Source organism: Alligator mississippiensis, chromosome 8 (assembly GCF_030867095.1).
Source record: "Alligator mississippiensis isolate rAllMis1 chromosome 8, rAllMis1, whole genome shotgun sequence".
In the NCBI taxonomy this organism is placed as follows: Eukaryota; Metazoa; Chordata; order Crocodylia; family Alligatoridae; genus Alligator; species Alligator mississippiensis.
The window spans coordinates 41,490,857-41,633,356 of NC_081831.1; the positions used below are offsets into that span (position 1 = coordinate 41,490,857).

Sequence of the window (142,500 nt, forward strand, 5' to 3'; positions counted from 1 at the left end):
TTGAATGCCTGAAACAAAAGAGTGAATAGATGAGTGAAACACAATGATAGCTGGATGACCTACTAAATCACCCCACCATCAAAACAATACCTGGACCAATGACCCAGCCATTGGAACCACGCTCAGTATTCACAAAACAAAAGATGAGGCAACCCACCATTGTGCCAAGGTTGCACATGCTCAGTATGAACTTCTGAAACCCTCTGGGACAAAGCTGACCTTGCCTGGACATGCCCTCCTCAGAGGAGATCATAGGTAGTCTGCCCCATAAAAAGGGGTAGTGAAGACTGATTCCTTGGGACACCCTCTCCATCTGGACCAGCACCATGCCACACCACCTATCCACCCAGAGGCCCTGCCAGTGACCCCACTCTGGAAAACACCTTGCTGGAGAAGACCCCAACTGCCCATCGAGGATCAACTCACAGCCCAGGATACATAGCTATCACCCACCTTCCTTCCACAAGCAAAGGACCTGGACTCTGTCCCTACACCCCTTGACTTCAATCCCTCCACTGAGCCTTTTTCTCTCCTGCTACCAGTGTGTGTGTGTGTGTGTGTGTGCGTGCGCGCACGCGCGTGCGTGCGTGCGTGCGTGTGGCTATGTAGCGTGTTATCTGATTAATAAACCTGTTATTTTGAAACCCCAAGTTGGGTTTTTATCTTATTGACCTCCCAACCCTCCTCCTCAATCTCCCAACTTTCTGCCTCTCTGTTTCCAGCCCCAATCTCCCAACCTTCTGCCTCTCTCTTTCCTGGCTGTCTCCTCCTTGCCACCAGGCTTTTTCTCTTGCTTCCACCCCAGCACCAGTAACCTCAAGTAACCCTGGGGCCATTTGGCCTTAAGTAACCCCAAGCCTTAGTTCCTCAGCCCAGCTTCTCTCTAGTTTACCGGTTCTAATCCCACTCCCAGCAACTTTCACTCTCTACACTGTCACTTTTTCACCTTAACTTTGCCCCAGGTATCCCAAGCACACATATACACACTGTACCATCCAAGTTAGGAACTCACCTGTGTGTATGTGTAGGTGAGTGGTATGTGTGTGAACTGGTGAAAATATATGTGTGTGTGTGTGTGATATATGAATTAGTGATCCATGTATGTGTATTGTGGCTGTTGGTAACTGATTTTATCTAATTTTTGGTGTGTGTAGTGTGTATGCGCTTGAATTGGTGATAGGTATGCATGTGCCGAGGCTGGTAATTTTGGATGTGTGCGCACCTGAGTTGGTAGTGGGGGTATATGCACCTAATTGATTTTTGTGTGTACATATGTGCAATTGTGTCACACCCTCCTGTCTAATAGCGCAATTTGAGATCCTGAGAGTTGGCCTGACCCCACAGGGCAACACAGAGATCAGGGACCAAAAGTTCCAATGCAAATATCCAGTGACAGAGGCCAGGAGCCAGGGAATCTGAGTTGAGCAGGAACAGATACCAAGCTAGATCAGGAGCAGGGAAGAAGACTGAGGCAGGATCTGAGAACAGGGACTAAAGGTTAACAGAGTCAAGAAACAACATTGGGAGTGAGATGTAGTATACAGCTGTCCTTAAGTCTAGGACCACAGCCTGTAAGGCAAGTCAGCTAAACAGGCAGCCTGCTCAGCCCCAGGTTGTCCAGATCTGCATGGACTGGTCTCCACATGAGCAGGGGAAAACAACCTCTTGCATTCACAGTTGGTCATTGGTCATTTGATTCTATACTGTACATTAAAAGCTGACTGAATTCAATATCTGTTGTGGGCAAGTCAACTAATGATAGTGTATAGAGGGTAGCCTGGACAGGCACTTGACCAGATGGAAACAGTTGGCCCTACAACATGTCCCTCTGTACAGATACTCACTCATAGGAGTTTCAAACCTGTCCCAAGTAGAATCAATAGCTTATATTCCTCCCCAGTAGAGAACTATTCAGGTGCCTCAAATTTCCCCTTTCTCCCTGTGACAGGGGACAACTTCGCGGCCAAATCCCAAAGCGGCCAGCCCACCTGCTTAGGGTAGTCTGCCTCATCTCACCTGCCATGACTTGGTTGTTAACTTGATTTACTATGTGGGAGGCTTCCCATTCTGTGCCCTGATGCCAGGGGGTGCTATCCACAGCTCCAAACCTTCCCTACACCATGGCCCACGCCTCGAAGATGGCATCCAGATTATGATTACTTCCCCCAGCCTGAGGCCAGGGCAAATTCAGTCCATAATTGGGCTCCATTCACTCTCATACTCACTCCATCCCCCCCTCACAGGGGGCCTCTTGCATATTGCCCATCCTGGGTCACACTCCACTGTTCTAGATCCTCTTGAGCAACCCCTCGTGGGCTTTTGGGCTTAGCTACTCTCTCACTGGTACCATCACACAGCAACTTCAGTTCCCATGCATTCCTTTACTCTACATGGCAAAGCTTTAAACCAATGCTGGGCTGCATCTTCCCCAAGCCCCTCATTGGGCAACTAATTTCACCAACATGCAGTTGGGGTTGGCCCATGTACCACCATTCAAGCCACTCAAGCAGCCCTATTCGGTACACCCCCTGGTGCAGCCCTTCAGGCCACCCTCAGCAGCCCTAGTCTGCACCACCATATGCTCAGTCCTTCAGCTGCCCCTTATTGCACCCACTTTGAGCAGGCCCTCACCATAACTTTTCCCAACAACATTACTCCCTCCAGGGCCTCTGGGATCCTTTGTCCCTGCTGGGCTCAGGTGCCTACTAATGGACACACCTGGCCCCACTACTGTCAGAGTTCTCACAATTACTCACGAGCTGATCACCTTCACCATCCACCATAAAGCTGGCAAGTCAGTCAGCAACACTGAAGTCCTTGACTTCAGGAAAGCTGACTTTGACAAGCTCAGGAGGCTTGTCAGTGAGGCCCTAAGGGACCACAACCCAAAGGAAAGGGGAGTTCAGGATGAGTGGTTGCTCCTCAAGGGAGCGATCCTGGATGCACAAGCAAAGTCTATCCCATCTCGGAAGAAAGGCAGCAAAAGGGCACAGCAGCCCCTTTGGCTCTTCAGGGAACTAGCAGACCTCCTGCATCTAAAAAGAAAAACCTACAAAGGATGGAAGACTGAATCCACTTCCAAGGAAGAATATTCTGCACTGGTCTAGACCTGCAGTGAACCAGGAAAGCCAAGGCTGCAACTTAATTCCAACTAGCTACAAGTATTCAGGACAGTAAAAAGTCCTTTTTTAGATAAGTAGGGAGCTGGAGGAAAAGAAAGGGCAACATTGGACCCCTGCTAAACCAGATGGGAAAATTGACAACCGATGCCCAGGAAAAAGCCAACTTGCTAAATGGGTACTTTGCATCACTTTTTCACCAGTTCTTAGGGACTCCCCTGCCCATTATGGGAAGGGAAGGCCTGGGTGAGGGAGATTCCTTACCCTCCATCAATGCTGACCTTGTGAAGGAATACCTTGAGAGGCTGGATACCTTCAAGTCAGTTTGCCCTGACAGTTTACACCCCAGGGTGCTCAAGGAGCTGGCAAGCATCATAGATCAGCCCTTGGCAAGGTTCTTCAAGAACTCCTCGCACTCTGGTGAAGTGCTCGAAGATTGGAAGAAGGCCAACGTGGTGCCTATCTTCCAGAAAGGGAGAAAAGTGGATTCGGCAAACTACAGGCCCATCAGCCTGACCTCTACCCTGGGGAAGGTCTTAGAAAGGATTATCAAAGAGACCATTCTTAACAGACTGGCTGATGGCAACATCCTCAGGGATAGCCAGCGCAGGTTTGGCTGTGGGTAGGTCTTGCTTGACTAATCTTATTTCCTTTTATGACCAGGTGACCTATCACCTGGACAAGGGATAAGAGACTGATGTCATATATCTTGACTTTAAAAAAGCCTTCAATCTGGTATCTGATGAATACCACTTAGCAAAACTGGCCAACTGCAGCCTCAGCTTCACCACGATCTACTGGCTGGGGAACTGGCTCCGTGGTCAGACCCAGAGGGTGGTGGTTAATGGAAGTCAATCATCATGGTGCCCTGTGACTAGTGGGGTCCCTCAAGGCTCTGTCCTTGGGCCAACACTATTCAACATCTTCATTAATGATGTGGACACTGGTATCAGAAGCGGACTGGCCAAGTTCAGCAACGACACCAAACTTTGGGGTAAAGCGTCCACACCTGGGGACAGGAGATCGATCCAGGCTGACCTTGACAGGCTCAGGAAATGGGCAGATGAGAACCTGATGGTGTTTAACATTGAAAAATGCAAGGTTCTCCACCTTGGGAAGAAAAACCCGCAGCAGCATGCTTATAGGCTCGTCAGTGCTACGTTGGCTAGCACTACAGATGAAAAGGACTTGGAGGTCATAGTTTCATAGTAGTTTGGGGTCAGAAGGGGCCTGAACAGATCATCTAGTCTGACCCTCTGCCACTGGCAGGAGCACACGCTGGGATCACATGACCCCAGACAGGTGTTCGTCCAACTAATTTTTTAATTTACCCAAGGTAGGAGCGAGGACCACTTTCCTTGGAAGTTGGTTCCAGAGCCTAGGCACCCTAACAGTGAAATAGTGCCTCCTAATCTCTAACCTGAACCTATTCTCCAGCAGCTTCTGGCCATTGTTCTTCGTCACCCCAGGTGCTGCTGGGGGGAATAGGGCCCTTCCCATTTGCTGCTGATCTCCCATAATGAGTTTGTAGGCAGCCACCAAATCCCACTTCAGTCTCCACTTGCTGAGGCTGAACAGGTTCAGGTCTCTCAGCCTCTCCTCATAGGGCCTGCTCTGTTGCTCTCCATCCAAGTGGGTGGCCCTCCTCTGAACCCTCTCAAGGCAGGCCACATCCTTCTTAAAGTGCGGTGCCCAGAACAGGATGCATTACTCCAATTGTGGTGTGACTAATGTCACGTAGAGGGGGAGTATCACTTCTCTGGACCGGCTTGAGATGCATTTTTGGATGCACAACAAGGTGCGATTGTTTTTGCAGGCTGCGGTCTGGCATTGGCAGCTCATGTTCATCTTGGAGTCAATAATGATGCTGCAGTGAGTAAAGCGAGAAAAACGCTGGCTTGCATCCATAGATGCTTCTCAAACAAATCCCAGGACATCATTCTCCTGCTGTACTTTGGCTTTGGTGAGGCCGCAGCTGGAGTATTGCATCCAGTTTTGGGCCCCCACAATTCAAAAAGGATATGGAGAAGCTTGAGAGAGTGCAGAGGAGAGCCACACGCATGATCAGTGGTCAGGCAAACAGGCCTTATGATGAGAGGCTAAGAACTATGAGACTTCAGCCTGGAAAAGCGCAGGCTCAGGGGTGATCTGGTGGCTGCCTATAAGTTTATCAGGGGTGCTCACTAGGATCCAGGGCAACGTCTGTTCACCAGAGTGCCCCAGGGGATGACAAGATTGAACAGTCACAAACTCCTCCATGACTGTTTCAGGCTGGACATAAGGAAGAACTTCTTTACTGTCCGAGCCCCCAAGGTGTGGAATAGACTGCCACTGGAGGTGGTTCAAGCACCTACTTTGAACGCGTTCAAGAGACATCTGGATATTTATCTTCCTGGGATCCTATGACCCCTGCTGACTTCCTACCCCTGGGGTGGGGGGGCTGGACTCAAAGATCTTCTGAGGTCCCTTCCAGCCCTAATGTCTATGAAATCTGAGATGGTGGGGGCCAGGCTTAATGTGCTCCTACTTGTCTTTCACCAGGAAGGTTAAAGGTCCTGGCTTTTAGTTGAGATTTCCCTGCCACAGGCAGTCCCACCAGTCCCTCCCTACTCTGGTAGAGTGCAGTTTTAGGTCATGCCCAGGACCAGAAGCCTCCATGACATCCCCATAGAGCTCCTGCCCTTATCTCCAGGATCTTCCTAAGCCATAGCTCAGCTGGCTGATGTTTCTCTCATGGACACTGGCAGCAAACTGCTGCCTCCCCCTACATAAGCTAGGTCCTAAAATGGCCACCCTAATCAGGCAGCTGCTGGCTGCCTGCCTCAGCCCTTAAAGTGACGAGCACCTGAAGGTGTGCTGCAACACACCCCTGCACAGCTTCAGCTTTCTACCCTCTAAATCAGAAACACCAAAGGTCCTGAAACTCCACTGACTGGTCAGTCATTGTATTGCACCAAAGCTCCTTTGGCACTGAAGGGTCTCTGAAGAGGAGTAGACTACAAATGACATATCTGACACCATTTTAATCTGTCTGTTACTGGCATCAGAGCAAAGCTCTCCCCAGTTATGAATAGTCTAAACTAGAGAGATAGAAATTCTTGTGTCAGATCAGGTCTGGCCTCCATTACATTTACTGCTCCATGTCTGACAGAAGTTAGTATTAGACACAGCAGATGAAGGCTTAAAAGCCCTATAAATGCTGATTCTGCCAAAATGTTCCTCTTGGGGAAGGTCTCCCCAACCTCAGGCAATCAGCACTGTTCTTCCCTATTTGTATTGGCTCTACAAGGTAAGAAGCCATCCCCCATGGCTGAGGCAAGCATAGAGTTCCATTGGGTCCTAAAAGCTGCATGAAAGCTGTGCTGTGTTCTGTGGTGGAGAACAAACTGCTGCAAGGAGGTTTGAAGCCACAGACTCTGATCCAGGCTACGAGCTGTGTCTCCTGGACACATTTCTTTTGCTTTCTTTAACTGCATTACCAACCATCTCTCAAACAGATAAAGCAACAATCATTAACTCATCTACAAGGTAAGTTTCATTCTGCTTTTCCTATTAGGAACCGATAAGCTTTCAGTCATCAATCCTCTTCCCTGAGGAAGGACTGAGAGCAAGATGAGAAGTAGATTATCCTATGACTCCACCCTGATCCTTTCACACATTTTAGTTTTGATGATGACTCAGTGCTGAACCACATACCTAGCCCTGGCAAGTCACTGAATCCTGACTTGAGGCATCCCCTGCTATGCCAACCCTGGGTTGCCCACACAGCTCTACAGACATCCCTTACTTCTGAGGGTGTGAACACACAACACAGTCATTACCTAATAAACTGGCTGTGCAATATAGTAAAGAAATATAGTTAGATGTGTTAGTCTGAAGTCAAGTAGAAAGCAGAGTTAGATTCACACCCTATAGACTAACCAAACCAGCTTTATTGAGCTGAAGCTCACTTCATCAGATGCTGAGCAGTAAAATCAAAGATGGTACATGACATACAACAACATAACGAATCTGCAGATAACAGAAAAATCTCTGCAACCCCCTTGAAAAATGTACAATATCTTTACAGTGCAGTAAAGTTGCTATGTAGAACATATCACATGTCCACTCCCTGACTCTCGGCACTCCCTGATATTGTGGTCCTATTACCCACACCCTGCTCTGCTAACAGAGTTCAGGTGCATTAGAGAGACACCTGGCAGGAGTTGTAGGACTGAGAATTAAGCCATGACCTGCTTGCCCCCAGCAGTGCCTGGGTCTCCCAGCAGCTTTGCCAATGCGCCTCCATTCTCATGCTTAAGGACGCAGATCTTCTGGTTGGGAGGCCTAACCCAAGCAGAAACTGCCAGCCATGCTGAATGTTGTGGTGCTTTTCATGCTATGACAGAGTCTAATAAAGCTTAGGATGAAATTGGCTCCCTCACTCAGATATACTCCTGGAACGGGGCACCAATACCGTACTCTTAACATAAATGCCTTGTCAGGTGTTCCTTAGCCCTACTCTACTATCAGGCTCCCTCTGTATCATGCTCTGTCCCTCTTCAAGCATCCCCTAGGACCATCTCCAACATGACCCATCTCCCAGTTCCTCTCCACTGCACTCCTAGCTCCCCTATCTTATCCGTATTCTCCTTCCACATCCTAAATTCTTGCTCATAATCCAACATTTCGTGCAAAAAGCCTCTTTCCCTTGTCCTGGATGTCAATGCAGATCTTGCTTCCTCCCACACTCCTTCCAACAGAGGATCCCTCCTCTCACAAGGTGGCCCACTCCAGCTGTCAAGAGCAGCTCCTCCCCTCCTCCTACTCAATTGACCCAGTGCCCGCCTCCTTCATTCCAAACTGCTCTTAAGTAGAATTCTAAGTGAGAGTTTATTGGTTAGATGCATTTCAGCCCAAGCCTTGCAATACTTCCCAGGGATACTGGGACATACTACAGAATACCACCTAAAGAACCATGCTAAACCATGCTACAGTAGCTGACAATTGACTATGACTTAATGAGGAAGGAAACAGGGAAATGCTCATTGCCCTCAAACTGTGCTGAATGTTTGGAAGTAATGCATGTCCAATGGGTAAAGGACAGCACCCCTGACCAACACTCTTCATCTTTAACACTGTTCTCAGTGGGGGTTGAAAGAGAATAAATGCCACCCAGTTCCCAGGCTACAGAGGACAGACAGTACCTCCAACGGCTTGGCATCACATTGAGTGGCAGGAATGTGGTCTTCACTCAATTGATGAAATAACATTTGCATTTAACTGACCCAAAGTAACATACCCCAACATATTGTTCAGTTTTAATTTGCTTACTCAGCCAATAAAAGCAAAATGAGAAACAACATCTAATTAAAAATATCGATCTGCAGCAGTCAAAACTCAGTGGAGCTGGCTGGGAGTGAGACCCTCAGCAAACCTGGCTACTCCAAGGGAAACAACAATAGGGAGGAACGAGCAGCTTTCCAAGTAATAACATGGCTGTGAAGTCAGGATACCAAACATATGCACATCCTAGTTTTCTTTGATCCCTGGACAGTTGGGAAGTATTTTATACTGAAAATGTTCTGTTTCCAAAGGGCAATTAAGTGATTAATACTCAACTGCTTTATGATGCAAGCCTTATAAATAAGTTCTGTGATTTTAATGCAATTTACTCTGTAAATATCCTGCCATACCATGAAAAATCCTCTACATTTGTGCAAGTAACAGTCTGTACCTCAAAGTTCAGAAATCAGAGACATGAATAAAAAGTCAAGGTCACATGTCTTTGTCTTTCTCAAAGAGATGCCCCAGGCCATGTACAAGTTGCTGTATTCAAGGCAGGAATCATTGAATGAAATTCAATTGCCTGTGCTATAAATTCAGACTAGATTATCACTATAGGCCCTTCTGGTTTTACAAGCTGTGAAGATTCAGAGAATCATAGAAATATAGGTCTGGGAAGGAACCTCAAGAGGTCACCTCTTACAATTCCTTGCCCCCCTGTGTCTCACACCCCAGGCAAATATTTGTCCAACCTGCACTTAAAAACTTCAAGTGATGCAGATTCCACAACCTCCTAGGTAATCTGCTCCAGGGCTTAGCCAGTTTGTGCAACATCTGTATGACATGTGAAGATAAGCCATCAAAGGTTAGAGGGGGTGATCATCCCAGCTGGCAGATTTGGTTTGGATAAACTGATGCCCAGATGCCTCACTGAACCCTGTCCAAGCTTTCTAAACTTCTTGAGCCTTCCAAATTACACTGGCAATGTCATAGGCAGAAGTTTCTGTGCCCAATATGTCATTAGGGGGGATAGGTTTGTCAGAGGTTCCCTCATGCTCTCTTTTACCTTATTTGCACTTTAGACCTCCCCAAGAGTTTCCATCCGCATCTCTGGAGAGAGGCAGCTCAGCTCTCTTGTTTGCCTTTGTCCATAACCCCTCTCACCCACAATGGAACAACTTTCTTGAGCAATTTCCCAGGGTATTTCCTGAGCCTTCCTAGAAATATGCCCTGTGACTATTCAAAGCATGGCCAGCCTCAGAGAATAACAGGAAGGGGGGTCATCAAATCTGCCAGAGGTGAGATTCACTAAGAGTCTCATTTCCTGAGATTCCCCTGGCAGTCAGGCATGACTGCCTCTGGATACTGCCCCGTTCTCTTCTTGCAGTCTCCCATCTCTGAGCTGCTGAGAATACAATATTATATGAGATCAAGGGTCCTGCTGAAGCTCCATATAATCCTTAGAGTGAAGCAGTCAGACAAATTCAGTTCTTTTTGCAGACCTTATCTGAGTCCCAGGAGAATAAGCTTAAATCCCCCATTGTATTCTTCCCCCTCTGTCCTCACCAATCTCCAGCTCCAGGAGGCATAAACATGCATCTGGTGTAGAGTGAAACAACAGTGTGTAGGCACAGGATAGAGATGATCAGTTGGTCATGGAGGAGGGGCAAGGAGGTGGAAGGAAAAAAAGAGAAAGAGAAGCTTGTATTAATAAATGGGAACCTCAGGACTAGCCTGGGAATATCCTCACCCCATGCCCCTTCCTTTGAGAACAAATCTACTATCACTGGCAGACATGGAGCTGGAAGAACCAAGCCAAGATTTAAACCCACCTCTCAGGAAGCAGAGCACAATTAATACTTCCCCTCTCCCCCAACAGAGGTTAACTTATAGGAATCCTACATTCTCCCCCACCAGGCAGAATTTCTACCTCTGATCTCCTGAACTGAACTGGCTGTGGTTCACACATTCCAAAGCATATCCAGCCCTGCAGTAGCTGGACAGACAGGTAACCCATGCATGGCCTCATGCTGCAATAGCGCAGCTTCCCCTCAGAGACAGAGCAGGCTCATAGGGGACAGACAAGAACTGATGGGTTTGTATTAAAGCCTATGTGTGCCTTTCAGAACAAATGTATATAATTTAGCCAAACTCTGATTTGTTCCCTCTTCCTAGAAAGGCCTTACCTGCAAAGAGCTTCCCTTGAGTGTAGAAAGATATAGATAGACCCTTCAGCATCTTAGGCTGATGGGCTACTTTAGAATTAACAAGGTTAGGTCAAGTTAGGCTGAGAAGCAAAGCTAAGGGAAAAAGAGGCAAAGGAAATGAACAGGCAAGAAAACATGATAGGCAAGCTTGCAGAAGACAAGAGAAAGACAAGTTAAGGAGGCCATGTAGAAGTTGCCTGGAGCTAGCTTCAGTGGTGCATGCCAGTGATCTGATTTAGGGTAGATAGCACTTCTATAGACAATTAAAAATTGGTATTTTTTTTTGCTCAACGGCAAGCAAGGTACATCCAGTAGCCATATCAGACAAAATTTGTGTTAATATTAATGATGAAATAACCTATTGGGCACATTTCTGCACTAACTAACCTTATTTAACAAATTTTAGAAGTTAGGCTAGATAATCTTCCTTGGTCCCCAGAATACTTATGGAAGTCAGCAAGGGACAGATGAGCCCATCAGTGCTGCTCCCAGATATGCTGCAAGGGGCATTCCACAGACTGACATTACTTCCCCTTTTCAACTAAGCACAGAGGAGAATATGCATTCCAGAATTGCAGTCTGGGACCCTGGCTGGAGCTCAAGAAGGAGCCAATTCGCTCATCCATTGTTTAAAGTAACCAAGCTATAAATGTCATCACACCTGTAGAAGGCTGCAGCATCCCAACCCCAATATGGGGGGGGGCAGAAAAGATCACCCCACACTCTCACATCATCATTATTAGGACTTGGCAATAGTCCCAGGGGTGACAGCCATGTTACCCCATCATATCACAGTGCAACCTCAAGACAATGTGATGTCAAAGTTTAGGCCCACTGGACACAAAACCTAATTCTGAGAGTGAGCACCTCCAGTTCTCTGTAAAGACTGGAATTCATTCCAGAATAGAAAATGGCAGGGCTTGCTGCTTACCTTCAACCCAGTGAAACCACAACCTTTTGGTATATCAGTCCCAGAAGCCAAACCACACTGGGAACAACAAAACCTAACAGAACCACATTCAGTAGAAGTCCTGATCTAGAGTTAGTGCTAGAAATGAGTCCAAACCAGAACCTTCCACAATCCCAAGCTCCAACAGGTCACATTAGTTAGATCCTAAATCCATATCAATTATGTGTGGACCTAGCCAAACTGACACCATCCATCTTGCCCTTTCCAGAGATGGGACAACACCAGGACCTTTCATGTGAGTCCTTCCACCAACCACACTGTACACAGATCAAAGGGAAACAAGCTAACAAGAATCCAGACATAGGCTGTGCCTGGCCAGGATTTACAAAATGGCCTCTTTCTGCATCTCTGGAAAAAAGTAGTTGTTGTGTGGCAACTGCAGGGTTGGGAAGCTGGCACTCTAGATTCTGTTGGCAGATCTCCAGCTTCCCTGAACCACTGATAAATTATGCAACTTCTCTCTTTCCTTAGCTGTAAAATGGAAGTAACCTGTACATAGCTTTGATAACATTTCCACTGAAATCACTGAAAGAGATCCCTTTGACTCCAGTGGGAGATGGAACAGACTCCTGATTGTAGGTGAGCTCCGAGGCCCAAAGAATTAATGGTGAGAGACTCTGTGGGGAGGCACAGGCAGTGCACATACATATCTGAGTCAGCTCACCTACCTTCATGAGCCGGCAGCCCAGCATTTACAAATATAACCACTAGGGCTGTGTGAAATTTCGGTAGCTGATTTGATTTGGAGGAGATTCGGCCTGATTTGGGGACCAAATCTCTGAATCCGAATTGAATTGGGAGATCAATTAAAAGCTCCAAATCAATTCGAAGCATCCGAATCAATTTGGGAAAGCTTCAGAAAAGATTTGGCTGCTTCAGAGATTTGGCCATGGACTAAACAGGCAGCTGACACAGCTGCCTCCAGCTGGTAAGTCTGTTGGGGTTGGTGGAAGGGGGAGGGAGGGACGTGGGGGAGGGATGGATTGGGGCTGGGACAAGCTGCCCAGCCAGGGCAGGGCAGCGTACTACTAGGGGTGGGGGGCGGGGGATGAAGGTGCGACAGCACTAGGAGTGGGGCCTCTGCCCTGCTGCCGCTTGCCCAGTCAGGGCTGGGGAGGTGGGATGCAGATGCAGCTCGCTCCAGCCAGAAGGGGGCAAGTGGCAGCAGGGCAGAGCCTCCTGCTCCCAGCGCTGCTGCACCCACATCCTGTGTTCCCCACACTGGCTAGCAAGTGATGGCAGAACAGAGTCCCCGCTCCCAGCACTGATGCAGACACGGCAGCACTTGGAGTGGGGGCTATGCCCTGCTGCCACCCAGAGCGAGCTGCGCGTGCATCGTGCCCCCCCACGCATAGCCCCTGCAGCTCTCTCTGCTGGGGCAGAGGCAGGCACAGCCGGAGGAGCCACAGGAGAAGCCCCCATGGCTGCCCTGCCAGGCTCCATCCCCTGCCTAGCCCCAGCCTCCCTGCACTTGAAAAAAAAAAAAGTCCCACACTCACTGGCTCTGGAAGCAGTGATCAGGGCCTCTGAGGGCTCATGGCAGAGCCCCCCTGCACAGCACAAGGCAGTGGGGGGGCAGTGGGGATGCCTTCCCCACTTGCCACCCCATGAGGCAGGTACAACACAGCTTGGCAGGGTGCTGTGCATGGTCAAGGAGCTGGGGCCACTCTACATGTCACCTAGAGCCTGGCACCACTCAGGCCCAGCAGCCCCAGCTCCCAGACAGCACACAGCACCCTGCCGAGCTGCACTGCACCCACACTGTGGGGCAGCTGCCGTGTGGGTGCCAGGCAGGAGGAATGATCCCTGCTGCCTCCCACTTGCCCTGAGTGCCCAGAGGCCCCAATTGCCACTGCTGCAGCTGGTGAGCACGGGGCTTTTCTGTTTGTTTGTTTGTTTAAGTGCCAGCATGGGCATCTGGTGCCTAGTGAGTCAGGGAGGCACTTGCCCCCTGCAGACAGTCCCCCCCACAGCAGACAGTCAGCAACCGGGGGGCCGGTCCCCCCACAGCCGATCCCACCAACCCACAAGTGGCAGCAGCGTGCCACTGGCACTTCCAGGTGTGCATTTTTCTGGGTAAGCGTGATCAGCCGCAGGAAGGACCGCCTCTCCTGGCACTCCCACTTCCCAGCCAGCACTCTCAGGAGGGGCACAAGCACTCTTGCCTGCCCCCACTGTCTGGGAATGCTGGCTGTCAGGGGATGCACCAGTGCTCTCAGGGAATGAATGTGCATACCCATGTATCCCCTACATGTCGCCACTGAGTGCCAGGACTAGGCTGGGACCAGGAGGGGGATGGGGCCAGAACGGGCAGCCATGGGGGCTTCTCCCACAACTCCCCCCACCTGGGGAGAGGCAAGTACAGCTGGAGGAGCCAAGGGAGAACCTGCATCCGCCCAGCTGTGCCTGCCTCTCCCCGGCTGATCTGAATCACCAAGTCTGTCCAAATCAGTGCCAAATCTTCCAAAGCCAATTTGGCCGTATCGATTCAGGACAGCGATCCAAATCTCCAAATCAAATCACTGTCCTCCGAATTGGCTGAATCCAAACCAAATCAAGTACTTCCCTATTCACACAGGCCTAATAACCACCCAAAAGAAATCAACGTTCTCTGCCATGTCTTTAATTGAAGGGAAAGTGGCAAAATATTTGCTATCATCCTCTTTGTTCAGTTGCTCAGGTTTCCCTCAGGAGAGAAATAACCCTTTTCCAGTATGTGCCCAAACTGATGGATTATGTTGTGTTATGTCCCCTTGCCTTAGGATCTCAAACAGGACATGTTAAATGATGCTGCACCCTGGTGAGCCAAGGAGATGTGGGAGATAGAGAATGCAGATAATACACAAACATTACAGCCTGCACATTACAGCCTCTTAACAGACAGGGCCATCTCTGAAAGGAGATGAGCACTAGAAACTTCACAGCATCTTCAGCCTTTGCCTGCAAGAGGTGTTCAGAGGAATGATGTTCAGTGGATATAGGTAGCTCACAACTATTGTAGTTCTAGGCTTTACCAGCAAGGGGCACTGGAAGTAATGGTACAGGAACACTGAGCAGAACAGGAGTGGCCAACCTGCAGCATGGGTGCTGCAAGTGGCACGGGCAGCCCCTGTGTGGCACACAGCAGATCAGGGAGGGAGCAGGGAACACAGGGGTAGATAGGGCAGGGAACAGAAAGCAAAGCAGCAGATTGGGCAGGCAACACAGGGAAGGAAGCAGAGCAACAGATCAAGTGGGAAAAGAGGATGAGGATGGCATTCAGGAAGAGTGCGGGACTAATTTAGGCATGTCTGCCAAAAAGATTGGCTTCCACTAAACTAGAGATTGCTCCCAGTTATAATCTTAGCCTCTCCCAGAAGGAGGCACTGCAGGAAGGGCAGAGGAATCTTTCTTTTGGGAGCTCTCATCTTTTAATTTCCTAGCCTCCCCCAGAAAGAGGGTGTGCCCACCTCTGTTCAAGTAGACGCTCCCACGCGGCCTTCACCCGGACTAGAGATCATGTCTGTCCTGGACTCGTGGGTGGACCCCACGGGCTACCCCTGCTGACGTCAGCGGGAGCCCTTAACTCGCCTGCCACGACGTGGAATGTTACCTCAGTGGAGGGGTTCCCCCTTGGGGCAGCCTCCAGGGTCGTTGCGTCTCCCGGCGGGCGCTCTCAGGGCTCCAACCTCCCCTACACCCTGGCCACTCGCCACCTTGGGCTATCAGTCTTTGGGCCTCTTTGGTGTCCTCGGCTCCTCCCCAGCTCCTGCCCACAGCTTGCCAGCCGTGCGCCTGGGTCTTCAGGCCCGGTGTATGGTCCGCAAGGACCTTCGGCCTGGTCCTTCCAATATGGCTTCCTATCGTTCTAATCTAATCACCCTGTGACGTTATGTGCCTACCCCACCACCAAGCTAATCGAGGTTCCTAAGCTAAGGGGCCAGGAGGCCCGCAAGGGTGCCTCTGGCCTCTGGGCCACGTGGTTCATCCTGGCTTGGGTTCCACTGCCCCAGCGGCTCACCCACTGGGGTGTTGAATCCCCGCCTCTTCCCAAGGCCGCTGTGGGCCGCAGAGGTCCACCGTCCAGCCCTGTTTCGGGTCTTCGTCTGCCCCCGATGCATCCCGACGAGGCCCCATTGGACCTGCCCCTCTGTTACCTCTTCTCCAGATCCTCCACGGGCGCTGCCGCTGGCTCTGCTGCGGGTGCAGCTGCTGGTTCCTCCGTCAGCGTTACCCCCACCTTCACCGCCACCTCTGCGGCTGGCGGCGCTGCCAGCTCTCCAGCTGATTCTGCTGCCGGCGTTACAATTAGCTTCTCCGCCAGCTCTGTTGTTAAGGTTGCAGCCGGCTTCTCTGTCGGCTCTGGCACCGACGATGCAACCAGCTTCCTTGCCGGCTCTTCTGTTGGCATCACTGCCGACTCTCTTGGAGCCTGTCCTAGCTCCACCCCCAGCCTTCCACGCTGCCGGGCGCGGTGGCTGATTTCCTCTGCGTGAGGGCTCTTCCCTCCAGCCTCCTCACATCAGCTGCCCCGCCACATCGTCAGGGCCACTTTTTGTCTCCCCCGGGCGTTGTCCCCCGCCCCCGCTGCTTGGCCGCAGCTGTATATACACGCGGCTAATCACCCTCACCGGTGGTTTCGCCACATGCCTCTCCTCTGGTTCTTCAGGCTCTACAAGAGGTAAGTGGGGCTCTCTTTTGGCCTGGGGTCCTCCTGTCACCCCAGCTCCCCTGGGACAGAGGGGAAAGAGGTTTTTTTTATAAATACAAGATAAGACAAGATGGGATGAGACAAGACCTGAAAAATGGACTGTGGACAAATCCCTTTTCCCTGCTGCCGCAGGTCTGTTTTACTGGGAAATTAAAAACCTGAAGGTACAATAGACCATTTGCTCCCTTCCCTCCAAATAGCCCCCATTCTGCTTACTGGAGAATCATAAAGTTGGTGTTAATTTCATTAACATTCCCATTGAACAGTTCATTAAACTGAGATTTCCTGGCTTGCAGCTGTGAGAAACAAGTGGGATCTGTTCAGAATCCTTAATGCCACTCTCTAGGGTAATTAGTCTAAAAGCTTAAAGCTTCCCCCAGTGGATTTATATGTTGGATTAGTGTTTGGTTTTTTTCAAAGCCAGAGGATAGTTATATGCCATTAGCTGTCCCAGCTCTGGCCTGTCTATGCATCAGGACCGGCTTGCTGCAAATAAACTATAGCAGCAGCTGCACCCTGCAGTCGCTATCCCAGTGCTAATGTAAAGGAAGGTTTCTGTCTAAGGGTCTGCAGAGAGAGGTAGCTGACTGGTAGCTGTTAGTCTGAAGTCAGTCAGAAGGCAGGGTACACATGCACCATTATAGACTAGCTCAGTAAGATACTTATATAAGGGTCTGCAGTCACTGCTGTGACCACGGTTTAGGTGAATATACCCAAGAAAACTTAGGCCTGCTAACTCAGGTTTTGCAAGCAGCAGAGGTACAATTTATGCAGCAGTTCAGATCAGTTTTGCAGCCTGCATTTTGCTGTGGCTACACCAGTAGCAACCCCACAGTTTGCTAGTTTAAAGCTGGCATGTGTATGCCTACATCAGCTGCAGTTGATTTAACCAAAATGTTAACTTACACCCTTGGGAATAAGTTCTCTCACATCCTAGCAGCCAATGTTCCAGAGCTGAAATGTTAGTGGCTATAGACTAGTTCTGTGATTATTCCTTCGACTGTTTTCCTATCTCAGGATTGCCAAGAAACCCATACTGTGTATGCCCTGGAAGCAAAACCTCAGTTTTGGACCAAACACTCCTGCAATCTACTTGGTCCTCCTCTGTCTGCACCCCTTCATTTCTGCCATTGATTCCTACCCTGGTAATCAGGCCTCCCAGTTGAGAAAAAGGATTGTCTCTATCTCACTGCCATACAAGGCTGGACAACTTCTTTGCTGAAGGAGGATTCAGACCATTTCGGATAAGAGATATTTGGCTGGGAGAGCTGGGGTCCGAGTCACAGGGATGAAACCATCATTCATACTTGGTGGGCGCGTCTACAAGTTGCCCTGTGGTAATGTAGTGACATACTATGTTGCCATACGTAGTGATCACACAAGTCTACACATGGTTGCCAGCTACATTACCATAGTGGCACACTTCCCCGCTTTAGTGCACCACTGCGGCAACATAGCAGCACGCACCGCGTGCATGGTGCAGTAACCACCCATACTGCGCTGTGCTTTAGAACTTCAAAAGGAAGTACTAAAGCACGGTGCCATAGCAACATTGAGACGCACCCTGCCTCTCTCTCTCAATTCCTTCTTGTCCTGGTTTCAGCTGCAGTAATCCTGTCAGGAAGCCAGCATGTGGAAAGCCAGGTCTGAATGCATTTCTGTGGTTCACAGCACCCTCTTGAGGCCTGTTCAAGGCATCTTCAGGATGAAAGCATCCAAACTAGTCCGGGATCTTTAAGCCTTTGTTTGTGGGGGAGGGGCACGGGTTTGTAGATTTGCCAGAGGTATCTGCAGTGACACAATGTCAGACACACACTGTAGGGAATTCCACCAGACGATTTATTTTGGGGGCCCTCAAGTAAAGGGAACAAAGATTGGGAGACAGGAGGAGAAGGGCACACACTCGACACTCCCCACAGCTCCTTGCCAACTACATCAGCAATAGGCTGGGGGTTGCATCATATACAGCTGTTTCATAGATTCATAGATGTTAGGGTCGGAAGGGACCTCAGTGACATTGAATCCGACCCCCTGCATAGGCAGGAAAGAGTGCTGGGTCTAGATGACCACTGCCAGATGCCCATCTAACCTCCTCTTGAAGACCCCCAGGGTAGGGGAGAGCACCACCTCCCTTGGGAGCCCATTCCAGATTTTGGCCACTCTAACTGTGAAGAAGTTCTTCCTAATGTCTAGTCTAAATCTGCTCTCTGCTAGCTTATGGCCATTATTTCTTGTGGCCCCCAGGGGCACCTTGGTGAGCAGAGCCTCACCAATTCCCTTCTGTGCCCCCATGATGAATTTATAGGCAGCCACAAGGTCGCCTCTCAACCTTCTCTTGCGGAGGCTGAAGAGGTCCAGGTGCCCTAGTCTCTCCTCATAGGGCTTGGCCTGCAAGCCCTTAACCATACAAGTGGCCCTTCTCTGGACTCTCTCCAGGTTATCCACATCCTTCTTAAAGTGTGGCGCCCAAAACTGCACACAGTACTCCAATTGTGGTCTGACCAGCGCCCGATAGAGGGGAAGTATCACCTCCTTGGTTCTGTTTGTCATGCATCTGCTGATGCACGATAAAGTGCAGTTCGCTTTGTTGATGACTTCATCACACTGACGACTCATGTTCATCTTGGAGTCCACTAGGACTCCGAGATCCCTTTCCACTTCCGTGCTACCGAGCAGGTCATTTCTTAGGCAGTAGGTGTGCTGGACATTTTTCCTCCCTAGGTGCAGCACTTTGCATTTCTCCTTGTTGAATTGCACTATGTTGTTTTCTGCCCATATGTCCAACCTGTCCAGGTCTACCTGTAGTTGTTCCCTGCCCTCTGGTGTGTCCACCTCTCCCCACAGTTTTGTATCATCCGCAAACTTGGACAGAGTACACTTCACTCCCTCGTCCAAGTTGCTGATGAAGACATTGAAGAGTATCAGTCCAAAGACCGAACCCTGTGGGATCCCGCTGCCCACGTCCTTCCAGGTAGATACCGACTCATCCACCACCACTCTTTGAGTACAACCTCTAGCCAATTTGCCACCCACCGGACTGTGTAATCATCCAAGTCACAACCTCTTAATTTGTTCACCAGCATGGGGTGGGATACCGTATCAAAGCCCTTCCTGAAGTCTAAGTAAATGATGTCTACCCCTACTCCTGTGTCCAGGTGTTTTGTAACCTGGTCATAAAAAGAGACTAGATTAGTCAGGCATGATCTACCTGCTACGAACCCATGCTGGCTTCCCCTCAGCATAATTTTTCCTGCTGGGCTCTCACATATATGAGCCTTAATAATCTTTTCAAAGACTTTGCCAAGGATGGAGGTGAAGGATCCTCCTTCCTCCCCTTCTTGAAAATAGAGACCACACTGGCCCTTTTCCAGTCCTCTGGGACCTGGCCCATACGCCACGAGTGTTCAAATATTCTTGCCAGTGGCTGTGCAATGACATCAGCCAGTGCCTTCTGTACCCTCAGATGGAGCTCATCTGGGCCTGCCGACTTAAAGGCATCCAGTCCTGCCAAATGACTCTGCACTATCTCAAGGTCAACACTTGGTAGTCTGGCACCCTCCTGTTGCCTCTCTACAATCCCATTGTGAGACTTGTCTTGCCTCTTGTTTAGGAACATTGAGGCAAAGAACTCATTGAGGAGTTCAGCCTTGTCCCCCCTGTCTGTCAACAATTGCTTTTGCCCATTCAGTAGTCGTCCTATACCGCCCTGGGCCTTCCTTTTACTCCCTATATATCTAAAAAACAATTTTTTGTTATCCTTAACTTGGGATGCCATCCTCAGCTCCATGGTAGCTTTGGCCCGTCTAACTGCCTCCCTACAAGCGCGAGCTGAGGAGGCATACTCCTCTTTAGTAATTTCTCCCTGTTTCCACTGCCCCACTTTTTGCCCTTAGGCTGCTCTGGATTTCTCTGGTCAGCCAAGGAAGCCTCTTGGCCCTTTCCCCCTTATCAGGATTGTCTCCCTCTGTGCCCGAAGGATCACTTCCTTAAGGCACAGCCACCTTTCCTGGGCTCCCATCTCACCAAATCTCTTACTCTGCAGTGCATCATTGACTAAACACCTGAGCTCACTGAAGTCAGCCTTCCTAAAGTCTAGCACTTCCACCCTACTAGTTACCTTACCCACTCTACGCCTTATGGTGAATTCTTTTATTTGGTGGTCACTGTCCCCCAGGTGACCACTGATCTGTAGGTCCCCTACTATGTCATCCCCTGTTGCCAATACCAGGTCCAGTAAGGCATTCCCCCTAGTGGGACCATGTACCTCCTGCATCAGATGGAGGTCCTGTACACAGGATAGGAACCTGCGTGAACAGCGAGAATTTGCTGTCTGCATCTCCCAGCAGATGTCAGGGTAGTTTAGGTCCCCCATGACTACCGCCTCCCTAGTCTGTATGGTCTCTGAGAGCTGCCTCAGGAGTTCCAAGTCTAGTTCTTCCCCTTGGTGTGGGGGTCTGTAGCAGACCCCTACCACCAAATCCCTTTCCGCTTGACCTCCATGTATCCCAAACCACAATCCTTCTACTTTCTCCTCCTCCAATTCCATTTTGGTAAGGGTTGATGTATAACGCTCCTTGACATAAAGCGCAACCCCTCCCTCTCTCCTCCCCACTCTGTCCTTTCTGTACAGTTTATAGCCCTCAATGTGTACCGCCCAGTCGTGGGTGGAGTCCCACCAAGTTTCAGTTAACCCCACTAAGTCGTGTTTTCTGCAAGCAGGAGCGCTAGTTCATCCTGCTTGTTCCCCATGCTCCTAGCATTGGTGTATAGGCACTTGAGCCCTGTGACTGGCGCCTTTGTTGCCCCCTGGCTCTGATGCCCAATGGGCCTCTTATTGCTTACCTATTGCTTACCTGTGGTATACTGCTGGACATCCCATGGATTGCAGGTTCCTGATATTCTCCTTCTTCTGCCTCCCCATCCCCCATCTGAGCTAGTTTAAAACCCGATGTAGGAGATCAGCCAACCTGTTGGAGAAAAGACTTTTACCTTTCATTGAAAGGTGAAGTCCATCGCGCCCCAGGAAGTCCCTTGCCAGGAAGTGTGGGTTGTGGTCCAGGAAGCCAAATCCTGCACGATGGCACCAACTCCTGAGCCGCAAGTTGATCTCTCTGATGCAGGCGCTGTGATGCCTACTGCGACCTCTGACCAGGAGGATGGACAAGAAGACCACCTGTGTCCCCATCTCCCTAAGCCTGGCCCCCAGAACCCTGTAGTCACCCATGACACGGTCAGAACTACTCCTGGCCGCATCATTGGTTCCCACATGGATGAGGACCATGGGATAGTAGTCCTAGGGCTGGATCAGGCCAGGAATCCTTGTTGTGACATCCTGGATCTTGGTCCCTGGCAGCCAACACACCTCACACACCATGGGATCTGGGTGGCAGATGTTTCCCTCTGCTCCTCTCAGTAGGGAGTCTCCCACTATGACGACAGGTCTCCTTTTCCTCCAGTAACTTGTCTAGCCATCAGCTTGCTCGGGGATGGGTTGGGGCTCCTCCCATGCCGTCTCCTCCACCACACTCTCCTCCAGTGCAGCCAGGGCTTCATATCTGTTCCCCAACTGCACCAGTGGATCCATTTCTGTGGCGAGCAGCCTGGCCCTGGAGGTGACTGGCATCCCTCCTTCCGTATCAGCTTTGGGGCTTCTGCAGTCTGCTCTGCCTGGTGTCTGGCTCCTTTATACCACCTGTATCTATCTTGTCTAGTTCAGTATTAAAGCTGGAAAAGGGCCTGACCAAATGGGTGCTATTATGGAGCTTGTAATTGCTGAACTAATACAAAGAGCAAGTTCCCAGCACATCAGGGAGGAGGCACAAGACATAAGGAAGCTAATCTTACTGGGTGAAAACAGATTTCCTGTCCAAGCTAATCAGGCCCTGCTGATCATGGCCTACCACACAAGATGGGATTTGTGAAGTAGTTTGCCTAGCTTTGGACCTGGATTCTGTGGGCAAAGTTCTCTCCAACTCCAGGGAGCGACAGAGCTGCCAGACTGTTCAGAGATGCAAAAACTGATCCATTTTCACCTCATAAGTCAAGGCAAATGTTGTTGCAGGCATGTTGACTTAAGTGTGAAACATGATGTTTCCTAATAGCGAACACTAATTTTCACTGGGAAATCATGAGAGCAGGAAGGGGCCTGAAAAATCAGGAAATTACAGGAATGTGGTGGAACTTGACAAGAAAAATAAACCAACATATTTGGGGGGAAGTGTTGTCTACATTTTCCCTGAAAACTATGCCTTACAGTTGCTATTATGAAACAGTGTCAGCAGTAGGAGTTTTTATTCCTCTTTCTACAGTTTACAGCATTTTTTGCCTCTGATAAGTCTGTGCAGGCCCTTCTATTATGTCCAGAATGAGAAGAAATAGACCCTAAATTCTCCCTAGTGTGACAACAATACAGGCCCCTAGGTTAGGGGCACATCATCTCATATTAAGGAGCTGGAATCGGTGTCCTGGCATTAGGGATTTGCCAGCAGAAAGGAAGGCTCTGCCACCTGCAGTGCTTGCCCATAGTTTGCAGATAAGTTTATGTTCATTGTAAAAGTTTGAAGCCAAGTCCAGCCCTGGCACAAGCCTGGGGACTTCAGTGCAGAGCTGTTTGGCTGAGTGAGTATAACGAGAAGTAAAATCATGTCAATGCTGTAACAGAAGACAACAAGTCCTTTGCAAGACTAGGGACGAGCGCTTCTACTTCACATGTGTCTCCTGCTGAGACTTGTTTCAAAGATAAGAGGACCACAGAAACATGCAGTTATTTAAGAATACACTGTCAGGCTGCAGGCAGGCACATGCTAACAAGCTAACATACCTACAGTTTCCAGTATGCCCAGCTTCTACCATCAGCAACATTGTACGCTAATTTGATGATGGCGCTTACAGCCAGTAGGTAGCTCAGAATATGACAGCAGACTACAGCACCCAGCATACACTTGGTTCTGTAGCACTGTGATGTTACACAGTGGAATGTGTTGCCTACCTGAGCTTCAGCTCCCAGAACCTTTAGCTTTGCACCTCCAGAGCACAGACAGCATGTTTGCAAGCATTACAGCAGTAGACGTTAATGTCCTGAGTGTTATAATTACTGGAGTGTGAGCACTCAGACCAAAATCTTCCCCCACATCCAGGCAGTCATTAACAGGACTGTGTAGGCTGAAACACAGTGAAACATTTCTGAGGTTTGTAATACAAAAGAGGCTATATGTAAAGGAGAGTCGATACATAGGCTCCAAGTGATTACCATTAGGAATCCCAGATAAAGTCCAGGAGCTGAGGCAGGACAGGGAATACTACCTTAAGTAGCTGGATTCCTAGAAAGACAGAGGCTCAAGACAGCTGCTTCTCAGGGACAGCGCAGCAGTATTTTACCTGAGGTCTCTGCAAGAGGGTGTGATCCGTCTGCTTTTTGTGATCACCTTGTCCAAGGAAAAAAGGACTTGCACACACTTTTTAAACAACTAACTTGCAGTAAGAAAACATATGGGGTCAAATCCTGGCACCAGTGAAGTCAACAGGAATTTTTTTAATTTCAATGGAACTAAGATTCTATCTGGCATCCTGATTCCATTGCCGGTTTCTCCTCCAAACAGGAAAGTGAAAGTTCCTGAAACAATCACTTCTTGGTGAAGGGGAACACAATTAATCCCCACCCCCGCCCCACCTCCCCCGAGGAATATAAGAGCCTGTCTATACCATGTCCTCTGAGAGCCACTTAGGTGAATCCTACTATCTGCTACCCCTCACTCACACACCCCCCAAAATATGGCAGTGAAGGTGTTCTGGGGATAACCACTGCAGTCAAGTTCAAGTATATGGGAACTGGAGTTCTCACATAGGGCTGTTGGTAAGGGGAGGGGGAGGAAGGGGAGGAGGATACCCCCAGAGCAGCTTTACTGGCACAGTTCTGGGTTCAGCACATGCAAATGGCAGTGGGTAAGCAGGGAATGCTGAGGACATTGTGTAGACACACTCCAAATGTGGGGGTAGCAGCAGCCTGCCACCGGAGGTGGTTCAAGCGCCTACATTGAACACCTTCAAGAGCAAACTGGATGCTTATCTTGCTGGGATCCTATGACCCCAGCTGACTTCCTGCCCTTTGGGCAGGGGGCTGGACTCGATGATCTTCCGAGGTCCCTTCCAGCCCTAATGTCTATGAAATCTATGAAATCTATAAATGAGCCCTGCTAACACTGCAATTTACCCCCTGTAAAATAAATTCAGACAGTTTGGCCTTAACACAGCTTTCTTTCTTTAAATTACATTAGTATAGTATAGCCCTTTCTGGCCTGTCTAGTCATGGTTAGACAGAAGAGACAGACAGTCAATGTTGTCCTGCACGTAAAGTAACAGGTCCTGTCAGCCCAAAGCACACTTGTTTTAACCACTATACTGTAGATGTCATCCTAGACTTTGATATCCCAAGCAAAATTTAAGCTGCCACTGTAACCAGGCAGAGAGAGAACAGGGTGTCTTAGAAACACACCCAGAAACTTTGCTCCTCGGGTGGAAGCTGATGGACAAGGTACTAATACAGCACAACACTACAGAATATTTTTCCCTATTGAGGAAGATGCTTTTGAAAGACTAAACCACTGATCAAGCCTGGGAATAGGTTGCTGTTACCTCACCTACCTTTATCATAAGTCTTTACTTTCAGAAGTAATGTCAATAACCTACACTGAACCAGAACAACATTCTATTCACAGAAGCATAAAGCTTGGTATAACTTCTTCATTTCGGTTTTAGTATTTTAAACATATGTGATCATACAGTGGAAAATATATATTTACATAATATAAGTGTGTATTACAAAAGCAGTTACCAAAAATACATTAAATAAGCATCTGGCTGATGGTTCAATTTCTCTCTCTCTCTCTTTCTCTCTCTCTGTTGCTTATTAGCTCCTGGGATGCTGGTCCTCTAAAGAGCATCCTCCTGATCAGCCCATTAGGGAAAGCAAAGTGAACAAGTGAGACCTTTGTCTACATCAAAGTTATTGCACCCCCACCTACGCATAAGAGGGGCTCAGGTGTCTCCACTAACTCCTACATATAAGACATTCAGTTGATGAGCTCCTGCTATCTATTAAGGCAAGGAGGAGGCAAGAATGTAAGATGAGCACATACTCCTTGCAGAAGTTGGACAGAAATGTTAGCAGCAGCAGAGGTCACTCATGTTCTGACTGATCTGATTCTTAGGCCATGGATTAAGGCAGTAGGGTAGATGGTAAGAGCTACAAGAGTCACCTGATTTGGAACTGTTTTAGAGAGCGCTCACACAAGGCAGCAACAGCAACACTTCTATGACACTGAGAAGTCTCATGCAACACAAGGCAGATAGTAATTTGTTCTTGAAACACAGAAACCAGCAAATGCCATGTCTGCACCCTGCAGAACAGAGCAGGGGCTGATATCTACAGATTCTCACTTCTTCCCATCAGATTTGGCTCCTTCCTCATCCTCCACAGGTGTGTCTAATCCATCAAAGATGTCATCTGAAACCTCCTGTTTCATCTTGTTTTCCAAAACAGAGATGCGCTGTTTGAGCTTCATCTGAGCAGTATTATACTCGGACAACACTCGAGAAAAACGGGTGTTCAGTGTCTCCAGGTTGGACTCCAGCCGATCCAGCTTTTCCTCCACTTCCTTCCCTTCCAGGCTTGCCTCAGCTTCTGACTCATCCAGCAGCCCTTCTTTCATCAGGATCTCCCGGCCACGCTCCTCCAGCACCTTCTTAGCATCGGGATATTCAGTGACTGCTTCCATTAGGTCTTCCTTAGACAGGCAGAAGAGATCAGAATAGCCAAGACTTCGGATGTTGGCTGTGCGTCTGTTGCCCATTTTGCTCCCTTTAATGTTGAGAATGCTGATCTCACCAAAGCAGAGTCCTGAGGTGAGTAAGGCATATTGAGTCACTCCATCATCTGCCACCACAGCCAGTTTCCCTTCCTTGATGATGTACATCTCCTTGCCAATGTCCCCCTTTCGGCAAACATAATCCCCCGGGCTGAACACCTGAGGCCGAAGTTTCAGCACCAACTCTACCAGCAAGCCTGATTCACAGTCCTGGAAGATCCTCACCTTCTTCAGTGTCTCCAAATGCACATTGATGGCAATCTCTGCCCGCAGTTTGTCAGGGAGGTTCTTGAGGACCTCACGTTCATCTACTGCCTTCTTGTTGGTCCATAGGTAATCAAACCACTTGATGACCTTGGCCTCCATTTCCTTGCTGACCTTGCGGAACTGCATATAGTGCTTGATGGCATCAATTTTCGCCTGGAACTCTGCCCTGGTAGCATTCATATTGGATATCATGGAGCCCACATTCCCGACAATGGTGGCAAAAATGAGGACGCCAATGAGGAAATCAACAATGACAAAGAGGTACTCCTCATCAGTCACTGGAGGAGGAGTTTCTCCAATAGTAGTCAAAGTCAGAGTGGACCAGTAAAGGCAATAGACATACTCCCGGCTGAGGTACCCGTACTCAGGGTCTGTGATGTTGGGGTACACCCAGGTGTCTGTCCCAAAGCCAATGGACTTAGAGATGGCATAGTAAATGCAGGCATTCCAGTGGATGATGACCAGGATGTACAGCACCAGGTTGCTAATCCTGAAGATGTTTGGGTAGCTAGTCCTGGTCTCAGTCCGATCAAAGAATTCAAACATGCGGGAGAAGTGGAGTAGCCTGTTGAAGCGCAGCTCAGGCCGATGGATTCCCACTGCAAAGTACACCAGGTCTGTAGGCAAGACAGAGAGGATGTCCAGCTTGAACTGCAAAGTTTGGACATACTTATCCCACAGCTTCTTAAGGTCCCTAACCAGCAAGCCCTGTTCCAGGAAACCTAACAGAAATGCAAAGGGTAAAATTAGCTTGGTTCAGTTACATTTGTTCATTTGTTCTCCTGCCTTTGACCAATGCTATATATGTTAAGAAGACACTGAAGTTTCCATCCTCCACAGAGCCTGAATTAATACAGCACAGAATATTTACACAGCAGCCTGCTACATCCTAAGAACATTAAATTCTACTATTTTTCCATTCAGATTGTTCATTAACTTCACAGATACCACATCAGAGATACAGACCTTAAACCATGCCAGAATACTAATGGTAATGTGGGTAATTTTGTACAATTATTCAAAGGTGAAGCTAAAATCTGGGATGATTAATCTTTCATTCTGAAACTTACTCTAGTTCTCAGAGCTTTTAATTAAATTCTTTCTCTGGGGGCTAGTCCCTGTCAGCTAGCTCCAAGGCATCACTGAAGGCCCTCCTTCTAGAACAGCCACAAAGCAAGCTCCCCCCTGACAGGTCGAATCAGATCTTATGTGACGATATCGAAGAAAATCCTTCTTGGTCTTTGTCTCCTCAGCTCACCTGTGCGTGACCGGATTATAATATCAGCAATGTAGATGCAGTCCGAGATATAATCCAGCACAAGCCAGAGGATGAAGTAGCCCCTCTGGAGATCACTAAAGCAGGCTCTGCAGGAGAACCACATGATAGAGGTCAGAAAGAGAGAGAGTATTATCCAGTTACCAAAGTCAGCGCACCCATTTCGCCCTCCCCCGCAAGTCCTACCTCCTAATGGGGTGGTTTCAGGGCTGCTGTACAAAGCAGTGCCCATAGTAGGCACAACTGACTTTTGACAATTGCTAACCATCCCCTTTCCCTTTGGAAATTAAGTCTATCACCTTTTAGAACATCTGCCCTCCATTGATCTAGGTAATGATGTTCCTGAAACTGCCTCTCAAATGGGGGTCCCTATCCTACAGTCTAATCTGTCTCTACAACCCTCCAAATTCCATTCTCACAAGTTCCACCCATGTGTGTCAAAACACAATGGAATTGGGTTTCCCTTTCCACTGCCATGACACCAATGAAACTGGGACTTTGTTTTTATTAGCCTAAAAAAAGCAGCATGCAGCATGCCCAAGACTGATCCCAGCTGCCCAAGACTGGTCCCAAAGAAAGCACCCAATGAGACAGAAGGGTTACAGAATAGCATGACCTTGGAAGGCCTCCTGCTTACCTTGCCACAAGCAAGCACCAGTTATAAAGGACGGGCAGTGCAATGACAGGCAGCCAGCGGTAATACCAGTCCCCAGAAGGATCCACCACAAACACCATCCATTTCTTCCTGAAAATAGAACCAGAGAGAACCAGGACCTAGAAGACTGCACACTGATAATGGAGCAAAGAACCTTAACTACAACTCTGTTTAATCATTATAATAATGAGTGCTGAGTGCCTTCCATCTAAGGAATGCTAAGTACTTGATGAAGTTCATCAATTAAACTCCTTTTCACCCAGTTCCCTCTTGATGTAGGTAAAGCACCTATGCACTATGTTAACTGATGGGGAACATGAAAGAGGTCACAAGGACTTTGCTGCAAGTCAGTGACAGTCAGGAACAGAATATGGCTCTCTTGGTTCCCAGGCTCCTACTCAAATCACTAAAAAAGGCCCTCTGATAGACAATGCAGACATGGTACATGATAGATGTAGCTCTGAGGTAGCTCACAACTAACAGTAATCAGGGCAGGAAGTGCAATAGATCTCTGTACTGCTGGGGGAAGCACATGGTGCTGCCATGGGGAAGGGTGCAGTCTGCTTGCTGAGTGGCTGGGTCCAGCTCTTACACTGTTTCCATGCATTTGATCCTATTTTGGGGCATTAAGGCAAATCCTGGGTTTGCCCTAATGGTCACGTTCAAAAACTCCCCACACCTTAGACTGCAGAGCTTGCTCCCAGAGATGGAACACGCTCATTTGCCAGCTCTTATTAAAATGCCATGCCCCTCCCTCATCAGTGCTGCTTCTCCTGCCTTCATAACTGTAGTTTTTAACTTTGGTTTACTTCTTTGGTATGGCATGGTTGTCACCAGCAGGAATGCTGCAACTTCTGGGATCAGTGCATTTAGCAGAGCTGTCAGACAAGGCTCCCACATGGCCACACACAGTGGTCCTTCAGTAGTACTAATCAAAGATGAGCAGGGTTCAAAATAGCTTGCATTATTCTCAGAGAAGTAGTCTGTCTCCTATCACTGCTTATACAGCACCTAAAACAGAGGAACTTTCATTTCAAGTCCAGATCCAAACCAATGGTTCTCAACTTTTTTAGACTGGAGGCACCCCTCATTAAACTTAAGGCACCACTGGAAATTGCTAGCTCTTAGCTTTTACTTGTTTTCAGACTATAGAAAAAATTAGTAGAGCAATTCCTCTGTGGCAAAGAACTCAGAAAACCCACAGGAGGTCAGAATGTTTGAGACACTACAGATTCCTTTTTGAAATCTCTAGATTTATCCTGTGAAACATGTTTTCACACCTAACAGTGCTAACACTGTGTGGCACTCTGTGACACCTTTGAAAGGATTTCAAAACACCCCAGGGTGCTATGGCACCCTGGTTGAGAATTACTGCTCCAGTCACTGTAGTAATACAAATACTACTAAATGCTGTTTTTAAATGTATACAGCAGAGGGCACCAGTGTTATCACAGAATCAGACCATGGAGTTGCTCTCTGTGATATAAGGACACAAACACATTGGAAGCTGGAAGCAGGGTTAAAGATGAAATGAAGGAATAAAGTCAGCTGTCTGTTTTTGCATGGTGCTATCTTTAAGCCTGGTCCTGAAAGCCCCCTCTGCACAAATCTCCCCTATACACTGAGGATTTCAAGCACAGAAGTCTGGCATGGCATTGCACCTGGAGTTACAATGACATGGAACTTTCAGATGCATCTATGATGTGAGAGGGTTTACTCCAATCAGACCCAAAGAAATCTCAGTGTTAGTCATCATCCTAACCAACCTAGCCATTGGGTAGGACTGTCACCCGTCCTGCATTGTTCAGGATAGCCCTGAATTTAGTCCTTTGCCTGGATAACCTGCATACCATCTTCAAAATAACGCCAGGCTGGCAAACACTGAACAACCACTACGTTTGCCTTCACATCCTGTAACATGTTGATGTTTAGCTTCATTGAGGCATGACCTAAAGCAGCAGACAAATATTATCCTGGAGACCAAACCTCAGAAAATTAGCAGCTTCCTATTAAAAGCTCACTGAGGCTGCAAAACCATACTAACCGAGTTCAGCATATATACTTCTATTCCATCTCCCTCTGCTCATTCACAGTCTACTGCCTCTGATAATTAACAAGCTATCCTTAACCTCACAGGGCAGAACATTTTCTTCTCTGGCTGTTAAAGCCTCAGATACAAGCCTCTGATAATTTTCCCCCTATAGAAAACAGACCTTTCTTGGTGTTGTAATTACCATGTACAATGGTGGGGGCCAGACTAGTCAATGAGCTCTGCCCTTTAATTATAGAGAGGAAGAAGAGCAAGGTTATTGTTTTTCACTGTGTCCAAGTGCAGTGGAGATGAAAGGACCGGATATGAAAGGACTTTTCAAAGAACAACCATCACAACGTATGCTCTAGCAGAAGGCTCAGCAGCAAATGAAATCCCTTCCTCTCCCACAGACGATGAAATCAGACAGGCAAATACAGCATCAGATGGGTAACTAAGTCCTGCAAACCCCTTGGGAATCCCTTCTAGATGTAATTATTCCTGGTCAGAGCTTGGCCTAATAGCTGCAGTGTGATCCTGGCTGTTGACATGAATCCATTTCAGACACTCTACAGACTCCCTATCTGAGTCGGGACCAAACTCGTGCACTCCAAACCAGGGGTTTCCTACCTGGGGCTCTCATTCATATTCATAAACAGGTATCAAGAGGTCACAACCACCTTTTTTAGCCTACTAATGGGAAAGGGTCCTGGCCTTATTGGAGGGAAGTCCTGGTAGGGGAAGGATGGAGAAGGGGTCATTATACAATAAAAGGCTGAAAAATTACTGTTCTAGGCCACAGCTTCTTCATGTAAAAAATGGGGGAAACACAGCTTACCCTTTAAAGTTCTTCCTCATCCCTGCACCAAAGGCACTGTGCCCATGCCCAGCACCATCGGCATGGCACAGAAAGGTTGTAATTGAAAGGGTCTAGAACAGAACCATGGTGCAAGGGTTCCTTTTGGTTTGACAGTGGGTACAGGTACACACTGGTACAGAAATCTGTATATACGCTCAGAAGCAGCTGGCAGTCACTAAGACCCTTGGCCCCAATTATTCAAAAATGGTGTTAACCTACTAGGTATGATCCCCTAGCACAGCATAGCACAGAAGGTGACTCCAGTCACCACGCTAAACCATCAAGACCATGCCACCCCCTTTTTAGTGCCAGGACAGAGAGTCCTCTCCCTGATGGCCCTTGGTGTGAAAGCAAGAAGCACATCAGGCGGGTGAGGAGTCCTGCAACACACACAAAACATTTGGCCTCCAACTGAGAAAGTCAAAGGGTTATGAAAATGAAACCATACTTCTTGCTTTTGCTGCCTTCACCATGTTTGTCCCCTTGCTCGTTACCATCCTCTGTATGCAGTTCTGGCCCATGGAATCGCTCAAGGAAGGAGTCTGGCCTTTGCTGCTCTTCCCGCAAGCTTTTGTTTGCCCAGTCTCTCAGAATCACCACTAGCCGGACTATCCTGAGAAGGAAAAGAGGCATGAATCAAAGTTAAGGTCATCCAAGTGATAAAACCACTCAACTCCAACACAGACACTTATTTCAGCCCAGAGGTGTCAAACTCACTTGGCCCTCTAGGCCACATCCAGACCACAGGGCTCCTTGTGGGCTATATATGGACCCACCTTCATAGCAGGGTGAGCAGTGAGACTGAACAAGTGATGCCAGGGAGCTGCAGGGGTTAACACAGCAGTGACTCACCCTCAGACACCACATCCTGGGTACTGGCAGTGGCCCTTCACCAACTCACCTCACCCCTGAGTTTCCAGCCTGTCTGGGAGCATCTGTGGGCTAGATGACACAGGTCTGTGGGCCATATCTTTAACAATCCTATTCCAAGTCATTCACACAGGTATAGCTGTGATCTGAGGCCTGTGTGCTGGCTGATGCTTGCACCTGTGCCAAAGCCCATTAACCCATTCAATGCTACAAACAGGCCAAAAGAAAGAGCAAAATCATGCACACAAACACATTCTCCCAAGGTCTGGACCCACTGTCTCTATTCCAACCCTGTACTCAGCTGCTTATAGGGAGCTTCTCGTCTGCCAAGCAAGAATTAGCAGAAGCCAAGAAGTTGTTAATGACCAAGATGCTTAGGAACCATAAAGAAAGAGAGATTTTGTGTGGTGTTGAGCATTCAGCTCTCACTGGCAGCAGGAGGCCAAAGGATGCCCAGCTCTGCACAGGATTAGCTCCAAAACCAGCAAACTGTCACCTCTTTAGTAGGTGAATTGCAAAAAAGCTTCCTTTGTCCAGTGCAGTTGGAAAAGGATTTGCTAGTGCTGAACTGTTAATGCTTCACTTTGTAAACAGAACACCTGGGCCTGAATGCTGCTAATTCAGAGCCACACATGGCCCATGCAAAGTGTTTCAAGCACCTGAATGGTGACATTTTGTAGACTTCTTCCAATTTCACCACAAACTTTTCACAACTAAATGCAAGGGCTTTGTGCTCAACTGTAATGGCAAAGCCTTTGGAGGCTAGGTTGATTAAACAAGTTCCCTCAAGCATGCTGGAAATTCAATACAGGACTCCACACACAGCTCTTTTCCCCTTGCCTGGCTCCATCCCTCCAGGCACAGATACCTGGTCAGAGCTCCTCTTCTTCGGGCTGGCTGATCTGCATTGTCCAATGCAGCAATTCTCTGCAGTTCTGAGGAAGTGTCATCGGCAGACTCAGCCCTGCAAAGGGTAAAAGACAGGTCAGGGTTACAGGTGAGTTGTTCTTGGCCACCCTCATGCAACATTAGATGAACTCTCCCTGAAGAAGAGAGAGAAGTAATCTGGCATTTATTCTGTGATTGTCCATCCCAGACTTCTGTGACTTGCCCTATGTGTCTATGTAGGGCTTGGATGTTCATTTACATCTGTGCTTCCCCCATATGCATGGCTCCTCCTGTGTTAGAGTAAACTTGGTATGGATGTAACAATCACCCTAAAGATGAGAATGGAATTAAGTCCCTCTCTTATTCCAATCCTTGGTTTCTCCATTCTGCCCTGGAGAGGTTGCTCTTGCAAATAATCTCGCCCTGTCACTCCCCTCAAGCAATACAGGTGCATTTGGCTTTCTGCAGGAATTGCAGCATGATGGCTCATATAGGCTGAAGTGACTGCACAGCTTGCTAAATCAAGTGTCACAGGGTCTGGATTTCCCTTTGGATTCTCTCCCTCATGGGCTCATGCCCTGGGGCTTGTTTGCATTTCCAAGGTGCTGGCTCTCAGTAGGATGACCTGGTTGTTAGGGTGCCAGGACCCCAAAGTTCAGTTCTCTGGTCCATCACAGACTTATCATGTGGCATTGCTCGTGTCACTTAGCCTCCCTGCCTCTGCTTCCCATGGGTAAAGTGGAGATAATAGCTTTTTCCCCATCTGACAGGAGCAAGAGGACAACTACACTGAAGATTATGAAGTGCTTAGTTACAATAATGGGAGCCATATAAGTAGTTAAGATATTGCCCACACAACCCATCAATAGATCTCTCAGAAGTAGGCCCCAAAGTCAAAATGTGTCTTAAGCAGGTGCCAGCAGTCTTTCCTAACAGACCACAGCTACTGGAGAATATAGTCAAACCTACTCAAAGGTTTCCTGCCCAAGCTGCAAGGCAGTACCTTAGCCCTAGACATGAGAATCAAGCCTCATGTTCCTCCCCAAGCTCTTCATGAAAGGTCCCCCTCTGGCCTCCAAGAAAGTCTCTACTTTTGAGCTTCCAGAGCATACCACTTGAAATGACCACAGGCTGAGCCAGTAAAAAAGTAAAAAGTGCATCTGTGGCTTCAGACTAAACCCTACAGCTTGACAGTTACACATACCAAGATCAAGCAGGATGGCGAGAGAGGAAACACCTCTACCAGACAATGCAGAGTGAATACCCCCTTTCAGAACAGCATTTAAATGAGATACCTTCACACAGACTTGCCCCAGAGCAGCTACAATGCTCCACACCCATGTGGTCACCCTGCTGGAGCTGAGCAGTGCTCTCCAACCACTGGGGCACCTCCATTATTTCATGCCTGACAGAATCAGCAGGCAGATTCCACAAGAGCATTCTGAAACCCATGTGACCCTACTAGTCCCTTTCAGCATTAATAGGCCCCCACTGCCTCTACTGAGGGCCAGGTTCCAGTTCCAAACCAAAGAGTAGCCTGACCTGCTGGTGCTGATCTCAGTCTTGTCTGGATCATCCTCAGTCTTGGCTTTGACAGACAACCGGGGAGAGTGGTGGTTGGCAGGTGAGCTCTTCAGACCATTACTCTTTGCTGTCATCCTCCATGCAAAAAGGCCCCAGCCTTGCACCCTGCCCCGGAAAGCAGGAAAGAGCAGAACACTGTCAAGAGAGACCTACGTATGGCATGGGCACACCATACAGTAACAGAGAATATGGGTATAACCACTAGGGCTGTGCAAAGCTTCGGTCCCTGATTTGATTCAGCCCAATTCAGGGGCTGAATCTCTGAATCCGAGTTGAATCAGAGGACCCTTTAATCCCTCCAAATCAATTTGGACATAGACACAGCTTTAAATGTTTTTTCTACATATCTCGAGGTAGCAGGGGCTCGTGAGTGCTGTGATGCTGGGGCACATGGAGTGTCCCACAGAAGCGCAGGGGGCTCCCCAGCATGCTCAGCAGCAGACCTGGATCAGAAACACTTCCAATTCACTTTCAGGTCCGCCAGGGAGCATGCAGAACCCGCCCCTCCAGCTCAGTGACTGGTGCCTCCTGGGTCTGGGGGGGGCACCCAGGGTCCCCCCATGGCCATTCACCGAGCTGGCAGGGGTGCGGGGAAGCCCCCCATGTGCTCCCTGGCAGACCTGGAAGTGGACTGGGCACACTTCCAGTCCACTTCCAGGTTTGCTGCTGAGCACGTGGAGGGCCCCCCTCCTGTGAGACGCTCCATGAGCCCCAGCATCATAGCAATCACGAGCTGTGCCTGATACCTCGAGGTATGTAGAAAAAACATTTAAAGCTGTGTCTACGTCCAAATCACTGATTCTCCAAATCAGCATTGAATCTTCAGATTCAGTTGAATTGAATCAGGGACAGTGATCCGAATCAACAAATCGAATCACTGTCCCTGATTCGGGCCAAATCCAAATCAAATTGGCCCACATCGCACACCCCTGATAACTGCCTCCCCCTTCACATGTTACAGTCTGGGGCTCCCTCTACTGGAAGAGAATGAACCTATAAACACTAGATTTGCCCACCTAGGTGAGATCAGTGCTCCTCCCTTTCCCAGGTCTACCTCCAGGTGTCACCTGCATCTGGCGCTTCCAAGGAAGGTGAAATTGGCCCACAGTATACGTTATCAACATAGGCAGACAAGGTTCTTTGGGTAAATGTGATTTCTTATTAGACCAACTAAATACTGTAGCTGGAAAAATTGTTCTTTGCAAGCTTTCAGGCACAAACACCTATCATAGGCAGTTATCACGAAACATGGCTGTGTAAATATATTGGGGCATACCTTGCCCATACGTGGAAGGAAGGATGGATTATGATGATAATGTAGCAAAACCCCCTGTTTTTCTTTTTCTTTTTTTTTTTTTAAATGCATTCCCTTCCCTTCCCCAACCATTTCTGACTTTTTCTCTCCCTCTCTATTCCCGATAGATAAATATAAGTAAGCTAAGATGTAGGATAAGCTTTAACATTTTATTTTAGGTAGTAAGTTTTATTTTTCTCTCCTCTCTGCAAATAAGTGCCCTGCTATTTTATAAGTGCCACTGTTTTAGAAGTGATAATTATTATGTTTTGTATTGGGTTTTTTTATTGCTTTTATATTGTGTAATTACTGTTTTAGGCCTATATATGTAAGTTAGAATAAGTCATGTCAAGCCTCCATCTTATCCCCATGCCCAGTTGTGTAACCTATGACTCACACCTACCCCTCCTATGTAACTTGGTTCCTGAATGAATGGGGATGAATGAGGGTGCTTGAGAGACAATGGCAGTAGGTCAAAAAATAGCTCCCTCTGAATGACTGAACCATCACCACCAACACCTGGACCAATGACCCAGCCCTTGGAACCTCCCTCAGCATTCAAGAAACAAAAGATGAGGCAACCCACCATTGTGCCAAGGCTGCACATGCTCAGTAAGAACACCTGGAGCCCTCTGGAAGAGGACTCACATTGCCTGGACAGGCCCTCCCCATAGGAGATCAGGTAGTCTTCCCCATAAAAAGAGGTAGTGAAGACGCCCTCTCCATCTGGACCAGCACCATGTGACACCACCTATCCACCCAGAGGCCCTGCCGGTGACACCTTTCTGGACAACACCTACTGGACAAGGACCCCTTTCCAGCCTGGATAGGTAGCTATCACCCCCTACCCTCTCTTCAACCAAGGACTTGGACTCTGCTTCTCTTCCCTACCTGGACTCCAACCCTTCCACTGAGTCTCCTTCTCCTGCTGCCAGTGTGTGTGTGTGTGTGTGTGTGAACCAATAACTTCATGGGGCTGTGTAGCATGTTGTCTGTTTAATAAACCTGTTATTTGGACCCCTGAGTTGGGTTTTCCTTTACTATGGTTCAGCCCTGCTCCAATCTCTGCTCCTCGCCCCTCTAACTTCTGTCTCATTTCTCCCACTCCTGCTTCTGGCTCACTGCCACCTCCAACCCCTGTCCTGAGCTCCTCTCTGCCTCCAAACCCCCTGTTTCTTTGCCACTGTCTTATCCCCTGTCTTTTCCCCTGAGCAACCAGGTTTCTGCCTCAGTTTCTTTCCTGACTGTCTCCTCCTTGCCACCAGGCTTTTTTCTTTCTTTCCCTTGCACCAGTGACCTCAAGTAACCCTGGGGCCACTTGATCTTAAGTAAACCCAAGCCTCAGTTCCTCAGCTAGCTTATCTCTAGTCCACCGGTTCTAATCCTGGTTCTGGCAACTTTCACTCCCTACACTTTAACTCTCTCTCTCACCTGAACTGTCCCCCAGGTACCCCAAGCACACACATACACACTGTACCATCCAAGTTAGGAACTTACCTGTGTGTATGTGTAGGTGGGTTGTATGTGTGTGAACTGGTGTGTGTGTGTGTATATGTCATTGTGTGCATGATATCATAGAAGTAGGGTCGGAAGGGACCTTGTAGATCAAGTCCGACCCCTTGCCTGGGCAGGAGGAAAACTGGTCTCAAATGACCCCAGTCAGGTAGGCAGGTGAGTACGAATTAGTGATCTGTGTATGTGTACTGAGTGTGCAGGTATGGACAATTGATTTTTGTCTAACTTTTGGGGTGTATAGTGTATGTGCTTGAATTGGTGATAGGTATGCATGTGCCTAGGCTGGTTTGGATGTGTATGTGCCTGAGTTGGTAGTGTGTGTATGTGCATGCACCTAATTGATTTGTGTGTTTGTATATGTTCAATTGTGTCACACCCTCCTGCCTAACAGCACAATATTGAGATCCTGAGAGTTGGCCTGACCCCACAGGGCAATAATAAAAGGGCCTGAGAACCAGGAAGTCTGAGTTTTAGACTCCCCCAGTGACTTCTAGCCAGAAACTTCAGCCTATGCTCTGCAGTTTCCATAGCAATCATCCAGGAATAACTACTCTTATTACTACCCCATCCCACAGGGCACAGCTGGAAGCAGCCTTTCAACAGCCTTTGAAAAGCACTTTCACCTTCAGCATATAAACAAATGTAGCAGGCTTGTCTTTTGGAGCTTGGGTTGAGTCCCAGGCCTGAAATCTTGCTGTTTTGATTGGTGGAGCCCATCCACTAATCAGGAGGCAGCAAGAAAAGTTAAGTCATGCCCCCTTCCTGAGGGGAGGGGGAGAGGAGTTAACCCTCCCCGCCCCAGACCTGACTGAAGACTGCAACACTCAGGTCTGGAAAACTTCAGGGGTGGAGCCTTGGAGTGTATAAAAGGAGCTGGGTGCCCAGCATGAGGGGAACATATCTAGGACAGAGAAGAGAGAAGAGCAGGGTTTAAAAGACCTGAGGAGAGCTATTCAGCAGGGCAAAGCAGTAGCCCAGAAGTGCCCCTGAAGACTTCCATCAGCAGGGGTATCCAGACCCTGGGAGCTGTGAGAGGAGGCTTGGGTCTGCAACCTCTGGCGTGTGGCCAGAGACATGGTGCACAGGACAGTGCACGGAGCAGGTCCTTAAGGTGTTGCATGAGGCAACCCAGGCCTCTGACCCATAGCAAAAGGTTGAGTCCAAGGAGCCAGACGGTGCTTGGGCTACTGAGTCAGCAGACAGGGCTGAGCCAGAGGCCTCAGAAGCCCCGCATAAAGGAGCCCTGTTCCAGGGGACAGCGACCCTCCCCAAAGCCCACTGCTGGCAAGAGAACAGCTTGGCACAAAGGACGAGGCCCACCCTCCAGACCTGGGAGCTGTGAGTTGCAGGGAAAAGAGGATTCCCACAGGAGATAGGGAGTCCCCCCTGGTTAGTTAAGGGCTCCTGAAAGTGGAGGTCCCACTGGGAAGGCCCCCCTAAAGTTACCAGCTTCCTTGTAGGACTTGGGAAAAGCCCAAGGGCATTGGGGTTTCCCCTTGGGATTATGTTTATTTGGGGGTTTATCTGTTTCAGAACAAATACTTACCTGTGACTTACCTGTATCTGGAGCACTGGTATAAGGTTTTATGTCATTTACCAAGAGGGTATTGTTTATGTTATTTGTTTAGGTATCTTATATATATACATATTTGTACATATGTTTATGTCCATGTTTCTTTTCCTTGTGAAAAGTTAATGTAAATAAATGTGTATATAGTTAAGTCCCCTGACTGTCCTGGCCTGGTTCTATATGGCCGGAGGGAAGCGGAGCTGTCTGCAGTTCCCACCTCACAGCACACCTGCCAGCTAACAATCCCCTTCAATTGGAGAAGGGGAGTATATACCCGAGTTACCTGGGCTACACAAAGAAGCAGTTTAGAAAAATCACAGCCAGTGTGTGGTATATGTCCCGCAGAAAGAACACATGCGGCAGAAGCAGTTGTGTCCTGTCCCTCTTTCTCCTCCCTCCTGAACTTCCTCTCTCACCATCTCCCTATTCCTTCAGTCAGCACTTTTCTCTTCACCCCCTCTTTCTCCAGCCTGTCTCTTCCAGGCCTTCCTCCACTTCTCTCCCTCCCGCCTCCCTTGTGGCCTCCTCATTATGTTGTGCAAGTGGAAAGATGCTCTCCCGCTTGCTCTAATCCTTGTGAATGTTACCAGGGTGATGGCATCAACATCAAGTACCACCCTAACAAACAGGTGCAGGCTGCTCTCCTGCCATTCTCAGCAGGGCTGCAAAACCAGCAAGGTAATGAGGCAACCCCAGAGAGGCCATGCAGCTTCCTTAGCCCCACCCATGAATGCTCAAATGGGAGCTGAAGACTGAGGAGAGAGAAGACTCCAAACAATGAAGAAAATGAAAAGCCACCCTGACACCAGCACCATGGTACTGTTGATGGATGGCGAGACAGATGGTTGTGGACTGGTGCTGTACCTACAGCCTGTTTGCTTATGAAAAGAACAAGCCCCATCCTGGAACAGAGCAGCACTCTGGAAGTTTGCCTAGTGAGCTACGCTTCTTGTGGAAGTTCTTGGCTGCATCTGAAATTAAGGTTTGTCACATTAAAATATGCTTTCCTGAGATCCTTGCTGACAGCAGCCATTGTCCTGTTTCAGCTAGCAGCCAGGAACTTGTCATTTATACATGACTGGTTCTGTAGAAATGAGGACAGGAGAGTCACTGGAGATATTGTAATAAATAAGAAAATGCTTAAGTGCTTCACGGGCCACACCCATCTGCAGTCATCTGGGCCCGTCAGTTGCATAGAGCCGATCCTGTCCCAATAAGGATCCCCTAACTAGAACAAATGGCTTACATATAAAAACAGCACCAAGATTCTTTCAATACGAGGAAGAATTAGGCTCCAGATCACCAGCGCTGGTCAACTTCATATCAGAATATTGTATTAAACTGGTTAAGGGGAGGATTTCAGTCCCTTGAGAATAGTCCTGATTCACATGTAGATTGTGCTCAGAGTGAAGTATGGCCTCCCTGTTCTCTCTGAGATGTTTTTGTGGGGCAGTCACCTTAGACCCTACCTCAGAGCTGCTGTTCCTTTTAAGTACTTCAGTGCAGAGGAAGACAGAGAGAGGGGGAACTGAAGAGTTAAGTTTAGGTATAAAATGTGGAGAGCAAAAAGATGATACAGAAGCAGAAATACATCTTAGACATAGGCACTAACTTTTTTTTTGCCAGTGGGTGCTTGCAGGTGTAAAAAAACCACCAACAAAAATGGCACTTTACTTTCAATTCAGCACATTCCTGTGCAGAGCCCTGCACATGCCCAGAAGAAGCAGCACATTACTTCAACCTGGCTCTGCAGCATCTGTAAAGATCAGGCACTTTAGTGGGGCTTTTTAGGCACTTTTACCTAATAACAGATTGAATCAACTTTAGCTAAAAGCACCAAAAGCTCTGCTGAAACATCCAATCTTTACAGATGCTGCAGAGCCAAGTTGAAGTAATGTGCAGCTGCTTCTAGTAAAACACGTTGTAGAGGTGGGGAAGTTAACATCTGCAACTGGCTCCATGGGTGCTGAGCACCCACTGATTTTTTTCAGTGGGTGCTTGAGCCCCAAAGCACCCATGGAATTGGTGCCTATGGTCTGAGATGCACAGAGACATGCCAGACAACTCAAACTGATCAAAGTGGCCTCATTCCCCCTTCATTACATCACATACACTGTAGCCCAACGCCACTGGAATCCATGACAGCGCAGGAATGCTGTAGCAAGTACACCATCCAGCTGTGTTTACTGGCCCCTAAATAAGTCTCTTACCAAAAGAAGCACTCTGCACATCCTTAAGGATGAACTGGCAAAAGCTCCAATCCCACCAAAGCTCTCTCTAGTAGCAGGGAGGGAAGAGATGCAAACATTTAAGGTTCAGACCTAAAAGCCTCCCTAGGTAGCTCCAGCCTTTTTCTTCACTCTCCTTTCACTGCAGCATGTCAGATAATATCTTCCCCTAGGCACAGGAGAAAGATCGTAGTTCTGTCAGAGTCGAGTACCGAACTGAACCCGATGGCACCATACCAATTTCAGGCTAATATTTAGAGCAAACATCTCAGCTGGCTCTGCTGAACCTCCTTTATTGAAGACATCATGGCCTTACAATAAGCCTGAGGCCTGACTCTGCAGAAGAGAAGGAACTCAGTTCCCAGGTTTTCCTCTTAGCTGACATTGCCCACAAAAGGAGCAACAAGCACATGGATGTCCTCACACAGTCACAGAACTATGATGTGATTGGAATAATGGAGACCTGGTGGGATAGCTCGCATGACTGGAGCACTGTCATGGATGGGTATAAAGTGTTCAGGAAGGACAGGCAGGGGAGAAGAGGAGAAGAGGACCTTTATGTAAAAGAGCTGAATGACTGCTCAGAGCTCCAATATGAAACTGGAGACAGGTCTGTTGAAAGTCTCTGGGTTAGGGTCAGAGGAGAGAGCAGCAAGGGTGAGGTCATGGTGGGGGTCTTCTATAGGCCACCAGACCAGGAGGATGAGATGAATGAGGTTTTCTTCAAACAGCTAGCAGAAGTTTCCAGATCATAAACCCTGGTTCTCATGGGGTACTTCAATCACCCTGACATCTGCTGGGAGGCAATACAGCAGTGCACAAGCAATTCAGAAAGTTTTTGGAGATATTTTGTGAATAACTTCCTGGTACAAGTGTTGGAGAGGCCAACTAGGGGCTGTGCTCTTCTTGACCTGCTGCTACAAACTGGGAAGAACTAGTGGGGAATGCAGTAGTGGATGGTAACGGGCAGGCAGCAACCATGAGATGATTGAGTTCAGGATCCTGAGGAAAGGAAGGAAGCAGAGCAGCAGAGTAAGGGCACTGGACTTCAGAAAAGCAAAATTCAACTCAGTTAGGGAACTGATGGGCAGGATCCTCTGGGAGGCCAGTCTGAGGAGGAAAGGAATACAGAAGAGTTGGTTGTATTTGAAAGAAAAATTACTGAGGGCACAGGAACAAACCATCCTGATGCACAGGAAGACTGGCAAGTATGGCAAAAGACCAGCCTGGCTTAGCAGAGAACTTTTCAGTGAGCTAAAACAAAAAAGGAAGCTTACAAGAAGTGGAAACTTGGACAAATAACTAAGGAGGGGCATAAGAGTATTGGTTGGGCATGCAGGGATGGAATCAGGAAAGCAAAAGTGTATAAAATTGGAGATGATGTGAAAGGTAACAGGAAGAGTTTCTACAAGTATGTCAGCAACCAGAGGAAGATCAAGGAAAGTATGGGTCCCTTACTGAAATGGGAGGGGCAACCTAGTGACAGAGGCTGCAGAAAAGACTGAAGTACTCAACGTCTTTTTTACCTCAGTCTACACAGGCAAGGTCAGCTCCTGGACTACTGCACCTGGCAGCACAGTTTTGGGAGATGAGTAGCCAACAGTGGTAAAAGAAAAGGTTAGGGACTATTTAGAAAAGCTGGACATGTAAAGTCCATGAGGTCAAACACGATGCACCCAATGGTACTAATGGAGTTGACTGATGTGATTACAGAGCCACTGACCATGATCTTAGAAAACTCATGGCAATTAGGAGAAGTCCCAGATGATTGGAAAAGGACAAACAGTGCCCATCTTTAAGAAAGGGAAGAAGGAGGACCCAGGGAACTACAGACTGGTCAGCCTTACCTCAGTCCCTGGAAAAATCATGGAACAGGTCCTCAAGAAATTCATTTCTAAGCAAATGGAGAAGAAGATCATTAGGAACAGGCAGCATGGATTCACCAAAGGCAAACCATGTATGACCAATCTGATAGCTTTCTATGATGAGATGACTGGCTCTGTGGATGTGGGGAAACCAGTGGACACAATGTACCTTGACTTTAGCAAGGCTTTTGATATGGTCTCCCACAACATACTTGCAAGCAAGCTAAGGAAGTATGGGTTGGATAAACAGACGGTAGGGTGGATCGAAAACTGGTTGGATCATCAGGATCAGATGGTACTAAACAATACCTTGTTCAAGTGGAGTGCCTCAGGGGTCAATCCTGGAATGGTTTTGTTCAATATCTTCATAAACAACCTTGAAGATGGGATGGAGTGTGCCCTCAGCAACTTTGCAGATGACACCAAGCTGAGAGAAATTGTAGATGCACTGGAGGGTAGGGCTAGGATTCAGAGAAACCTCAACAAATTGGAGGATTGGGCCAAAAGAAATCTCATGAGGTTTAGTAAGGGCAAGTGCAAAGTTCTGCACTTAGGACAGAACAATCCGGGATTGACTGGCTGGGCATCAGCTCTGCAGAAAAGGATGTGGGGGTTACAGCAGAGAATAAATTGAATATAAGCTAACAATGTGCTCTTGTTGTGAAGCAGGCCTACAATATACTGGGCTGCATTAATAGAAGTGTTTCCAGCAAATTGAGGGAACCGTTTATTCTCCTCTCAGCACTGATGAGGCCAATCTGGAGTCCTGTGTCCAGTTATGGGCCCCCCATTACAGAAAGGATGTGATTCAACTGGAGAGAGTGCGTCAGAGACAATGAATATGGTTAGAGGGCTGGGGCATATGACTTCTGAGGAGAAGCTGAGGGAACTGGGCTTACCTAGTCTGGAGAAGACTGAAAGGGGATTTAATAGCAGCCTTCCACTACCTCAAGGGTGATTCCAAAGAGGATGGAGATAGACTGTTCTCAGTGGTGGTAGACAACAGAACAAGGACCAATGGTCTCAAGTTGCAGCAAGGGAAGTTTAGGTTAAATGGCTGCTTGTACACGCCATGGGGGTTTACTTCTAAATTGAAGCGGTGGGTCTTTAAAAACCCCGCTTCAATTTAAACCGAAGTAAACCCTGGCATATATGCAAGGGTCAAGCCCGATCCTTACCTGTCTCTCTGGCAGCAGGGGGGGAGGGAGGAGGGGGGACAGCAGGGGAGGCAGTGCTTCCCTCTGCAGCAGCGCCCCTCAGGTAGCACCCGCCCGCAGTCACCTGGCCTGGGTAGTCCTGGGGACCCCTGCACAGCTACAGAAGGGAGCACCCAGCCTCCGCGCAGCCACAAAGGAAAGCACCGGGCCCCTGCACAGCTGCGGAGGGAAGCACAGGGCCTCCACGCTGCTCAGGCAGGCAGGCTCCAGGGAGAAAATAAAAGGGAAATGGCTCACCGGTTTTTTTTTTCCCCTTCAGTGGAGACTGCCTGCACGGCCTGCCCCCGGGCTGCCTGCAATGTTTTATTTTGCTACATCCCAAAGTCATTTAATGCGCAGTACACTGCCAACAGTGTAAACAGCAGCGCCATTAAAGCAGTGCAAAAGGGCATTTAAGCCGCTTTAAAGGCCAATTTTGTGGCATGTACAAAGGCCCAATATTAGGAAAAACTCTCTCACCAGGAGGCTCGTAAAGCATGGCAACAGGCTGCCCAGAAAGTTTAAGAGCTGGCTAGACAAAGTTTTGGCTGGGATGATCTAGTTGAGGATGGTCCTGCTTTGGGCAGGGGGTTGGCCTAGATGACCTCCTGAGGTCTCTTTCAACCTTAATTTTCTATGGTTTTATGATCAGTTCTGGTGGCTGGTGCTTTAATATGGACACCTGTCTGATAGGAACTGAGACCACTGAACTTGTCACTTCATGGAGGCCATAATGACTCCACATTCCTCTGAGCCCTCTCATCCCTTAGCAGAGGCAGTAAAGCTCTATTTGAGTGCTATGGAAGATAAGTCACATGCTCTGACCTCAGGGTCCTGACAGCAAGCACCACACTGCAGCATTTTTTAGTCAAATGGTGGATGCCAAGGAGAGGGACACAAAAGAAATAGAGAACAAAAGGATAAAGAAGACAGCAACAGGAGTCAGGAAATATAGAAAAAAAGCCACCAGCTAGAATCAGTATGGATCAGCCAACAGACAAGAAACATTCAATGGTGAGAGACTATTTGGGTGGGGTGAGAGGCTCGTCTCCATGCCCCAGATTTCTGTCTTGGCAGAGCAATAGACCCTCAAGTACATGGACATACTGAGCTGGGGCATCAGGCAGCAGTAAACATTTCATTGGGACAGAACCCACACAGCCTTTTGCTCCCAACACAGACCCCAAGCAAGATGTAAAAGCAACTCCTCTTGTGCAGAGAGCACATGTACACACACAAGCAGGCCTGGCATATCCTTTTCACTGAACAGCAGAAAATGATAAACGCCTAATCAAAAAACACAGGTCAAAGCAATGGTGTGATGTCAAAGCAGACATCAGCGTAACGTCATGATGCAGCACCACAGCATCATAAAACAACTGTTCCCCCTGGAGACTAATACATCCTCAACCATCAATAATGTTGGTCCTTTGAGGATGCAACTGGAACAGAGCATGCTCCATAACTAGGGCATTACGAGTTGGTGGCAGCATCAAGACAGCACACAGGCCCATGAGGGTCTGATTGATTCACAGACCCTGTGCATGCTAGAGGGAAGGAGCTCGGGAGGGGTAGGGGGGTGGCTGGCTTTGTCTGAAAGCAGGAGACAGGAGCTCCACTGCACTGTCAGTGAGTGCACAGACACCTCTCCGCAAGGCAGAGGGGAGGAGGGAATTCCTGCTTAGTAGGGAGTGGGGAGGGGGAGGGGGGAGCAGCCTGGAAGTCTCTGGTTACAGTTTTAAACAAGTTTCTGATCACTTAAACCAGTTTGTGTGTAATGTCTGTCCCTAACCTAGAGCCCAAAAACCTGTGAAAGGAAAAAACCAGGATGCCCGGGTCCTCCCTCCTCTACTTTTTCCTATATCAAAGACAGGATGCACAGACAAAGTTATACACAACCAGGATGCTCTTGACGGAAGGAAAATGGATTCACTCTCTGAGGGGGTTGCTGAATCTGGCACCCAGGACCCATAAGGGCATCTAAAGAAGCAAGGTCTGCCTGGGTCACTAGTACAGAATGATATAGCTTTAGGTCAGATAGGAAACAGTCTGTGTGCATGTCTGTTTGAAAATTCTTCTCTAAACAGGTTGTTCCTACTGTTAAGATTGAAAAATACCTTAGTTTAAAAAGACTGTCCAATTTTGGTCTTAACCACTGGGCTCAGACTCCTTAAAGGAAAAACCATAGCTGTGGACCCACCTAGATTTGTTAGGTAAGCATGGTTGATACACAAGGAACTGCAGCTCAGAGCTTGGTATGAGAGAGGAAGAATCACGTGATTCCATCCCAGGGGATGTGAAGGCACAAGGCCTATGCCTGAGGGAGAGACTGCAGAGGTCAGAAGCACAGCTGGCTGCGTAACCATGACGCTCTTTATGGAAGCGTCTTGTTTATTGTTATTCCCTTGAATCATCTTTAAATCCAGCAAAGATAGATCCTTGACCACATCAGGAAGAATGGGCCCTCAGAACCTTCTGTCCTCTTGACCACTCAGTTGGTCACAGAAAAGTAATTCATTATTGACCTTTGGCGGAAACAGATCCCTTCAGTTCAAAAGGCTTAAGTGTGGCAATGTGAGCTTTTCTGACCAGAGGGGCTGAATGAGAGAATTCCCCCAGCTGCAGGAGATCAAAGGATCTGCACTCATGGGGCAGAAACTAAATTAGCGGCACCTGAAACAGTCCCTGGTACCTGCATGACCCTGGCCATTGGTCTATACCCCACGCACATGCAGAGGCACATGAGCACTCACCCTCTGCTATAAGTGTGATATGCAATGTGCATAGATATTACTAACGATAAACACAACAAGCACAGGGCACACACAGGTATTGTGGCATCAAAAGACACTTCATGGGGCCAGGCACACTACAGTATACAGAAACATGAATAAATAGCCAACTGATTTAAATACAGAGTTGTGCTCACATAACACTACTTTTCCTATATCAAAGACAGGATGCACAGACAAAGTTATACACAAATTATGTCGTCCACACATGCATGATGTTCAGACAGACAAACAATGATGGGCATATAGGTTACACAGAAAGCTCACACATGGCAACATTGACATTCAGCACACATATTCACATGCAGCTGGCTGGAGAGGGGAACACACGCATCACAAAGCATATATATATAGTGACATACATACAACAGAGGGACAGTGATATTCATGCAAACCCCACCATTAGAGCCACATAGGGTACAATAGGCCCAGCATATGAACATGTCTGCCTGACTAGATCCATCCATTTACATATCTATGGTGAACAATCACATGTGGGAAATTCACTGGCACTCACTCAAAACAGACCTGAAAAGCCACAAAGATTTGTCCCCCTTTTACTTACTAGTCAGATGTCCCAAGCAGCGCAGTGTCTAGAGGCCAGAATCAGCACTGGAGCAGCCTCTACTGTTGGGAGCGGTACATTCCAGTGTATTTTTTGTGGCAGTGCCCCAGGCATTAGCCTCCCAGTCCCTGTCTTGCTGCAAAGGTGCATTCAACAAGCCACACATAACCTGCTCTTACCACTATGGGCAAGAGCAGCTAAGGACTGGTGGGAGTTCATCACACCAGTGACTTTCAGCAGCTTCTGAAGACAGAACAAACTTTGAGATTTTTTAAAAATTCACTTACTGATTTGAAGACAAGCCAGCTCCGTCCTTTGTGGCAAGGTGCTGCCCTTCTCTCCCAGCCCTGGGAGCCTGGCTAGTAGCCCTCAGAGCAAAGGTAGACCTTAGGTCAGAGCAACGGAGAAAACTTTCAGATGTAAAGGGTGGAGTTGGTGCCCCCAGCAACAAGGAAATGTTCTGTGTATGGCTCAGAGCTCATCTCTCTCTCTCTCTCTCTCCATGCGACAATGTGCTTATCCCCTGTGTGTTTCCCCCGACTCCCTGAACATCAGGTGTACTTCACAGGAGTTAGTCACAGAAGGCTTTGTGTCTGGGGAATGAAAGGGGAGGAGAGATAAAAGCTCCACCCTCTCCTCCAGTACCTCTGCACCTGGAGCTGCTCCACTTCCCTCCGAAGTCCCTCACTCACCATCACCCTCTAGCTCAGTGATTCTTAACCAGAATACCTCAGCAGCCTGGGCTGCCACATAGTATTAGCACTGTTAGATGTAGCTCAGAGCACAAAGCCCAGCATGCAGCAGCAGCTGCCTTGCCCTGAGCACAGATTGGGGGGGCACATGCCCCCTGGGCCTCCACCAGGGTGCGTGCAGTGGTGGGAGCCCCCCCTTCCCATGCACCTGGACAACCCAACCCACCCCTGGGCCCCACTCACCCCTGCCCCATGCCCTTCCTCACTGCAGGGGCCTTGATCTGCCCCCTCCCCCAACTGACCTGCTGGGTAGGTAGGAGGGCAAGGACAGGGGGGAGGGGGCAGACCAAGGGGGTGGTGCAGTAGGCCTGGATTGCCCTTTACTTCAAAAAGTGATCTTCACCTTTAAAAGGTTGGAGACCACTGTTCTAAATGAATCCCCACTGGCCTGGAACAGATATTCCCTGAACCAAGGTGTCCCTTCCTTCCCTTCCCTTCCCCTTGCCTCTCATGCCCAGTATTTCATAAAGCTTTAAAGGAACAGAGCAACTGGAAATAACAGCCACCCTTTACACTTCTGTAACTACTCTGAGTCCACAGATCTCCAAGCCCTTGACAAGCTGTGACAAACGCTTCAACCCTCCCCTGCCTTTCTGTGATGTGCACAACTGGATTAGCGCCCTGCAGTGATGAGTGCTACAGCATAGGAGACTGAGAGAGACCATGAGTTCTGTTTCTACATAGTGCTTCCCTGACCTATCAATTCCAGTAAGGAGCAGAAAATAAAATAAAATGATGGCTTTCTTTCTGGACGGTCTCAAATTTTGGGGCTGTGTCCTGGTGCCCCAAGAGACTCCCTGAAATGGGATTTTCATCCTGGATATGAACAACTGGGCTTGCAGTGGCACCAGGCAGCAAACAAGATGGGGCCCAGAGCTGGCCAAGGTGAGCCTTGCATCAGCTGCCATGAAACGGACTAGCAGCCATTAGTTTCACAGCTGCTAGTCAGGGGCTTTTATTAGTAGCAACCCAATACTGAGCCTTTGTGTATGGACCACTGAAGGTAAACCCTGGCCCTGACCTGCAGGGACCTGAAAGGATACAGTATAACACAGCCTGGCATCACAGCTACCACCTGACTGGGGAGCTACATCCACACAATTCTGCACTCAGACCAGTTAATCAGCTTGGCCTCTTAGCAGAGCCAACTTGCTTGTCCACAGCACTGCTCTCTGGCAACCACAATAATTGGGGCCAGAAGCGATGTAAACTACTTCAGCTCTGGAGGTCTGTGGATTGTCAAGTGCTGTGCAACAGATTTTGCTCCTTGGAAGTTGGCTGCATTTGAATACAGCAGCCCAGTTGTTTCTTTATTGTCTGGACAGCACTATAGAAGTCAGGCAGCCTGAAAATGTTAGGAACCATCAATTTGTTAATCTCCTATGCCCCAGTCTCAACGGACATATAACCACCAGCAAAAGCAAGATGGTCAAGGTGTAAACTACCCAGAAGGCAGAAATTAGGCAAGAGAGATTTCATGTGGTCATTGTTTTTAAGAAGCTGTTATTTTTTTAGACCACTCTAATAGGCAAATAGCCAGTTTCTACATGCCTGAAGTGCAGGAGAGAGATACCTACCCAGTTGCCAAGGGGGGGGCTAAAATGTCAGAAATGGCTGGTTTTTTAGCAAAATCAATTTGCCAACTCCTGCAATGCTATTGTGAATCTCACAGCACATTGTTTTTCTAGAAGCCCCAACATCTGGATTCATGTAAATAACCTGAAAGCCTCAGCTTTCGTTTAAAACAATAACTTAGCTTCTAGCTCTCAGTTTCAAGGAAAAGCTTGACAATGTGGAAACCTAAAGGCTCAAAAACTAGTGGAGAAAGGAAAAAAAAGTCATTATTAATCTGAAACTTGATGATTGTTGTAGGGGCTGATGCATATTTTAATTTCCAAGGCTGGCAGATAGACAAAGATACCAACCTATCTTGCCCAGGAGCAGATGGAGTGGCACAGGTGGTCTCACAGCCCACCGCTGCACAAGCAGAGATGGGCTGAAAATGGGCCAGGCACCTACCTTCCATCACAGAGCAGGAAACAAGCATGCCATTCAGCAAAAAATTCTAAGGTTTCAGCAATTAAGTTTGTTCCACACTAAAACATTTCTGACCAGCTCAACTAAACTGGGGTCTCTGAGGTTGTTTATGTGGAATTGTGGAAAGAGCTGGAGCAGCTGAGAAGTGCCCTTCGTCTCCCAGTTTTTTCACAACCACAGGAATGCAGTTCTGCAGGGAAACCTACTAGCAGGTGGGTTTCTGCTGGTGCCACCCTTCATTTTCCTAGGCTTGCCCTGCTTCTTAAATCTGTATGGTGGCAGGAAGGCCACTCTGGTGAACACACACACACAGAACAGAAGCCTGGGGGACTTTATCAGATGGATCTGATACACTCCCCCTCTTCAGCCCAGAAAAGGCAGGTTCTGAGTTCACCAGCATGGTGCAGAAGAGAGGAGTGGGAACACACACACACCAGGCACAGAGCTCACAGATGGCTAGAGAATCTCCACGGAAACGTGGCAAGCTTGTTTGTTTCCATACCTTTGATCCAAGACAAGTGATTCCCCAGAGCAATACTTTGTTACATAACATGTTCCAAACACCCAGTACATGCAGCTGCCTCAGCAACTTCCCCTTCCTACCCAGCCTCCCTCAGGAGGGCACAGGCCCACCATGTGACCCACGCATGAGACAAAGCATGCCAAAGGCAAAAAATGTAAAATGGCAAGTAAAAAAAGGCAAAACCTTCTCCAAATGTGCTGACAAATGAGCAGCATCTGTGAACATGCCCCTTGCAAAGGCCAAAGCCAAGGATTCTCTGTGGAAATGATCATTTCAGACAGGGAAACTGAGGCACGGACATTCAGTGATTAGGCAAAGACAACTGTATGAAAGGCCTCTGTAGGAACTGTATCAGCTAATGGCTCCCAGTATCCCCTGGCTTTGTATCTGCTCAGCCTCATTCTCCCTCCTTAGCAGAATGGTGGCAGGGAGAGGAGATTTAAGAAGAAATCTCTCCCCCTCCTCACCACCCAGTTCACTATCTGCACACACACAAACAAGGGAAGATGATGGCTCCATTCCCATCCTAGCCCAGTAAGTGCCCCCTACATACAGACCATAGGGCCACCTCCATACCAACTAATGGGACCTTTCTGAATAGCTGCAACTGATCAAAGCAACCTTCTTCACCCAGCCACGTCTCACTCCCTCCAGCCTAACACACAGAATCACACGGCTCGAAACAAGGATGTTCTGCATGGAACCAGTTGCACAAGCTGGCTGAGAAATATGGCCATTGGGATGATGTTTTATCTATCCATGAACAGAATGGCTGGGGGAATGACAGACTACAGGGAAGAGCTGTAGAGACAGCACTGGCACCTCAGGAAATGTCTACATCATCTTCCCAGCATTCGTATGTAGCATTGCTCTCAAACACAACCTACCCAACCATTCCCACCCGAACCTACCAAACCAAAAAAATGGGAGTGGTTGGCACCTCACCACTCAAGAACCCCAGGATGCTTGAGAAGCAGCAGAGGTATCTCAGTTGTACCGATTTTAAGTCTGCTATTATGAATTAAGCTTGTTATTACACATATATATAGCAAAACAAGTATTCTTTTTTATGATACTGGGATGTGTGGGTAAATGAGTGTAGAGTGATTAGTAGAAGCAGGATAAGCTATGTGTTAACAAACAAGTTAACAAATTGTGAACTATGCTAAGAAAAGGCTGAAGGGGCAATTCTAAATCCAATCTGTACCAGGCAAGGAATGAAATAAGCAGAAGAAACAAGATTAAAGACACTGGCTTGTAACCCTTCAAGGCTAAAGACCCCATCTGCACCAGACAGCCTACATCAGTGATAATGGAAAATGTGGTAAACAGAGTGCTTGAAGAGCAACAACTAGGACAGTGATGGATGAGCCTGACCACTTGTCAGGATAGAAAAGTACTGAGATTCACGCAAAGGAGGCACAGAGTCAGGAAAAGTGGAATCGGTCACCCAACACCAACTTGATGCCCCCTATAAAGCGGGGAGGCTTAGCAGCAAGAGTTGGGTAACACTCTGCATATTTTACTGGAGCACAGACATGTGTCTGTATGAGGCTCCACCCCTCATCTCGTACTCCTAGGCTGCCCACCTAGCAACAGACTTTGGTAACTATAACATCTGCAGAGTAATTGGGAGTGTGTGTGTGTGTGTGTGTGTGCGCGCACGCATTCTTTTAAATATTCTAATCAATAAACGTAGCATCTTGCCTCATCCCTCTTTTAAAGTCTCATTTTTCATTTGAGCAATTAATAATTTGTGCAACACAGTGTCATTTTACCACCTCATTTCTGGGTTTGGAGCATGCAGCCAGGCAAGGGAAGGCAGGGTGCTTTTTGAGAAACACTGGATACATGGTAGACACAGCTCAGAATGCATTACTGGAGGGTCCCTTGCCCCATGCAACCCATTCTGAGAAGGCTAAGGTCTGGCACTGCAGTAGAAGGGGATTACGGCGAGAGATGTTTCCATCACGTATAACAGCCTTTTCTCGCTTCCTCGGTGCCTTCTGCTTTCCCATCTCCCATGGTCTTTGTAAAGGCCACAGAGCACCCATGGCTGAAGAAACACTGACTTCCTTCTCCATGGCTCCATTCCCACACTCATCTTTGTCTAGTAGTAGCCCATCTCCTTTGGCTTCTCCAAATACCTCCCTGCGTGCCAAGTGAGATTTGGGGATGGGTTAATTGGACCTTTAAATCTGAACTGGATTCTCCAGGAGCTACAAAATCTAAAGTCATCACTGTGCTCATGCATCCTACAACCCTTGTTTTACCTGTCCTTGTACTTTCATTGGCTCATTAGTCCTCACTCCACTCATCTTGAGGCTGTGATCAAGCACCACTTTCAGTGTAGCCTGGCAATTCATGCAGGGGCTAAGAGTCAGGACTCCTAGGATCCATTTCATCCTGTCACTAATCAGCTGTTAAGGTACTTCACTTTCCAGTGCTTCTGGAATGCAAAAAGTAGTGCCCATCTCAAATGGGCATTAGCTGGATCATGCAGTGGAAGGTGGTATAAAACTACCAGGGAATATTTTAAAGGAATGTTCAACATCCTCATTAATATTTTGGATGATGGTTTCAAGGGCAGGCTTAGCAAATTTGTGAGTGACACCAAGCTGGTGGAGCTGCAGACACTCTGGAGAGCAGGCCTAGGGATCCAGAAGGATCAGAGTAGACTGGAAAAAGTGGTCCATGATCAATCAGATGAGATTCAACTGGACCAAGTACAAAGTCCTACATTTGGGACAAAATAATTGAATGCACAAAAACAGACTGGGGAATGAGTGGCTAGGCAGCAATACTTCAGAGAAGGACCTGGAAGTTATAGTAGCCCATAAGCTGAATAGGATCCAACAGTGTGTTCTTGTTGCAAAAAAAGCCAATGCCATACTGTGTTCTATGAACAGGAGTGTCACTTGCAAATCAAGGGAAATGATTCTGCTCTCTGTAGCACTGGTGAGGCCTCACCTGGCCACACTTCAAAAAGGATATGCACAGTCTGGTAAGAGTCCAGCAGAGTCCAGCCTGGAAAGCAAGGCTTATGAGGAAAGGCTGAAATAATCAGGGTTATTTAGTCTGGAGAAGAAAAGACTGAGAGGGGATTTGATAGCAGTTCTCAAATACCTGAAGGATGGTTACCAAGAAAAGGATGGAGAGGGGGCCTTTTCTCCATGACCATAGGAGACAAAACTAGGAGCAATAGCCTCAAGCTGCAGCAGACAAAATTTACATTAGAGATTAGAAGGAACTTTCTGACTACGAAGGTGCTCAAACAATAAAACAGGCTACCTACAGAAGTTATGGAATCTTTATCCTTAGAAATTTTCAAGAGTGGGTTGAACAGACGCTTGACTAGGATGACTTAGCTACAGACAATCCCACCTTAAGCAGGTGAGTGGAATCACAAAAAATTGTCCAGGACTCTTGGGCTGCTGTAATTTGCGGGTATTTTTACACTGGCTGGCCAATTCAGTCAACATGATCTTACAAGATGAGGATGTTGAAGCCATAGTAAGTATACACATGGCTTAGACACCGAGCAGAAGGCCACAGAGTTGCAGTCCAGAGGACAAAACCTTACTCAAAATTAGCTGTGTTGATACAGTAAGCAGGTCTAGAGGCCATTGGCATATTCTGCCATGTGTGTTTAAACAGGCTCTTTATTGATTGTTATTTCCAGATTTTCACAAACCTACTAGGACACAGGCCTCCTACAAAAAAATTACACTGCACCACTAGCAATCAGTCAGCAACTACCCTCCAACTAGCCAGCACAGGCCTGATCTTGGAACCACCCTCTTCTCCACATGCCTGACAGGAGCTAGGGGGCCTTGGCCACCACACTGGATCAGGCCTCTTCGGTCCACGCTGTGGACTGAAAAAGAAAATAACATCTCCTACAGTCAGTGGCTCCAGTTACAGGGAAGTGGGAACCACTGCAATGCCACATAACATTGCTAGCAAAATTCAAGCATGGATTGTAGCAGATTCTATCTTGAACTACAGATGACTGAAGTGATAGATCCCACTGGATCCATGGGTCTGTTCACTAGAAGTGAGAGGAGCTGGAGTGCAAGTTCTGCAGACCAAGAGAAAGCCCAACCACTCCAGAGCAACAAAGTAGGTAGTAGCAAAACAAATCAGCTCATCCCATTCCTTAACCTCAGGTAGGAACCACCTGAGCTGACAGTCATCCACACACACACCCACATACCCTCCCTGACTGCAGTAGGAGTTGCCCGAACAGTCAGCAGATCCTAGCTTCTGTTGCAGTAAATCTCCATATTTTCTTTAGCTTAGACATTGGCCTCGGGGCAGAGTTTTGCACCTATGATTATTTATAGAACTGTTATTTTTTATTTAGAAATCCAAGTACTACCAGATTTATAGGCATAGACAGGGGTGCAACTTGCATCATTTGAACATCTAAGTATCTGTGCCAATAAATCAGTTACTTGGACATTTAAATGACCAAACTTGCACCTACAGTTATTTATACATGGAACAAGAGAAACCAAGTTAAACCTGGGTTAACCATCTGGCCCAGATTTTGTGGCCATGCATTGGTACTGGTATTCCAAATAGGCTGACCAGTGTATCTAGAAGTTGTCCAATTATAGCCATGAATTTTGAGTGTGTTATTATACACCCCACCCACACACACAGTCAGTGACCACTTAGTCAGATCCTTTTCAGTTATATACATCTCAATTCCTGCATTTCTATGCAGTCAACTTAGATTTTAAGCTATCTAGGGCAGGGACCCTGTCTTCATACAAGTCTGTAAAGTGCTTCTGTTAGTGTTGTAGAAATAGCATTAACCACACATATGCACGCGCACACACCCGTTCTGAGTGGGGGTGACATTAGATATCTGTGGAAACAAAGAGTTCCCTGCTGAGCCAATCAAGGGATCTGAGAGTTAACACTGATCCTGATTAGAGTACTGATAATTTCCAAGACTGAATGAGGCAAAGGATTCCAGCTTCATCACATGACAGTTTTTAGCCAATACTATGCCAAGAATTTCCTTTGTCATAAGAGACACCATATACCCCAGAGCAGAACCTTGTCAGTTCCTCTGTAACCCAGCCCAAACCTGCAAAACTGATAAAATACATGGGGCCAAGTCTCATTACTCAGGCTATATATTCCATCTGTGAGATTTCCACTCTTTTGGCTTTGATATCCAGGCACTCAAGTCATCATCCAGGCTGCTGGCCAACACCTGAACATTAGAAATAATCATACACACCACAATCCATCTTCATGGTTACCAACATTCCTTACAAATTGGCTTTGCCCCCTGTTGCAGTGCAGCTTTCTCCCACATAAAAACTGTTACTTCAAACCGTGCAACCAGGCAGCACAAAAACTTTATGCAGGACATGAAGAGGTGTCTCAGTGAAACTACAGGAAAATTTCTAGGTGTCAGAACTTAGCTACCCAAGTTGGAATTTGCCTAGAGACCAGGATTGCCCATATCCACCATGCAATGGCGATTTTGATGGCCACAAGCCCTTAGAACCCCAGCTTTGTGCATCTGTTCTGAAGGATGGCACCAACAGCAACATAGCATCCCTTAACACTATGCTGAGGATTGGTTCAGTGCAAACCCCCAGCACTACCTACTGACCCAATAAAACTGCTTCTTGCAGCCCCTGGGTCACCCTTGGTGACTTTACATCCATGTTCCAGCCCAGTCCCACCTACAACACTACTTACTAAAGTAGCGCAAGGCAGAACAGCTGCAAGACAAAAAGTTCATCATTTGAAAGGGGTTGGACAGCTCTTGATTACAAACATCTCTTTGTTGTCAGCTGATCCAGCAAGTAAGCCCCTTCCATTTCTAATCTTCCAACTTTCTCCAGCAAAAAAGGAACATCCCAATCCATTCATCTGCATTGCAAACAGAGCCCAAAGGTCACAGATCCTCAGGGAATCTACAGTTCAAGAAGCAGGTCAACCAAGGGGAAGAAACACAGAGTTTATGGTCTGAGAGTGTTCTAGCCAGGACTCCCCCATGCACACAGGCTGTTCTGTGATGGGGAGGGTTCTTCATCTCCTTAGCCAAAGCCAGGTATTGAGGAGACACGCAGAGACCAGCACAGAGTAGACCAGAAGCTCCTTCTGACGCCAGCCTGTGCACTGCTCCTCCAGATTGCGCAGCCTCCCTGAGATCTTATTCAACTGCAGGAAAAAAAACCCAAAAAAACAGCTAAGTCAGTTACAAACTATAGGGCAAATGAGGGATCCCAGGGCAAGGCAAGGGATGCTGCCCCAGGATGCGTCACTGTAAGGCAGGCGACCCAGCACAGGCCAGCAAGATGGGAGCTCATGGCTACTCCAGTTCTGCTTCTCCCAGCAGCAGCTGTTTTAGGGTAAGAAAGGTCATCATCTCTCTCACAAACACAGCAGGCAATTGCCATAAGCAGCACTAGAAAATATTATTGGGGCAGGGAGAGGGCTGGGCAGTGCAGAGCATGCCTGCCTGACCCTGACCCACCCTCTTGCAGGGCTGTTCCAGGGCCAGTGCATGCTGGCTATGCTAGATCCACTGTTGCCAGCCCAGTTTGTAGGGGCTAAGCCTTCCGCCACCTATGGCAATTGCTGAGAAAAGCTAAACATTAGGACCAGCAGTGTACTGGGACCATTAGGCACAAGTGACTGGAATTTACAAGGGACAAGCTTTTCCCAGTTTTAAAGCCAGCAAAAGCCCTACAGCTGGTTCCAGGTATGAAAGCAGTGTTTATGAGAGGACACACACAAACCCAGTCTCCCCTTTCATCAGAGGGGCCTGGAGAGGCCATCACATGAATATGAGCTGTAGAGAAGTCCAGCTATTGGTACTTTACCACTCAGGCAGTATCCACAGCCTCCAACTGCAATACTTTGCTTCTCTCACTCACCTGTTGTCTCATTGCTATGATCTCAGACATGCCTATCTCCTCCAGGGAACTTTCTGAAGTTGGCCCAGCCTCTTGGGAGCTAGGCAAAAGGAAAACAAAAAGATTCAAATGTGCAAACAGTGCTAAAGAGATGCAATCACATCTTTACCTGTGCAAGAGGGGAGGAAGCCAGTTACACATGCACAAACCATACCTGCCCGATACAGAATCAAAGGACTGAGTATAAACAGCATCTACACAATATCATCTAGCATAGTTCTTTTTAACTAGCACCATGCATATTAAGCCCTTTCAGCATGCAGCTCATCATAACCATCATGGAAAACTATGCTGTGCAGGCTGCTACAGAGAGCAGTACAAATACATGCTTTTATTTTTAGAATCCTGGCATATGGCACATAGATAATGTGATATTTGCCGAGTGTTATTTTTCTATATACACAGTCTGGTGATTGAATAAATTGTATTAGAATAATTCATGCAAATACAAAATATAAGGCTGGAGTCTTAGGTGGAATAAATTAGCACAGCTCAAATAAAGTCAAAGGATCAAGGCTGATTTACTCCAGCATAAGGATGCCATTTAAAAAAAAAATCAGATGAAGACTGTGGCCCAGAGCATCAGCAGTCAGGAAAGGATCTCAGCATAAAGGAGGCTTCTCTGTTCTTGCTCTGTAACCTCCAGATCCAGCAGGCTTCCTCTACTAGACATAAACACTTATTTCCAACATGGGAAAGTCTATTTGTGACTTAATAATGCAGCTGGATTTGGCCTGCTTCTTACATGGCCAAAAATTAAGATTCCCCAACTGGAATTACAGGGCCAGTTCATTCTCTTGTATCTGCACTGACTTCACAGGCCCTGTGGACTCTCTCTCCCCAGAATTTTGTCTCAGGAAAGGCAGCAATTACCCTTGAAAAAAGTCTGAAGGGGAAAGCAGAGGTGTCATTTTCAGAGTCAGCTTTTCCAACTCAATCTCCTCAAGAGATTCCATTCTGTTCATACACCCAGATTCTCAGCTGACGTAAACGGATGTCACTTCAGATTTCCACTCTCCTCTGTACACTGGCTGAGGATCTGGCACCAAATGCACTATATGTTATCAAATAGATAAATACCAGTGGGTAATCTTTGTGGATCTGCATTAGTTCCCCCTTCCCAACACTTTCTTTGGGAGGTAATCAGAGACATTCAGGATGCAGGCAGAGGTTTGAAAAAAGGGAATCTGAAAATATTTGCAAGACATAACCCTGTCTAAAAAAGCAGAAAACTAAAAATGTGTGATGCAATCATGGCTGATGTCACTTGGCAATAAAACACTAACAACAATGAAAGGGAACAAATTTTAACTGAAAAAAGTTAAAGCAGGCAAAGCTAGTGCTCATTAAAGTAGCGACTGAAAATTATCTTTCACCCCAATTCCTTTTTGCCCATGACTCATAACTTTCAAGAACGTCATTGTAGTGAAAATTTTCCAAGCTGCATCAGACCAGTGTTTTAAGTATTATAAACGTTTGAGCAAAATCAGTTCAGCAATTTTTGCTCTTTTTTTTTGTGAAAATAAACAAACTTTTTGCATATAAAAAGTTGTATATTTGGATAAGCAAAAAATAATTGAAATGCATTGTTAGAAACCTGGCTAATTTTAAGAATTGTAGGGCATCTTCAGACCAAAAATAGGAAGCCAGGTTTGAAAAGAATTAGTCCAGGAGTTTTAAATCTGTGAATGTCATTTTGTATAACATAACTTCTGCTTCCCTCCTACTACCTCAAACTTATTTAGTTAGGGAGAAAAAAGGCTCTAGTCTGCTGATCACACATACTTATCTATGCCATGGGTGGAATAGTTCAGTATAAAAGAATCTGAAAGAGATGACTGAGCTACAGCAACTGATGTCGGGAGTCTGCTGTTCTTCTAAACTCTGCCTTGAAGAGAGCTGCTGGACCAGAAGCCTGTTTAATAGATTTGGGATCACAGAGCTTTCAGTCAAATAACTCTAGATGCCGATTCCCTTTCCCACCTCTAAACCCACTTCATAAAACCAGTGAGGCAGTGTAAGTACAGAAAACCAGCCCTTGTGTAACATTCAAGTATAGCTTCATTTGCAGAGATGCCAGGGAAATTATTTGAAAACTAGGGGTAATCAAGGGAGCTGTTGGTGTTAAAAGCAGCAGGAGGTCACGAGCTTGGCACAGATTCCAGAGTGACTGTACATTGCATGTCCCCTCACCCCATCACTGAAAGCTGGCAGCCCTGATAGCAAGATAGTGAAAAGCACAATATCCTCTAACTGGCCTTCTGAAGGGCTCCTCTCCTGCTGTGCTGATCCCTGCCGTTAAGAAGCACGTGCCTTTTTCATGCCACATGGTGCTGAGCAGTGAGAAGCAGCAGCAGCCCCTGTGCAGGCCTTAAACAAGCCACACAGTCACCTGGGCTGGGCTTGGGGTTGGATAGACTTCTGAACCTGGTGGAAGAGCAGGCGACTCAGGAAGCACATTATCTGGAAGATGTTCTGCAAGGAGTAGATCCTGCCACCGTGCACGAACAGAGGGAACTGCGGGGTGGGGCTGGGCAGTAGGCCTGTGTCTGGCCTGCAAGGTATAATCAGAATCACTCATTATTTCCTTCTCCCTTTGGCTACTTTTTCCCTCCCAGTCCCTAGGAAACAACACAGGGCAGCCCAGGATTTGGTTGCTCTCTGCATCCTCACAATGGCTCACTGTTGATTTTAGCTAGTAAGAGTCTCTTCATGTATGGTGAGGCTCCACCCAACGATATTAGAGCAAATCAAGTGCGGTACTAATTCAGTGTCAGTACCTTGGCAGCCCAACTTCGGTACTCTAACTTCACTGCCATAGTATCAAACTATAGCTCCTCTAAACGACACCATCAAGACAGGCCAGGACAACCCTTAATGGAGTAAGTCCTAAGCAAAGAGGAAAGTAGAATCTCACTTTCAGGGGGTCAGCAGGCCTGAGTTCTATCCTTGGTTCTACCACTCGTGTGCTTGTACAACGTGCATCTGTGCCTCAGCTTCCCCACTATAAACCAGAGACCATACCTCATTCAAGACAGCGTTCAGAATCTTAACATACTCCAAATGAATTGCTGGGATGACCTCAGATGGACAGTACTAGGGAAGGTAAATACAGTACTGAAGATCAGTAAGTGAGATCAACTTTACTATGAAAGGCACAGGATGGCCAGCCTGAAATGAACAAGGCAACCAGACTTCAGCCCAGTCTTTCAGTCCAAAAGCAGATAAGCCTCAGTAACCTGAGAATGCCTCATATGGAGAACCATGCAGGAGAGGGAAAACCACAGTAACTATCAAGGACTTAGATAGCGGCACAGCCCATGTTGATTGCAAAGCGTTCACAAATACTTGCAACTTTCCTCCATGCTACTGCCTGTCATTACCCTTAGACTGACCAGAACCATGCTCCAATATGGCAAGACTGAGAGGCACTATGAGAAATCCCAGCACGGTACAAAAGACATCTTTAATGTGCCATGTCTCTCTTGCTCCCCCATGCCAGGTCTTACCAATCATGTCTCTCACTTCCACTATGCCAGGGCAGCTGGGCATTTTCACTGTGTGGCCTCTCTCTCCGTGATCTCACATGCTGGGTCTGTGGGAACAAGTACACAAGCAGCAGTGTCAATAAGGAAGCTCCATGAGTCACTTCCTTCACCAATCCCAGGCCTTGGTTCCCTGCACTCTGCCACTGTCACCCAGGTGCAATAGCCAGTAGAGGGTACCCACCCCTGGCATCATGATACCACAACTGTGGTTCTACTGTGGCACCACCATAGCTGCTGTGAAACTCTAGAGCTGAGTGGATTTTATTACAATAGACTAATTTGCCTTCACGACAATGCAAACCAGATTCTGCATTTCTCTTTACTCCAGGAAACCACACAACAGTATTAACAGTTTTGACTGAGGGCCGCAGGCACCAATATCAATTCATCCACAGCTTGGGGGTGAGAATGATAACCTATATATGCAAACCCATCAGGCCTAGCCCCATGGTAACCTTCATCCAATGACTTCTACAATGCAAAATAGAATAGACTATGTTGTAATTATGAAAGCATTTGGTCCATAAAAGGAACATGACATATTGTATTTAGATCCATTAACACCCTATGCCAGAACATATCCCCACACAAACTTAAACTGAGATCAGTTGTGCTCAGTGAGAATATATAATAAGGACAGTGTCTACATAAGAGAATCCCATGTGGATGAAAGCCCTTATTAAAGCTGAAAGAATTGTTCAGCCCTTCATCTGAGGTTTGTTTATTCTCTTGGCTTGGATGACAAAAGTAGACTGGCCCTTTTGTAAATGGTTGGCTTGATCACTGACTAATCTTATGCCATTGCACGTGAAGGCAGCTTAAAATATTCTCTTCCCATGAAGGACAAAGGGAGCTTTGTTATTCAATGGGAGCAGGAAAAGGCCCAGAGATTCAGCCTTTCCTGAAAGGATCTTCATTATCAGCAGGTCTTATGGAACAAACTGGATTTGAGGCCCATGTGACTGTTTCACACACAATCAGCTGTTCCTAAAGGAATCCTTTCACTATCATAATGGACCTACGTGACACTGGATGCCTTTTGTCACAATCATGAAAGCATTTTCCCGGGTTTCGGTTCACAGGGAGTTCAGAACATTTGCCAACATAAGCCAGGAAAAGTTAGATGTGATGCTATCGCTAAATGGCTAAACTCTAAGGAAAAACTAATGAAGCTTTACCTAAGATCCCTGTTAAATTTCAGTGGGACAAAAGAAAGTTAAAGAAGACCTGGTTTGAAGGCCCAGGTGACCAAAACCAAAGCATCTTCCTACAAACACTAGAATCCACTACATTAGTGTTGCATTAAAATTAAGTTTGCCTATTGATTAACTAGTACTGGATTTTTGAATACTGTTTTCATCACAAGTACTGGCAGAGCCAACTCCTTTTTAAGTGCAATACCCTCACTGATAAACTTACAGCACTCAAAAAAGAAAAGAGGCAGTAGAGTGGCCCCTGGGGCAGGCATTCTGCCCCCAAGAGACAGCGAAAGTGGGTATTAGCAACGGGTTAAAATGAAATCAAAGGAATACCTCCAGAAACCTCTTGCTATGAACAATGTTGACAGACAGAGGGCATGGGTCACCCTTCCAAGCTGCTCTGCAGAGGCTGGAGCTCTCCTTTAACATGCTGTCTGCCATTTCTTCTAAGCCAGGACTACACCCTAACTGCAAGACATTAGAGGACTGGTACAATAGGACCCAGCAGGAAAAAGCCTGGGATGCATCATCATCCCATAAATTTTCTCCTAGAGACTGCACTACTGTAGGTGGTCATGTCTGCTCTAAATACAATACCGGTCTTTTGCGTTTCTGGGCAGCTGATCTGGTGGTGATGTTCAGAAATGGGAGCTCCCTCAGTGGTGAAGGCTGGGTAGAGGAATTCAGGGGCTCATGCAAAACAGAGGAGTTTTCCCCATCATGTGGGACCAGCAATGGCCTTGGACCAGCATCTATTATCTCTATGGAGAGGAAAGAGAAAAAAATTAAATGTATTTCTCTATGTTCCAAAAGGTAACAGCATCATAGTCAGAGCTGGATGGAGATGATTTCAAAACCTATGGGAGAAGCAACATCACAACCATGTAAACAGGACCTCATCGTACAACATATCTCTGAAGCCCCTGGTGGAAGAGCCTCCAGATAAAGGTCCTGCAAAGTTTTCCCACAGAAGTCCATTTTGGGATTTTCTCTCTCCTTCTTACAATAGTGGCATATGCCCTTCACCAGAGAGTGTGGCTGACTTTGTTAACACACATTTCCCTCCAACCCAAAGAACCAGAGAAATCCCATGCTGGATACTTTGCACTTACATGAAACGGAATCTGCTAAAAGAACTCCTCCATCTCAAACAAGCTCTACCTCAGGCTGAGTTTAACTGTGCCCTTATCAACTGTTCCCTTCTGTGGGCCTTACACAACAGCTGGCAGGCACTCACAGCAGCAGTTTGAACATGCTGACCAGCTGCCATTCTCCCACAATCCATTACCTGAAAGAAGTATTCAGATTTCCAGCTTCAAGTCTCCAAAAGCTGCATTACCTGGGGGACACACCAGCTGTACAGAGAACGAGCCAGTCAGCCCCTCAAAGCACAGAGAAGGGAAACTAAATGATACGTGATTCCAGCAGCATGAGCATACTTTGAGTTAGGGGCTGTTTTTCAAGGTGCAAATGACATGGGTTTTTGCTTACCCAGTACCCTGGAGCTGAAGAAGGGAAGTCAGTGCTAAACACAGGTCAGAGCTCCTACCTGCCTGAGTGGAATTGAGGTGACTTTAGACATTGCCTTCACTATGGTGGGCACATGCATTGTCATGAGCCTTGACTAGGAAACACCTCACCAGGCATACTTTGCTGAAAGCCAAGTGCTCAGGAAAATTTTTTACTCCAAAACACTTTTGCCCCACTTCTTCATCTGCAAACCTGCCTGCCATCAGCCCAAGAGGATCTGTCCAAACTATCCCTCCCCATGTCTCTCTGCTGAAACCCATATTCATCACTCCATTTCTTTTTGGTTCACTTACCTTCCCTTTAGCTGCTTAGAATGCAGAAAGTGGTAGCTAAGGTACTCAGCTGCCTCAGGAAACCATGCTGTTCGCATCCTCCCCCACTGCTGCTGGCTTCCCAGTTATCTCCGGTATTCTAAAATGGTGTGTGTGGAGTTCCAAGACGGAGTCACACGACCCTGGCCAAACCCACACACCTCATGGCCTCCAGCTTGTGCCTATGCTTTCCCGAGTGCAGAGGGGTGCACAAAAGAGGTAAAAGGACATTCTCTCTTCCCTTTTCTCTCTGCAGCTCACGCCATCTTTCTTGAACACTGGTAAACTTTGCTTTGGTGTAAACTGAACACCACCTATCACTTGTTACCTCCCTCCCATTGTCTTACCATTACACCTCACTATGCCGAAGACAAGAGTTCAACATCTTTGTACCTTAACTGCTCCACCTTCTGTGGTTTCACCCTCCAATCACAAGCTGCTGATTACATCACCTGCCAGTGACAGCCTATCAGGGATGTGCATCTGAAAGGATGGGGGAACATCCTCAGCTGTTCTCTCCTGATCCAACAGGCCAGACTCCTCTGCCACCTTCAGTCTGTTGGGCACCTGCATGCTTTGATTGATGGCTTCTGTGAAGCCCAAGTCACATTGGATTCGGTTCAGGTCCAGGCTCCAAAATGGCCACATCGTCACTTCCTTCCTAGGTCACTTCATCCACCTTGATGCCACACAGAGAAAGAGAGTGATGGTAGGGTTACCATATGTCCGGGATTTGGCTTTGCTTCTGCTTTCCTGGCACTTCCTGGCTTGCCCCAGCAAGGAGCTACTTGGGACGTGTGTGTGTGTGTGTCCATCCGTCCACCCATCCATTCCTGCCAGCACTGGGGCTGCAGCAGGGCAGGGAGGCAGGGGAAGGGGGTGTGGGGTTCTTCAGGGGCAGCAGGAAGCTACGTGGGCAGCAGGGCTAGGGAAGGTGGGGGAAAGGGACTGCGGGTCAAGAGTAAGGGAAACTGGCAGGGCTGGGTGGGACAGGAGGCTGCAGCTTAGGAGTGAGGGGTATCAACAGGGACGGGGGGTCTGCAGGTTGCGCGTGAGGAGCAACAATATGGTCCAAGGGGCAGGATACTTTGGATCAGGAGTGAGGGGCAGTAGCAGGGCTGGGGGGGGTTGTGGCTTGGGAATGAGGGGTAGGGGTAGGGCATGGACATATCACTGCCCCACAATCATATACCCCCTCTCCCTCTTCCCCCCACAGGTATCCTTTTTTTCAAAAATGGAAATATGGTAAGTCTCATTTAAAAACCTGGGCACACCTTGCCAACGCACATGGAGCAGGGCACAATGTAAAGTACTATTAGTATAGAAGTATCCAGTATAAGCCAGACTGTGTGTTAAATTCTAAAGAGCACCCCTGCTAAGATGGAGAGGAGGGCTGACAGTGACTAAACACAGAAGTTCCCAGATGAAAAGAGAGCAAACTAAGTAGTTCCTCTGTGTAACTGAGTTACAGACATGCTCTGTACTTTGAGATCCTACAATAAGCCGACCAGTAGCCATTCTCTCAGGGTAAAAACATGATGGTAAGATGGGGAGAGGGGCTCCATAGCTCACAGAAATAACACAGCCACAGGGGAGGCAGCACAACAGAACAGACAGAACAGAGGGGGCACAGAGTCAGCTGCATGATCTCAAACAAGTCATGGCCCCTCTCAGTGCTTCAGTTTCCCCTTGAATATGCTGAGCTTTGCCATGTAGATGTGCTTTGTAAGGCTTCTCTGGCTGACAAGTGCTAGTACAGCATGCTAAAGCCTATGGAGTAAATGGGGGAAGGTAAAGCACAGCCCAACATCTTTGAACAGCTTTCCCTAGTGTCCAATGTGGAAACGCTTTGCTCTTTTTATAAGCTCAGAAGCACCTGGGGGAAGCCTGAGAAGCAGAGGCAACAGAGAGGTGATTTCCATGGGCATTTGTACATGACATGGTGTTTTGTCCTCGTTGATTTACTGCACCTTTAAAATTTTAGCGACACAGTTCTGTTTGTACAACAAGCTCTTTTGAGCAACAGAAGTCCGGTGTGTCGTTCCCCACAGACTCCAGCAGGGGGAGCCAAATACCAATCTACCCCCCCCCCCATGTCTTTCCTAATGAATTACAGCAGGAGGCGCATGTGAACCAGCCTCCACAGTCTCCACCCCCTGTCCCCACCGCAAGTCTCCAGCTAAGTCCTCCCCATCCCCCGGCATAGTCACCTCAAAACCCTGTCACTTGCACCCACCTGGGCTAGGGCCAGTCTCCCAGGAGGCAACCCCCATGGTGATCCTGATGACAAGCTGTGTGAATCATCCCATCCTGTCTCTTTCTCTTCCACCCTTTACAAAGTAATGAGAATTTATATATATGAATTTTTTTTTAACTATATAACTGATATGATATCAGAAATGTACAGCGTGGGGTTGAGACCGGCAGGATGGTGGGTGTTGCTGCCCCAGTTGGTTGGCGATTGTGGCTGATGGTGGTGGCAAGCTCTTACTTTTCTGGCTTTTTAGGACTACATTTCCCACCATTCCCAAGCTGCCAGGGCTTGGAACAGTTTCCCTGGGGATGCGTAAATATGGGGCTGCTTCCCTCACTCCCTTCCCTACCCATGTTCCACTGTGAACATGTTTGTGTAATGCGACATACAGCTTTTGGAGGGATTCATAGATTCATAGACATTAGGGCTGGAAGGGACCTTGAAGATCATCAAGTCCAGTCCCCTGCCCCAGGGGCAGGAAGTCAGCTAGGGTCAAAGGATCCCAGCAAGATAAACATCCAAATGTTTCTTGAAAGAGTCCAGAGTAGGTGCTTGCACCACTTCGGGAGGAAGTCTATTCCAGGTCTTGGGGGGCTCGGACAATAAAAAAGTTTTTCCTTATGTCTAGCCTAAAACGGTCATGGAGGAGTTTGACCATTGGTTCTTGTTATCCCTTAGGGTGCTCTGGTGAACAGACATCCCCCAGATCTTGATGCATACCCCTTATGTATTTATAGGCAGTCACCAGGTCCCCCCCCTTAGCCTGCGCTTTTCCAAGGTGAAGAGTCCCATGGCTCTCAGCCTCTCTTCATAAGGCCTATTCTATTGCCCTCTGATCATGCATGTGGCTCTCTGGACTCTCTGAAGCTTCTCAACATCCTTCTTGAATTGTGGAGCCCAAAATTGGATGCAGTACTCCAGCTGCGGCCTCACCAAGGCTGAGTACAGTGGGAGGATGGCATCCTGAGAACATAACATAACATGAGAAGCATCTATGGATGCAAGCCAGAGTTTTGTTTGCTTTACCAGCTGCGACATCAGATTGATGGCTCATGTTCATCTTGTGGTCAATCCTGACCCCAAAGTCTTCTTCAGCCGTGGTGCTAGCAAGCGTAGCACTGCTGAGCCTATAAGTATGCTGCAGGTTTTTTTTCCCCCGAGGTGGACCTTACATTTATCGGTATTGAACATCATCAGGTTTTCATCCGCCCACTTACTAAGTTTATCCAAGTCAGCCTGGATCACTAGCCTGTCCTCAGGTGTGGATGCTACACCCCAAAGTTTAGTGTCATCAACGAACTTGGCCAGTGCGCTTCTGACACCAATGTCCACATCGTTGATAAAGATGTTGAAGAGAACCGGTCCAAGAACAGAGCCTTGGGGGACACCACTGGTCACAGAGTGCCATAATGATTTGTACCCATCAACTACTACTCTCTGGGTCCAACCTTGGACCCAATTTCCCAGCCATCAGACTGTGGTGTAGCCAAGGCCACATTTGGCCAATTTTTACATAAGGAGATCATGGGATCCCAGATCAAAGGCTTTTTTGAAGTCCAGATATATGATGCCAATTTCTTCTCCCTTATCCAGGTGATATGTCATCTGGTCATAGAAGGAGATGAGATTGGTCCAGCAAGACCTACCCGCGACAAACCCGTGCTGGCTGTCCCTCAGGATGTTGCCATCAGCTAGCTTATCAAGAAGGGTCTCTCTGATAATTTTCTCCAGAATCTTACCGGGGATTGAGGTCAAGCTGATTGGCCTGTAATTCCCAGGATCTACTTTCCGTCCTTTCTTGAAGATGGGCACCACATTGACCTTCTTCTAGTCTTCAGGTACTTCACCTGAGCACCATGAATTCTTGAATATTTTTGCCAATGGTTGGGCTATGACACCTGCCAGCTCCTTGAGTACTCTGGGGTGTAATCTGTCAGGACCAGCTGACTTGAAGATGTCCTGCCTCTCAAGGTGTTCTTTACAAGATCTGCATCGGTGCTGGATATAGATACGCCCTCACCCTGGACGTCCCGCGTCATGCTAGGCAGAGCGGTCCCTTTGGGCTGATGAAAGACTGATGCGAAGTACCCATTAAGCAGGTTGTCTTTTTCCTGGATGTCAGTTATCAGTTGTCCCAATTGGTTCAGCAGGGGTCCTTGCTTTTTTTCCGACTCCCTACATATCTGAAAAAGGACTTTTTATTATCCTTTATATGTGAAGCCAGATGGAGTTTGGTTGCAGCCTTGACTTTCCTGGTTCGCTCCCTGCAGGCACAGACCAGTACTGAGTACTCCTCCTTGGTGGTGATTCCAGCCTTCCATCCTTTATAAGTCTCTCTTTTTAGGTGTAGGAGGTCCTCAAGTTCCCTGCTGAGCCAAGGGGGTTGCTGCACACTTTTGATACCCTTCCTCCAAGTTGGGATGGACAACCCTTGTGCTGTCAAGATCGCTCTCTTGAGGAGCAACCACTCCTCTTGGACTCCTCTTCTTGTCAAGTCATGGTCCCTTAGGGACTTAATAACAAGTCTCCTAAGCTTGTTGAAGTCAGCTTTCCTAAAGTCAAGGATTTCTGCACTGCTGACCGATTTGTCAGCTTTGCGATGGATAGTAAAGGTAAAGTAAAGGTGATAGTAAACTTGTGGTCACTATCACCCAGCTTTCCACTGATTCTTACGTCACTGACCAGAATATCCCCCTTTGGCCAGTACCAGGTCCAGCAATGCTTTACCACTTGTCGGCCCATAGACTTGAGTCAGGTAGAGCTCGTCCACACATGCGAGGAAGCTTTCCAACTAATCGGATTTGTCCAAGTGCTCTTCCCATGAGATGTCCGGGTAGTTAAAGTCTCCCATAACAACCATGCACTGACAGTGCGCAGCCTCAGCCAGTTCCCTGGCAAATTGCTTCTGGTTCTTGTTTGCTCTTGTTTCTGGTTAGGAGGTCTGTAGTAGACTCCTACCATGATGTCCCCTGTGCCACGTTCCCCACGTATTTTAACCAGAGGCACTCCAGTCATCCTTCCTGGGTGCCAATGTCAATTTGCAGGGATGGGTAGCTTTCCTTGACGTAGACAGCTACAACCCCACCTCTTTTATCATATGCACAATCTCTCTTGTACAGGGTATAACCATCTATACCTGTGGCCCAGTCATAGGTGGAATCCCACCAGGTCTCCGTTATCCCTATGAGATCATAGTTTTTCTTGCTTAGCAGGAGAACCAGTTCCTCCTGTTTGTTCCCCAAGCTCCTGGCATTGGTGTACAGATACGTAAGTGTCCCATTGGAAGCCCTAGGCTTCCTTGCATTCCCAGACAGACACCATTCCAGGGCGGGGGTAGGAGTTGATTCCCTTGGGTGCCCTAAGCTGCTGGTTATGCAGTAGTTGCCTAGTGGGCTTGCATTGACAGTTATCCACCCATCCCCCAGCAAGCTTAGTTTAAAGCCCAGTCAAGCAGATCAGCCAGTCTGGCTGAGTAGAGCCTCCTCCCCAATGGAGTGGGATGGAGGCCGTCTCTTCCCAGCAGACCACTGACTCTCTCACCAAAAAGTGGGCTGTGATCATGGAAGCCAAAGCCTTCAAGATGACACCAGCTCCAGGTTGGATCAATGGGCAGACAAAAATAGGATGCAATTCAACAAAGATAAATGCAAGGTACTCCACCTAGGGAGGAAGAATCCCAAGCACAGCTATAGGTTGGGGGATGACCTCCTCAGCAGCTCAGTGGCTGAGAGGGATCTTGGAGTCATAGCTAACTCCAAAATGAACATAAGCCGGCAGTGTAAATAAGCCATCAACAAGGCCAGTCAGACCTTGTTGTGCATTAGCAGATGCATGACCAAGAGATTGAAGGAGGTGATGCTCAACCCTCCAGTTTTGGATGCTGCACTTCAAGAGGGACACGGAGAATCTGGAGAGGGTTCAGAGGAGGGCCACTCACATGATTAGTGGCCTCCATAAAAGACCCTATGAGGGGATGTTGAGGGATCTGGATCTCTTTAGCCTTCACAAGAGACATCTGAGGGGAGACCTTGTAGCCACCTATAAGTTTATCAAGGGACGTCAACAGGGAATTGGAGATGCACTATTTACCAGAGCACCCCTAGGAGTAACTAAGAATAATGGGTGCAAACTAGTGGAGAGTAGATTCAGGTTAGACATTAGGAAGACGTTTTTTTACAGTAAGGGTGGCCAGAATCTGGAATGGCTTCCAAGAAAGGTGGTGCTATCACCTAACTTGGAGGTCTTCAAGAGGAGGCTTGACAGACACCTGGCTGGGGTCATCTGACCTTGGTCCTCTTTCCTGCCTGGGGCAGGTTCGGACACGATGATCCTTTGTGGTCCCTTCCGACTCTACAATCTATGAATCTATGGCACCACCACCACAGTCTCTGGTTTACTACCTCAATCCTCCTTAGCCCATAGCCCGAAACTGGAAGGATCGAGGAAAACACCACCTGTGCCCCCAACCCCTTAAGCCCTGCTCCCAAAGCCATGTAGCGCCTCATGACCCGGCTGGGATTGTTCCAAGCCATGTCATTCATGCCCACAGGGATAAGGAGCATAGGGTAGTGAGTGGTAGGTGGGATGAATGGGATCCTCTCGACTACATCCCAGATATGGGCTCCCAGGAAGCAGCAGACCTCCCAGGCTAAGGGATTGGGGCGGCAGATTGCACCCTCAGTCCCCCTAAGGAGGGAGTCTCCCACGACAAACACTCTACGAGTGGACTTAGGGAGAGCAGGGGCAGTAGCTGACGATGAGCCTGCATTGCCTGCAGGAGCTGGCAACTCAGCAGGCTCTACTGGGGCTGCAAGAGGTTCGTACCGGGGGCAGGGGGGGGGAGTGGTGTGACACCACCTTGGTGCAGTGAGCCTTGGGGCCACTGACCACCTTGGTCCAACCCCCCTGGCTGGACAGCATGGGAGATCCCCGAGTCCTCCCTCGTCCTGGAAGGTGACCTTGGTCTACCCTCCGCCTCCACGGGGTGAAGGGCCTAGCAGTAGGAGTCTATCTCCTGCTCGCCATCCCTGATGGCACACAGTCTCTGGACTGCAGCCTGGAGCTCCTCTATCTGGCACCTCAGAGACTCCAAAGTGGAGCAAACCTCACAAGGGGAGGTGGCTATGCTTCTGGTCTCACATGCCTGGAAATGTGCCAGGCAGCCCCTACAGCCGAGAGCCAAGGGCTCTGTCTGCGTGGAGCCCGGAGCCATGGGGTCCATCTGGGTGTTGGCCTCTGAGGTGCCAGAGGGGGACACCGCAGACTCCAAGGGGATCCTCGGGGTGCGGTGTGTGCCCATCTGCATTGTGCCACAGTAGTCTGGCTACTGATGGGACTGCCTTCCCTAGGGCTCACAGGCAGGGGCGCAGGCCTTCCTGCTTACCCTCCTGTGCAAGCTCCTGTGCTAACTCACGTGCCAAGCTGACAAGTGTGCCTGTTTGCATGTCCTGTTCAAATGGCTCCCTGGGGGCTGGGGGGGTGTCCCTCCTTGGCTCCGACTCAGCTGCCCCACAGCTGATTGAATTGGGGGTCCCTCCCTCCCTGCTGCAGGCCCCACCTACCTCTGGCTGTGTTGGGGGTCTGGGTTTGAGGTCCCACTGGGGGGTCCTGGGGGGCCCTAGGCTCAATGGGGGCACAACAGGCTTCTGCCCATGCATCTCTCGCCGGAGCCAGGGGACAAACTGTTGTCAACTGTTTTTGATATGGTTGGTTTTTGTTGGGCTCTGGGTGGAATATACCCTCCAACCCCCAACCACACTCCTAAGGCAGACTTCAGGCTGTTCGCTCACCCCACATCCGCCCACCTGCCATCAGCTGCCCCAACCCCGACAAGAGGTATATTTAACCCTTCCACCCATAGGACCATAGGTGCCAGCATGTAATGAGCCCTCCCCCTCCCCACAAACTGCTGCCAGCCTCGTAGCAGGAACTCCCTACCCCAGTCCACCTTCCCCCCTCCCCTGCTCATCCCCCACCCCCGTCTGCTACCTTCCACTGCACACCCCTGCAGACAGACACAGATGTTTATGTTGTAAATTGTAAAAGAATTTATTGGAATGAGAAGAAAGAACAAGCGCTGTACTTGTTGTCAGCAGCAATATGTGCAGCCAAACAATCCTGCACAAGAGCCACCTGACCAGCTTCTCCTTGTGCATATGGCCTCGGTCCTTGCGCTGTTGCCCAGCCACATCTCTGTCTGGCCACCATCTGTCGCGCTTCTTCAGCCCACAACTCCCTGAAAACCTCTCTGCAGGTCTCAAAGATGTTGTGCAACATGCAGGATGCCACTACAAAGGCCATGATATTTTCTGGCTCCAGCTTGAACCAGCATGTAAGCGACCTTCATCGTCCTTTCAGTTGGCCAAAGGTGCATTCAACAGCCATCCTGCAACTGCTCAGACTGTAGTTGAAAACCAGCTTCTGTGGGTCTGTAATGTTCCCTCCATAACGCTTCATGAGACAGGGCTTTAGGGGGTAGGCAGCATCCACTAATATAACCAGGGGAAGGGCAACACCACAGATCACTGTCTCATGGACTTCAAGTGTATAATGTCCTTTCTCCACGAGGCCATGGAGCGGGGAGTTTCTGAACACACACACATCATGTGTGCTGCCAGCCCACCCGGTAAAAATGTTCATGAACAAGCCCTGGTGGTCCACCATGGCTTGCAGGATCATGGAGGCAAATCCTTTCCTCCTGAGGGTGAAACCATGAGCATGTCGCAGCTGTTCGGAGGCTGCTTACAGTTCCCAGGTGACAGGGACTTGCAAGAAGAACCAGAAGTCACCATAGACTTCATAGCAGTGCCAGTGTCCCCCCCAGTGTCGGTGGTTGTGGATGAAAGCTATACGCTGTTCTCTTTCAGGGTTGGATAGCTCGTAATATAACAGGTGCTGAACTATTTTGGGGCTTTAAATGTTTGCAGCTGGCATGGGCAGTGGCAGCTGTGGATGTGGTTCCCAACTGGGCACTGGTAAGTTTTGGGCAGTACGAATGGTCCCCCATTCTTGCAGCATCTGTTTCTGTGCCTGCAGGCATTTTCTTCACAGCAGAGTGGGGGTGATGATGATGTGTATTTTCTTCCTCTTGGGGGAAGGCACTGTCATAAAACCAGGCAGGCTTTTTCCCTTTGTTTACAAGCTGCCGCGACCTATGGTGGCTGGGAACAGACCCCAGCTTGCACTGCATCAGAGCGCTACAAGGGTATGCACCGCAGGCAGCGACGCTCCTGAGGAAGCTCACTGGAGGTTTTGGTGGAGAATTCATAAGACAGAGCGTCACATGCAAATGCCTGGCAGGACAAACTCCAGGAGTCCCTGGATTCTGATGATGGAGGAAATGCGAGACAACACGTGGCGTTTGGTATACATGGCCACCGAGTCCCATATTGAATTCCAGAGGTCACAGAGCTTTTTAAGTGATGCCATGCAGAGATGGGAGAAGCACCTTTTTAAAAAATGGGTACCACCCCAGAAAGGGAAAAGTAAGTCCATGAACAATGCATGTTCCCGGTGGCTAGGAGGACATGGCAGCACTGGCAGCGGTGGGAGCATAGCAGCGGTAAGCGGGGAGCTCCCGCAGATGCTGCCAGTACTGTCAGCGACGGGGGGGAGGGGTGCGCCGACCAGGGGTTGGTAACCACCCATAGACACTGCCAACATCGTCCTCAGCAACCAGTGACAATCACTGACCTGCTGATTAGCCGGGGGGGGGGGGGGGCAAGCAGCGACCGCCTGCACCTTTTCATAGTGGGTGCACTGCCACACTCAGCAGGTGTCCATGCACCCCCTACGCATCGCCAATGAGTAGGCTTGCCTCTGTCCAGGAGGTACCTAGGAGCATTACAGTTGAGCCTGCTCCCCCCAAAGCAGTGGGGTCAGAGGAAAGCTGTACGACTGCCAGCAGGGCCAGTCAGCCACCGCTGCAGTTCAGGGAGCCAGGTCCAGTTCAGGGTGCTGGTGGGGTGAAGGCAAAGAAGCCCAAGTAACTGACTACTTACAATACTGTGGTCCTTATAATAAAACCTCATGGTATCCTGGCTTTCAGCATCTGCCTTCATTATCTTTGAAGGCCTGACAAAATCCACCCTCGCACGGCTGGGTGGAGAAGGGAGATTTCATTCATTCTTTGCATCCATTTTTGTTTTCGTTTTTCTGCCTTCTGGTTTTCCTGGCCATGTGTTGCATGGGGAAGGGGCTGGTAATCTCTCTTCCACAGGTACACAGGGTGGGGCTCCATGGCTGGGGGCTTGCTCAGCAACTGCGGGCTGGCTGGCTGGCATACATATATAACAGAAATGTTCCCCACGTACCTTGTAGCATTACGCGCGCACACGTGCGTGCGTGTGCGCGCACACACACACACACTTTACCCTAACTGCTTAGGGAATGCCCGCACAAGCCTTGCTTGTATTTTGGAAAACTACACACTCTGCAAAAGCCGCCAGTGTTTTATGCCTGCACAGTCTTTTTCTCCCTGCCTACGGTAGGGGAGCAGGGGAGGCGAGGGGTCTGTCAGGCTCACCCCTCAATGTGTAGGCCTGGCTTGTACACAAGCATTTTGCAAAACTTTTCCTGCCTTCTTTTCATGTTCTTTTCCAGCCTGGCACCAGATTGCCTGGTTTTTTTGGGCACCAAAATGAAGCTGGGTCAGGGAAGGCAGGGAAACTGTCCCACTCAACGCCTATAAATTGGGGGAGCAGCGCTCGCACTGCAGATAAGACACAGCTAAACACCAGAGGCAGAATGAATGCAAATCCAACATTCGACAAATAAGATTGCTGGCTGCTGAAGGGGGGTGCAGTGAATCTTTCAGTCCCTGGATGAGCACAACTCTGCGACATGAGACTTGAAAGAAAGCGGCACCATTATGTATTAATTGATAAGCGACACTTGTCTGTCCCGGGGGGGGGGGGGGGGGGGATTGCTCTCTGCAACTTTCTTATAAACTAGGTGTTGAAACTTTTGGGTTTTTTTAGTTGGTGCATGCTGGTTTTCAATTAAAAAGCCTATTGTCTTTCTATGCTTTCATGCTAGCTGCATGCTGTGCCCAGAAGAGGAAGAACCTGAGGCCACTTCCTTCAGCATTCTCTGAACTAGATGCTGTAGTATGTATTACTTACTAGCCAAAGTACCTGGCTTCGCCCAGGTTGCAGTAATCAAATTTTAATCATAGAATCATAGAAGTAGGGTTAGAAAGGACCTTGTAGATCTTCAAGTCCGACCCCCTGCCTGGGCAGGAGGAAAACTGGGTTCAAATGACCCTAGCCAGGTAGGCATCAAGCCTCCTCTTAAAGACCCCCAGGGTAGGAGCCAGCACCACTTCCCTTCAAAGTTGGTTCCAGATCCTAGCCACCTTGACTGTGAAGTAGTTCTTACGGATGTCTAATCTAAACTTAAGAAAGCAGGTTCTATTGAGACTTGAACTCAGATTGCTGGATTCAAAGTCCAGAGTGCTAACCATTACACCATAGAACCAGGTAATGTTATAAAACCAAATATTTTATAAATAAAATATTTCCCGCTACTAAGATGTGGGCATGTGGCAGGCCACACTTTTGCCACTCAATTGTGTACATGTAGCACTGAATGGCTCCAAAAATCTTTCCCTTGTTGATGAGATTCATTGATATCTTCACTTTTTGTTGGAATGCTCTTTCAGATAATCACGCCAATCCTGTGGTTTTTGGCCTGGGATCAGTTCATTAGTCACTTCCACCCAAGCTGGGCTGCAGGTGAAGGTAATGAAGAGATCAGGGCAGCCATAGTTTCACAAATATATCATGGCATCCTGGAGTGAGCTGATGCATGTAGCAAGGCCCACATGTGAAACTGGAAGGCAAGATGACCAATTAGCAGCATCTCCATCATTGTTCACAGCATCCCTGAGATGAACATAGTTTTCAACTCCGAGTTTCTTTTGGTTCATTCAAATGAATCTCAACCTTTCTGCTTCAATTTTGGTGTACATGTCCACAGCAAATTGGTGGAAGAGATCTTTGCATCACAAGATGTGACTGAAACTTTTAACTCGCAGCATCATCCTGTAGGCATAAAAGTCCATGGCAGAAATCTTCTTTCAAGTTGGCAGCCCTGTTGCCGAGTTTGGGTTTGTTTGTCGCAGTTTAAAATAGTAACCATCATCACCCGCCAGAAAATTAGTGGATGCTAAAGTGCATCATATGATCAACGTGTCTTAGGAACAACTCCCTCCAGAGAATTGCTGAGTTGCAACACAATGTCTCTATTGACATGTTGTTCACCAGCCAAAATGACAGCCACTTCCGCTGTTGTGAGTGCATTGAAGCACCACTCATGCTCAACAGCTAGAGTTTTGTCTGCATGAATGACAACATTGTACTCTGGAGTCATCTTCTCCATGGCACACTTGAAACTGTAAACATTAGTTGTTTTCCTGGTGGAGCATGTCTTGCAACTGCAACACCACCTGCAGGTTGGTTTGAATGACAGTGTTGCAACACTGTTCAGCCTGCTTTGTATTGTCACCCATGAAGAGGGTCTGTAGGAATTCGGGCTCTTCATTTAGAGGTGGCATCAGACTGCCAATCTGATGATAAACTTGGCCCTGCACTTTAAATGTGGGTACATAGCCAGATTCTCTGATGTCTTTTGTGGTGTCAAAAGATGGCATTTGGATGCATGAGCTGCATCTTCTAACGTTGCTTTGGAAATTATGTGCATCTGGAGTGGTGCCTGTCAACAATGTATAAAGGGGCTCAGGAGGATCATTCATTTGGGGCAGTTGAACCTTGCCACTGTTGCAGCATATCCCTGGAGCTTCTCCTTTCTATCTCATTGCAAGGCAGTGGCTGCAAGAAAGCTGGATTGTAGAAGAGTACAGAGTTTTCTTTTTCCCCTCCAGGGTTGGTTCCTGGCTGCAGCTACTGCTGCTCTGTTTCTTGTCTTGTAACCTGCTATGCAGGAATCTCAGTTGCTCTAGATGCAGCCATTGCTGCTCTGTTAGTTTGTCAACTTGCTGCTCTGAAGTCTCAGCTGCTCTGGCTGCAGCTTTTGCAAGTCAATTTTTGGCAAGTTTGCTTCTTGGAGGTTGCCTTACAGGGAATGCCTGTCACAACCCCCTAATCAGTCCCTGAGAAGGCCCTGTACACTTTTCTTCCTGGACCTTCCTTAAGCCCTCATTCTGCCTGCGGGTGTTCCCAGGTCCTGGTAACCAGTCCCAACCACAGCCCTTAAGGGAATACTCCTAAATGCAGAGGCTTCTCCAGCTGTACTGGTTGACCTTGGCCAGGAGCTTTGCTAAAGAAAGTTTCACACATGCAACTGTATACTGCTTCCTGGGGCTGATCTGTCACAGTGTAGTGCGCAGGTTTGTTATTACCCTGAAATAGAATAGTTTTCTGATAGCATACTGTTAGGTTTACAATAATTTGGATTATTAAGAAGTATTAGCTTTACAGTTGAATACAAGGCATGACCTGTGGCCTAGCAATGCAGCTGACCACAAGGCAGAATGATAGCTAGGCCTTTGCTTGTGTCAAGTAATCATTTTAACTGCACCAAGCATTTTCTGAGTTAAAAAGTGAATCTGGTGTCTGTGTGCTAAAAATCAGCTACAGCAAGAAATAAGATAAGACAGAGAAACCATTGTTTTAAACTTACTGGTTGCATCCTTGAGAAGTATCTTCTACTGTGTAAGGTTTTGCTAACATATTATAATGTTACTGTTACTTAACTTTTAGCTTTTAAAAGTGCTAGTTCAGCTTAATAGAAATATGCTGTTACAAAGATTTGTAGAGCACCGCCCCAAGTATTGCTTTTTGTTAACCATATAGTCTTGCTTTGTTGTAAGAAGTATAAAAGATTGCCTCACCCTTGAGGGGGGGCCATTTTGCTTTTTGCTGGCTTTATGGTCTTTGCTCGAGCAAATAAACAGCTGTCTTTCTTTACCCGTGTTGTCTGTCAATCAAATTACAGCTAGACAACGGACCTTAGGGAGGTTTCTCCCACCACAACAGGGGGTTATACAGTATAGACTTAAAAAAACAGCAAAAAAATTTGAGCCAAATCAAAAAATTTGCATCCAGGTGCATACCCCCAGGGTCCCCTTGGTATGCATGCAGTTTCAGGTCTCCAGGTATCATGGTCTTGGTGCTCACACACAGGCCCTTTTATTAATATAGACATTAAATTTCTGTAATATAGACTGATATATAGAGCTTTATGAGTTTTTAATACTGTGCCCCCGAACCAGCTCAGAGAAGTGGGGGGGGGGGGATACTGGAGAAGCAGCATGCCGCCACCACTGCACCCACCCCTCCCCGATGTGACCTCTGCCAAGCCCCTCCCAATGCAAATGCCTTTTAAGCTTCTCATGCCCCCCTCCCCCCTAGGTATAATTCTAATACAATAAAAAGCTGGCCTCACCCCCTTCCCACCCTAGTCCTTGTCCTTGGAGGCAGTGGTGGCACTGGGCTCACCTCACACCACTCCAGCCTCACCACCACATCCAAGAGGTGACCGCACACCTCCCCAACAGTGGCACTGCTTAGGGAATGGACGGGCCAAGGGCGGACCCCCACAGTCAGCTAGATCAGCCGAGGGGGACCCCCCCCCGACTAAGGTGGCACCAGTTGCCCATGCCCCTCCATGGGCAGACGGGAGCAGGGGGAGAATCCACCCCACCTGCCCCTGTCCTATTTGCTAGTATCAGTAATAATGTGTTATACTATATTGTATTAAAGCACTGCATGCTGATTTTCAAACAAATTCCTACCCTCTTTCTTATGCTCCCTCCCTCCTATTCTTAGCTACCATTCCCTTGCTAGTTGCACACGGCTTCTGAAGCAGAAAGAGAAGAGGAAGAAGCAGATGAACCTGACAACACTTCATTCAGCATTCCCTCAAATAGTATACTATTATATAATATAGTAGACTTTTATTATATAGACTTATATTGTATATAGCCTAGTGTCTATAGACTCATAATATAATCAGCACAGTAGACATAGTAGCCAGTTCTACCAGAGTATCTTTCAGCTAAAAAAAAAAAAAGCAATCCTTGATCTGTGCACAGTTCTAGTGGGAAAAGCAGCTTTGGAGTTAACACTGACAAGGAGTTCCTTCCTCAGGTCTGATGCCAAGTAATTCTGTACTAGGGCCTCAGTCCCTCTTCCCTGCTCCCTGGGGCACATATACACACACAGTAATCATAATAAGTAAATGCATACCTATATAAATACAGGCCCCCTCTCCCCAGTGCTATCCCATGGCTCCCTCTCCCTGTTGCACTCATGGCTGGTGCCTCATTTCACGGTGCTTATGGCTGTTTGGGAGCTACCATGATACATTTTATTAATAATAAACATATATTATACACAGCCCGCTCCTTCACTGTTACATACAGCCATAGAAAGTAATGCTTCAGGGGCCTTAGCACCCAGCCTCTTGCTTGGGAAACCACTCCTCCCTAGCATTGCCATGGGGCAAGAGGCAGCACACACACAACTTCCTGAGGTACAACAAAAAAAAGTGCTTCAAGAAAACTGTGCCTTGCAAGGTGCTTCCTTTAGTCTGGAGTGAGTGCACTGAGAAATGGTCACTCCTTCCTTGTTACAGCCACAGACAGTAATGCTTTGATTTGTACTCACAGTTGTACTTGAAAAATTGCTTTGATTTGTACTAGATCCCCTACGTAGTCCCTCTTTGCCCCTCCCTGGCTTTGACTTTATCAGACTGCCTTTGGTTGGGGAAAATTTCCCTCCCTGTGTGCACGTGTGCGCGCGCACACACACACACACACACACACACACACACACACACACACACACACACACCCCTCTAAATGCTTAGGGTGCTCCACTTTCATCATGGCTGATAGCTTGCTCAGCAACTGCTGGCTGGCTGGCAGAAATGTAGCAGAAATGTTCCCCAGGTACCTTGTAGCCTTCTCCTGGTTAGTGGCCATTTCTCTGCTAATGAGCAAGCCCCTCAATCCCTCCCTAGGTCCCTTTATTCCCACGGCTGGGGCTTCTGGCTAGGGGAAAATTCCCTCCCAGTCTCCCTGTTGCACCCTGGGGTGTTATCACCACACACTGCTGAGGCTTCTCTTCTTTCTCCTGGAGTTTTTTCTCCTTCCTTGTTACAGCCATGCTTCACCACTTGACTACCAATGGCATCCATGGTGGGCCTTTGAATCCTCAGGCACAGAAATCACCCCCCCCCCCAATCACACACATACACACTTCCCTCCCTGTTGCCCCATGCCTGCCTGTGTGCTCTTCTTAGCAAACGGTGGCGTTTTACCCATTACTAGCCATATGCCAGCCTCCCGAACTCCTTCCTGGTTACTGACCACATGTTAACTAATGAACAAGCTAACTCCCCGTTGCCCCATGGCAGGGCTCTCCTATCACCCTGCTTCTGACTGGTAGGTGCCTCCCTGTTACAACCTGGGCTGGGGCAAAATTAATTATTGATTACCTTACCAAGGGCATGCTTGAGTGGGTGGGTTTGCCTGCTGTTCTCAGTGAATGCTTGTATTGATACAAAATGTAACTCACTCGGTTTTGTTAATGAAAAGAAAACCAGAAGGGTAAATAAATAATGGATTGTTGAACAATGATTCCTGTGACTGTCTCTCTTCTTTTATGAAACTAGGAGGAAAAATTTGCCTGATAATACACCAAGTACTTACTAAATCGCTCTATCTCTCTGCTGCTTCTTTTGTGGGCACAGTCCTCACCTCTCCAGACCCACCCCACCCACTACACAGCCGCACAACGTATGCCAAGCTCCCCATGAAGAAAGAAAAACCACGAAGCAAGCATACCACACATATAGACAAAAAAAAAATAAAAAATTACAAAGCTTTATTACAAAACTTTAATAAAAAAAAAAAGGGGAGTGCATAGTAAAAAACAAACAAAAAAACCCCCAACATCTAAATAATAAATAAAATAAATACAACAAATTAAATAGTAAAATAGAACAATAGTATAAAAAAAAAGTTGGGGCAGGATTCTTAACTTACTAACTTTTAACTACATCAGCACTTTCTAAATAAGAACTCCTTCTAAATGGTCTTCCTTATTGTTCTTCTGTGAGATTTCTGCAGGAAGGTTGGGGGGAAAAAAAAAAAAAAGAAGAGGACAGGGTCTTGGACAAAAGTCCAAAAACTGACTTCTTGCTCCCCCCACAAAACTGTTGCCCTGCAAACCTGCCACGTACAGGGTTGGTAGGACATTACCTATGTAGTCACCCAAGAGGATTTGTACCCTGTACCTGGGGCGGCAGTGGGTCTGACAGGCAGCATCCGTCTGGACTATTTGCCATGGTTCTGCAACGTGAATGAAAATTATAAGAAATCTGAAGGAAGTCTTTAGGGGGTAGGTAGGGTAGCACACTCCAAACTTTTTATATTTGTAAACTTACCATTCTGGTGACGCCACTGGGATCCGCAGTTCTGAGTGCAGCAGTGAGCGCATCGGGCGGGAGGCATCACGTATACAACTGGTGGCAGCCATGGAAAAATTAACAATCGGGTACTGTGACACAGGGAATTGGTCACCCCTCCATTTCTCTTAACAATATTATGATCATTAATATTATTATACCTGGACCACGCGCTATGCCATGCCCTGAATACCTACGGTCAGCTGTGGAGGAGGAGGAGGACGGTAAAAACAAACAAACAAACCAACAAACAAACAACCCACACAGAAAATACAAGTCACAGTGGCACCTACTGGCTAAAGACTTGAACTACAGAAATAGAGCAGTACCACCTGGTGCCAACAGAAAGTAATTACAAGTCCGAGTCGCTGACTGTTTGCACAACATGAATCCATGGATTGGAGTGAGGTAAGTGAACTCGACGCAAAATAAAAGGTCCTAGCAGTGTTAGTTTACATGCTGAAAAGTCTTAGAGCGGTGGGAAATCCCAATGGTACGCACACACACACACTTGCATTGGTGTAAATGGGAAATCTTGTGTCATCTACAACCACCCCATGTGACAAATAGAGAAGAAAAAGGCAAGAGGGATTAGGCAGGCCAGTCATAGCCCCCTCTGTGCCATCCACAGTTTCATAAATTCATAGATGCTAGGGCCAGAAGGGACCTCAATAGATCATCAAGTCCGACCCCCTGCATAGGCAGGAAAGAGTGCTGGGTCTAGATGACCCCAGCTAGATGCCTATCTAACCTCCTCTTGAAGACCCCCAGGGTAGAGGAGAGCACCACCTCCCTTGGGAGCCCGTTCCAGACCTTGGCCACTAACTGTGAAGAAGTTCTTCCTAATGTCCAGTCTAAATTTGCTCTCTGCTAGCTTGTGGCCATTATTTCTTATGACCCCCAGGGGCACCTTGGTGAGTAAAACCTCACCAATTCCCTTCTGTGCCCCCATGATGAACTTATAGGTAGCCACAAGGTCACCTCTCAACCTTCTCTTGCGGAGGCTGAAGAGGTCCAGGTGCCCCAGTCTCTCCTCATAGGGCTTGGCCTGCAAGCCCTTAACCATACAAGTGGCCCTTCTCTGGACCCTCTCCAGGTTATCCACATCCCTCTTGAAGTGCGGCGCCCAAAACTGCATGCAGTACTCCAACTGCGGTCTGACCAGCGCCCGATAGAGGGGAAGTATCACCTCTTTGGTTCTGTTCGTCATGCATTTGCCGATGCACGATAAAGTGCCGTTAGCTTTTCTGATGACTTCGTCACACGGCCAACTCATGTTCATCTTGGAGTCCACTAGGACTCCAAGATCCCTTTCCGCTTCTGTTCCACCAAGCAGGTCATTTCCTAGGCAGTAGGTGTGCTGGACATTTTTCCTCCCTAGGTGCAACACTTTGCATTTCTCCTTGTTGAATCGCATTCTGTTGTTTTCCGCCCATATGTCCAACCTGTCCAGGTCCGCTTGTAGTTGTTCCCTGCCCCCCAGCGTGTCCACTTCTCCCCACAGTTGTGTCATCCGCAAACTTGGACAGAGTACACTTCACTCCCTCATCCAAGTCGCTGATAAAGACGTTGAAGAGTATCAGTCAAAGGACCGAGCCCTGCGGGACCCCACTGTCCACACCCTTCCAGGTCGATACCGACCCATCCACTAGGACTCTCTGGGTGCAACCCTCTAGCCAATTCGCCACCCACCAGACTGTGTAGTCATCCAAGTCACAGCCTCTTGTTTACTAGTATGGTGTGGTTTACCGTATCCAAACTATCCCATTTGCCCCCAGTGCCTCCAACCCACTGCACCCCTGTCCTTGGTAGTCACCCCTGCTGCAGGGCTTACACCCAAACAGAGGGTCCTTTTGTGTGTAAATCAAGATTTCCATAACAAAGGCTGCTGTTCCCAGCACGGTATTTGGGGAAGGTGGGGAAAATGGTGATGTTTTGGGGGAGGCAGAACCATATGGGGGGGAACATGGAAGTTGGTGCAGAGAAGGGAGGCAGTTGGCACAGGGGGATGCAATGGAGACCCCAGTGTGTGGGTCCCAGCCACCTTTGATCACAGCTACAGCCTATTTTAGCCATATCACTTTGATTTCCTGCCTACTCGCCCACCTGCGCAAAGTCTCAAAGGGATGAGGGATAGGGGGACAGGGAAGGGAGCACCAAAAGGCACTCTACTCTGTGCACATCACTACCACGCCCTGGAGGAGAGGGAACAGCTGGCATACTGCTGCCCTGCAAAGCTGCCACCTGAGCAGTGGGAGTTAGCAAAGCCACCTGGTAAAATCTCAGCTCCCAGTCAACTCTCCTACTGACCCCTTCCCCCAGCAGCCTGGGAAAGGAAGTACCATGGCAGAGGGTAGGCTCATCAGATGGCACAGAGCAGGGAAGCAGGGCTTGCAAGAAAAGCCAGAGCAGCTGTCAGAACCTGAACCTTTTGGCTAAACCTGAGCCAGGTCTGGGTGATCCTAGCAGTTCTGCCCTGCTGCAGAAGCCAGGCACTTTGTCCCTTGCTCTAAAAGCTCCCTGAATGTGTTAAAATACAGGCTGCTGCTAAGGAGGGTAAAAGGGCCAAACACTGGTCTGCAGCACCATCTCCTTTATGCCTTGCAAAGACCGAGGGATGTCAGGGATCACCCCATTAATGAAGGAATGACAGGGTGCAGCAAAGCCTGCAGAGCCAATCTTGTGTGTTCCAGTCCCCCATAAGCATAGGAAGTAACTGTGTGGGGGGGGTAGGGGTGCAAGAACTGAGCTGGGTTGGAGCCAGAATGCAATGCACTCCAGCAATCCCCAGTGGACAGAGTAACCCCCAGAGGTTCTATGCAGGTGACACAGGAAAAAGCAGTGCCTCTGCTGCCCCAGGTTGTAACTCAGGCTTATTATCTAAATACGTTACATCAAGACATGGCAGAAGAATAAAAAGTGGGATCCAAGACAAAAGATAGAAGGAGAAGCATTTAAGGGACTTCAAGGGCACCCCTCATAGGCCACAGGGAACAAAAAGAAAAGAGAAAAAAAATGCCACTTGAGAGGGCAACCTGTTACAGGCACCAACAAAGCTGTGCATGGGGATCCTAGGACTGAGGAAGCAGAGGGGCTGCACATTTGGAATGCAGATGACCAGGCAAAACAACGGTCTGGGTGGGAAGACTAGAGCTGAGCAAGGGCTGGGGAAAGGCTTAAGGGAGCAATCCTGATAGCACAAGGGTTGTCCATCCCATCTCGGAGGAAAGGTAGCAAAAGGGCACAGCAACCCCCTTGGCTCGGCAGGGAACTCATGGACCTCCTATGTCTAAAAAGAGGCTTATAAAGGATGGAAGACGGGAATCGCCAATAAGGAGTATTCTGCACCGCTCCGTACCTGTAGGGAGAAAACCAGGAAAGCCAAGGCTGCAACCAAACTCCAACTGGCTGCATGCATCAAGGACACTAAAGTCATTTTTTAGATGCGGGGAAATTGGTAGAAAAGCAAGGGCAATATTGGACCCCTGCTAAACCAAATGGGACAACTGACACCCAGGAAAAAGCCAACCTGCTTAATGGGTACTTTGCGTCAGTTTTTCCACCAGCCTAAAGGGACCATCCTACCTAACATGATGCGGGATGGCTAGGGCGAGGGTGAATTTATACCCAGCATTGGTGTAGACCTTGTAACGGAACACCTTGAGAGGTTGGACACCTTCAAGTCAGCTGGTCCTGACAGCTTGCACCCCAGAGTACTTAACAAGCTGTCAGGCATCATAGCCCAGCCACTGGCAAGGACATTCGAGAACTCATGGCACTTGGGTGAAGAGCCCGAAAATTGGAAGGAGGCCAATGTGGTGCCTATCTTTAAGAAGGGGGGGGGGGGTGGAAAAAGAGTAGGCCCAGGGAACTATAGGTCAGTCAGCTTGACATCCAATCCTGGGAAGATTTTGGATAAAAATTATTAAAGAGACCATTCTAGACAAGTTGGCTGATGGCAACATCCTGAGGGAACAGCCAGTACGGGTAGGTTTTGCCTGACCAACCTCATTTCCTTCTATGACCAGGTGACATATCACCTGTACAAGGGAGAAGAGATTGACATCTTATATCTGGACTTTAAAAAATCCTTTGGGCTGGTGTCCCATGGTCTCCTCATAGAAAAATTGGCCAGCTGCAGCCTCCGCTACATCACAGTCTGATGGCGGGGGAATTGGCTGCGAGATCAAACCCAGAGAGCGGTAGTCAGTGGGCATGAATCAGCATGGTGCTCATTCACCAGTGGTGTCCCCCAAAGCTGTTCTTGGACCTGTACTCTTTTTAACATCTTTATTAATGATATGGACACTGGTGTCAGAAACGGACTGGCCAAGTTTGCCAATGACACCAAAATTTGAGGTAGACGGTCCACACCCAAGGACAGGCTGCTGATCCAGGCTGACCCTGATAGGTTTGGAAAGCGGGAGGATAAAAACGTGATAACATTCAATACGGAAAAATGCAAGGTATTTCACCGGGGGAACCACATCAAACTTATACGCTCATCAGTGTGACGCTCGCTAGCATCACGGCCGAAAGTGACTTGGGGGTCACGATTGATCACAAGATGAATATGAGCCACCAATGTGATGTTGCAACTCGTAAAGCGAACAAAACTCTGGCTTGCATCCATAGATGCTTCTCAAGCAAATCTCAGGATGTCATCCTCCCGCTGTACTCCGCCTTGGTGAGGCTGCAGCTGGAGTACTGCATCCAATTATGGGCTCCACAATTCAAGAAGGTTTTGAAGTAGCTTGAGAGAGTCCAGAGGAGAGCCACATGCATGATCAGAGGGCAAGAGAACAGGTCTTATGAAGAGAGGCTGAGAGCCATGGGACTCATTAGCGTGGAAAAAGACAGGCTCACGGGTGACCTGGTGGCAGCCTACAAGTATATAAAAGGGATGTAGATCAGGACCTGGGGGACTTTCTGTTCACCAGAGTGCCCCAAGGGATGACAAGATCTAACGGTCACAAACTCCTACAAGACCATTTACGCTGGACATAAGGAAAAACTTCTTTACTATCCAAGACCTTCTTTACTGACCAAGACTCCCTCCAGAGGTGGTCTGCACTCTTTCAAGAAATGTTTGGAAGCTTATCTTGCTGGAATCCTTTGACACTATCTGACTTCCTGCCCCTGGAGCAGGAGTCTGGACTCTATGATCTTCCAAGGTCCCTTCCAGTCCTAATGTCTACAAAATCTATGAAGAGATGAATGAGTAGGGCTGGGGGTATAGGGAAGGAGGGGCAGGATAGGAACATAACACAACTGCCCTGGATGCTGGAGTCACCCCAGAGACTGATCAGGTCCATGCACTTCCCTACAGTCCAGCTGTTTTATTTTTGGCTGTGACCCTCCCCCAGGAGCCCTGCATGTCCCTAGAGCACCTGAACTCCCCAGAGCCTGCATGTGGGAACCAACCAGCCCAAGGCATACCAGGCTGCTAGTCAAAAAGATCACCAAGGAGAATGCTCCTGGGTTTAACAGTGCTACTCCAGGCACTACAGAACATATGCAGGAGCTCAAGAGACTGACACCAAGCAGTCCAAGGGGGTGGGGGAGGGAGGAGATCCCAATGGGAGTGGATACCTCAGGGGCTGGGTTACAGTACAGGGCAGGAAGAGTAAGACCTTGTGCTCTGGAAGAACCAGACAGTCCAAGCTCATAGAATAGGAAGCAGAAACCAAGAAAAGTGACCCAATGCAGAGCCAATTTCCATCATCTCCATTACTCCATTCTACTATTGTCATTTCAGGTCAGCAAGGACCACTGCAGCCACTCACTTGGGCTAGGTACAGACATTCAAAAACCCCAAGGCAGAACTGATCTGAGTTATGTGGTTTTCTGGAAGCAGTGCCGTCATAAGTGCTGACTCCATGGGTACTCCAGGGCTCAAGCACCCACCAAAAAAAAAAAAGTTAGTGGGTGCTCAGCACCCATAGACCATGGCTATTTTGATTTTAACATGTTATATCTCTGTGGCTGCTTGCTGGCATTGAAACAAACAAACCCCTGTGCTTTACTAGAAGATGCAGTGCATTACTTCAGCACAGCTCTGCAGCATCTGTAAAGACTGGGCGCTTCATCAAGGGTTTTCGGCACTTTTAGCTAGAGCCGATTCAGTCAGCTAAGAGTGCCAGAAAAAAAACAAACAAACAAGCCACTTAAGCACCTGATCTATACGGAGGTCAGGTGAGCAGGTTGAAGGAGCGGGCTGACTCTTCTGAACATGCACAAGGCTCAGCATTCACTAGCAAAAAATCAAAGTCAGCACCTATAGGTGCAGTTTAGATCAGCAGCAAACAGAATATACATTCGCCTTTTGGGAGAGGGTGCAACACTTAGTCTGGTTTAAACATGGCAGAATCCATATATGGATGCACCAAACTTCTGTTCTGTTACAGGTACAGACCAGTTTCCAGTCACTTACAGGTAAAAGTGTAACATCTGTACTTGGCCCTGGAAAAGACTGTGTGATCTCCTGAGGCTGGGAGCAAAGGGGATCAGGACAGGGGCTCTTACAGAAGGAGTGGTCCAGCCAGCAAACTCCCCCCCCTCCCCCCACCCCCCCAAAAACCCAAAACAAACAAAAACAGCATACAAACCACAGACAGAGGTAAGAAAAGCCTTTGACCACAGCAGAGCTGTTCTGAACTGATGCAGCACAAGACACTCCCTGTGATTGAGGGGGACAAGGAGAATGAGGTGAGACAGTGGGAGGCCCCAACACATTGGACCCATTCACTAGGTTGATGTCGCTCTTTTGGCTCTGGCCTGGAAAACACCTCATACAGCATTGCTAGTCAAACTTCTCTTTGGCTCAGGTGTTCAGTCACTCTGGGTACACAGGCTGGAAAGATGCTGTGGTACTTTACACAAGTCAAGGATGACACTAGCTTTGAAAAAAAATCAGCTTTGCCTTGAATTGGCCCCAAAACATGCTAATTGGATACCAGCAATTAATGAGCTCAGAGCAGCTCATACTCAGCAGAGCTGGAAGCAGCAGGAATACAGTACTCATGGCGAAGCCTGCCTACACCCAATCTGAGTTTAACCCAACTGCTACATGCCTGCCTACAGTCACTGCTTCCTTCTAGCAACTTGTCCCTGCATGAAGTACTCCGAGGTGCTTCTAGTGGCAGAGGTGTACTTGGTAGAAGTGTATGTCTTTTTGTCTCAGACCAGACCAACACAGCTACCAAGTACACCCCTGAAACATGGAAGATACCAAATTTGGAATTTAAACTTCATTGCAAAACAACAAGGAAGTTTTGGGGGGTTTTTGGTTTTTTGGGTTTTTTTACCTCCCTACTTACCACCCAACACCTCCAGGGAAGGAATTCTACCTGATCAACACATCAAAATGCTACTCAACACAGCTCAAAGATACTCTCATGGACCCAGAGGGCTCCCTCTGTGCAAAAATGATTTTTTTTCCTACCTATGGGGACTTTTTACCCTTTTGTACCATCTGTGCTTTTCCCAGAGCCTGACAAAGGGACTTTGATCCCGAAAGCTTGCAGAAAAGGACAAGTTTCTTGCTACTTTCCAGTTGGTCTAATAAAAGGTATCATTTTGGAACCAAGGAGTTCTAATTTTTTGTACATCTAGTGGCAGAATTACTAAAAGGAACTAAAATGCTTCATCCTGTTCAACTGAGTAAGTTCACCCCTGTGTAATATTGGCTGCTGGGAGCAGCCAAGTTTGCAAAAGAGCAAGTAGCAGAGGAATCCCAGGCACGTAGGCTGGATGCAGGAGCTAAACACACCAGAACAGCAGAAGAGGCATGTACCCAATGAGCTGGGATGACATCCACAAGAGTGAGCCCTGCATAAACTACAAGGGCAGCCCAACAGCCAGCAGAACCCAGAGGCAGGGCTATGCAGCATTAGGCCAGCGGGTGTGATAAGTGGTCTCCAAACTATACATTTGTTAGTCCAGGACACTACCCAGGTGGACAGGGGTCTGTAAAAAAACACTTGTTTTTTCTCCCTGAACAATGCAGCCCCACCTGGAGGAAACATACACCTAGTAAACTACATCTAAGCCAAACTCCTACCAGAAAGGCTCCTTTCCAGCTCACCCATCATCAGCCTTCCCCTGTATTCTCTAGGGACACTAAAGTCATTCCCACTCCAGCCCTGCCCATCCTGCTCCTGTCCCCAGGATATTGAGAAGCACTGGTGTGCAGGACTGAAGGCAACAGGTACAATCCGCTTCAGGAGCAAGCTCTAGCAAGCTGAGCAAAGCAGAAGTTGGTGTCTGCGTCACACTGCAACCAGGGCGAGGGAGGCAAAAGCTGGAATCAGTTTCAACGTGAGCCAGGCAAGTGCAGCACAAACTGTCCCAAGGAGGAAGTAAGAAACTTTGCTACATCCTGTACCAGATCCAAAGTAACAAATCCCATCCTCAGCCCTTAGCTTGCACTTACACCCGCTCCCCCCACCATGCTGCCAGATCTAGATTATTTTTCTGCTTTATTTCAAGTTTAAAACAATTTACTAACCCGTAAACAATTCTTCTTCCTGCCCCTTTCTATCAGCAGCTGGTGATATCACTCAGAGATCCTGATCCCTCCCGCTTTTTGGCAAGTCAGACCTCGGTAAAGCCATGGGATTGGCTGCACTATTCAGCTGCCCTTAATTCTCTTAAAGAGACAGAAGGGCTCATTAATGAGATATGGCAGGTGGCTAATTAGCACCTGTCAGTGGCAGTTAGAAATCCACTTCTCCTGTTTCAGGCAGCAGTTCAGTCCTTGTTCTCGCTCTCTCGTTTCATGAGCGTCATGAAGTGCCAGGCCTTAAAACTGTAGGCAGCCTGCTTGCAGCACCTTCTCTAGCACCTTTGCATCTGCAGTTTTAAGTGCTTCACAGACACCAATGGCATAAAGTTCTTGTTGGGAGGCACATGAGAGCCATCACCCTTCTCAAAGCAGTCATTAAGGGATCTATCTGAGATCTCCCTTGCCAAGCCAAGGCAGGAATATGAACCAGTCCTGACCTCAGGTCTGTGCTCTAACCATTGACCTTTCTCCCTCCTGTTAAGGGACAGTCCAGATGACTCTCCTCTCTCATTCATGAGGGCTCTTTTCCATTTTCCCTTTGTCCTCAACAAGGGCTTAGCAGCACCCATCATAGTCCAGGACCCCACACACCAGAGACTGTACAAACACTGAACAAAAAAAGAAGGAGCCTGCACAGAAAGCTGAGAGTATTAGCATGAGAATGGGCTAAGAGAGCATCAAATCCAGCACACCTGTACACAGCTAGAAGAAGCTCCACCTCACAGGTTTGATTTATGCAGGCTTGAGCAGGTAAACAGGGGTACTCAAGAGCACATAGACGTAGCAGGGACTAAGAGCCCCTCTGCTAGCTGCACATGCCACATCTTGAGTCACAACCTGCATTTGATACACTAAGGTGCTTTCTACCTACTAACCCTGAACAGCCCTGAGGTTCCTTCCCCTGGACAGGCGGCTGCAGGCCAGGAGCTCCTGGGAGTGTCTAGATTTACATTCAGGGGACACAAAGCAAGGTATTGGTTATGGGAAGTTCTCGCTGATACAGTCCATTCCCCTCAGGGCAGCATACATACTAGAAAAGTGTCTGTGGGAGACAAAGTTCCTCTCAGAAGAGGAGCTGCGGCTCTTCTACCCCTCTGCAGTGTCACAATGCTAGCTCCAATGAGAGTTGCTATTGGTTTGGGAAGTAGGAGGGTTAGCAGAAATGTTTCTAGGGACCATAGTGATGTGGTTTGAAAATGGGATGCTCTGATTTCTTAATAAATGACTGCTTGCTGAGCACCGATTTCCAATGGCCTCTGACAGGCAGCCAACCTGTGGCATGGGTGCTGCTAGTAGCACTGGCAGCCTATCTGTGGCATGCTGCAGATGGAGGAGGGGCAGGCAACACACTGGCAGATAGGACAAGCAGAACAACACATTGGGTGAGGGAAGGGGATTGGAGTGGCATTCAGGAAGGATGCAGGGCTTAATTTGTGGTGTGCCTGCCACTGCCTTAGAGTGATGAAGCTACAGCACATCTGTAACTAAAATGTCTCCCCCATTTTATTACTGATGGTTTTCCTTTTTTGCCACATACACTAGATCAGTTTCACCACTTTGCATCTAGGCAGTTTCATGATATGTTGCTCTATCTCAGGCGTGTCCTTATTTGGGCTGAGAAACATTTGAGTGCAAACAACCCAGGTGCTAGATCTCAGCTGACTTGTGTCCCTACTTTGCAGAAACATGCTCAGAGCCCTTCAAAGGATACATTTGTTATCAGTGTAAGAAAATAAAGTCAGGGGACTCACTACAGCAACCTGTCACACCCACCTTAGATGCTGCTGCCTAATAAACAGTATGAGTGAAATATTACAGGCAGCTTTAAGAGACTCTGAATCAGCCTGAGGTCCCCCATACAGTCTGGTCTTAGATAACCTTGTTCTAGAAATTTACAGGGGAGATGGAAGTCAGAGGTTACCCTCTTAAGTCACTTACAAGCCCTTTTCAGAAAAAATCTCTGCCCTCATCACCCCTGCCATTCATTTTTACCAACCAGAGATACTGCTTGGAGACCAGAGACAGATGTTTGCTTTTGGCTTTCACTGCAAGCCAAGCACTATTACCCAAGAAATCCAGATTTCCCTTAGCAAACCTGCATCTCCATGTCACATACTGCACCAAATATATCGCTGCACAAGAAACAGTTGCTTCGCCTTTTCATTCCTGCTGCATTTGTCTTGTGCAAATTCCAGGACACTGCAGATCATACAGTTGTCATCTTAAAGAGACAGTCAAGTCAGAAACCGTAACCTTGCAGATCAACTGTCATTATGCTTTAAAAATATACTGCTATCTGTGAGCAAATCTTCATAGCTGGAGAGGAGGGTGGTAGGAAGAGGAGCAAGAAAGCCAAGCCAGGGTTGTACAAGTCAGCAACAAAATCCAAATGTTCAAGTTCTCAGCACTGTCCTTTAACCAAGACATACCTCCCTGGATGTAGAGCCTAGCATTCTAGGATACAACTGACTTTCCAAGAAGGGCTTCCAGGCTACATCTTACCTCCTGATAATGCCAGCTCTGGCTCTGCATGCTGGGTCTTAAGTCCTTAAAGGAAAAGCTACTTTATTAAATTTAAAAAGCTAGTCAATAGAAGGACAAGAGGGGCCCAATTCTGTGTACCCTGAGGCCTGTACCTTGTGATTTTACCATTTACACTAGTGCAAAATAGAAGAATGCTACTGCTGAATCCTTCTTTGGTAGAGCTGCATGCTCCTTTTGCACTGGAAATGGGAGCTTCATAAGGTACCAAGCTGAATCGTGCCCTGTATCCTGAAGGGGCCGAGACCTCCCAGACCCACTTGACCCGATGTATAACTAGCAAGCGCCCTGGGCAGATATAAGGGGGAGATGTCAGTCTTACCTGGCACAGAAACCAAAGCTGCTGCCTGCAATTCTGATACTCCCTCTAAGCCCCCTCCCCCGCTCCCCCCAATAAAAAAGGGCACCCAGAACTAGTGATGACTCTGAAATTCATGCTAAGCTTGGGCCCACTCACAAAAGTTAAAATATAGAATACTGATGCTAACTGCATATTGCAAGAGGATGCAAGTTCATGGCTAGGCCATCTGAGAAGGAATAATAAAGTATCTCTTCTAACTTATCTTGCTATATTCAAGATGATTTCAGGCAGACTCTTAGTTGTCTGGTGTGTAACCATATGAAATGTCTATCCTTGATTAATTAGTATGGTAAATATTTCTGTGACAGGCTAGCTGGTAATGATCAGGCCCAGGGGTTTTGAAAGGGTAAAAGATGATTGGAGGGCTTGGAATTCCCTTTCCTCACCAATCAGGCCCCAGAGACTCACCCTCCATGCCCCCTGATTGGCTCCTTGGGTCACCTGGAAGGGGATAAAAGGGGCAGAGCAGTTAATTCACAGACTAGTGAGGGGCTGTGAGGAAGGTGTTTTGAAGAGCTGGGCCAGCAGCATGGGAGCAGTTGTCCCAGAAGAACCTGAAGGAGTGGGACCTGCAGGCAGCAGATGGACCCTCAGCAATGTGGCATGCAGCCAGCAGGAAAGACTCCCCACTGGGCTCCAGGATCCCCTATGAGAAGCTGCTGCCAGCAGGAGAGGTTCCTGAGCTCCAGCAAGACCAGGAAGTTCAATGTGAGGCAGGGGCTCCTGGAAAATCAAAACCCCTAGCAGCTTAGAGCAGTAGTAGCACTGGTGACTATATGTGGTAGCATTTCTGCCTACCATGTGGGAAATCTGAGTTCAAGTCCTAGCTGGGATGAATTGGGGTGAGCGAAGTGTCAGGGAGACATTCTTGTTGCAGTGGAAAAGGGGTCATGGTGTTTTCCCTCTTTCTCCACTCCAGGTACCCAGGCCCTATATTTCTTGTTACTTGACATTTTGTATTTTGTACCTTTTATACTTCACCAGCCAGTATTGATTGCTCTGCTGTTTGTGTTTTATATTTTGGTTAACCCTGTCTTATACACATTCATCCAGTTGACAAGATTGTAAGTGGCTAACCTTTATTGAATCCTGCCCCCTCGCGGTGTTGTAGTATCCCCTATACCCCCTGGTTTATACGTTATGTTCCCACTACTGTGTTTCTCATTAAAAAGTATATGGTTAAGTCTCCATTGGTGGTCTGGCTCTGCTCTATGGGAGAGAGAGGATCCTTACACCTCCCACAACGCTTGTGTACCTGCTCTGATCCCTTCAATTGGAGAGGGGGTACATCTTGGAGTACTGCCTGGGTTACATTTCTTTTGTGACTAACTCATGTTTATGTTCAGGAAGAGACATTCTCCATATGTGATAGATGTCTCCTCCTGATTTAGTATGTTTTTCCTGGCTGTTGTTAAGAAACTGATTATGTTCCAAACTGGATAACCTCTTCTTACTGGTAACTCACTCAAATTAGAAATTTCTGATAACCAGTAATGAGCAGGTTTTTCCTGTCAATTACTGCTTGGGACTTTCTCAATTTACACAACTAAACAAATGCTTTGAAGATGCTAAACTCGGGGTATAAAAAAAGTGTGCGTGCTTCAAGAGTAAAAAATTTCTCTGACACCACTTGCACCTGACTTACTTGAAAAGTTGAAGAGAAGCAGATCACCTGTTTGGTAAGAAATCATGACTTTATAGCTAATTACTGGATTTGGTTTGGGCTCACTTAACTTGATTTTAAATACTTGTAGTAAATAAAGCCTTTCTGTCGCTCATTGAACGAGGTGTCGTGTCAATCCCTAGGCTAGTCTGGAATCCTAGGCTTTTATTTGCTAACACTAGTGACCTGCTTGCCTACCCCTGGTTAGGCTCCTGCTGGACTCTAACAGGTTTAGTTTGAAGAAGCATCGCATTGAACAATTTTGTCAGGGTTTTTTTTTTTTTTTCCTTTTTTAATAAATTTTTTTTTGCACAGAAATATACCAAGTTTTACAGAATACAAACTGCAGGGCTCACTGCGGTGAAGACTAAAGAGGGTTGATGGAAGAGTTCTCTTCCACCTCCCTCTGGCCCTTCTCACATTCCCATGAAATCCCAAAGGTGGCTACTGCTAACCATGGAAGCCTCTCTCAACCTGCTAAGGCCCAAATGTAGAAAACAGACCCCGAAAGAGGAGAACACAACAAACAACGCAGGCAGCTGAAAACAATGGAGGCTCTGGAACAGAAATCACAGCATTTTCTATCAGCTTGGTTCATGAGTCAACATTTCTGTGGTCAGATGTTTCGCAGCAAAGCAGGGTAGAAAATGGTGCAGTTGGACCATAGGTAACCTCAGGACAGCTAAGTGTATAAGAAAACCCTCATTCTCAACCCAGCTGCATTGTCTTTGCAGGTACCCATAGAGGGGCATTTGTGCTCAACTTTACAGGGACAACAGTGCTGGATGTTTCAATACTACTAGCACTATGAGATTACCTCATCTGGGGTTGGAAATGTTGGCAGTGACAGTGATGTAGTGAAAGGAAAAAAAAAATGCAGGTAGCCCCTGGATAACTAGAGCTCTTTGCAGCAAGGGACTTACTAGTGGAGTTCCTTCAGGAACCAATTGCAAGCATAACCCTGAGAGCAACTGGAGCACTGTCCAGGATGAAACATAACAGGAACACTTGTCAACCCCCTTCATATCCCAGGGAAGATCTTAGAAAAGTTTATTAAGGAGGCCATCCTTAATGGACTGGCCGACGCCAACGTCTTAAGGGATAGCCAGCACGGGTTTGTTGCGGGTAGGTCTTGCTTGACCAATCTCATTTCCTTCTACGACCAGGTGACCTATCACCTGGACAAGGGAGATGAGATAGAAGGCTTTTTTGGAGTCAAGATATATGACATCAATCTGGTGTCCCATGATCGTCTCTTGGAGAAACTGGCCAATTGTCGCCTTGGGTCCCCCACGATCCACTGGCTGGAAAATTGGCTCCGGGGTCGGACCCAGAGGGTAGTAATTGATGGAAGTCACTCATCGTGGTGTCCTGTGACCAGTGGGGTCCCCCAGGGCTCTGTCCTTGGACCCATACTGTTCAACATCTTCATTAATGATGTGGACACTGGAGTCAGAAGCGGACTGGCCAAGTTCGCCGATGACACCAAACTTTGGGGCAAAGCATCCACACCAGAAGACAGGCGGATGATCCAGGCTGACCTGGACAGGCTCAGCAAGTGGGCGGATGAGAATCTGATGGTGTTCAACGCCGATAAATGCAAGGTTCTCCACCTTGGGAAAAAAAACCCGCAGCATCCTTATAGGCTCGGCAGTGCTATGTTGGCCAACACTATGGAAGAAAGAGACTTGGGGGTCATCATTGACCACAAGATGAACATGAGCCTGCAATGCGATGCTGTGGCTAGTAAAGCGACCAAAACGCTGGCTTGCATCCATAGATGCTTCTCAAGCAAATCCTGGGACGTCATTCTCCCCCTGTACTCGGCCTTAGTGAGGCCGCAGCTGGAGTACTGCGTCCAGTTTTGGGCTCCACAATTCAAAAAGGATGTGGAGAAGCTTGAGAGAGTCCAGAGAAGAGCCACGTGCATGATCAGAGGTCAGGGAAGCAGACCCTACGATGACAGGCTGAGAGCCCTGGGGCTCTTTAGCCTGGAAAAGCACAGGCTCAGGGGTGATCTGATGGCCACCTACAAGTTTATCAGGGGTGACCACCAGTATCTAGGGGAACGTTTGTTCACCAGAGCGCCCCAAGGGATGACGAGGACGAATGGTCACAAACTGCTACAAGATCGTTTCAGGCTGGACATAAGGAAGAATTTCTTTACTGTCCGAGCCTCCAAGGTCTGGAACAGCCTGCCACCGGAGGTTGTTCAAGCGCCTTCATTGAACACCTTCAAGATGAAACTGGATGCTTATCTTGCTGGGATCCTATGACCCCAGCTGACGTCCTGCCCTTTGGGCGGGGGGCTGGACTCGATGATCTTCCGAGGTCCCTTCCAGCCCTAACGTCTATGAAATCTATGAAATATCCATCCCACAAGCTCCTGCTGCAAAAGGAAAGAGATGTGCCATGCAATTGATTGGTACTACAGAACCACCACCAAGAAGCTATTCCTTCCTAACAATGTATCACAGAACCAAAGTAAAACCCAAAAAGAAGGAAAAACAGCTGCTCTTCTACATTAGTTGGAAAAAGATGCCATCAAGTCTCACACCTAGCATTTTAGGACAGAATTAGTCTTTTGGACATCCTTAGCAACATTTGGGTTTAATAAAAATAAAAATCTGCCACAGTTCAATTGTGTAAGAGCTGATGCCCTGCTGCCCTGAAACACATTTTAGTCACAGGCCATTTCAGTTCCCAGAATTAGCATACATTGCAGCTTTTATATTCAAGGCTCAGCAAAGACTGGCTTGAGGTTTTTGGACAAGTCGTTTTTGTGCATTCCACTAACTCCTTCCCATCTGCTTTCCATTCTGCCAGGTTCTTGACTTCTTACCATTGTCATTTGTCCTTCTGGTTTCTGAAGGTGGGGAGAGAGTAGGGAAGATTTTGGAGTGAAGGAAAAACCCTCATGGAAACAACAAACCAAACTGGTAGTGAGGGCTGGGACCACAAATTATCACTGCTGGTGTATGACAGCAGAGCTGTGCCCTCTTGAAAGAGCAGGGAATTGGACTCATCATGTTATTTTCAGTTTCTCTAACAACTGCCTGAAACCCATTCTCAGTGCTCCACACCCACTACAAATCCTGCAACTAAACTAGACAAGACATTAAAGGAAAAACCCACATCACTGAATCCAACACTGCTCTTGCAAGCTGCCTGCCCCAACATGTTTCTAAGAGAGCCAGGCCTTAACCAAGTCTGCCTGTGCTCCCAGCTCAGGCACATTCTGAGGTGAGAGTGAAGAGCTGGAGACAAGGGAGCAGCATAGGAGCCTGAAGGTCTAGTTCTGTTGAAAGCTGGGGCTTCCACAGCAACAGCAGATGATCTGAGAGTCCCTTCTTGGTTGAGAATATTAGCCCTAGCATCTAAAATGCACCACAGCCAATATAGAAGTCCCCTCCCAAAAAAAACACTTTGTTGCTCTACACCAGTGAACTTTTACATGTCCAGAGTGAAGCCTCACTGATTTGGCTCTGGGGAGCTTATAAGAACCTTCTACTTGCCCTATGCCAGGCCACACACCTGTCTGCAAGGTTCTTAAAACACTTCACCAGCAATGAATTCAGCCTCACAACCACCCCTGTGAGGTCAAGTTCTTCTAAGTGAGGAAGAGGCAGCACAAGGAGGCTACACTTCAGTGGCAGGCCCAGGAACAAACCCCAGATTTTTGCACTCCAGGTCTCACACCTGAGCCACGATCCCAACCACAGGCTAGTCTCCACAGAGTTGGCATGTTTCATGCCCCTCTTTACAATGATGTCACTGTATCCAAAAGTCATAGGAAAGAGTGCAGTTGGTCACTTAGATGCATATAAAGGAGATGGTGCTGGGAACACCACCTCTTCAACACAGTCACACTGAAGAAAAGAGGTAGCATCTTGTGTCAAATATGCACCATATAGAAAATGCCTCTTCCCCAAGCAGCCAACTCCAGCCTGCAGAGATGTTGAGGGCAAAAGACCCACCACCCTAACTCCCCACACCATATCTTTTGCTTAACCAAAATGATGTAGAGCGATTTTGCTGATGGCAGTGTCATTCAGAGCACTAACAACACTGCCTGTGTCTGTGCACTTCCCGAGTGGCAGGGGCCAAAAGGTTTAAGGTTCCCCCCTCCTCCCACCCTACCCATCCCCTCCAGTTTACTTCACTGCAACATATTCACCCACAACTCCTTCCTCCTCACTCCTGTCCTCTTCCTCCCATTTCAGTTCCAACGTTCCTGCCTCTCCTAAAACTGCTGCTGCCCTTGCCTTAGGTGACAAAAAAAAATGTGGAAACAAGGTCACCAAGCCCAAGACCAACAGTCTTTCAGCCCACCAAGTGCTAGATTCCTTTATGCCTTGGGCTTCGATATAGGCAGCAGCATCAGCACCATCCACATAAATAACCTTAGATTAGACCCATTCTAGGCCCTCCTTCTGTCCCCTCTTCAAAGCTGATTGCAGCAGAGTGGAAGGGCAGAATGAGCAGAACTGAGAAAGCAGGTCTGGGGCAGCGGCAAGTAAAATTTCAAGGGTTCTGGTTCCTAACATGAGTAACTACCCTGTGTCACCTCATGTGCTCTGCAGAAGGGGAGATTTCCTTGTTGCACCCTCCAACCTGGATGTGTGGAGTTTCACACACCACCTTCCTTCAGCTGGTCCAGTCAGCATTGGCAGGAAATGGTGGGACAGGGAGGAAATAAGTGCATGAAGCCAAGAAGCACCCCATTTAACTGCATTCAGTATGTGGTAGAGGTAATGGCAGAGATCATGGGGCACCAAGGAAGAAGTGGGGAGGAAGGGATGCCCCTACTATTCAGAGAAGGGGAAAGAACCTTGCTGATCTGCTTGGACCAGTATTTGGCTTAGGGACAAAAAAGAAAGATCATTCATTGATCCACCTTGGCCACAGACAAATCTAGACATGGATCCTAGCTCCAAGCCCCCATCCCCAACTACTACAGAGGGTGGGATATGGGGATGCTCAACAGGAAACACGTTACAAAGCCAAACTCAGATATCTGCACCAAGGGACCCACTTTACATACGAGTACTGCTTAGATTTACCCCTTTAAATACTATATAGGATCCCTGGTTGCAGCCCCTCCCCTTGACAGATAAGGCAACACCAAACACATGGATGGATGGAAGGGAAGAGACAGAGAAGTACAGTCAGTGCAGCTCACTGGTCTAGGTGACAAAGCTAGAGTGGATCCATTTTATGTTGTACAAAGCTGTGCAGAGGTCAAGCGCTCAACATTCTCTCTCTCTCCCCCCCGCACAGACAAAACCAAAGAGAGGTAAACCTTCCGAAGGCAAAATAAACATCAACACTTAATGAATGAGTAGGGAATAATCCAGGACCATCTCCTCTTCCTTCTACCTGCCTCCAAACCAGATCCCATAACCTTGATGCAGAAAACAAGAGTCTTGTCTAGATCTAGAACCAATGCCAGTGATGGGGCACAAAACAGCTCAACAGGTATTGAAAGAAGGGGTAAAAAAATAGTCCCATCTGTGTGTGATCACTGGTGCCCCAGTCTCTACATGTTGCAGCACTGTGGATGCAGGGGGATCAGCACCTGCATAAGTAAGTGGTGGAGCCAAGGTGAGCTCTGGAGTGGCAGTGAAGTTGTCTGGAATTCGGGGAAGTGATGCAGCTCTCTTGGATGCAATGCACCAACACGACCCCCACACAGAGTCCATGATGATCTGCCACTTGTCTCCTGCTACTATGGCACTCAAGAGGGAATGGAGGGCAGGGCCAGCTTCCCTTCTCATGGGCAGCTGCTCTGTGGAGCCTCCCTCCCTGCTTCTACTGGTACCACTATTGCATAGGGAATATCATCTATGTGGGACAGGCTTTAGTCCCACAAGAGGGTTTAGGGACTCTTCCCCAGCCAGCTGCTCCCAGAACCCTCCCATCCAGGTAATCCTGGGCAGATACCCCTACCACACCTGCCACTGTGCCTCTCTGAGCTGGTTCCTTTCCACATGGAGTCTGGGCTGGCTATGTTTTGCCTGGTGAAGAGAATGTGGGGAAAAGAAAATTGCAGGAGCCTTCTTGTGTTGGTGGCTTCTCTCTGTTGCAACCCCTGCTTTGGGGAGGAGAGGTCTAGCTGGACTCTGTTTCCTCGCCTCCCTCCCATAGGGCCAGTTATTTTTGGTGAACAAGGATGGTAAGGCTATTCTGTGATGGCATCGTCTGGTAAAAGTGAGAGAGCAAGAATTGCACCTGAAGGAGGGTCCACACATGGCAAGTGGGTACCATTATTTGCCCAAGCTAGGGGACACACCGACAATCTCCTCGTACTTGGGCGGAGGGTCATTGTAGGAAACACCAGTTTCCTCACCACTGCTGTTCTCCGGGTGCCCAGTCACCTCCTCATATGAAGGGGGAGGGGTGGCACTGGATAGTCTGGAGAGGACAGACACGGAGTGCTCTGGAGGGTAAAGGGTCCCATCCACCTGGGAGCCACCTCCTGCTCTGCCATCTCCGAGCACCCTGGGGCCTGGCTCCCGCTGGTACTGGGCCTCAGTCTGGCTGTGCGACGTCTCTCGGTAGATCATGACTCTGGGGAGGCTGCGGCCTGCACGGCTGGCCAGGTAGCAGTTCTGGGCATAAGAGGGCCGGTGCCGCGTGGCCTTCTGTAGCTGGCACCTCCAGATGATGAACAAGGCAATAACTATGAGCAGGGCCACTCCCAGGAGGGGTACCACCACGTACATTGCATCAGAGCGCTCCAAGCCCTGGCCAGGGTCCTTGACAGAGTAAACAGAGTTGGCATAGCCCTTCCAGAACTCCAACTACAGAGAGAAAGAAAGAAGTACTAGTCACAAGAGCTCATGTCACAGCAGTGCCCACCCTGCACTCTTCAGCTACAATTGTTCAGCCACCTCCTCCCAGCTCCCTCCCCTGTCCAGTGGGGCCTCAGATGCAGAGCAACCCCTGAGGTAAAGGATTCCAGCCACTTACTTTGCCTGCAGCTAATGGACTGACATAACATCAGCTGGCCAGGGCAGGGGTTGGTGTTGAAACAGTCAAAGCAAGGGAAGCATGCCACTAAAACACGCCAGCACTGCCTTGCCAATGCTAGAACTCAGAGCACAGACCCCAGGACGTGGAGTGGGAAGAAAACATTACACTGCCCTAGAGGGGTGCTTAACAAGAGAAAGTGAGACCTAGATTTGCTACTGACACTTAAGCAATTGGGCAGTAAGTCATCTTGTCGGGGGGGGGGGGGGGGGATGGGACACTTTCCCCCCCCCACAACTCCAGACTGAAGTTACTTTGGCCAAACACATACCGTCTTCTCCTTGTTCTCAAACACCTCCTTGACCTCCTCATAGCTGCAGATCTCCTCAATGCACTCCCGCTCAATGGTGCCTTGGCGAAACTCCTCCAGAAAGCCATTGGCCCGGGGCAAACGTCTGAGAACTGAGTGGGCATTCCTGGCCCCTAGAAACACTGAAACAAACAGAGAGGAACTGAGGGCTTGCACACTCGCACATGCACACACACACCAGCCTCTTTCCCAGCCAAAACCTAAATGTGGGACTTGCTACCACATCTCCGAAAGAGCAATAGCTATAGCACAGCTGACTTTCAATTATCCAACAGAGGCTCAAATAAGGGTAGCCAACCTGTGGTATAAGTGCCTTGGGCAGCATCTGTGTGGCACATGGAAGATTAGGGAAGGATAGGCAACAGTGGCAGATAGAGCAGGAAGTAGAATGCAGAGCAAGAGATTGGGCAGGGAACAGAAAACAGAGCAACAGATCACTCAGAAGCACATCAGAGTGACACTCGAGGATGGTAGAGAGCTAATTTGTGGCACGTCTGTCAAACAATTTGTTCTCCCCAACCTCTCTTTGGACTAGAACATGCTCCCCTCCACACATCCTGCCACCAGCTCAGCTAAGCAGCCAGTGACAGAGCCCATCCCTTCATGCTGGCTAGGATGTGATGCTCTATCTTACCCTACCCAAGAGAAAAGCAGGACCTGGACCTACTTTCAAGGAGTCCCAGCTGCCTAGGACTAGTCTGGATAGTGTCAATATAAAGCACTTGATGGAAGACATGAACTGGGCTGAGGTAAGCCTCTCACCATGTAGGACAGTGGCCTGAGAGATTTTGAAATGGGATAGTCATAGCACTACCCCATTCACCCAGTACTGTTATGTAAAGAAGCTAAAGGCACCATATCAGAACAGAGCTTTGGCCCTCCAGGGTTCACATCCCCACTCTGCAGCACTGAATACTTTAGGGAAAAAGGCAAACATTCCTGCTCACCTAACTGCAGGACTAGGCTGGAGGGAACCTCCCAACACATGGCAGCAACTAAATAGCCCTATTTTATACCCTCTTGTCCAGAGGGAATGTTGCCAGTGTTACACTCCAAGGATTTCATTGTGCTGCTACCTGTGGACAATATGCTACATCACCCATCTGTACTCCTCTTTAACCACAGAGGAACTTTACATGACACCCAATCCAGGCCAATGCCATCCCACCATACAGCCTGCCCCAGTCTTTTAGAACATGTGCACTTAATTCAAAGGACCAGATTAAACAAAGCACTGGTAGTGGCAAGAGACCAGAGCCCCACAAGCACTGCTCTGGCACAGATCTGCTTGTGACCATAACATGAGGCAGCAGCTCTGCTGCATGGGGAAGAACCCTGCATGGAGGAAGAAAGCTGCCAGCTTGGAGAGCCTGACCCCTGGAACAACAGGCAGAAGACCTATGTCACTGGGACTGCCCACAAGCACCAAGGTTCCTGAGGCACCAAGCATCAGACTGGAATGAACAAGCAGGCAAGTTACCCCACCTAAGGCACCTGTGCGTGAGGGAAGGTTTCACAGCAGTCATGACCTGAACACATACTGCAACTGTGTGATCAGAGAGTCAGGCAGTGACTGAACCACTGACAATATCCCCTTGAAAAGGATGCTAATTTAAGTATTTTCAATGCAGCATGTTCATACTAGCCATGTTCCTTCAGCCCCTTATGCCATGTTAACAATCCCACAGGCTCCTTGAAGGAATGGCTTGTAGGAAATTCTAAAAGGCCTCCTCAAAGTCCAGAGGGGCTGTGGGAGAAAAGGCCAAACTCCCAAAGTTCCCTGGGAAATTAAACCAATTCCCATTTATTTGTGCAGAGAGGTCCAGATAAATGCTCAGCTGATGGAAAACAAAGGGTCCCACTAGAGCACTGCAGAGCTGCCACAGGACACTAGAGGGCACTCTGGCAACACCTGCAGACAGCCAGAAACCAAAGCAAGCAGCTTGCTGCCCAGGCCTGACCTGTGTAGTGCCTGAAGGTAACCTGCTGGAGGTAACACTATTTACTGTATGGTTATGGAGGGGCAGGAGGAGACAAGCTAGTCAGGACAAGAGATAGACAGCAGCAAGTGAGAAAATATTTTTTGATATTATCAGTAGAGGACCAGGCAGACACTGCAGCTCCTCTTCCATCAAAAAAAAGCAGCAACTATCCCATGGAAGCTATGTAGCTAGAACAATGACTGTCTGTTGGGTCCCAGTTTGAGATGGCAGAGCCCAGAGGAATCTCACCACAGTGCTTGTAATAACATAGCACTACACATAGCACAGCAGGGCAGCCAACATACCAGAGATCAGTCAAATTAACTAGGTTTACTGAGAAGTAAATGGGTTCCGTGGGTTTGATGGACAGGACCAATCCCAGGCCCTGGCCCAGCAAGCCAGGAATAAAGCCATGAGTAAGAAGGGGCCATGCACATAGGAAGATAATTCAAGTGTACCCAGAGTGGTCAAACACTCCAGACTCTGTAAAACAAGCAACAGGAATGCTGTTTGTGACCCCTGCCTTGGCTCCTCAAACCATTCCTAAGTTATACAAAGCCAGACATGTTGCTTCACCTGTATCCAGAAGGCACTAAACACTGGCATCAGAGTGAGGCAAAGGTGGCATTCGCCAGGGCGATGCTACAGAACAGTATTTTGAACACCTGCCCACCACAATTTGCCTAACATTCAGAGCAGGGAGAAGGCAGCAACCTTGGCACAGCAAGGCACAATGGCTGCCTAAGGGGGAGGGGGAAGAAGTCACATCTTGTGCAAATTCAAGCACTCTGTGCTCACATACAGTCCTAGTTAAGGTTAGGCCTAACACTTAGGTAACTGCTACTCCCTTGTTAATTAGGGGCCATACTTACTGCTGTGCTAGTGTCCGATTTCTCCTTCCACTCAATGACTTTCATTTATCCTGCCCTCAGTGCGTACAGCAAGGGATCCTACATAGTACACTAGAGGTCCTGATGCACCTGTATTCATAAGCAATTACTACTCTGATGTGCTGCCATATTTAGTGGTGGGATCAATTTTTACATGGTTTATGAACTGATTTCTCCCCTCTCCTCCCCTGCCAAGATTTAGTATGGATTGGTTAGGGTGAAGGGGTTTGTGGAGGCCAGAACTGCTGCTGCATGGACAAAGAACAGCACAAATGCTGCAAACTAGGGAGTTTTCTCCAGAAGCTACTTTATTCTGCAATTTCAATCATGCAGTCCAGCTGTGACAGCACAGCAGAACATATTTACAAAACCAAGGGCAAGAGGTTATGGGGTGAACGTGCATCTCTCTGCGATCCCCATTCTCCTTCATTTTCTTCAGTCTGCAAAGGACTGATGGGGGAGCAGGAGAGAAGAAAACTGCCCCAAGGGTGGCACTGTCCAAACCCGCAACACAGCACGGAGCAGGCAGTGCAGGGATGGGCTGCTGGGTCAGTCTTTCTTGAGCCCTTGTATATTCAATGGAGGTTACATGAAGGAACTGCTGGTCTGTACAACTTGTTTCCTCTTTTGCTGAGAGGAGACTGGCCTTGCCCTGCCCCATCTTTCAGAAGTAAACCTTGCGCTCTCCTCCATACATTGGGATGATCACTCCAACCTCCTTCAAATCTTCCTCTGCAGGTCCTGAAATGTCATGGACATTCTTTGCTTTCCCCAAGTTTGTCCACCACTGAGGATCCTGGTCACTCAATTCTGTCCCTGCTCTGGGATGTCTCTAATGCAATAGAGTCCACTATAATGCAAAAGAAATAGGCAGGTCAATAAAAAAAAGTAACAGCTCAATCATCCTTTGGAACAGCAGGACCTGTGACAAAAACCCAGTACTAATTCTACCCCATTGTTAGTAAAACAATGCCTCTTCCTCCTTGCATTAGATCAGAGACATTGCAAAGTTACAACGATAGGGATGGAGTTCCTAACTCACTGCTTCCCTTCTTGGATTTTAGGGCAAGGAAAGGACAGGGAACTCCTGGGAATTAGAATAATGTGACTAACCAAGACTGTTCATTGCAAGCAAAATGCCCTGAAGTGATGTGAGTGTTGAGGATGCAAGTGAGGGCGTGCAAAGCAGTGCTTGGGGGAGGAAAGGTGGGAGAGCCTGCCCTGAATGGTGCCAGGAAGACCGAATGAATGAAAGAAAGGGCCATATGCACTTCTGCAGGTCCAAAACTGGATCATGGAGGAGACGTACAAAGGCACAGAGATATCACACACTTCTACCAACTTCCCTCAGGAGCACACAGGGCACCTATACACGTGAGAGCTCTGCTCTGACACCTGCTAATTAGCACGTCAGAGCAAACTCAATTGGGCCTGCAGAGAGTCTGCTGAAGCATGTTAATTAGCATGCTCCAGCAGCCTCTGAATCACATCTTTTCAGTATCCCCACATTTCAAAATGGCTCATTTGATGAGCTTTAGTTAAATCACCAACCACTATTTTGAAGTGTGGAATACTAAATATATGTGACGCTGAAGGCGCTTTAATTACAGCGGCTCTGAAAGCCGACACCTAGACATGGAGTAGCAGCCAGAAAGGCACTGTGCTGGCCAGGGCTACCAAGGAGATGGCCAGAGTTGAAGGATTATTGGGAAGGGGCTTGGCAGGTTAGAGAGATGTGAGCACTTCCACTGTCATGGAAGACTCCCTCTGCCTTTGAAAACAGTCAATGGCAGCAAGCATGTTACCTCAGACCCTCTCCCTGACCATGTGAGGCTAGCCTGCCCATTGGTACAGCAGGCATTATAACAGAGAATTGCGTACCTGGCATGGAGGACCCTTCATCCCATGACTCCTCCTCCAGCTATTCAACCAGCATCACCTCTGTCATGTCTGGATCCCTGGAGTCCCCAAAGAGACCTTGCAATCCCAGCAAGCGCTCTCTCTGCCATTGCCCAGACTGGCTTTGTGGTGTCCTGGTTTAGAATCATTGCTGTCCTCCACAGCTCTCATAACAGCACTGCATGCAGCCTCTGTGCTACCCAACAGCACATCAGGCTGCATGGAAAAGTGAGTATGGAGTGTTCGGGTCCAGCTCTTTAGATATTGAGTCCACTTTCCATCCTATGCCTGAAGCATGGCCCCAGCTTTATCTGCATCAAAACTACAGTCCCTCCACATGCTCATGGCTCAGCCCTCTGCTCCAAGAACTTACCCTCTCAGCTATAGAGCTCACCGATATAAAACTGCTGGACCAGCCCCTCAGGCCTGGTTCTAGTATGCGCTCTTCCAAGGCACACTAGCAGATGAAGCAAAACAAAGCTCAACTGGTGCTGGAGTTTACTGCAATAAACACCACGTACACATCAATGCCAGTACCTGTGCTCCACTACTTATGCAGGCAATGGACTTATTATGACCTCTGTACCAGGCAGTGCATAGCAAAGCGGACTACTGGGGCCACCTACACAGTGACCAGTGCACACAAGAAGGGGAGAACAGGACTCAGCACAATCAAAGCAACTATGCCAGCAAACCCCTGCCCACAGTGGCTGGGAACAGAACTCTAAAGTGAACAGGTCTCATCCAAAGAGAAGTGTGACAGCAAATGCATTACGGCACGGGGAGGAAGAGGGGGTTGACGGCCAGTTTCTTCAGCACACCTTGAACAACTCCTCTACAGTAGAGGAACCTCCAGATTCTTCTGGCCAGGAAATACTACAGAGAAATGCAGAAAGACTTACAAAGGCCATACTTCTACCATCTTCTGCAAGAGCCATAATGTTGCCACATCTGCTAGGCATAAGGGAAAATGCCCTCACCTCAAGGAGGTGACTGACAGCCCTTTGCCTCCCCTCCAAGTACAGAAGATGATGTGTCCCCCACTTCTCTCAAGAAGGGGCTGCAAGCCCACCCCACCCATCGTTTCAGAGACCCATCCTGGGAAATACTTACTTGCCATGCTGCCTCCCTCAGACACTCAGGGCAGTCACCTACCTGTTGGGAAGAAAACAGGAGAGTCAGGAATTGCACAAAGCCTCAGCCTGGCAGCCCCTTGATTCCACCAAATTGGAAGGAAAACTAGCACTTTCTGGGGCCCAGGCTGGGGAAGCCTGCTACAGATCTTAGCTACATGCTCTCCCTCCCTGAGAAACTCTGATTTATTCAACATCTCCTCCAGGCTCCTTTAGTACCTGCAATGCTAAGCAGCCTGGCAGCTGGCCCTGGAGCCTTTGCCAGAACATCCAACCTGCTTTCAGCCCTCCCAGCCTGCACTTCCATTCAGCCTCTGCTCCCTGCATCACAGCTCCCCACTCTGAGGTGTGACCCCAGAACACCCTAAACAACAGACCCTAAAGTCGACAGAAATTCCCATGTTCAGCTCTCTGGGAACAACATGCACCACTTCAGTAAGGAATGAGGAAAAGCACATCCTCATGGCTTGTTACTCATCAGTTGTGCAGAAGATAAAGCACACATCCCAGTCCCCACCTTTTACCTGATAGCCTCTTATCATCTAGCCTTAGCAGGGAGCAGGAAAGAAACATACAAGCTCACAAAGAGTGTTTTTCAAGTTGTGTCTAACACCTAGCTCCATCCTGTGGTCAGGCAGGGAGAGCTCCTCCTTGCCAGGGAAAGCTCTGCCTACTAGTTTGAGAGCGCAGAGCCCAGTCCTGCGACCTGCTAAACAGCCTCAGCTCTCAAACCTGAGAGAGATCAAGGTCACTCAAACAGTTCACAGGATCAGCCCTGTAAAATACCAACCCTGGCTGCCTGGAAGCATGCAGAACCCAAAGCCAGCCAACATTCTGAAATCAAGTAAGATCACCTCACCAGATGAGAGGTCTGATCACAGTTAGCCTACAAAGCTTGCAGTCACCAAGCTACTGGGCTTGAAAAATGGCCCTGAAACTTACTAACTTTAGGATTAACACCCAGGCAGATGACAAGGGAACACTCCTACACAAGCCCTGCCTGGTCCGATAGCTTCCAGGGGTAGGGACCACCTGTTTGTTCTGCGTTTATATAGCAACTTCCAGAAGTGCACACTGGCCCACAAGTTGAGCTCCTAAGCACAAATACTAGAAACAAATATCTTAAAAATCCAGGAATCTCATCCTTCCAGCAGCAGAAAGCAGCTGTTTCTAATCTCAGAGGAACATGAAGACTGATCCTCACAAGCCACCTTTCTGCTTACCCCTACTGCGCCTACCACTTAACACCACAACTCCATTCTTTCAACATGGCAGTCCCTGTACCAAGAATGGTTAGAAAAAACGGAATAAGCCTGCAGCTGATCCAAGTAAAGCTTTCCAAGGCATGGAGCAATGGCTCTCGCAGTCTGCAAAAAGACTGACTGCAGAACTCAGGCTGGAACTGAGCTGAGAAGTAGGACAGCAAGATAATAAGTGAAAGAACTGCCTGCTCATATGCCACCACAGTTGAGTGCAGGTGCTTTTAGGGCTGGAAAAAAAATTTTTGTCCCTCTCCTTCTAAACCTCTGGACGAGCAACCCAGGAAAGAAGCTGTCAATCCCTACGACATGAAGGGGCAAACCCCTGGGATCCTGAAGCATCCTCCAGGATCTTCCCTGAAAAACAAGATGGTTGCTGATGTCAGCCCTGAGCAGAAACAGCCCTGGCTACTATTTCCTTAGTCTTCTTTTCATTAAGAAAAAAAAAAATCCATGTGATGAGGGAAGGGTGGGTGCAAGGAGAGGGCTGCCCACATATCCCTGTCCTCTCCTGCACTTTCAAGTGACACGAAGCTTTATACTGGTGTCCCCTCGGGAGCCCACCCTGCCAATGTTCAGACAACGCGGGGGGGGTGCATGCCACTGTTCCAGCCTGACCCTAGCGAGGGACCCGGCTGGGGCCGCTCGCGGGCAACCCACGCTGGAGCAGCCAGGGGCTGGCAGCAGGCAGCCGCGCTCCCACGGGAGACCCTCGCCCACCCACCCGCGCACGCGGCTGCGGGGCCCTTCAGTGTGCGACGCCGCCCCGGGGCCCCTGCAGCCCCTTTCCGTGGCCGGCGCCTCCTTTCCACGCCTGGCGGCGGGTGCAGCTCCCCCACGCGGAGGATCTTCCTGGCCGGGGGCGGACAGGCGCGGTCCCCGCCCCCGCGTGCTTCCCTCCGCTATAAATACCGCGGCCACAGCAGGTTGCTATGGCGACAGCGAGGGGGCGGCAGGGATGCGCCGCGGGGCCGCTGTTGCCGCTGCCCGCCCCTGCGCTGGGGCCACGCGGCGGCCCCGGAGCTCCCGTGGGGGGTGGGGGGAGGAGAAGCGGAGGCTGCTGACGCGCGGGGGAGGGGCCCCGAGACCGGGGAGAGGGCGGGGGAATGCCTGCCCCTGCCCGGCTCCTGCCCCCGCCCCGAGTACCTCATGCCCCGCGGCGCGTCCAACCGGCAACTCCCCCCAGAACCTCAGCCGTCGCCACCCGCTGAGAGAAGGGGCGAAGCCGCGCCGCCCGCCTTGACCAACCCCAAAACAAGACGGTGGCAACGAACCAATCAGACGGTCGCTAAAGCGGTGGCTCTCCTTCCCATCTGCCCAATCGCGGGGCGCGGAAGGCGGGCGCCGCCTTCTGTTGTAACCATTCGTGAGCTGGGAAGGCGGGGCCTTGGCCCTGCAGTCTCCAATCAAAGATGCTCTTGCCGGGCAGTTTGAGAGCGGGGTGGGGGGAGCTGCAGCCCCTGGGGTCGGGCGCGTCAGTGGCGCCCGAGCCCAGGGCGTCGCGCGGGGCAGTGTGTCCTCGCGCGCTCCGAGGCAGGCTGCAGCGCGGGGCGCCCGCCGCGGGGAGCTGGGGGCCCCGCCTGGGCCGCGCTGTGCGGGGTGTGGGCGGGTCTCCTCTGCCGCTGCCCGGGCGGGCAGGTAGGTGCGCTCTGGACGCCGTCTTCGCCCAGGCAGCCACTCTCCTGCCAGGCGCTTGGCGCGGCCCCTTGCGCTCGGGTCCTGCACTCATGGGGCCAGCCCCAAACATGCTGCCTGGCCAGGAGGCCGTGAAGTGGGCAGGCAGCTGCTTTTGGGTGCAACAAAGTTCAGGCAGTGGTTACCTGTATCACTGTCTGTTCAGCCTCTTTTTTAATAATAATAAATGTATTTCATGTTCCAGGTCAAATCAACCAAATCAGTTCCAAATCGTATTGATTGAGCAGAACTCAGTTGTTCCAAACACCATGTATGGCGCTATTACCAGCCAGCATCCTCCATCCCAGGCTCTTACCCTGGGACCTCAGATACTCCCAAATTCATTGGCAGGCATCCTACATGGAGGCCCAAGCCCAGTGGTCTTGGGATTCAGATGCCCCCACTTGATCTTAGTTCACAAAGACATTCTTTTAAAGGAAAATGTGTTGTGTTCCAAGACAAATCAGCCAAATCCATTCCAAATCCATGAATCATTTAAGAACCATATATGGCCTTACTATCAGCAGACATCTTCCACCCCCACCTGGGGCTTTGAACGTTTCCAGATCATTTGGCGGGCATTCTACGTGCAGACCCAAGCCCAGATGCTTGGGGTTCAGATGCCCCTGGGTTTTGCTTGCCTTCAGCCATATGGCTGCAGGAGCAAGCTAGGGAGGAGTCTCCCAGTTCCATAAAGTGGGTGTGAAGCTGAGATCTTCCCACTGGAAGAGAAAGTGGAAGGGATGCATTACCTCTGTGGGTACTACCCCATGCCAGAAAGGTGGCTATCCCCTGTCCCTGGGAAAACCACCATGGTAATCATAGTGATTGCCAGTGGTGATTGATCATCACCTCCCCTGCAAGGTGATCTGAGTCAAGGCTTTGCTGCCTCAAGCACCCTGCAGGGTCTTTTTACTGCAAGCGCCCTGGCTACACCTTGCCGCTTACAGAGGGTGATCACCACCATCAAGCCTCTGGGTACCGAGCTCACCTGCATTGCCCAGAGTTTTCTTGCCCTTTTTTTGCTCATTCTCCTCTTTAGATCTCCTTAGCTTTCTTAGGTCTCACTTGCCTCGGATCACTCCACTATCCAGTTGCTGAGGTTCTCTTAGATCATAGCAGCAAAGGAAGATGGGCTGCAAATTTAGCTGCATGATTGCTTTTAAAGAAGCACAAGGAAGCTTGAAAGCTGGACGATGAGTGCTCCTGGTCTGATCTGTGCTCACAGCTTCTCTGTTTGATTCTCTTTGCATGGCAGGTCTGTGATCTACAGTTGACGAGCTGCTGAGATATGGAACGTAATAGAACTCAACACCACTGTCCACTGGTCTGGGACTGAAGGGTAGCCACGAGCTTGATTTATGCCTCCTGCCCATTGTTGCCCTATAGCAGGGGCAGGCAAAATATGGCCCACTAGCCGCACCTGGCCCATCAGGCCATTCTATCTGGCCCATGGAGCCCCTTCAAAATTTAGAAAATTAATATTTATCTGCTCCTGGCTGCCTGTCAAAGATGACAGGAGCCAGGGGCAGTAGGACACAGGGAAGCTGGCAGCAGGACACAGCTGCTCAGCCCTGCCCCACCACCAGCCATTTCCCTGCTTCTCTGCCCCCACCCTGCTCCAGCACCATGTGGCTCCCAGCTGCATTGCCGGACAGGGGAGCACAGGGCCTGTGCTCATAATGTGAGTGTGTTCGTAGGGTGAGTCCCACATGCATACCCCACCATGCACATGCGCCCATACCCCCGTTGCACTACCATACACACAGACCCCCAACACCCACACCCCTTCACATCCCAGCCACCTTCCCCCTCACACACAGCCCCCCACAAGCCCCATACCCACCCACATGCTTCCTCACTCCACACCTATCCGTGCTCCAGACACACCCACATCCTCCCCACACACCCACAGCCCCCCACAAACCTATACCCCTCCCATAATATACAAGAGTAAGACTTCAGTTTAAGCTATTATATACAATCACCTCTATGTACACTACACAAACGCATGTAAACCAGGACAAGTATTTTTTTAAATCAAATTAATGAATGTTTTTTATGTTCTCTTTTTAGAATATAATTTGGTATTTTTCTGGTTCCGAGATGGCCAAACCCTTTGCTGAAAGGCGTACTTCCGTGGGCAAAGGAAGAGATTTCTGGTGGCAACTGTCAGGGGTTAGGGGCAGGACTTCCAGTGACATGATGGCGACCAAGGGGTGGAGCTACCCATGTGGCCCTCGACAGCTTGCCAAAACTCGCTAATCAGCCCTCCAGCCAAAATAATTGCCCACTCCTCCCCGTAGTCTCCGGCAGTGGATCTAGTGTTGTACACATGAACATTGCACAGACCAGATTTAACTCTCATTTAGTCCAAAAATAAAACTCCTACTAAAGTCAGTAGGAGTCAAATCAAGCCTAACAGGGGATATTATAGTCTGATCCTGTGAAATAAATTCACTGAGTCAAAAGAGCCCAGTACCTCATGGGAAAAAAACAGGTCTATTTGTTAGTGAAACAAGCCTTATGACAAATTAAAAACAACTCTGCCAGGTGCCTTTGGAAATGCCTGAGCCACTGCCTAGCTTCTCAGAGCCCTAGCTTGAACTGTTCTTCATGGCATGCTGCCTGCCTCATTTTTTCCTAAGATATTTGCGGTTCAAATGGGGCTGGGGACTGTGCTAGAAATTGGCCAAGCAGAGGGACAGGCACCTTTACCTACAAATGAGAACTGATGTCAACGCTGCTGATGCATACTCAGAATTTGGCTTTGCAAAAGCAGAGGGAGAGGCAAGCAGCTAAGTCCTTGGAGTTGCTGGCCCAGGCCCAAGTCTCCCATTTGGGGCAGCCTAGTGTTCAGAGGGGTCATTAATCTTTAATCCAGAGCACAAGGTACTTCTTTGTGAGTTTTGTGTGTAGCTGAACCAAGCTGGAAGGCGAGACACTCTCAGAAGCTTTAGGAACCAGCTTCACCACTGGAAAAAAGTAGCTCAAGAGTCTGACAGTCTTGAACTTTGCAACATTCATCCTCTCCCTTGCCCCCCCCCCCCCCCAAAAAAAAAAAAAAAATTCAGCAAAAGGGGGATGTGTGCTACTTCTAGTGCTCACTAGGGGTCAGCAGGAGCTCATGCTGGAAAAGAGGTGGCTACCACAGCTGGAAAACAGATGGAAAACCAGCACTGCTTCAGGGGATATGATTATCCTCCCCTCTCCCATACAAGCTCAGTTAATGGCTGTGGTGTTTTCAGAACTGTGCCTGTTTTGCTCCAGAGGTTCAGTTCCAGCGCAGAGGTGCATGCACAAATACAGTGCAGTATGCTATAAGCACAAGCCCAAACCTGCCACCATCTCTAGACAGAAGAAAAAGTCACCCCTGTGGGATGCCGCAGTGTATTCTGTTTCAGGGTTACACAATGCAGTAGGAATCCCCTGGCTGGAGTTGCACCATGGGCAATGCTGGGCATTGGAGGTGATGGCTAAAAATGCCACAAGGTTCAAATCCATGTTCCACTGCAGTGAAGACCAACCTTTTTTGACAGATAAGCCCAATGCCCTTCTTGAGTGCCACTCTGATCCCCTTCCCCTGATCAGTCTCTGATGCAAAGGGCTCTGCTGCCCCTTCAGTCTCAAATAAACCCCCAACACTCTCCTTTGCTTCCTTGCTAGATGGGAGGATGTTCTCACAGCTGGATCATGTCTTCAGACTATCAGACATCCTGTGCACTGTTCCTAGACTAGCTGGTCTCTAAACAGGAGCCAAAGAATGGAGATCTTCTTAAAAGCAGTGTCTTTTCTTCCTTTTTCATCCTCTGCTATATTGTGTTCTTGGCAAAGCATCAGACACCAGGGAACATTCAACCCAGCCTTAGCCATCCAGCCCAGAGCAGCACTGGTGTCATCACTCCATCTGCTCAGGCAGCCTGGTTCAATGCATGGGGCACCAGCTGCTATTGCTGGAATGGGAATCCATGTCCCTCAGGACAAGGAGACAGTCCCTGACGTAACCAGCACCCTGGGGAACACACCAACTGAAAACTTGTAGAGGAAAGAGATGAGCCCCTGTGGGGCACAGGATTTCTAGGGGATGGCGCTGAGCCATTGGTCTTTGGGCTCAGGCCAAGTCACTGAGTGTCTTGGGCTCTGACTGGGTTTTTTCCTCTTTGGCTGGAAAGTGTCAAATTCTTCAGAAAACAAGTGTAAAAATGCATGGGGGAGGAGGGAGGTGTCCTAGACTTCTTCCTTTTACTGCTTCTGGGCCCAAATGTAGATTTTTCTATAAGCATGAGGGTATTTTCCCCTCAGCTGTCAGTACCACAAGCTTCTTCAGGATCTGAAGCCAAGCTGGGGCTGGCTGGTGAATCACCCAGGATGAAAGATTCTGCAGCCACAACAGAGTGACAAAGGCCTAGATGATGCATGAGCCAGAGTATGCTCAGCAGGGAAAGCTCTGAAGCAGGACGGTCCTGGTCTATGCCCACACAGGTGCCAAACCCATAGAGCTGGTTATTGTGGGACCTGTCAGTAAATGGACACTTAGTTCACAGCCCAAGAGGCCTGTTTGGATGCTGACTTCAACACACTAAGGTGGGCACTGTGAGGCAGGGGAAGAGTGGCCCTCATATAGGACTTCTCTGAACTATGCCTGCGTAACTGTAGATGCCTGGCTGCACACAGTCTGAAATGTGTGCATGTGTGGGGAGGGAGTCTCCTCCCTGTACCCAAACTTCTGTAGGAGTCCACTTCCAGCTGTAGTTCCACAGGACCTAGACCCCATCTGGCATAAGTGCCTGCACTACACACACCTGCTTCAGAGAAGCACCAGCACTGACCTGAGCTGCTTTCCTACAGTCCTCAGGTACACAGTGGAGGAGCCAGCCCAGAGATAGCCTCCTCCAAGGGAAGTGACTTCCAAGCCCACTGGAAACCACCTCCCTCAGGAGCCAGGATGTGGTGGGAAACACAGACAGAAGTAGAGAGTCAGTAACAGAAGCAGGACTAGCCCTCTGCTCTTGATCCCAGCCAGGAGCACCAGACCACACTCTCTGATTTTTCTTTGGGCTGGCCCTCAGCCTTGCTGCATTTGGCCACGAGATGGGGCTATTGGAGTGGTTTGATATAAAATGTTGAGTCCCAGCAGATGCTATGCTCTAAAGTCAAAGCATGCTAAGAAGCTGGGGACCCTCAGTGCAGCCTCCTCACCCCCCAGATACCACCCCATTCCCATTCAAGGCAGCCCAGCGCCTAGCCAATGTCCAGAAATGCTGGCATCGTCTTGCTCCTTCCTGTGCTAGGGCATCAGCTGGCAACAGCAGCCCTTCCAGTCCCATGGCCCCTTCACCACTCTGGAATCAAGTCTCCAGCCAATCGCTTCCCAGGTGGGCTGAGCTCTTCCTGGTGCCTAGAAACAGCAGCCAAACTGAGGGTCTGAGCAAAGACACAGCTCCTAATGCAGGGGTTCCTGCTGCCTCTTGGTCTCCAGCCATAGTCCAACTTTCCCTCACTTTGGCATGGGATGTTGTGATGATTTTGCCCCACCCCTCCCTGGAACCCCTTCTTGCCCTCTTTACTGTGAGGAACAGACTTCCTGGCGATGGGATAAAGAAGACATTTCCCAGTACCCCTGAGGTTACAGCATCTTTCACTTTATTGCATGCCTCGGCCCAACATACACATTAGCCATTGGAATAGCAAGGCTCAGGCCCAATGTAAGTGTGGGAGCTTCCAAGCTCTGCCTGGACCCCACAACCCACAACCTTCCAGGCAGGGCTCCGGGCCCTCACTCTTCTCCCTGACCCTCTCAGAAAGGCTCTGGTACAACAGGACAGGCCCATCCCAGACACACCTCTCACAGGACATTGGATATGCTCAGGAGTGGTCATAATCTGAAGCACAAATGGGGCCTTACACTTTTAGCAGAGATGTTGGCACACCCTGCTGTGATGCCTACAAATGCCTACTCCTGGAACACCCTGCAGTGAACTGCACCCCCTGCTGGAGACCTACTAATGCTGTTCCCCCTCCCACTTCCAACCATGGTGCGGATTTCCCCTCTCAGTGCCAGCTGCTTTGGGTTAAGTCCTGAGTACTGCAATAGAAAATGGCCAGGTCTGCTAGATTCCCTTTGCACTCATGCATGCCCCCAGTGGGAGGGACCCCTGTGGGTGACAGCCACTTCTCAACCAGCCAGTGTGAAGTCTCAGCTCTGCAAGAGAAGGGGGCCACCATTTGCCACTATGGCTGGGTCTTTCCTATATGTGCTGGGTGCCTCAGGGTTCATTTCAGACAGGGCTGGCAGGCATCTACCCCTGCAAAAGCACCATCTCCCCTGCCTGCTTCCCCATATCCTCAACCTGACCTTCATCCCCCCCGTACTCTTCCTCTTCCTCCTCATCCTCGCTGTCAGAGTCCTCATAGAGGTTGATGGTGGCTTGCACTGGGAAGTTCTCCAGCAGCTTCTCGCCCTCGCTGTACAGGTAGTCGAAGGACTTGGACTTTGGCCAGAAAAGTCTGGGGGAAAAACAGGCTTGAGAAATACAAGTTCTCTCGCTTCCTCCTGGTAACAGCTAAGGGAAGGGAAGGCCCAGCCTGTCCTGCCAGGGGCCCTGTCTGGGACAATGGAAGGTATGGGAGGGCATCAGAGAGGGGCAGGGACAGGGCTGGCTGTGAGAAGTAGTGGAGTAGCAGGAGCGGCAAGTCAGGCATGAGGGCACTAGGAAAAGCAGGGCAGGGCTGGGAGAGCAAGGGGAGCTTCAGCATTGCTGCTTGCGTGAGATTGACATGACTGTAGCCAGCACCATTGGTCCCTCATTTCCAGGAGCTCTAAACACCCCATCAATGACAGGAAGCAGGCACATGGGGTCCATCCTGCACACTTACCTGACAGGGTGCCGGAAAAGCGCCAATGCTTTGCTGGGATCATCATCCCCCATCACCTCACCACCATAGGCCTTGGGAAACAAAAAGCGGGGGTTGGGATGTGCCATTTGCAGCACACACACCACAGCCCTGCCCCAGGGTGAGGTTAGATGGGCCCCTGTGGTGGTGCAAGGGTTGGGTGAATGTAGCTGGTGCAATGGGCTCAAATGGAGAGGACTTGGATGGAACCAAGACAAGGAACATTTCAGCTGAACAGTAGGAACAATCCCCTTGTCCGTCGGTTCCATCAGCCTGGAGCCAGCTTCTAAGTGGAGCAGCCACCATCACTTGAGTGATTAACCCTAGAGGAGAACTGAGCTCTAGCCAGAGTAGTGGCCTGTCTCTGAGAGGGGCCAGCACCAACTTCCTCAGAGAGTGAAACACTGAATGGTTTTTCCCTCCCATCAGGGGCAGCCCTCTCCTGCCAATGGGCACTGGATGGCAGATGCCCCCAGGCTCGAGGGCTCTTGTTGAATTCCTTTGATTGTGTGACCTGTGCTAATGCAGGAAGTTCTTGATGCAAAGTGAATCCAGTTGGATAGTGCTAAAGCCCTTGGCCTTGGCAGCAGCCTGGGGAATTCACTGCCACAGGATATAACCAGCTCCAGATTTGCATCTTCCCCACATCCCCTTGTTCTTGGGTTAGATCCAGGCCAGCCCCAGCCCCAGACAGTTCACTGCAAGGACCAGCTGTATACCGGCAGGGACAGGAAATCTCCACACAGGCCTTGCCAGCTCTAGATGCTGCCATGTTGGGTGTTCCCCAGAGACTCTCACCAGGGAGCAGTCAGTCAGGGATCAGGCCCCCAGTGTAGCCTCTGAGGAAGCTCTGAGGAGTGACAGGATGAGAGGAAAAGAAGGAAAGTTTTGGCTAAATAGTAGGGAAAGCTTCAAGGCTAGGAGACCATGGAATTTGTCTCAGGGAGGGGTGGGCTTAGTGCCCCAGGGGCTGCACTGCAGGCATGATGTGAGGGGCCAGATGCCCTCATGAGGCTTTCCATCTCCCCTGGATCTGTGCTTCCACTGCCTGGCACCATTCTCCCCACCCTGACAGGACAGGGTTAAGGGACCTTAACCAGTGAGAGCACACTGGTCTCTCCCTGCCCCTCAGGAGATTGCACACAGCCAGGTAGGCTGCCCATGCTGCACAGCCCACAGGGCAGATGCCAACCCCATGATGGGGTTGAACCTGCCCCCTAGGCCCCAGGGTAGCCACAAGGACCCCGCAGCCTTCACCCCACTGGTGAGACTGAGAAGAAAATGAAGGCACTGGCTCTCACTCTCATGAGGGTTTTATCCAGTATAATCTCCCCATGAGCCAAATCCCTGCCCAGCACTAGGCTACCCTCCTAAGGAATTCCTTCCCTGGCCCAAGCAACAGGCCTCCCTTTCACACTGCAACAGAGGCCTCTGTGTTTACTCAAGAGGCCTTAAACCCATGCATCCTCCAGAGCTACCATTGGCAAGGGGCCATGTGTGGATTTAAGCCAGCACTCCCTTTAGAGCTTGGCAGCTCCCTACACAGTTGACTGCAGGAGGAAGGTTCACATCACAGCTGCTTGCCTTCAGAAAGAAGGACCGCCTCCCCCCCCCCCGCCCACACACACACACACACACACACACACACACACACACACACACCCCACCACCACCCCTCCCACATCCCAGAAGGCTCCAGGAGAGGGAAGCCCTGATGTGAGGGCTTGAGGCCAAGATGGACCCTCCATTAAGGAAGGAAGGGATGGGCAGGGTCTATAAGGGAGTCACAGAGTGCCAGCTGCCTGCTCTCAGAGAAGTGGTGCAAACAGGGCTCAGCAAGGTAAAGTTGCCTGCTGGCACTAGCAAAAGCTGCAGTTGCCCCAGCCAAATGCTGTAACCAGGAAGCAGTATCTGTAGGCTCCAAACTTCCCACCAGCAGGGATGCTGTAGGACAGTGTCCCTAGGCAAGCAGCAGTCATAGTACCCCTTGGCCAAGCATAGGAGGCATCCACTCTTCTTGCCCTGGCCCCTGCATGCAAGCCCTGGTTTTCTGCCCTCCTGGCACTAGCTCTGGCCCACTGCATCACGGGAAAAGTAACAGTCCTGAACTTTAGGGCCATGTCCCAATGTCTCCAAGGGCTCCCTCAAGCAAGACTTTCATCCTGAACTGGAAAAAATTGGTCTAGGATGAGCAGTGTAAATAGTGTAATTGAGCCCAGCTAGACAAGGGCCCCAGCTGCTTTAGCAGCTCTTTAACTGACTGGCATTTGTCAGTCTCATGGCTGATGTTAAAAAGGGTTCTAGGAAAGGTTTTTTTGTGCCTTGGATTTCTAAGGGTTGATGCTGAATCTTTGCAGGATCCCCAAGAAGGCAAACCCTGCCCCTCAGCTTGCTGCATTTGCTGACAGGACATGGCACAGAAACTGCTGGGGATCACAACGACCTCCCAACCTGGAAAGATTATGGCTGCACCCAAGCGGCTCTGCACTTAGGCAAGTGAATCAACCAGACACTCAGCAGAGCTTGTCAGCCCTTGTGAGGCACTGGACGAGCAGTGGTGCAAGTTTTTGGTGTCTGTGGAGCCTGTGGAGGGGCATCTCAGACTTTGCTCCCTGAAATTTTGTCTGTTTAGCCAGGGGTCCAGAAGCGAGTGTCAAACTCACTATGTCCATCTCGTCCTCCTTCTGCCTTGTAATACCCTCATCAGTGGGCAACCATGGTCTCCAAAGGGGCAGGGATCTGTGGGAGCAAGAGAAGGAGAAAGGTCTTGCTTGGACAAGTTAAGGAGCTTTGTGTCTTTGAGAAGCCCCAACTCAACCCAGCAGAGAGCAGCATCCCTGCCAAGGTGCACACTGCACCACCCCCTCCACCAGCAGCCTTGCCCAGCCAAGCCTGTGTAACACACCAAACCCCCCTCACCCCATATGCACAGACAATACAGCCCCACACTTTGAATCTGCAGCCATGATGTTTCACACTGTGGGCAATTCATTGCTTCTTCATCCTATTCACTGGGTTTACAGACCTACCCTTCCCTAAACCTGCCAGTGGCTTTACATCATGAGCCATTTGTTACATCCTGACCCATCCAGCTTTCAGGGATGTGTGACAGGCTGTGCAGCACTCCACTCTGAGGAATAGGAGCAAGGGAATAAGGGCTGGCAGTTACAGCAGGATGGATGCAGGGACCCCTGGGTCCTCCACCTGGTGCTGCCATGGAGGTCCCTTCCTCCCTCTGTGCTTCAGTTTAGCATTGCTGAAGTGGGCCTGTTACAGAGGGGGTTGGAGGCTTGTCTCAATGCTGTTTCTGGGGGCCCCCAGTTGTGCTTGGGCAAGAGAGATGCCAAGTCTTAGAATGAACATTTGCCCCCTGCACCACCCACCTCTCCGAACCCCAGCTCCCACTGCCCCTTTGCCAGCAGGCCCATGGCAGCACCCACCCCCCACCCTCCTCTGCCAGTCCCATCTCCAGCCTGACCTCACCCACAGAAGGAGCATTATAGCCACACAGTGACCAAGAGCCTAGTTACCTTCCTCCTTGATCTAGCCCCTGAGCAGGGCTCCGGCAGCCTGAGGGGAGAGGGGAAGGGTTAAACCAGCCATGCAGCACCGGGAAAGATTGAGCAGCAGCTTCCATGGTGTGTTCTGGGGATGAGTGTCTGTCTCAACTGCCTGGGGCCTTTTTTAGGAAACCTTTATAGCCCTCCTGGTCTGGTGGCTCAAATTGTCAGGGCAGGGGCAGGGGGTAAGAGCTGGGGGGGGAGGAGGGGGCAGGAGGTCTCAGGGTGTGAAATTTGTCCCAGTTGTGTAAATAGTGTGTCCACAGGGGGGCAGGGGCTTTGTTGGCTCTGGTGAAAAAGCAAAACACAGAAGGGGAAAAGTCAGGCACCATTTGTGAGAAAAGTCCCAGGTGGGCTGGGGATGGGGACAATTAATGAGGGTGATTAGGAGCTCTTTGTACCAGCAGGCACAGGGGAGGGTGATGGATTCCGGAGTCTGAGGGGAGGGGGGGAGCGGCATGCAGGAGAATTGGTGAAAATCATTCTGTGCTAAGGGGTATCCAGGGAATGGCACTGGGAGAAAAGGAGAGGGCAAGAGAGAAGGGATGGAAATGAGAGCAGAGGAGGGAGAAAGAGAGAAGGGAGGAAGAGGGGAGAGAAAGCAGAGGAGAGAGATGGAGATTAATTGGGTGCACCAAGGCCATGGAACTTGCTCAGACAATAGCCACATTCTCCCCCTGGGCTGGATCCTCCTAGGGAAGCAAGGTCCAGCCCTTGGTGCAGAGACTTGCTGTGTGCCAAGGCTGTGCCAGTCCCCATGCAGCTCCCTGGGCGGTATGGTACCAGGGCAGCAGTTTGACAGCACAGAGAGGACAGCTGGATCCACAGCACAGCCAGGTTGGGGGGCATCCCACTGCATGGGAAGCGGAGCTGGTGGGATCTGGGTGCACAATTGGAAGGGAAGGAAAGACATGGGAACTCCAAGACAGGAAAGGATACTGCACTGCCCTTTCCTCCACTGGGGCATCAGTGGTTGCCAGGGAAACAGTCTCCTGTGGCAGGCAGAAACCAGCCCATTTCCCTGGGATTGTACATGAGAGGGACCTGTAATTCAGCACAGGAGACTGAAGGACAGAGCTACCATTATAGCCAGAGCTGCGGAAATCCAGACCACACTTTGGCTTCAGTATCTCTGTCAAGCTGCCTCAGCTTCAGATTCCCCCAACACCCTTCAGCCTAAAGCAATGGCTCTCATTCTTTTAAGGCTCAAGGTACCTCTCAGAAAACACCAGCTCTGAGCTTTCACTCATTTCTTGACTACAGAAAAATAATAGAGACATTCTTCTGGTGCAAAGAACTCAACAAAGCCCGCAACAGGTCAGAATGGTTTTGACACACTGGATTCCTGTTTGAAATCACTGGGTTTTTCTTGCACACCTAACACTGCTAGTATTGCACAGCAACCTTAAAGGGTCTCATGGCACCCTGATTGAGAATCACAGGTCAAAGGCTTGCCCTAGCCCTACAGGCCATCAGACTTGCATGCTTAGGGCACACCAGTATACACAGCATGTGAGGAAGGGATGCAGCCAGCATCATAGTGAGCTGGGGACCTACTTACAGCTGGACCAACTACTAGTCAGCATCACAGTGAGCTGGGGACCTACTTACAGCTGGACCAACTACCAGTAGCCTCTAGCACCAGTCCCAAACAGGGCTCAAACTCACATCGCTGAAGCAGAGAGCCATAACTGCTCTCTTTAGCACTCCCCTGCTGCTAGCTCCACCTCCCAGGCCTGCAACCCCACAGAATGGTTTTTGTGGGGTGGTAGGACTATGCCGAGTGCTCCACTGCAGGTGTGGGATCTCTCCTCCTTGGCAGAGTCCTCCCTCTGCACTCCCAGCCCAGCAGAGTATAAGGGGGATCCCTGAGTCCTCCCACCCCCAAGATGAACCACAGTTACTGGCTGACACTGAGCCTCCATTGGGGTTTCCTTAGGAGCTGGAACACACACCCTCAGATCAGGGCCACTTGTAACAAATTGGTCTATTGAACTGTTCCTCAATCAGAGCCCACTCCTGTGCTCCACAGCCCCCTCCAGAGATGCTCCACACATGCTTCTCAGCTGGCCTGAATCTCACTCCATCTCAGGCCTTTTTATTCACATCTGGGCCAAGCTCTCAGAGGAAAACTGTTATTGTTGGCCCTTGCTCTGTAGTCAGGCCTGCATGTCTTCCCAACCTTTCTTTCCCTGCCTTTCATCACCCTGCTTTGGCCTGGATTATGGATTGCTCTGGTATCTGCCATGATGGACAGAACTTGATCATTAAAATACCAAAGGTCATTAATGAAGCTGTAATAGGATTTGTTGAGAGGCCTTTGATTAACACGTATTCCCAGGGAGTGACGGGTTTCACAGTTTCATAGTTGGTAGGGTTGGAAGGGACCTGAGCAGATCATCAAGTCCGACCCCCTGCCATGGCAGGAAAAAGTACTGGGGTCAAACAACCCCAGCAAGGTGTTCATCTAATCTCCTCTTAAAGACCCCCAGGGTAGGAGCCAGCACCACTTCTCTTGGAAGTTGGTTCCAGATCCTAGCGCCCTGACTGTGAAGTAGCGCCTCCTGATGTCTAGTCTGAATCTACCTTCTGCCAGCTTGTGACCATTATTTCTAGTCACTCCTGGTAGTGCTTGGGGAAACAGGGACCACCACCACCACCCCCCCAATGCCGGCTGGTCCCCTCTGACTAGTTTGTAAATGGCCACTAGATCCCCCTCAGCCTTCTCTTGTGGAGGCTGAACAAGTTCAGGTCCCCTAGCTTCTCCTCATAGGGCCTGCCCTGCTGACTCCTGATCATGCAGGTGGCCCTCCACTGGCCCCTCTCCATGTTGTCCACATCCCTCCTGAAGTGCGGCGCCCAGAACTGGAGGCAGTACTCCAACTGCAGCCTGACTTGTGTTGCATAGAGGGGGAGGATCACCTCCTTGGACCTGCTCAAGATGCAGCTGTGGATGCGTGACAAGGTATAGTTGGCCTTCCTGACCATGTCCCCACATCGGCGGCCCATGTTCATTTTGGCATCAATAATGACTCCAAGATCCTTTTCTGCCTCTGCACTGACGAGAAGGGAGTTCCCCAGCCTGTAGGTATGCTGCTGGTTCTTCCTCCCCAGGTGCAGTACCCTGCAATTGTCAGTGTTGAAACCCATCCTGTTCTCATCCGCCCACCCCTGTAACCTGTCTAGGTCCAATTGCAGCCTATTCCTCCCTTCTAGCATGCCCACTTCCTCCCACATCTTAGTGTTGTCAGCAAATTTGAACAGGGTGCTTTTTACCCCCTCGTCCAAGTTGTTGATGAAGATGTTGAACAGCGCGGGCCCGAGGACCGAGCTCTAGGAGACCCCACATATCCCTCCGGGTCGAAAATGACCCATCCACCACCACTGTCTGGGTGCGGCCCTCCAGCCAGTTAGTGACCCATTTGACTGTGTAGGCGCTGACGCCACAGTTCCCAAGTTTTTAATGAGAATGGGGTAAGAGACAGTGTTGAAAGCCTTCCTAAAGTCCAGAAAGACTATGTCCACTGCTACCCCTGCATCTAAGGATTTTGTGACCTGGTCATAGAAGGCCACCAGGTTGGTCTGACAGGACCTGCCTCTAATGAACCCATGGTTGCCCCTAAGCATAATCTCCCCTGCTGGCCCCTCGTGGACATGCGCCAGGATAATTCTCTCAAAAAGCTTACCCAGGATTGAGGTAAGACTGACTGGCCTATAGTTTCCTGGGTCCTCCTTGCTCCCTTTTTTGAAAATGGGGACCACATTAGCCCTTTTCCAGTCATCTGGTACCACACCAGAGCAGCATGAGTGCTCGTAAAGCCGTGCCAGGGGTCCCGCAATTACCTCTGCTAATTCCCTCAGCACTCTGGGGCGGAGATCGTCAGGGCCTGCTGATTTAAATGCATCCAGTCCCTCCAGAAGTTCCCTGACTAGATCCTCACTGACCCTGGGCCTGGGTGCGCCTCCCCCAGGGCCTGAGGGGGTCCCAGTGGACGGGCTGATCCGGTCCCTGCTCAGGAAAATGGAGGCAAAGAAATTGTTAAATAGGTTAGCTTTGTCGTCTGGTGCGACGACCAGATTTCCTAACATATCTTGCAGAGGCCCCACGTTACCCAATACCTTCTTTTTACCCCCTATGTATTTAAAAAAGGACTTCTTGTTGTCCTTGATCCGGGTAGCCAGTCCCAGTTCCGTCTCCGCCTTGGCCTTCCTGACCGCCCCCCTGCAGCACCGAGCAATCAAGGTATAGTCCTCCCTGGTGATGTCCCCTATCTTCCATTGGGTGTACGCCTCCCTTTAGCTGGGTTAACCCAGCACTGTCACACCCAGCTACCCTCTTCTCTCAGCCTAGGCTGATCTCTGCTCCCCTTGGTCCTGCTGGAATGGAGCCATGATAAGCCCTAGCACCTCCTTCTATGAGCCCCAGCATTTGGGCCAGGAGGAAGGAGCTGGAGGCAATTTCCTCTACGGAGTCAAAGCAAAACAGACTTTACCTAGGGACCTGCCTAAGCCATCTGAACTGCTGAGCATTGCGATCCCTGAGAATGTAGGGGCTGAGGACACATTCTGTCCTTCTGGACTGAGTCACAGTCAGACTCACCCTAGGCAGCTCCTCACCCCTTTTGGGGATCCTGCTTTCTCACTCCCTCAGAGACATGGTGTGAAGAAATCCCCACCACTGTTCCCTCCCCTCTGACTATAAGAGCTTTCTCCATGGTCAGTCTAGCTCACTCTCACTCCATACACTGCTCTGACTCTTGGGCTTTGGCATTGACTCTAGTCCTGGCAAAGTGACCATAGGATTGGCAACATAAAGCTGGCACATTTGCAGAAAGGACCTATCAACCTAGGGACAATCCAACTGTGAAAAACACAGCTGTGTGCCTGTAGCAAACATTTCTGAGCAAAGTGGTGTCTGGCTGATGCCTTAAGCTGTCTGCTTAGTTCCCAAGTGTACACAAGTTTCTGTTAGTACAAAGCAAGGACTTCAAGTCAACTCAGAGACTCATCACAATGGCCTGCTAACATCTAATTGTTAATACCTACTGCTCCATGTTTTGGAAAAATCTGTTCCACAGGTTTATGAGTCATATCATTGAAAGCTCACACCCACCACAACACGTGCATCTCTCTGAGTGCTTCCAATTTAAAAAAGACAGTCTGTGGAGAGTTTGACCCCAAGAAGAACCAGAGGCTCCATGAAGTCCTCCATCAAATTCCCTCTGCCTGTTGACTTTGTATGGAAAGTGTTCAAATACTCAGGGGATGGGCAGCAAGATAAACTCCTAAAAGGGACTGGTATTCTCAGTCTTATATTACAGATGAGGAGACTGAGTCATGAAGAAGGTAAGTGCCTTGCTCACAGTTGCTCTGCACCTCAGTAACAGTGCTCTGGGGGAGATGGGAGTGGATTGGGCATGGCGTTTTCCAACAAATGGTTTCATGCCAATTTAAACAAGCAAGGGATTGCTGGTCCAAAGCATGAGAGCATGTGAAATCTCACACATCCAGAAAAGCCAATAGCCTAGCTTTCAAGCCATTCAGCTGGATCATAGAAGATCTCAGCTCAAGTTCCTGCTCAACCTGATTCATACCAGGCACACACCAGTTTTCTAACAGTCAGGAGAGGGCCTCAGTCACCAGGCTACTGCTGGACAAGGTGGAGGTCGTTCCACTTTCTATAAACAGTTAAAATTCAATGAAGCAGGGGCTTGAACCTTGTTCTCCCACTACCCAGGAAAGTCCCTGATAAATAAGCTCCAGGCTCAGACTCGGTCTGACTTTCTTCTGGTGGAGTAGCTCCACTTTGCATGAATAATTATTGAATGCTAATGGGGCCAATGAGAGCGTGACCATGTGGGGCCAATTCTACAGCCTAGTGGGTCTGTCACTCACCGACGATATGAGAGACCAAGGTCCAAGCCCCTTCTCAGTGGAGGATTTAATTATCTATGCAGAATGAGCCCCAAAGAGGAGAGCTGGAAAGTCCTGCCTGCCTGGAAGAATCCAATGGCCGAGCACTTCTTAGAAGGCAGGAGGACCAGGTTCAAAGCCCTGGCCTTAACCAGGCAAAACCGGGCTTTGAATCATGATCCCCTACATGCTAGACAAATTCCTGAACTACTCCACTCTGGGCTGGGGGGAGGAGAAGGTCTTCTCTTGCTTTCAGGAAAAGCTACATCCCAGAGCAAGAGAGAAAAGAACTGGTATTCCCTAAGGCCAGGTCTCATTGCTACAACCAGGGGCACTCCATAAAGGGCAGCACTGAGGCAATGGAGCTGCCATAGTGAGGCCTAAGTGGGCACTGATCAATACAGCCAAGACAGGTACCCTAAGAGTGGCTCTGGATATATGCTTGGTACTCCTGTGAGGTAACTGCCTACCTTCTTTTTTGGGAATTGGTCTGCACAGAGCAGGAGAGAGTGTCCAGGATGTGCACTGTATCAGTACAGACAAAGAAACACTGTCCTTCAGTACTGGCCACAAACAGCCTGCCCATCTCTCTCTCTCTGGGCCTCATCATAATGGCACCAAGGAACCCATGTGTTCCCCAGAAGTACACAGGACAAGTAAGGAGATGAGCAGGTAAAGAAAAGTAATTCAGACAAAGTACTGAAGGACACCTTTCTTTCCCTCCCACATTGCCGCTGAGGGGGCCCACCCCAGAGGTCCATTTGCTATTCTCCTTAGCAAGTATGAACCAGATCAGACATGCCCAGGGGCAGCTGCAAAGGGCAGGCAGGTCATCTCCCAAGAGGGACAAGGAAAGAAAAGAGCAAATGGTCCCAGCAAGGCCCTGACTATTGTGTCCAAATGTCCCAAATGTTCCATCTCTGAGAACAAGCTTATGAAGCCCCTCGGCAGAGCACAATTTGTCACTGGTGGGGCTCCCCTCTTCCCTCCACTGGTGGCCACATCCTGGCTGCTGAGTGCATGTAGGATGTGCAGGGCCTGTTGCGTCTTCCCATTTGTTTCTCATTTTGGCTTGGAGTCTTAGAATAACAAACCCTGCAGAGGGCAAGGAAAACTGCTGGGAGAGGAGCTGCCAGCCAAGGCAGATCCCCCTCAAACCACATATCCCTGAACATCAGGTAGGGAAAGGCCTTACAGCCTCTGGTAAGAAGTCAGAGGCGATCACAGAGGTGCAAGTTGCACGCAGGCAGGGGTGAGAGGCCAACAGGCAGACAGGGATACTACTGGGTAGATTTTCTAAATCCACCTCCTTCTATTTAAAATGTGGAGTGCCAGTGTCTGTAAGGCATTGTGTGCACACCCTTCTGCAAGGCATCCCACTGTGAAGAATTACATTGTCTTATGGCCACAGCTCAGAGGGCCTGGGAGAATGAAAAACACAGACCCCGCAAAGAAGAGATGGATTACAAAAGTGTGGCCTGGGCCCTGAGCAGATAGCAAGCACTGAGGAGATGTGTGCTGGGTGTCACATGTGACACCTACAGCAGGGTATGCAAGGTGGGTGCAGTCCACAGAATGTTATCCGCTCACCCTGGCCAGTGTGGTGATATCTGACTCTCATCTCTGCCTGGGTCTTGCACTCCCCTAAAGGCAAGAGATCCTTTACTGGTGGTTTTAATTAGAATAGCCACAGTTGCATCACCACATTCTCATGGCTGAGTGGCTTGACCCTTCAGAGATGTTGCCTGTGGCCATCAGTTAGGTGCATAGGTTCAAATGTTTCTGCTATAAAGACCCTAATGCCCTGGGGTGTTCAGTGTATAGAGCTGAAGCTCATTTCTGCTGTGCTTTAAAACAACAAGGACCTGGCCCAGCCAGAGAAATGTATTAACAACCTGTCTGGATGCTGCATGTTTTGCAGGCTTCAGGCCAGCAGCTCCAACAGTTTGGCCCTGACTGGCAGAAGGACTAAGCACCTGTTGCTCCAGAGGAAGTCAATGAGTCATGTAGGTGCTCAGCACCACTGAGAGTTAGGTCCCTCATGCTAGCCCTAGACCAACAGCCCATGAGTTTGGGCTCTGCACAGCCCCTGATACAGCAATAAAGCAGTAAAGTAAGCTCCCCCATCAGACACTCCCCCCTCAATAACTTCCATGTTCCTAGGCACCTAGCTCCCAAACTTGACACCTTCTAAGTAATCATGCAGCAAAGGCCCAATCCTATGAAGCGCAGATGGTCCTCTGTTGCTGTGGGTGGAAATGCAGGCCCAGGGGATTAAGTGAAAATACCTGGCATCTCTGGACTGGTTGAAGGTACTCATCCTTCATCCTCTCTCATGCCTCTCTGCAAACTTGTTGGGGCTCAAGCATCACAGGTGGGGCATAAAGATCGTTATTTTAAAGATCATTGTTTAGGACTGACTGGCATGAGTTTGTTGCTCTAGTCTTAGATCCTCACTTTCATTCAACACCCCAACCAACTCACACTTCTGGCTAGCTTTCACCACAACCTCATGATCCATCCCTGACCATCCTTCCTCCTGCTCCCACACCAAGCCTCACATTGGCTCATGTTATGTTTTAATAATGCCAAAAGAAAGCAGCCATTAGAATTTACAAACCACATGTGGCCCAGACTTGCTAGATTGATCCTTAATCTCCATGATCAGCCCTTAACCTCCAAGTCCCCTGCCACACACTCCCTCAGTCTGTTTAGCAGTTGAAAATTGCCGTTTCTTTGGCTCAGGGAAATGGTCTTAGCTGATCTGTAAAGTGTGCATCTCAGGAAATAAGATCGACCTCCCAACATGAGACCAAGCTGGAGGTCTGTGCCACTAACCAAACTGTCCTGCCATTAAGTGCAAAGCCATTCCCAGCTCCCAGAGGGCACTAAGCTGGTCATTACCAGTATGGTCTCCATCACATGGACAATGTGTTTGTCTTGAGTAGGAAACTGGACATTTTGGCTTGTCCCTTTGCTCTAAAGCTTCTCTTCGCCATTTGACAAAGCAGAACACTGACAAGAAAATACAGACTCCCCTATGTCAGCCAGATAGTGTGTTCCCAGCTTTCACTGACCACACAGCTGAGGTCTGAAGGTCTCTCTCATTTGCAGCCTGCCTAAACAGGACCCGTCACACTGTCTTTCCTCAGCATCACTTTCCCAGCAGCTGCTCAAAGGGCCCTGCATTTCTGGAGGCAGGATTGAGAGCTAGGGAAGGCCTGAAGGCATTGGCAGCGGAAGGCCAGGGCTTGGGGGGGCTTAGCACCCCCAAACTAATTTTGCAGCAGCCAGCAACAGCAGCAGCACCACGGCGCAGCTTGGCATGCAGCCAGGCCAGTACCCCACACATGCTCAGCTCCACACGGCTGAGGAAGAAGAAGCTAACCATGCAAGCGTCACACTGTGCAGAGCACAACGGGAGTTGTAGTTCTCATGCTGATGCATGCATTCACCCCCTCCGACCCAAATAATATTTTCTCCCTCCATCTGTGCCTGAAACCTGATGTTAGACATGTTTGACAACAGTCATGCTGACTGCTCTATCAATATGGCTATCTTGGATCACACGTCCCAGAATCCTGTATCAGCTCTCCCATCTCACAATCAGCTCCAGCCAAAATATGATCATGTGGGTGGACAAGAATCTGGAAAATACAGCCTGCAACTGGAGACTTCACACCTCCGCACCACAAATGATCTCTCCCTTGCTCTTTACACAGATGCCACCTCAGCCTTTGGAAAGTGTTGGCACAATCTGCTCGGCTGTCACCTCCCCATCCCTCTGGAACCAGCACACTTATGAGCTTGTGATGGAGTGTCAGGGAAAGGTCACAACATCAACCCCTCCACCCATCCTCATCCCCCATCCCCACATACTTTCTGCATGCCTGATGGGTCTGGATTTCTCACACTAGATGCACCCCATGGGGTTGAATGCTTGCAAACTGACTGCAGAACTGTGACCAATCCATGCCGTATCTACCATCACAAAGACAACAGAGTGGTGACTTTGATCTGAGTAGCTTGATATCCTAAGCTAAGCAGAGCTGGATCTGGCCAATGCCTGGATGGCAGCTCTCCAAGGGAAAGTTATGTGCTTTAGGATGTGACACTAGATGTTGGGTATGGAGGGGGACAGAAATAGCAGAGGTAGAATGAAGCTTCTGTACTGACCTAAGACAACTTGAAAGCCATCACCTCCATGCCTCGTCAACACCTTCAATTTCAAAATGCTCCATGGGATGATTATATGATGCTGCCTTCTCAATACATTGCTTGCAGGTGAAGAGACGATTTTGTGTTCTCCAGACAGATGTCTCACCTTCTCTCTGCCCCATTTGCATCATACCTCACAGAGGTGGCCTATTTTTAAGAAGGGGAGGAAGGAGGACCCAAGTAATTATAGGCCTGTAAGACTCACCTCAGTGCTCGGGAAGCTCTTGGAGAGGATCATCAAGGAGCATATCTGTGGGGGGCCTGCAGGGGAGATCATGCTCAGGGGCAATCAGCATGGCTTCACCAAAGGCAGGTCCTGCCAGACCACCCTGATTGCCTTTTACTACCAAGTAACTAAATCCTTGGATGATGGTGTTGCTGGGGACATAGTCTTTCTAGACTTTAAGAAGGCCTTTGACACTGTCTCTCACCCCATCCTCATTAATAAATTAAGTGACTGTGGCATTGATGCCTGCACAGTTGGATGGGTAAAAAATTGGCTGATGGGGCGCACCCAGAGAGTAGTGGTGGACGGGTTGTACTCAACCTGGCAAGATGTGAGCAGTGGGGTACCCCAGGGCTCAGTCCTAAGGCCCACACTGTGTAACATCTTCATCAGCGACTTGGACGAGGGGGTGGAAAGCACGCTGTCCGAGTTTACTGATGACACTAAGATGTGAGGTGAGGTGGATACGCTTGAAGGGAGAGAGAGGCTGCAACTAGATTTAGGCAGACTACAAAAGTGGGCAGACGAGAATAGGATGGGGTTCAACGTAGACAAATGCAGGGTGCTGCACCTTGGGAGAAGGAATCCACAGCATACATGCAAGCTGGGGAGTTCCCTTCTTGAAAGCACAGAGGTGGAAAGGGATCTTGGAGTCATTATTGACTCCAAGATGAACATGAGCCGCCAATGCCAGACTGCAGCCAGCAAGGCCAGCCATACCTTGTCATGCATCCAAAGGTGCATCTCAAGCTGGTCCAGAGAGGTGATATTCCCCCTCTATGCGACTTTGGTCAGGCCGCAGTTGGAGTACTGCGTCCAGTACTGGGCACCGCACTTCAAGAGAGATGTGGCCAGCCTGGAGAGGGTACAGAGGAGGGCCACCCGCTTGGTGAGAGGGCAGCAGGACAGGCCCTACGAGGAGAGACTGAGGGACCTGAACCTGTTCAGCCTCAGCAAGAGGAGGCTGAGGGGGGACCTGGTGGCTGCCTACTGTCACAACCAAATTAAGTAGTGCCCATGTCACAAACAAGTAATAACCATTTAAAACAGTTTTTTCTGCACTAGGTTAACTAAGGGTTAACAATAATGATAGTAACCGCTTTTTTCTGCGCATGTCAAAAAAAAATTTATTGCTGCGCCACTAACAGAGATAAAAACTTTTGCCTTCTTTGCTTTATATAAATCATTATAATTGGTCAAAGAAAACAAGGAGTAACCCTGTAAAAATAACACCCTAGCAAAGACCGCTAGATAATTGGCGATTCTAATTAGATTTATGACGTGGCGAAAAACAATTGGCTATCATACAAACAAAACCCGCTTACATTTTTCGCAAAGTCGAAGACAACTCTGCCCACACCTTGGAGTAAATCTGACAAATTGATCAGTTGTCAGCGTCTTCCCGCCGCGACCTCCCTGGCGTACCCTTGCCCCGCATGCCCGATAAGCCAACCGCCGGCCCGTATATATATATATATATCTACAGAACGACTGAATGACGATCTCTAAGCTGTAACTAACTAAGTATCTCTGACCTCCGTCCTACATAACCTTGACGTGGGTAAACAATCTTGCTTTACAACCGATAAGCGTCCGCCTAATTAATTCCACTCCACGTCACAAGTACCCGCCTAACGGCCTTCTACGGCCCCGAACCCTTATCTGCCCGGGTGGGAGTCAGGGAAAGCTGCTGGCTGGCTGCCCTGGGTCCCGACACCTACAAGCTCATCAAGGGGAATCAACAGCAAATAGGCAGAGCTCTTTTCTCCCCAGCACCACCTGGGGTGACGAGGAACAATGGTCATAAGCTGATGGAGAATAGGTTTAAGTTGGAGATCAGAAGGCAATATTTTACAGTTAGGGTGGCCAAAATCTGGAACCAGCTTCCCAAGGAAGTGGTCCTCGTCCCTACCTTGGGCATATTCAAGAGGAGGTTGGACGATCACCTGTCCGGGGTCTTGTGAACTCAGCATTCATTCCTGCCTGTGGCAGGGGGTCAGGCTAGATGATCTGTTCAGGTCCCTCCTGACCCTAGCAACTATGAAACTATGAAACTATGAGTCTATAACACACCAGGAGCTATGGGAGTAGGTACAGAGTCAGGCCAACACCAAGGCAACACACTGACCACTGCAGAATGTTGTGCTGCTTAGCTTTGCACTTGTTTGCTCCAGACCATCTTCTGGGTCCATCCTTCTCCCATAAGACATGCAGGAAACCCTGTTCAAGCAAATACCTAAGGGAGAAATTCATAGAAAATAAGCAAAAAAGGCACCCAACTCCTCAATTTGTTACGAGAAGGAAAGGGTTTCATTCTGATCTGCTGTAAGCCTCTGACCCTGGCAAGATTTGCAGATGGATTTTGCAAAGCTGCAGCTGAACAATAAGCAAACCCTGATCCCCCGCCATCTCATCCCCCCTCTGCTCGCCATGGCCCAGGAGGTACCTTCCTGTGGCACTTTCTTGACTCATGCCCACTGTGCAATCTCTGCTGTACTGCTCAGCTGTTCACCACTGGTGCTGCTCCCACCTACTCCTGTAAGTACTCCAAAGCCTTGTGCATTTTCCTCCATGTGCCAGTTTGCCCCTCTGAGATTTCCCCTTATTGGTTGCTGCATTCCCTGTCCTGAGCTGGCCTATCCTGATCGCCTGAGTGCCATGTCACTATCCCATGTGCAAAGGCTGCTGCTGGCTCTCAGCCTCTCTTACTTTTCGGGGCTGCTTTTCAGAGATGGAAATTTCAGGCACTGCCTATGTGACTTTGAATGGCAAAAAGACACTTGTGCTCAGCTTCTAGATGCTACTTTGTAGCTATATCAGAAGACAGCCTCAACCCTGTGGCATAAAATAGGCTGTGGGCACCTAGGAATCACAGGGATCATGCAAAGACTTCATAGCCAAGGGTACATTAGACATGCCTATGGCACACAACTGGAGTAACCAAGACCAATGTTAGTCCATAGGCTTCTGGGCTGGGGAACAGCTGACACAGCAGATCAACAAAGAAATACTGGGGAAATCTGCAACAAAATGGGATGCAGAACTGGGGAGGAAAAGAGGTTTTTGGGGCTTGTTAACTCCTTGGGCTGTTGCTGGCCAAGTCTGCCATTAGTTGCCACAGAAAGAGTCAGCTAGCCATGCCTCATCTGTGTGCTTTGGTGGGAACTCAAGGTAGGACAGGGAAGGATGGAAGCAACCAGGCTGGAGGATAAGTACTGACCTGTAGCAACACCCCTGATGTGTATCCACAAGGCAGCCTGCTGGTCTATCATGGACTTCGCACTGTAGGGGGAAAGTGGGCTTAGGGAAAGAAAGGATCACTGAGGGTCAAAGAAAGGGAATGAATGAAGGAACCAGAGCCTCAAGCAGCAGGTGCGGGCAGGGCTGTGAACACCATAGACCTCTCCTCTTACACTGCTAAGAAATGGGTGCATGGGTTGATGCTGAGTTTGTTTTTTTTCATGTCAAGTGAACTGCTAGATGTCAGGTAGCCTGCCCCCTCTGACCTTGGGGCCAGCTAGCCCTACTAACTTAAAGCAAAGGTGTCAAACTCATCTCAGGCCCTGGGCCACATCCAGATCTCAGGGGCTGCTCCTGGGCCAGGTCTGTGGGGCCACATTTTGGTAGCAGTGTGGGTCTGGGACCAGGTGGCTGTACAGAGCCACATGTGGATAATGTGAAGTTGGGGTCCTGAGTTGACAAGGAGCCAGGCGTGTGTGGCCGTGCAGAATTCTGAATGGGCAGTGGCACAGAGCCAGGGACGTGTGGCTACACAGAGCTATGTTAGGGAAGTGGCACAGAGCTAGGGTGATACTGCCAATAGTCATGTCCATTGGGGTCTGAGGACCCCATATTCTGCTCTGCTGAACTTCCAAAAGCCCACCAGACTACTATTGAGCCAGATGGAATGGTTCCATGGGCTGGAACTGGCCCACAAGCTGTATGTTTGACATCCCTAACTTAGAGCCAGCTAGGAAGGGAGCAAATGGCTCCACCTTGTAGGCAATGGACTCTGGCAGCAGGGTTAGGGGTGGCCCACAACCTTCTCCATAGAACATAGCTTCTCCATAAGCACAAATACAAGGTGCTGAAGAAGGAATCACCAGCATGCTTACAGGCTGGGGGAGGACCTTCTCAGCAGCAGAAAGCAATCTTGGAGTCACTGTTGACTCCAAGAGGAACATGAGTCGTCACTGTGATGAAGTGATCAGTAAGACTAACCGCACTTTATCATGCATTAGCGGGTACATGACAAACAGACCCAAGGAGGTGATACTTCCCCTTTATGCAGCATTGGTCAGGCCACAGTTGGGGTACTGCATCCAGTTTTGGGCACCACACTTCAAAAGGGATGTGGACAACCTTGAGAGGGTTCAGAAGAGGGCCACTCGTATGGTCAGGGGCCTGCAGGCAAAGCCCTATGAGGAGAGATTGAGGACCCTGGATCTCTTCGGGCTCCTCAAGAGAAGGCTGAGAGGTGATCTTGTGGCCACCTACAAATACATCAGGGTGGGACAGCAAGGAATAGGAGATGCTCCTCAGAGCACCCCTCTGAGTAACTAGGAACAACGGCCGCAAACTGACGGACAGTAGATTTAGGTTAGACATCAGGAAGAACCTCTTTACGGTAAGGGTTGCCAGAATCTGGAATGGGTTTTTAAGGGAGGTGGTGCTCTCCCCTACCTTGGAGGTCTTTAAGAGGAGGCTAGACATGCATCTGGCTGGATTTCTCTGACCCCAGCACTGTTTCCTGCCCAGGGCAGGGGCTTGGATTTGATGATCTATTAAAGTCCCTTCCGACCCAAACTTCTATGAATCTATGACACTATGCCCACCTTTCATGATGAATGCAAGGTGGGCATAGTGGTATGCAAGCTGGGCCCTGGTAGAAACTTTGGGCATATAGCAGAGTCCTTGCAGCCTGGTGCAACAGGCCAGCAGATGCCATGCCAGCAAGCAGCGTTTCTGCTGTAGAAGGAACCCCTGCCCCAGGCCAGCACTCTGAGGGAATGTGCATACTGCTGTCACTGCTGGAACAGTTTCTCAGGTGAACACACCTGAGCTGGCCTTGAATTGGTAAGCTGGGCATTCCAGTACAGCAGAAATGCTCAAGCTCCCAGTCAGCAGGACCCGAGCCAGCTGGTTCAGAGCTGGCTCAAAAATGACCACAGGAGCCAGCAGTCAAATGTAAATATACCCTCAGTTCACCCTGTTCCCAGGTCAGTTACAGGAAGTGTCCCATATGCTCCCACTGACACAAATTACAGCGCTAAGGGAGCAGGCAGCATTATCTCTATCTCTATTGTATAGATGCAGATGGAGAAAGAGATTGTGACCAAGATTCTCACTGTCCACTAACTGCCATACTGGAGACTCTTTTGCCATCCATGGGAGTCACATCATAAAATCCCTCCAGAAATGAACCCCCACTGTCCCAAATTTTCTATTAATCTCCAAATTAATCTATTAATTTCTGGGCTATGTGGCTTGCTCAAGGTCACAGAGCAACTCAGTGACAGAGCTTGGACTAGAACTGGGGTCTACTCAGCTTCTTGTCTCCTTTCTTAGTCACTCAGCTGACTTGGCTCCCTCTCCCACATTCTTGGTAACCAGGGTCTACCTACAACAGGGAAGTGTCCGCCTGAGGGGAGCTTATCTATCTGGTAGAGTCAGTGATTCTCACTCATTCAGCAGTCAGTCGTAGAGCCCCAGGTGTCAATAGACATTACAGCAACCCCTGCTGTATGACTGGTATCTGCCCTGCCACTGAAACTGGAATTTAATAGCTTTGCAATGGTTAATTCCAAGATGACACCATTCCCTTTCAGGCCTGTCTAATCCCTCTCCCATGTGTCTGCTCCATTTCCAAGGAACAGTCAGGGAGGAATTCTAAACACAGCCCCTTTCTTTCCCTGGAAAGACAGCCCAAGGCTTGGTACCAGGAGGCTGGAGCATGCTATGGTCCAAGAACTGATAGCTGCAGTGAGCTCTCTGACTCCCAAACATGGCTTCAGTTTCACTGAGGAAATCTCATCCTAGCAGATGGGCTTACTCTGAAGCCACTGGATTTTTACAGAAGAGAAGTGATTTCCCCAAGGCATCATGGAAAGATCCCATCTGTGCCGTCTCAGATGACTGTAAGTTTTGAGCAGGAACATGTGGTCTCTCAGGTAGGGAGGTAATATTCATTCCCAGGAAACCAAAAGTTTTCCCTTGGGACTGCCTCACATTCTGGACTCTAAGCTATACAGCAAGAGGTTCCCCCAGGCCTTTTATAGAAGTCACAAGGCATGGCAGAATCTTAAAAGATAATATGGAACAGGAGAGAATGCAAGAGAACTCACCTGTGCTGAGGCAGGCAGGTGTTGAAGGGTCAGGGAAACATTTACAAAAGCTCAGAGGCCCATGTTCAGCTCTGCTGCGTGTTTCAGGAGCAGCGGGAGTGCCTGTCCTCAGTGAGGGGCAGATGAAATACTGGGTCCATTCCTACAAATAAAGCAAAAGGACCAGCTGGTGTGGGATCAGTCTTGCCTCTATCAAGCACTGCAGTGCTGAGAGGCAGGGCTGAGCAACCACAGGCACCAGTGAAGACTCAGAAATGCAGCTTGGGGTTGGGAGCAGCATGAAAAAACCCAGGTTAAGATGAACACAGCAACCTGAGATGTCCTCTCAGTTTAGACGATAGAATATTTCAGCGTCAGGGGACAAGCATGTAATTATGTCAACTGAGCTGATATGACAGGGTTCACAGGGGCAGCGTACTACCATTCTCATTTATGCTGTTCCCAGCAGGAGCCAATCTCCAGGAAGAAACTTCCCCCAAGGAGGATTGCAGTCCTTGGTCCAGTCATGGCTCAATCTAAGACCCAAGGTAGACCCATCCCAGAGGGTTTTAACTTGTGAGCAAGGACACAGGGTCCCTCACTGATGACAAAGGGCTTTGTACCCTGATAGTACTACATCTCACTTCCATGTATTCACACAAACTGGCCTGGCCTGACCTGGGCTAAAGACAGTCAGCAAGTTGTTCACTAGGCAAGCACTTTGGTATGATCATCACTGTATGCAGATGCACAGCATTAATGATGGTGAAAGGAGACACCTGGAAGGTGGCATGTTGAAGCACAGGATAAGTAGAGATTGGGATCCATGCAGGAGGCATTGTAAGCCACAGGCAACTCCTTCTATCCCACCAGAGGGAGGATGGAAAGAGCAGGGTGAACAAGTGTGCGGAGATGACCCAGTAATCAGGCACTAAGTAAACAGAGAGCAACAGAGTGAATCTTCTCTTCATCCTCGCTTTCCGAGATGTGGGTGTGTTGCTCTGTGTCCTTGCAACAATGGAAGAGATGACATCTTGGCTCCCTTGACAGAATTCTTGATGTGGGTGTTTTCTTTAAAGCCCATATAGAAAGATTGCAGAGGTGAAAGGGCATTTGGCTTTTCTCAAGAGTCTCTGGTCAATATTTAATCTGATATGGATTATTTTCTGTCTTCCAGGTAATTTCTCCTCCCCTTCACCCCCCCACCCCACACACACACACACACCCACTCAATGCTAGCATACAAGGGGCAAGGAGGAGCTCAGACTCAGATGACAAGAGAGAAGTCCAGACCACTGAGCTGTTCTCCACGGCATGGGAAGATAGAAAGACGAGAAAGGCGCTTGATGTGAAGAGCAAGGAAGCCAGCAATACCAGGAAGAAGCACTCAGACAGCAAGGCAGCAAGTGACTGAAAATGGTCTCAGTTGGGCTGCAGCTCATGGGTTACACCCTGGGGTTACTAGGGACAATAGGCACCTTGACAGCCACACTCATGCCCAACTGGAAGAACAGCTCCTATATCGGCTCTAGCATCGTGACAGCGGTGGGCTTCACCAGGGGGCTTTGGATGGAGTGTGCCATCCAAAGCACTGGTATCACCCAGTGTGATATCTACAATTCCCTACTGGACCTGCCTTCTGACCTCCGGGCTGCCCAGGCTATGATGGCGACCTCTGCTGCTGTTTCTACCCTGGCCTGCATCATCAGTGTGGTAGGGATGAGATGCACCATCTTTGCTCAGGGCTCCCCAGCCAAGGACAGGGTGGCAGTGATAGGTGGGGTAATCTTTGTCCTGGGGGGACTACTGTGTTTCATCCCTGTTGTGTGGAATATCCATGTGGTGCTGCGTGATTTCTACAATCCCATGATCCCTGACAGCATGAAGTATGAGATCGGGGAGGCATTGTACCTGGGCATCATGTCCGCCTTGGTGTCCCTCATTGGTGGCTTCATACTCTGCGCCTCCTGCCCACCCCGGAACCAGCAACTGGACTTTCAAAGCATCTACCAATCCAGACCCCTAGCTGCCAAGAGCCCCCGGCCCTCCATCAGCCATACACTAAAGAGCCCCCGGCCCTCCATCAGCCATACACTAAAGAGCCCCCGGCCCTCCATCAGCCATACACTAAAGAGCCACCGGCCGTCCATCAGCCACACACTAAAGACTAATAAGAGTGAGTTCAACTCCTACAACCTGACAGGGTATGTCTAGGCACAGCAAGGCCCAGTCAATTCCCCCACATCAAGTCCAACGCTATCCTAGCAGCTGGCTGGGACCTCTACTGCTTTGGGGGCTACCTGGACTGAACTGTGGCAGGCGAGGGGATGCCTTGCCTCTCAAGCTTCTCATGGACACCTTCTCATTTAAATCCTGATGTTCTCTGAGGCTCCTACATGGGACTTACGGCTTCTTGGGAGACCAGTCATTGGTCCCACACACAGACTAGTCTGGCTTGGGCCCACATAGCCCTGTTGCATGAGATGGGTTTCCTTGAGCTGCCAGCGGTGAGTACAGCCCAAACCCAACAGCCTCAAAAGACTAATCTCCCTTGGGAACTCCACTCTGCCTCCTGAGCCTTGCTACTAGGAAGAGCAGCCTCCAGGATGGCCAGCCCCACCAAGTCAGCCAATATCATGGAGGACAGACCTGGCAGGGAACTGACTGGCAGCTGGTGGGGTAATCCCAGCTGCTGTGAGAGTTCACTGAACTGAGAGTACTGGAAACAGGACATGGGAGGATGTTTCCAACCTCCTGAGACTGGAGGAGGACTGTGGCAGCTGTGAAAGAACAGGGGCTGGAGGAGCTTTTGAGCAGGGTGGTGATGGTGGGGCTCACTTTTTGGGACACAGGGTGAAGCATTTGCAGTGTCACGGTGGTCTGACAGAGGAGGCAGCTCTCTGGGAGCAGCCTGGGTGCTGAATCCTGCTGTGGGTCAAAAGTGATGAGTTGCTGATTTCAGACAGCATTGCAATAAATCTGAGCATTCACTATTGTGCTGTGCCTGAGCTTTCTTCCCACAGTGAAAGGCCTTTCCACTTAGTCCCAAGCCCACCCTGGGCCATCCTGTGCCCCTTACACCTGCCTGTCAGCTGCCAAGCCCCAGGGCAGGCTCACAGTCATATTTCAAAGGGATGGGGAACCCGCTGTGAGACCCTACCACATTGAAGTGCCTGGCTTTGAGAGCCAAATCCTTATGGGGTCAGGACTCCAGGTCCCCTTCCTGATGGATAGAGAACAAAAATCCCTAAGAGAATGATGGCAGCTCAATCACAGACTAATCCTGGTCCCACTCAAACCACTATGCTCCTGATTCAAGAGCAACACACTGTAATCCTCCCCCAGGGTCCTCGGGCCAGAGTGACCAGAGCCCAGACAAACAAGCCTGCATTAAGCTTTCATCTAGGCTGCTCAGTTGCCTGTACCCATATCCTAGCTGCTTCCTTGGGAAGCTCACCCAAGCTGAAGCCTGTGCTGGTGTGGGCGATCCCAGAGCTGGCTGGAGGTACAAACGTATACATGCATAGAGGCCTGCTGATGAAGATGTACAGGAGGAGCAGAAGGCAGCAGGATCCAGTGGGCAGAGTATGGGCCGGGGAGCTAGGAGCAGCAGAGCTTGAGCACAGCTCTGCCACTGACCTATTTGAATGACCTCAAGTCAATCACTTCTTCCTGTGCCTCAGTTATGCTGTCTCTACAATGAGGCTAATGCTCTTCATGTAAAGTGCCCTGAGATCCTAGAGTAACATGGACTTTTTACAGACATCGGGTGTGATAACTGAGGTCCCTGGGATTCCTACATTCTTAGCAAGAGAGTCTCCCAATTCCCCAGCCCACAGGTGCAGAGAGTCCTGTGTGAGGGTGGGGACAGAGACATCCTTGTCTTGCAGGGACTCTTTCTGGATGGACTGGTCAGCCCCACAGGCCTTCCTTTCAGGTCTGAGCAGCACTGG

At 49.0% G+C, this 142,500-nt stretch overlaps 4 protein-coding genes and 1 non-coding gene across 25 annotated transcripts; 1 reads left to right on the top strand and 4 right to left on the bottom strand.

Moving 5' to 3' along the window:
* Positions 1-24,976: 24,976 nt before the first annotated feature.
* On the bottom strand, positions 24,977-102,037 carry CNGA2 (cyclic nucleotide gated channel subunit alpha 2). Of its 16 annotated transcripts, none has more exons than XM_059732703.1 (16): positions 90,613-100,331; positions 82,083-82,160; positions 81,933-81,987; positions 64,870-65,096; positions 63,865-63,931; positions 63,174-63,337; positions 61,339-61,424; positions 60,222-60,383; positions 57,791-57,869; positions 47,855-57,071; positions 34,501-34,647; positions 32,939-33,034; positions 31,649-31,813; positions 28,295-28,402; positions 27,640-27,746; positions 24,977-27,103 (listed from the first exon to the last, which is right to left on the bottom strand). In XM_059732703.1, exons 11-16 carry the CDS (start codon positions 34,614-34,616, stop codon positions 25,683-25,685), a joined length of 2,013 nt encoding a protein of 670 aa, XP_059588686.1. In that variant the 5' UTR covers positions 34,617-34,647; positions 47,855-57,071; positions 57,791-57,869; positions 60,222-60,383; positions 61,339-61,424; positions 63,174-63,337; positions 63,865-63,931; positions 64,870-65,096; positions 81,933-81,987; positions 82,083-82,160; positions 90,613-100,331; the 3' UTR covers positions 24,977-25,682. The 16 variants fall into 16 exon arrangements, with proteins under 16 accessions (XP_059588686.1, XP_059588684.1, XP_019343505.2 ...); XM_059732701.1 differs by having other exon boundaries at positions 64,068-65,096; XM_019487960.2 differs by lacking the exon at positions 63,865-63,931.
* On the bottom strand, positions 76,077-76,148 carry TRNAQ-UUG (transfer RNA glutamine (anticodon UUG)). Its single transcript has one exon. It is a non-coding gene; the product is annotated as a tRNA-Gln (tRNA).
* On the bottom strand, positions 100,422-111,032 carry PRRG3 (proline rich and Gla domain 3). Of its 5 annotated transcripts, none has more exons than XM_059732707.1 (4): positions 111,014-111,032; positions 108,461-108,502; positions 102,538-102,698; positions 100,422-102,037 (listed from the first exon to the last, which is right to left on the bottom strand). In XM_059732707.1, the coding sequence occupies exons 2-4, from the start codon at positions 108,465-108,467 to the stop codon at positions 101,501-101,503; spliced, it is 705 nt and encodes a 234-aa protein (XP_059588690.1). In that variant the 5' UTR covers positions 108,468-108,502; positions 111,014-111,032; the 3' UTR covers positions 100,422-101,500. The 5 variants fall into 5 exon arrangements, 4 of the variants coding, with proteins under 4 accessions (XP_059588690.1, XP_006275554.1, XP_019343515.1 ...); XM_006275492.4 differs by lacking the exon at positions 111,014-111,032 and adding an exon at positions 110,886-110,977; XM_019487970.2 differs by lacking the exon at positions 111,014-111,032 and adding an exon at positions 110,652-110,769.
* A 6,016-nt stretch (positions 111,033-117,048) lies between these two features.
* RIPPLY1 (ripply transcriptional repressor 1) lies at positions 117,049-121,071 on the bottom strand. Of its 2 annotated transcripts, XM_019488015.2 has the most exons (3): positions 120,971-121,071; positions 118,290-118,360; positions 117,049-117,920 (listed from the first exon to the last, which is right to left on the bottom strand). In XM_019488015.2, the coding sequence occupies exons 1-3, from the start codon at positions 120,977-120,979 to the stop codon at positions 117,713-117,715; spliced, it is 288 nt and encodes a 95-aa protein (XP_019343560.1). In that variant the 5' UTR covers positions 120,980-121,071; the 3' UTR covers positions 117,049-117,712. The 2 variants fall into 2 exon arrangements, with proteins under 2 accessions (XP_019343560.1, XP_059589097.1); XM_059733114.1 differs by lacking the exon at positions 120,971-121,071 and having other exon boundaries at positions 118,290-118,553.
* An 18,698-nt stretch (positions 121,072-139,769) lies between these two features.
* On the top strand, positions 139,770-141,500 carry CLDN2 (claudin 2). The gene has a single exon (XM_019488011.2). It carries the CDS (start codon positions 139,964-139,966, stop codon positions 140,759-140,761), a length of 798 nt encoding a protein of 265 aa, XP_019343556.1. The 5' UTR covers positions 139,770-139,963; the 3' UTR covers positions 140,762-141,500.
* The last annotated feature ends 1,000 nt before the right edge of the window (positions 141,501-142,500 follow it).

What these genes read in the sequence shown, in the direction of transcription:
- CNGA2 (XM_059732696.1), bottom strand. Translation starts at nt 34,616, where the DNA reads ATGACAGCAAAGAGTAATGGTCTGAAGAGCTCACCTGCCAACCACCAC. An exon ending in GAAGGCAGCAAAAGCAAGAA is followed by an intron (nt 28,403 to 31,648) that starts GTATGGTTTCAT and finishes TTCTATTTTCAG; the next exon opens with GAAGAAATGGATGGTGTTTG. An exon ending in TATAATCCGGTCACGCACAG is followed by an intron (nt 27,104 to 27,639) that starts GTGAGCTGAGGA and finishes CATTTCTGTTAG; the next exon opens with GTTTCCTGGAACAGGGCTTG.
- PRRG3 (XM_059732707.1), bottom strand. An exon ending in TTGAGAACAAGGAGAAGACG is followed by an intron (nt 102,038 to 102,537) that starts GTATGTGTTTGG and finishes TTCTCTCTGTAG; the next exon opens with TTGGAGTTCTGGAAGGGCTA.
- RIPPLY1 (XM_059733114.1), bottom strand. Translation starts at nt 118,396, where the DNA reads ATGGCACATCCCAACCCCCGCTTTTTGTTTCCCAAGGCCTATGGTGGT. An exon ending in CTTTTCCGGCACCCTGTCAG is followed by an intron (nt 117,921 to 118,289) that starts GTAAGTGTGCAG and finishes TTTTTCCCCCAG; the next exon opens with ACTTTTCTGGCCAAAGTCCA.
- CLDN2 (XM_019488011.2), top strand. Translation starts at nt 139,964, where the DNA reads ATGGTCTCAGTTGGGCTGCAGCTCATGGGTTACACCCTGGGGTTACTA.